At 33.9% G+C, this 101711-nt stretch overlaps 1 protein-coding gene across 1 annotated transcript; it reads left to right on the top strand.

Moving 5' to 3' along the window:
• The first annotated feature begins 10560 nt into the window (after nucleotides 1–10560).
• On the top strand, nucleotides 10561–80937 carry LOC142348780 (uncharacterized). The gene is made up of 9 exons (XM_075400277.1): nucleotides 10561–10641; nucleotides 14041–14114; nucleotides 18482–18571; nucleotides 22984–23052; nucleotides 31851–32102; nucleotides 56525–56638; nucleotides 57578–57638; nucleotides 58139–58265; nucleotides 80696–80937. The coding sequence occupies exons 2-9, from the start codon at nucleotides 14045–14047 to the stop codon at nucleotides 80807–80809; spliced, it is 897 nt and encodes a 298-aa protein (XP_075256392.1). The 5' UTR covers nucleotides 10561–10641; nucleotides 14041–14044; the 3' UTR covers nucleotides 80810–80937.
• The last annotated feature ends 20774 nt before the right edge of the window (nucleotides 80938–101711 follow it).

Genomic DNA, 101711 nt, shown 5'->3' with positions numbered 1-101711 from the left:
GTTTGGTGAGGCCACTTTCTGAGATGTTATTCAATCAAAATTTTTCGCTGAAGAATTTTGTCCAGACACTTATGAAGATGTCTGCAAGTCATTTGAGGATCTGAACCTAGCTTTTAAAATTGCTTGCGATGTTTATGATGGCTATCGGTTTTTATATGTAAAAAAGGAAATTTTCAAAACCTCAGCAGTAATTAAGAGGGCTATTTGGTTTTGATAGGGTAATTCTTGATGGAGTAACTGGTTGGTCTGTCATGCGATCTGAAAGAACCTTGCGTAAGCTTACTATTAATTGGTCTTATACGTTTTGCAAATTTAGATTGCAATCTCAATTGCGAATTGATTTTTCTAGTAGCTCTGGTGTTTTCCAAATCAGAACAAAATAAGAATTATAAAGCAGACTGAGTTTCTGGTAAAACATGGCCTGAACTTTTTTGAAAAAAATCAAGCAGAACCGTTCTTGTTGTTAATGTAATCAACTAACTCTGATGTTTGTCTATATTTGAATGAGTTTATCAGTCAAATTAAACGAGAGTCGCTTGATGAGCAGACTGCGTATAATGTGAGCAGTGCCACCAACCCAAAAAGAAGCCACTAGGAAAGAAGGAGGGTGTCAAAATCTATTGAAGATTAACCACAGCTCCAGTCCGTTACCTTCAAAGCCCTGTATGTTTTTTTGACTTCCCAATACAGTTACATTACTATACAAAGCAACCTACTTCTCGAAGAGGTTTGTGCAAAACAGAACTCAAAAATTTTTTTAATCATTTTTTTCCAATGAGAATGCGAAAACAGAGGACGCCATTGTTGAACCTTGCTTAGTTCATTGGTGCTGTCAGAGAAAGACCACAGACAAAACGCCAAAAAGCACGGCGTCCTTCCACGCCAAAGACATTTTTTGCACCACTTGATAAGAGATGTTCTGCCTGTGAAAAAATTGATCGTTCAGATCGGGTCCACAAACGTTACCACTCTGTTATTTTTTTGCGCTTGGATGAGTTTTCCAAAAAAGTTTAAATCCTTGAATGGTTTTGACATATGCATATCTTAGAAAAACTTTGAACAGTCAATTTTTAAAAATTAATTGCAGATGAGTACCAATTGATTTTTTTTTCATATTTTGGAGCTCACTCATGACCAAATTCTGGCCCGGATATTTACTCTTATCTAAATTGTCAATAGTTTTGTTGATTTCATTTAGAGTTTAGACCTGTAAAATGATTTTTCAGAACTCTGTTCCGACTACTGAATTTTCAGCGGAAACAAATCACAAGTTTTTTTTAACAATTTCCGCAATTGCTTTAAAAATACAATGCCAATTAATTGTGTTTGCTCCTTTTCTGCCTCATAATCTGACACTTTCAGGCCAATAATTTGTTTTCCCAAAATTAAAATGAGGAAAATTCATTTCGATTTCGATGTTTAACACAATTTCTGAAAAGCAACAGAATATTTGCGCCAAACATCTTTTTTTGCGTTTTACTAAGCTTCGGCACTTCATACTAGCATTGAGAAAGTCGGTATTGGTTGTAAAAAGGGGTTTCGTACTGCGTTTAATTTTTTTTTCATTTGAAATTACTGGCATAGCAGTTTTTTTGTTCGTTTTGTTTTTGAAAATTAAAATTTTTTGTTCATTTTTTTAAAGTAGTATTTTTGCAATCAATCAATCTAATTTTTTCTGTCAATACCTCGGTTGCCGCTCCGCAAGAGCTAAGTCTCTCTTGCATTTGTCACCGATAATGTTGTGTTTTGCAATGTTATGTTTTGCAAAATGGATTTCTAATTTACTCTCATGGAATAAAACGATCTGGTCAACATCAGTTGACAGTGAACAAATTTTTTTTTCTAGAATTTTATTGTTGGTCATATAACCATTGATCGACGAGAAATTGATTAATGCAATTAAAGATTTTGGAAGTGTCTACTTTTGTTGCTTTTAATGCTAGACAGGATGTAAAAAAAATAACGTTTTTAAATTGAGTTAGTCATTCTTGCAGTCAGCTAACAAGTAAATTTCGTCCCTGAAACAATAAGCGTTGGATAGTTATGTAATCAGTTTGTGTTTAAAATGAATTTGAAAAATTCCAGTTCGGAATTAACAAAAAATTTACTAAATTTTTTTAATTCAGTTAAAAATATTATTTCAGAGATAATGTTTTCAAGACACGTTGTTTCGCAAATCAATAACCCAGCCCGATCTCTTTGTTATAAAAGTTTTCATTGCAACTCTTAACAATGGTATCTTGCTGCTTGGGAATCAAAGTTTCACATAGCATATGGACAGTCTACGAATCTGGTTTTTGGAGACAATTTGAAGTCCCCTTACATATTTTTAAAGCTACGCACCTTAAAGCGAAACAAAACTAATATTATTTCCAAAAAATAGAATAACGGACAATTTTCAGGCCCAAAATCGTTCCACTGCCACTGGCAAAAAAATATACATAAGATCAGATAAGAATAGTTTCGCTTGCTTTACCACTCGTCACTCGCGGCAGAAAAATGCCAACACCCAACACTTCGGCAGCTTCCTCAATCCCCACCCGATCGACATCCACAGGTAAATGCAATATAAGGGGCCCAAGCTACGACGGATTTGAATGTTCAGTTTGCTCTGTCAGGAAGTCTGGGACATTTCCAGAAAAAAAAGAACAAAATCACCTAAAGTCCTGCAATTGCGACAATTCTCCAGGAAGAGTTTAGACAACATTAACATAAATATTCTCATTTTGAACGTCCTGTTTTCATTTCCCCGACCCAGAATCAAACTATTAACAACATCGCCCCCAGAATTTGACTACTCAGAGTACGAACATTAGATAAGGATGTCCGCATTTGATGCGGAGAATCGAATATAGTTCAAATCCAACAATGTTACGAAAAATGATAATTTCAAAATTCATATTTCATGGGTACTTTAAAATTTCACTTCGTTAAAATCAGTTATTTGTCATTTTTTGGGGATACATTTTCATGTCATTGGTTTTGCGTTACATCTATCACTCATTCGTCTCACTATTCCAGTTAACTTCTTTTTAATATTGTGAACAGTATGTTTAAGTGGTACTCTAACACATCCAATAAGTTTACTGAAAACTCACTATTAATACATACCCAATTTTGTGATGTTCTCCCAGGTATTTTACGTTCTAAATTATTTCTCATCAGATGCACTGCTCTACGTTAACTATCTATGATAACCAGCAAATATCTTACATATATATATTTATTTTTATCCCATAGCTAATTCTTGTAAAAAATATTATTTTGTACTCATTCCTCTAGCTCTCAACTTTGTCAAAGCAACTGATATGAGGAAAATTGTTCATGTATGACCTAAATCTGACTGACCTTCATCCATTAAGGCTTGATATACTCGTGATTGCACTTTCTCACTTGGCAATATTTTACTTCCGTCGGAAAGGAGTTTGTTCACATCGCCCACTTTCACTTACTTCATTCTTCGCATAGCCTAAACCGCATTCCTTGTGCTTCTAAACCTCTAGTATTGAGTCCGAAGTAAAATGTCAGTCGAAACGCAGCAATCTTCCAAGCTAAACTCTCGAAGCGGAATCGCATCGGGTTTCCATCTCTTAATTAACAGTCCGAGAATTCAAGCCTCAGAAATCAAGCCTCGAATACGGATTCGTTTCGTGAATCCAATTTACCTACTTTGAACTGCATTGGCAACACTACTGCTAATCCACCTAACGAAATGTTGCACTTTAATAGCTTACAAAGACACATTGATTTTTTTTAAATTGGAAATTATTGTTTGCAGCGATCAAATTTAGGAACAGCGATCAAAAGAAATAGATCAACGCAACTACTGCAACTTGATACGTAATTCGGTTCAACTGCTAAATTAAAAAAATTTTTACAAAAATGAAAAAATTGAACTTTTTTATTGGTACTGTAGTGATCAACATAGATTCTTCTTAGATTTAAATTGCGATTTTTTTCTTTGATTTAGGTTTTTGAATATGTTGACCGTCCAAGTCGAAGTTTATGTTTGATACTTATATATAATGAGACTTGCGTCGAACAACCGAAGAATATATATTTTTTTTACCACAACGCCCTCATCTTTCCTTGTAATGCCGTGAAATTTGCAAAATATTGTAAGAATTGCAGTTTTAGTGTTGAAGTTTTTTCACCAATTTCAGAGGCTCCAGCGCTTAATGTTGAAACTCCTACAAAATGCACTGCAGTTTTATCAGTTTCTTGCAATTTTTAGCGCTTTGATCTAAACCCGGTCATACATTTAGCCACGTTGACTTTCATCCTTCAACATCGTATAACATAATCTTAGCTTGAAGGACATCATTTCTTCCCAGACAAGTTATCCCTATAAAATCTAATTGAATGTATACCAAACAGCACATTAAGAAATCGGTTTAGAGTTACTGGCCTTATTTAAATTTTGTATATGTATCACTTAGCAAATCCAACTTTCACATAGGAAAAACATCTTTGCTTAAACTCTTGCAAACTAGGTTAAGAGACCAAATGCATTCAACGAAGTGATAAATTCAACGAAGTGATCTTGAAAAGTTTTTCTCATTCTGTGAGTGTAAAAACTATGTTCACTTTCCAAAGGTCCACAACTTTCATCGTACATATGTATGAACCAATTAGCGCGCTTTTTTCCCAACTATGATTGAAAACCAGAAAAACTAAAGTCCTATATTTGAAAATCGAGCTTTCTACCATAACCAGAGAAAAGAAAACGTAAGAGTTTCTGTCCTGTTTTCTTAAGAAAGCCGACCAAAGCGTTTCACTGGGTTTTAAAATTGACCACTTTATCAATTTTGGGTTGAAGAGCTCCCCTTACCCAGAAAATGTCGTTATCCGTTTGAGGTGTGTTTAAATTTATTCACACAGAAACCGACCAAAATCCTCTTGCATGTTATTTCTTCGGTTTCATTTCTCAATTGTAGAAACTGGTCAGTTTAAAAGGGTTGTGTTGAGTTTTTAAATGTAGGAAATTTTTTTTAATCAAAACCATTGGAAGGTTTGATATCAAAACTTAGACAAGTTTGAAGAACAATCTAAATATTAATTTTCTGAGGATTCTTTAGAAAATGTTTAAAGAGTATAAATGAACTATTCATCCATGTTTCGCAAATTTCTTAATTAATAGAAACAAAAACAAAAACTGTTCCATTACAATTGTTTGCAATTGTGAAGAAAAATTTCCATAGATTATCTAGATCATTAAATTATCCACTGCAAAAATAGTGAATGAATAAAGCTTACAAGAAGTACTCTGATTTTATGTTTATCTGACATTTAGTATGATGATAGAGGGATAAGATTTCTTGCTTATTTAGCGTGATGATGGAGGTCGAAAAAGTAATTTTTATCCCACTCTGAAAATGCAGCCAACCAGTTACTTAATGTTCTGAAAAGGGAGTTTCTACTTCTCAGAGTAATTTTAGAAAAGCCTTTGCAATGTCACGACGATAGCATACCAATAGTCAGACAAGTAGGATCATTCGGTTCCCAATTCAAATATATAAACTATATATATATATATATATATATATATATATATATATATATATATATATATATATATATTTATATATATATATATATATATATATATATTTGCGTTTTTTTTTCAACGCAAATAACACATGTCTCCCCAAAGAACACTTTCATGCACTCGTTAATCAGGTGATTTATACGCTCTGAGTTTTCGTTGAACACAATGATTGTAAAAACAATTCCAGTGAACGACCGATAAGAAAGATTTGGAAACTTACTTGCAGTCTTTTGCCCAAAGTTATGTTATTATTACCAGACTTTGCGATCCAATAGCCATTTGATAAAAACTTTGTTTTAAAACTAATTGCAGACTCTGAACAGATAGATAAAACACTCCGGTTTTTTTAAGAAAATTTTTTTGCCAAATTGAACTGAATCCTTTTGCAAGTTCTGAGAAAAATCTTCCAGTGTTCCATTAGTTTTCCATTTCTCTTAGTTCCTTGTGAAAAGCAACCCTGCGCCTGTTGAATATTTAATGGAATCCAATTCGCTCTCTTAATTAACAAATTGTTTTGATTGATGTAATCAAAAGTTTCCGTATGCAGAAGTTTCTCAAAAAGATTAATTTTTACTATTGAATTTGGCGTATGCATACCTTAGAAAACTTGAAAAAACAACACTTTTTTCGATTTCAAACTTTAAAAAATTATTTGCAAATGAGTACCAATCAAGTAACTTCCCAGTTTTTTGGAGCACACTCACGATCAAATTCTGAGATGGTGGATTACTGTTATCTAAGTTGTCAATGGTTTCGTCAACTTCAATTTGACTTCCGAACTGAGAACTTGCATTTTTCTGAAGTGAGCCTCCAACTGTTGAATTTTGAGAGGAATCAATACACCACGTTTTTTGCCAATTTTCGCAATTGTTTTGTGAGCAATGCAAATCAGTTGCATTTATAGTCTTGACTATGTCTGCCTCAATTTCAAGCACATTTTTGCAAATGTTGTGTTTTCCTAGACTTAGTTTGAGGAAAATTCATTTCGTTTTCAATTTTTCACACTGACTTCAAAAATCAATAGATTAATTGTGCTTAGCATCTCTTTTGCAGTTTCATAGGTTTTGGCACTTCGTACCATAGCTTTGAGGAAGTCTGTTCTGATTGTAGAAGAGATGTTTAACTGCTGTTAATATTTTAATTTCCTTTGATTTGACTGGTATAGCCCTTTTTTGTTTGGTTATATTGAAAAATTAAATATCTGTTATGGTCATTTTTTCAACTGTACTTTAAAAGTTGCCTTGAATTTTGCAAAAATTCAATCAATGTCTCGATTGCCGCTCCGGAAGAGCAACATCCATCTTGCATATTCCACCAAGAAATACAATGTCATTTTTGCAAAAAGGAAGCCTATTCATTGTTCTCGATCATTTCCAGTTTACTCCGATGGAATACGGTGATAAACAGAAAATCTATTCTACAATTTGATTGGTTGTCACAAAACCAGTGACCGATAAGCAATTGATTATTTTAAACAAGGATTTTGAATGTGCCGATTTTTGTGGCGTTTAGTGCCATCAAGATGTTAAACTATCAACTAGTTTTTTAAATCGGATCAATCAATGTTGTAGTCATTCAACAAGAGAATATCGTCTCTAAATGAATAAACCTTGGTAGTTTTGTAATCAATTTGTGTTAGCAAAAAACCTGAAAGAATTCAGTTTAAAGTTTACGAAGTGTTCAGTAAAAACAATTTTTTCAGAGGTATTAACTTCAAAACATATTGATTGGAAAAATTTTTGCTAGTATTCTCAAGCTCACCCCACCACAATCTCACCCGCCAACTCCAACTCTGAACTCCTAAATCATGTTAATCCTAAATCATCTTTTTGTAACAAAAATTTTTTCATTGCTACTGTTAACAATGGTATCTTGCTGTTTGGGAATCAGTGTTTCAGTTAGCATAAAGATACTCTAGGAATCTGGTTTTTGAGTCAATTTGGAACTTTTTCTTATAATTCTCTACTTATTTTTAATGCTACGCACATTAAAGCGAAAAAAGAGTAATTTTATTCTGAAAAAGATTTTAGAATATGGGACAATTTTCTGGCTCCAAATTGTTCCACTTTGCCTGACAATATAATTATACTCAAGATTTGATGAAGATGTTTGTGTTTGATTTGAATTGCTCCTAATCAGCACAAGTGTCAGAAAAAACAAAGCAGCTAACAAAACAAATTTAATTCTCATTTTTCTCACGTATTAGAACTCAAGTGGTATTTAGAATTTACATATTTCTGCGCGGTTGGGTCAAATTTAGTGGTAAGGTTTTGTTGTCAAATACATTTAGTGGTAAGGGTATGCTGACCACGTTTTTCGCAAAGTTTTTGATTACGATAATATTTGGAGGAACAGCATCGCAGGAGACAACACTCCTATGTTTTCAATACACCCGATTTTCGACCCAAATACAGGTCACCTAGTTCCAGGCAAACATTTTTCAGGTGCTCATTAAATTCCTTTTTGCGTCATTGCATTTTTTCTGCCATAAAAGCAGTAAATAATTTGTGAAATTTTGCACATGACCACATATTGTGGTTACAATTTTTAGGCATATATCAATTGCACTGTTGATTTGCACCGCTAAATCTTGTCAAGATGCAAACTTGTCAAAAGAACCGTGTTTTTTAATAATCAGCAATTTTTTAGCTTTCCCGTGAATAATCAATAACTGGTAAAGCCCTTTATTGTTTGGTTATTTGTAAAAATAAATATTTGTAATGGTGCATTTTTCTTTGAAGCAGTCATTGCTTTCCTCGATTCGATTTTGTGTTTGCTTCTTGAAGGTAACTGTCAGTTTGTGTAAACTTTTTTGGCCAAATGGTTTTCAGCAATCTTTAAGGTTTTGTCTTTCTCATTTTTGAAAGAAAGAAACAAAGAATAAATTTCTCTATCAATTACGAATCACAACAATATTAGTTCGCTAGAGCAATCATTTTAGCACAGTATGGAGAGGATGGACAACGGGATCATCCGATCCTCTTAACGTCCACCCTATCAATTCACCGATATTTAAGACAGTTATAAATTTTAAGGTTCTATGAATTTTCGACTTTTTGAATTTTACAAAGTTTTCAAAGTTTTTGAGTTTTTCAAAGTTTTTCGAGATTTCTCCCTGGTAATCAATACCTTCAGCTTCTTCCTCATTGCCACGGTATCGATGCCTTGGTGCTAACACCAGTTTTAGAGAGACCATTTTCTAAGTTTTTCGAAAAAATTTGAAAAATCTTGAAAAATCTTGAGTTTTCTAAGTTCTTGTCGAAAAATTTTGAAAAATCAAAAAATCGTCATATCTCGTAAACTAGAAGGTTTTGGACGGTCATTTTTTAAACCCAGAATTGGAAGCCCAAAATACATATCCGGTAGCCTTTATCCAGAGCCTAGAAACTTCTAAATTTATGGAAAAATTTTTTATAGATAGCATCCACTAATTCTTGGTTTTGTTTAAGAATTGTTGTTTTTAAACTGTGATAAATTGAAGCGATTTTAGAAAAAGGCAAACAGGTGATGTGAGGAGGGATAGCTGCGCATGACTTAAGGATATAAAATTTTTAGTGGCTCTTAAAAGTTTTGGAATTAGTTCCTCTTTGTTTTAATCGTCAAGGACAATTTTTTCAAAGATTTATTATTGCTTTTGTTTGCAAGTATAAATAATATAACAGTAAAACTTATCAATTTGCCGAAAAATTTGACCCGATAAAGAAACAGAATTGAAACAAAGTATATGGTTTTGGTCTCATCCGATGACGAGATAGAATTCCACCCAATTATCGAAATCAGAAAAGCCAACTGGAGTTCAGAACAACTTGCAATGAATTTAACAAAACAATTCAGGAGATTGCAGCGGTGATAATTTCACCAATAGTTGAATAGAGATTGTACTCAAATACTGACGACGAACAGTATAGTCAGTCCAAATACTGCATTTCGAAAAAGAAACAAAAAAAACTCATCTCTAATTGTTTCCTTATTAGTATGTATTTTTGGTATGGTTAATGCGTTAAATTGAGGGGGTTCAGATCTTTTCCGTTTGTGCCCCCCCCCCCAATTTAGTAGGTGCATATTATTTGCAACCCCCGGAACCACGTGCCATATTTTAACATAATGATTTACTATGTAATCAATCGTGGATTCACAAACGTGCACAAGGACACAAACGGAAAAGATCCGAGGAATTATGTTGGAAAAAATACAAGTTTTTTACAAGCCTAACCCTGTAAAAACGATTAGGCTTCAAAAATTCCATTGTCCTCAAAAACTGCTGTTTTTCTTGTCAAAAGGTCAAAGTGGGTTTTGGTTTGAAGCACCATTTTGATAACTGCCCACAAAAGAACTTTTCTTGCTTTCTAGCTTATAAAAATAGCAGCATTCTGTTGTTTTGATGTTGAATGAAATTGTGGCATATGATCATTAATAATGATAACTTGTCAAGATTTACAGGACTTACTAAAACTTTGATCTTTCATGAGCTGTAACGAAATCATTTCCCCACAATTGTTGGGCAAATAGTATACGGGGCGTAGGTACACGTGATATTCTTTACATTATAATGTGTTATGAATCGACTCATATTGAATTACTTGGGGGGGGGGGGGGAGGGAGGTCAGCAAAATCAGCACGATCGTGCACATTGTGTCCTGAACCAGTATTTCACTGAAGAAGTACTGATCGAGACTTCATATTCGTTCCGGAGTAGGTTTTCCCTATAAAACGGTCTGAGATCAATTTTTCTTACTTGTTTTCATTTTTTTGTCTTCAATTGAATATTTGAACAAAATTTTTACACAATTTTAACTGAAAATTAAAGGTACTCTGAAAATTTGGTTGAAAAATTTCCCTTTTTTGATTGGATATATTTTAGGGGGCAAATTTCAATTGATAATAATTTCAAGTTGAGAAATGGGTCCAAGGAATTGCCTATGTGGGTCGTACGGGTGCTAATTCGGATTAAACTGAGATTGAAAGTAGGCATTTGACATTGTAGTTTCATTTCACACAGTCAGAAAGAAAAGCAAACAATTCCATAACAGTTTTTTCTCAATTATCACAGGAATTTCAACTTTTCACAGCAACATTGAGGCGGATTCTGCCATGTGAGTCTACATAAATTCTGTTTTCTTGTCATGCAGTTAACCACCAAGGCTAGGTCGGAAGGACAGTACTGATAAATTTCCGATTGTTTCCTCAAATATTTCAATTTTTTGACATATTATAGAATTTCTATCCCAGGTTGACCAGACTTGGAAAAATTACTCAGGCCTTACTACAGCACCGTATAAGTCTTGTCAAGTTTCCTACGGCACCGTAGTACGGCCGTACTAAGATTTATAAGGTGCCGTGCTAATGCCATATCAAGACTAATAAGGTGCGGTAGTAGGGCCGTACCAAGATTAATAAGGTCTTTAAGGTAAAAAACACAGCTGGAAAATTGTCGGAAAAGGCTCCAGTCAAGTTGAATAACCCGACTTTTGAGACTTTCCAGTATGTTCTGGGTGTGTTTCCCTCCTCCTTTCTCATCCGGGCTGGGGACCGGCTACGGCGGAGTTATAAAAAAAATAAAGCTATAGGAGCATTGAGCAGAGCACTAGCTAAAAAAATACTAGGCTCGAAAAGCTCTCTCCAAAACAGACAAATTTAAGATAAAATAAAATTTTCAAAAATCCTAAAATCGTGAATAACCGGTCAAAGCAAATTTTCAAGACAAACCAATTACATTGCATGCAGTAACAACTTCTTATTAGCCAGTTAGATGCCAAAACTAATTAGCCAGTTAGATGCCAAAACTATAGAGAAGTTCAAAAAATATAAAACTTTGGTTTACTTTTTTAAAGCGATCAAATGCATTTATTGTTGCGCATTTGAAGATTCTTCTTAAATCGTTCTTGTAAATAGTTTAAACTATCACATTGTAGGTCTGCAAGACGGCTCTGGCTGTTGTGAATGTCCAAAAGTAACTGGCTTTTCAAATGAGCCAAAATTTGAATAAAAAATTTTTTTTCTGAAACCAGAACAGATTTAATTGAACCGAACGCAAACCAAACACATCAATTTTTTTTCCTATAATCTGTGGGCCTCTTGTTAGATATTTATTTACCAGCTATGTAAGAGGTACTGACGGTTTCATGTTAAAAAGAGTACTATTATTATTTGGTTCACTTAAACTGCAAAATTTTTATTTTTTCGCATTTTATTTTACAGCTAACCTCTTTTTGAGACATAATACGTAAGCATTGGTCTTGTTTGAAAATTAAAAATTCAACTTGGACGTTTTTGCTGGATATTTGGAGTTGAATGTTTTTCTGGTTGATTAATGACATGAACTGCAGAAGATATCATTAGACTTCCAAAGTTCTGCACGGCCTCACAATGGGCGTAATAGGTTTGTGCCAATTTGAACTGTTTCAAGGTAAAATTTTTGACCGTTAGGTGTACGTGCAGAGCAAATTAATTTGAAAAAATATCTCGGAAAATTTACAAAACTTGGTACGGCCTTATACGGCGCCGTACTAAGTTTTTAAATTTTTAATAGATGTGAAAAGTGCCAAAAATTAGTGAAAAAATAACTTGTATGAGATAATCGTTGTTTTTAATCTCAATTTTAGGAAGGTAGACTTTAGAAATTGGCAATTACATCAATTGGATACGGTGCCGTAGAAAATTTATTACGGCCTTTTACGGTGCCGTACAAAGTTTTGTAAGTTTTCTAAAGCAGCGTATAAGTCTTAGCAAGTTTTCAAAGTTCCGTCTAAGGTGTTCAACCTGGGATATTTCAATTGTTAATGTAAAAAAACGGTTATATACCTACCCACGCTTTCAGGCAATTTTGTGTTGTCTTTATCTATTTCTATGAGGGGCTGGATTTAATGCTTGATGGCCGAATGTATTTAATGGACTGGATAAAAAATTACTAGGAGGTTTATGGGGCTTACACTACTACTAGTAGTTCGAACTCGTAAGAAATAAATCTCTCTTTGCAACTGTTCACAAAAATCCGCTTCCATTCGATTTTGGTATCAACTCGAATTTTGTTATCTGTTCAAGACAAGCTCAGATGCCTTCATCATATTCTACTTGCGCAAGCTTTTGAAAACCCTAATGTTAACACACACGTCTTTTGCTCACCGCAATTTTAGATCTTATAAATTTTTTCTTTTTTGCGAAAGGAAAAATTTATTGTCAGTTAGATATCAAATCTATCAGTTTTTATCAAGAAATATTTTTGTTTCAGTTCTCAGGTTCATCAGTCTCACCCAATTTGTTGTATTTTCTCGGTTTTACCCTGTTCTTTTACTAAGTCTATAAAACGATTTTTAATAGATAATAATTTCCAACATGAGGACTGCTAATACAAAGTATACTTGCATTAACATTAATGTTTATCATTCTTAGTTTTCTAAGTCTTGGATTAACCTTATATCAACAAATTTTTGTTTCTTTTTGCAGCGACAATTTTCTTGTCAACAGAAAACTTTTAATAAATGTTTAGACAAATGGATTGAAAGGCTCACAGAAAAAATTTGTCACAGTAGTTTCATGAAAAATCTGCCAGAGTCGCAAAAAATTGTTTTCAAATTCGCAAAATTATCAAAACTTTGTAATCTATTATGAATTAGGCGTTTTATTTTTAATAGAGTTTTATCTGTGTTTATTAAACATCACCTGAATTTTTGGAAATTAGGAGAAAATTCAATTCATTCATCGAAACTGCTTCATAAATCAAGCGAAGCATAATGTTAGGTTATCAAACTTTATTTTCAAAATTTTTCAATTCGTTGAAATCTGGAGCATTGGACTTAAACTAAGCTAGCTGCCCGAAATGCTTTCAAACTTTCCATAGAAGGTTAAAAAAAGTTTCTTTGTTGGGATATACAAAAACTCTAGTACCACTTAATTCGTCAAATTTGATAACTCTTTGCCGAGCTGTCAAACATTTGAGCAATCATTTGGGCGCAGCCATTTGAGTTGCAAATCATTTTAAAGTGGTTTGAAAACAAACTTTCATAATAGCCAACAAAAAACTTTGAATCAATGTCATTCCAATTTGTGAACCATTGAAAGAAAAATGTTCATAAATTTTTTCCGTAACCCAAGTAAAAGTCTTACAATTTTCTTCCTAATTCAAATGACGTGCACAGAGTTTTCCAGCTCTGTTTTGGAAGCAGACAATATACATTATTTTGTTTGGTCATTACAATACTGATTATACTCAGTAGTTATGGGAGACACCGGTACTGCAATTTTTTCACAAGTCTAAACTAACAAATATAGATGCACTCCCGTTATTACCTAGTTACTCTTAGACAAACATAATCACTCAAAATCATCGTTCCATCTAATACTTGGCTTATCAACCGCTCTTTACACAGCTTTTTTTGCATGTTTAAAGGGCTATTTATAACAACACATAAAGCATAACTGGTATGGCTAAAACAAAAACGAGTGTCCGAATCAGAATAGATATTTAAATTACCTTCAGCTGTGGTATGTTTCAGCAAAATGAAACCGATTCCTGTCACATTTTTGGCGATAGTGTCTATCTTGGTGGAAGCGGGAGAAGCCGGACAGGGTATCCGCGCGCATGCTGAGAAAATACCTCTAAATCACGACAAAATCATAACCAGGGTCAATAAAAACAAGCACTAAGTAAGGGCACGCGATGCACGTGATAGTAGCGGGTACATATTACAGTCAAATTAAAAACGCATAAAATATGACTAAACACGGGTCGCGAAATTTTCTAAGAATTATGTGAAAAATGCGCTGAAATGAGCTGATTTTTCAAAAGTTTAAGCCCAAAACCTTAAAAAAAAATGCGCTGAAATGCGCTCAAGCATTGCAAGAATTGCGCTCCAAACCACTGAATGTTCACAAAATGAGGGTCTTCAGGCTCGAATCCTGCTCTCCGGTGCCGTGCCCATCCTCTGCGCCAATAATTCCTTGATTTTTTCTCATTCAATTTGATTTTACATTAATCCATAAAAAATTTGGCAAGAAAAGCGCTGCAAATTCAACGCATTTACGACATAATTTCAGCGCAATTCAGCGCATTTCATGCAAAAAGTTAATTGATAAAGACCAAAGTAAATATACCAAAATCATGAATCGTTGCCAAAAAGCTTTGAAATCCGTTTAATTTATTTGAGGAATGCGCTGGAATTTGAAAGCATTTCTAACAAAGTTTCAGCGCATTTCAGAGCTATATAAAATGTAAGATTTTTGCACACGAACTTCCAAAAAATCAGCGCATTTCACTACGTTTCAACACATTTCAGCGCATTTCAGCACATTTCAACGCATTTCAGCGCTTTAAGCTCATTTCTTGAATAATTTTAGCCCATTTAGCTTATTTCTTACAAATTATTGCGTTGGAGCACCGCTGACACCTCGACCCAGGAAGGTATCAATATTGGAAAAGGTAATAGTTTTTTTTTACCTTAGGTTTTATTTTAGACTATTTTAACTTTGTTATGATGCATAGTTTTTTTCTTCAAAAGCTAGATTTGAGTTTTGGATTTGAATGTTTGTTGTTATTTATTGTTTTTGTTTGTCATGTCTCATAGTCTTAAAACTGTTAGGTCTCATCGGCCCTCCAATGTGGCTGTTTTTACTTTACTAAGTGATTTGAGTTCGAAGCAATTTGTTATTCATACACTAATTCTTTTTGGTCAAAATGTGAGATCTTTGAAGGTTTGCTATCTCTTCCTCATTTGGTAGACAATTACGCCAAAGTTGTTGATAGAGCGGGGTGAGAACATTGAGTGCAAGCGCACAATATCGGGCCTCGTTGTCTCGTTTATCTTAGCTTTACTAATATCTTGATCATTATCATTACCATGAATTATATTTATAATTTTTTTTCGATTGAAAAAATATGTCAGAGCAAAACCACTAAAATCCTCGACGAACGAAATAAATCATATATAAGCAAAGATTCCACGAATAACTTTTTCAAATGCTTGCATTTGTTTCATTGAACACTGGGTCAACGTACACATCTATATGTTTAGGATTTCCTTCCGTTAAAATTATCAAAATAAACCATTTTACACCAGAAGTGCTCCTCCTAACCAACACACATTGAGTGCCTTCATATGACTCTAAATATGTAATGATATTGCAATCTTTTTTATCTGCTATTAACTTTATATTATTGAATGTTTTATCAATTTTTTTGCACTGATAGACTTGTTTTTAGTGTGTTGTTAGTTCGTTTGCTTTAAACTTTATCAGAAGTTAGAGTATATCTTATTATTTGTAAAACTGTACCTGATCAAAAATCTGCCTTGATATGTGATCGCTGTTCATTGTAATTTAATTGATTTTTATTCAAAATATTGTAAAACTCCTGATAAAGATACAGGGTAGGGGAATTCTATAAAAGGTCCAAAAAATTACCCCAATGTTGTGTATTTTGGAAACAGGAGGCTACCAAATGAAGAAGAGATATATAACATTCAAAACATACATATTGCTCGACAAATCACTAGTGGAATAAATCAATGGCACGTAGAAGGCCTGAAGAAATTAGTTGTATGTACTAGGACTAGTAGATAAGACAATCATTAAGCTCAATAAACAAGCAAAAAATAAGAGCAAATCCCGATGTCTATATTTGAGAAAAAAATCAAACTCGCATCAAATAAAACCTAATTTTAACAAAAAAAACTATACTACATTAGAAAGGATATAGGACCTATCCTGAATGCGACTGGGTATCAGGTTGACAAAAAAAGCAGAACAGGGGCAAAGTTCAAAAAAAACTCTTTTCTTGAAAATAAATAATTTCAATGTGATTAAAATCCATAGATGATTACTGAAATGACCAAAATGATCATTTGTATCTACATAGGGAGCAATGGAGACACTTCATTATCTATTGTACATCACACGACGACAAAAAGAAGGACAAATAACGTCAAAGTTAAAAAGTTCTCTAAGTTCACTTAAATTTTGAGTGAAAATGGCAGTGAATCATCAACAAAAGTCGTTGAGACTTTTTGATAATTAGATCGAGTTACATAATGACCATAATGAGATCAAAAAAGATACAATTTGTTTTTTTTCTTTTTTTAACTGTTCATTTGAAAGTCATTAAAACAGTTAGCTATCAAGTAAAATCTTTGAATAGGTTCGGTTATGTGTCTTGGGGAAGCAATTGAAGCCTTTTATTAATTGACATATATCTTATAACAACAAAAAGAATTACAAACATACAGGCAAATAATTGAAAAAAATACTACGTTTTGCGACAACGTTGTGCATATTTTGAACTATGCATTTTATCATATGGACTTGTCAGTATTGTGGTAATAGAGAATTGCGATCAAATAATGGCACATTTCAAAAAATCACCCACATTTTCTTAAAAAATAAAGATATTCAAAGTCATAACAGACTTTAGATAACAAAAACTTTCTGAAAACATTGTATAGGTTCAACTATGCCTCCTAAAGACACTAATTGGATCTTTGATTGCCGAGACTAAATCGCTGGACTACAAAAAAAGACAAACGAAAGCAAAACATAAGAAGTCCAAAAATTTTTCGAGATTTTCGGTCAGCTTAACTCTGAAACCGTAATATACGTTTGTTTGGTCTCAATATTTTGTGAAAATCATCTGTCAAAAATTGAGCTCTTGAAAATATTGGTCAGCATTTGGCATGAAGAAATGCAAATGTGGAAATTTTTTGAAAAAAGGCCGCGCGCCAATAAAATTAAAAGATTTTTTGTAGCAAGGATCCACGGTGAGATGAAGATAAGCCCTGATTTTGTTGCGCGTCGACTTGAATTGCAAAAACACTCAATTAATCAAATGATTGCGAAATAGATCAAATTGAAAACGAAAATTTTCAATATATCAAACATAAAAATTGCTTTTTGTATGATTATTGAGTTTAAGTTTGGAGAAAACTGGTAAAGTTCTAATTGCAGAGGACTCTCAAAGTTAACGGAAGTACATCTAGGTCCTTTTTTGTGCCTATGAAGATTATGTCCGCAGTTATAGGTGTATTCGGCAAATTTAAATAAAGTGGGCTAAAAATGCAAATTTGGTGTAATTTCGAAGAAAAAATTCCAAATTTTGAAAAAAATTGCATAAATTCCCACCGGATTAACAATTCAGCAACCCTCCTCTATCCTCAAAGAAAAAACCATTAATGTTATAACCTTTAAGGATAGAGGAAGGTTGCTGAACTGTTCGATCCAAGTTTTTTGGCAGAAATTTATGCTAATTTTCTCAAAATTCAGAGTTTTTTCGAATTTTAGACCAAATGTGCATTTTTAGCTCACTTTCTTTAAATATGCCAGATACACCTAAAAACTGCGGACATAACCTTCATAAGCTCAATAAAGGACCTAGTTGTACTTCCGTTAGCTTTAATATTTTAGCAAAATTGACAAAAATTGGGAGAAAAAACGCGGAAAATTTTGAACGAAAGCAGCTTAATTCGGCCGAATGTTTACAAAACTTGAAATCTCGATAACTCTCCGTAAAAAATCAATTCAAATATCTTTTTAATGCCATATTCTGCGCTGGACGGGCTTTCTAATAATACCACTCACAACTCTACGGTTATTATGTCGATCGGCCAAAATTGACTGAACAAAAAAAGTTCATATAGTTCCTCCCCCACTAAAATGGGTCGGAACAAATAGTTAAATAATCATGAATGGTTTTTTTAATTGTGTTCGAGTTCTTCTTATGCTTGTTTTAGTGTGACTGTAATGGGCTCAGCGTAATATCATGTGTTTTATGTGTCAATGCAACTAGTTTTTTTGCTTGTTTATTGTCAAGAAATTTTTAATTTTCTCGATCGTCATTGTCACGATTTAGGAAGGAAATTTGATTCTTAACATAATGATTGCCATTATTTTGGTGTGATTTGGCGTTACTGTTTTTCCACGTACGCGGATGCCCTATTTTCCCACTGCTAGAGGTGGAGTTCAAATACACAGGTGGAGGAAAGCTCGCTGGGGCCAGCCTTGATCTTGCGAGGGAAACTATCGAAAATAACAAAAAATATGGTCAGTTGGCATTCTGAGCTGTTGGGAAAAAACAAACAATTTTAAATAGGAGGGAAATCAAGGGGAAAGCCAACAAAATAGTGCAAAATTTGGCAGCCGAAATAAGCGGATATGACGCAAAACAATTCCTTTTTTCTGCTATGATTCTGAATTGCCCAAACTATAAGCCTTTCCAGAATTTTCCCCTGGATAACGTTTGATTATCCAGGGGAAAATTCTGGAAGCGCTTGTTGTTTCCTCTCGGATTGCGAGAATTTCCAAACGTCAGATTTTCCGCCAGTTTTGCAAAATTAGTGACATTAAAACAAAATAAAACGTCCTCCAGATGTTTGATAGAGATACCAAATGACTAGCCAAAACAGACAAGACAGTTAAGCAAAAGATCATTCCACCATATCTAAATATATAGACCAAAAATCAGAATTTCAAATTGCTTGAGGGCGAACAAAGCGCGTTCTAAAAACAAGTCTATTCCATGCATCGTTAATTTTATATCAAAAAATATTAACATCACCCCTTTCCCGATATATTACAGTACCATAAGTTACCACTGTTTTCGTGAAAGATACATAATCAAAACATTTTTTTGTTTACGATCATATAACTGGTCGTCGGACCAGTATTATTCAAAACAACTCAGGTTCGTGGCAGTTTTCACTCGCGAAAATTTAAAGCTGCATAGCATTGCTCATTTTCCTCAGTAGCTGAATTAGTTTTCAGTTTCGTATTAATAGTTTTGTGCGTTTTTCTCTACATGAGTGTGGATCAAAATTTTTATTGAACAAAGAAGTTTTCAACTTTATGTCTTATCAATTCTATTGTAGTTAAAACATATGACAACACGTCTTGCTGGCCAAATAAAAAGGTGTAGCGAAGCCAAGAAACAAATAGTTGAAATGAAAGCTGATAAGAAGATGAAATTTTAGTTCACCGGAAGTGGTTTGTGACCAGTCTATACAGAAACTAAGCTACAAACCGACCAAAAAAATCATTTTGAAAAATGGCGAAGCACAAAAATCCGATATTTTTTCAGAAGTCAAAACAGAAATCAGGCTTGAACACAAAAAGATGGTTTAATTTGCCACACTTCAGGAAGCCACTTGAGCCTGTTATTAATCAGACTAAGTAAATGGACTACGAAATAACAACAAATACAAACAGAAGCCAAAACTCCACAAACATTATAAGACACAACACTGTTGAAGCCACTATAATTATAAGACGTTATCTGCAAGGACCTTAAATCAGCAGTTGATTCTCATCCGAACATCAACTTATAGTTTTTAAAAAAACACCCTAGAAATCACAAAAAGAAACAAAAAAATGTACAGTATCGAAAACTCAAAAAAATTTTCATTTGAAATAAAATGGTCGCAGCCCTCAGTCAAAACATATACAACCCACAAATAAAATGATGTCTGAATCAAGAAAATTATTTGAGGCTACTTGTTAATGAGGTCGAGTTACAAAATAACGAAAACGAGATATTTGAAAAATTGCATTTTTTAAAAAAAATCATTCAAAGTCATTTAAACAAATAGCTATAAACTGAAGTTTTTAAGTAGGTTCATTTATACGTCTCAGGGAAGGAATTGAGGCCCATCATAATCCGGTATATATCGTAAAACAACAAAAAAGACAAACAAAAGCAAACATTTGAAAAAAATCCACTAAATATTGAGAAAGAAATGTGACTCAGCCAAAGAATGCATATACTACTTTTGTATCAAAACCAAGAAACTTTTAGTTATAACTAAAATCGTTACAGAAAAAAAATAACTCAGAGGAAATGGGTGTGACCTGTCTTTACTGAGACTACAAAAGAAGTTAAGGGAAACAAGATAAATTGAGTCAATGTTCAAAATATCACCGACAATTTCTGAAAACCTATACATTCAAAGCCTTAAGAGACATTAAATAACACCCCAAAGCGTTGTCTATATTCATTCATACCTCCTAAAGAAGCCAATTCGGTGTTAGATTTGGGAGAATAAGTCGATAGACTGCAAAAAGTATAAAGAATGAAAACAAAACATAAGAATATCAAACAATTTTACGAAAACCTTTGGTCAAAGCCATAAATTCCTGAGCTTTACTCTGAAACTAAAATATGCGCTCATCTTTTGATAATAGTATATGTCAAAAGGTGAGCACTTGGTTGAAATTTTTGTCAGTAATTAACACAAAAAAAACTATAATTGCCGAAATATTTTGAAAAAATGCCGCGCCCCAAAAAAACCTAAAAATTTTTTTGTAAGGATCCATTGCAAGATTATGATCAACCCTGATATAGTGACGTATCTAAGGATACACTTAATTGTGTTTTTGATATTGAAAAAGATCATTTTTAACAAAAGTTTTCAGTATATCAAAAACAAATAAAGCCTCTTGCATAGTTATCGAGTTTAATTATGCGAAAAATTGGCAAAAATACAATTCCAGAAGACTCTTGACAAAAATCGACAAAAATTGACAAAAATTGGGATTAAAACTGCGGAAAAATTGAAGAAAAGCTTTGTAATTTGGCCGAATTTTAAACCATATTGTACACGGAATAGGCTTTCTAGTGTTACAACTCACATCTCTCTACAATGACATATCGATCGGGCAAAACTGACTGAAAAAAACCATTTGAGTATATAGTTTTTACCCCCCTCTCTTCTCACTAAAGTGGGTCGGACGATTCATTGAAAACTGAAAACAGCTCAACACGGTATTTAATTTCTTTTTGAGATTTGTCAAAAATTTTGATTATACATGGAATTTAGGTTTTCGTAAGTGGGCGTACTTCCATACGGTGAAGACTATCAAACTAAACCAAAGATATCATAAATGGCAATTTGAGATGCTAGCTGAGCAACATCACTCAAATATTGCTCAAATTAACAAAAACTTCTACACATCTGAAAAAGGAATTCAGTCTCTTGTTGGGCTGTTTTCAATTTTATATAATTTGTTTTTTGAGGCCAAAACATTTGAGCATTTGGCCTCTTTGAAGAATTTTTCTCTCTATTTTGGTGCATTTTCAGTAGAAAAAAAATTATAAGTGTAACTTATTTGCGTATCTTTAAAGCCAAGCTGTATTTTCAAGGAGGCAAAAAGATCATACACTTAGATCTCAATAAAGAAATTAATTAAAAATTGAATACAGATAAGTCAAAAATTTTGAAAATAATTAAAGTTTATATTTTGGTAAAAGGACGTATTTTCAAACGGTGAAGGTCAAACTAAGCTCGACACTTTCTTTCCGCTCGAATTGCATTCGAATCAGCTGAAGTACGCTCGACAGTTTTGTGCGCTCGAATTGCGTTCGAAGTTAGCTCTGATCAGACTCGAGCGCTCTTGATAGATTCTGTCCGCTTGAATTGTTGATTTCTACATCAACTTGAGATGAAATTTAGCAAATTTTTTGCTATGTATTACATATTAATGCTGTGTTTTGATTTTTTATGTTTTGTTTTGTTTGGAGATACAGTTTGAGCCTGGTTTTTTTTACCAATAACGCTGTGGTCCAAATCTCGTACAATTGATTGTTTGTAACTTCGCCGTAGCCGGTACCCAGCCCAATTGAGAGAAGGAGTAGAACAAACCCATAAAATATTGGAAAAATCTCAAAATCTCGGTTTTTAAACTGGGCTTGATATATTTCCGACCATTTTTTAGCTATTTTGTCACTTCTCTTGCACTCGAAACCATCTCTGATCAGAACCACTTGAGTCAGAAATGGTTTTTGATCGAAAAGCTTTAAGCGCAGGATTATCGACTATCTTGCGCTTGAACAGTTTATGATCAAACCCAGTTGTGCTCTAACCACTTATGATCAGACTGAAGTCCGCTCAAACCGTTTATGATCAGACTCAAGTGTGCACGAAATTGGTTATGATCAGTCTCAAGTTTGCTCAAACCTGGTTATGATCAGACTGAAGTTGGCTTGAATCTGCGTATGATCAGACTCAAGTAAGCTTGAATCCGCCTCTGACTAGACTCAATAGCTTTCGAATCCGCCCGTCATCAGATTCCAGTGCCCTCGTGAGCTCAAAATTGCCCTGTAATTTTGAACCCACAATGGACAGCCGTGCGCTTGAAATTGTCTGGACCCGAACAATTCCAAGCGCACACCTCGACCGGGGTATTTCTCTGCTAAAGACTGGGAATAAAGATCGGTTGGACAGAATCAGCCCCAACTTAAATATAAAAGTAAAAACAGAAGGTTCCGCTTTAGGGTCACTATAAATCCACCTTTGTTCCACTTTAGACCCTTTTTGAACACCAAAAAGGAACATACCCCACTGTTATTTTGTAATGTGATGAAAATCGCTGGTGAAATTAAGTTAAAAGCAAGTCTACGGAAGACAGAGGCAATTTGTTACTATTTTCAGCGCTCATATTTTCATACTTCCTTTTGTTTTCAGGACTTGACTGCAACCCATGTGAAGAGCGCGTGGAAAAGAACAACATGTCCGGCGAACCAGAGTGTCAAAGTATAAAAAAAACTTTTTTGTCCAATAAAATTGAGTATACAAACTCACTTTCGTCGGGAATTTTTACGACCCATAGTATTTTAAGATTAGAGTTGTAATCTTGTGTGGAAACGAGTTACACTAGGCTAACTTAACTCAACTTTGCATCAAAATTGGATATATGAGCAGTCACTTTTCATTAAAAAATGCTGTTCGGGCTAGCGTGCAGACTTTGGTCAATTAATCGACAATCATTTTCACGTCATAATTCTGTTGTTTCCACACTATATGTAGCTTTCTTCAAACAACTAAGATTGTGTAACTTAGACTGAACTGAGAAAAAGCTCAATTGATAAAAAAATTCAGAACTTTCCTTCTCGATGCTAATTGCGGACTAAAAGAACAAAAATCAGTTTTGCTATTACTCTTATGATTGTTCACAAGAACAATTAAGTCCTTGAATTGGGTCTCTAGTAATGAAAAACCTTTTAGGTTAATTCCATGATCAAAGTTGTAGAAACTATTTACGTTTATCTTTGAATACTCGTGACAAAAAGTAAGCCTTTTCCACGATAGAAGTAACAATAATCCATCGTTGAAAATGGTATATGAATCGTAAAGATTGGGGACAGAGTTATGTCCCTCAACTAAACAAAACGCAAATTTATTGAAATTTGTCTTTTCGGAAGTCTTTGGCTACGTGATATTTCAAGTCCTATGGTTTGTAATAATTCAAAAATTGCAGCAAAATACCTTCTTTCGCTGATGTCTTACGCCAAATTCACATATTTTCAGACAAGGAAAATATCTCTGTTAAGATTTTAACTGCGCGTTGTTTTCCATACATTGGTTCGTTCTGAAAAAAATGCGTGCGCCCCAAAATCACAGTTTTGCGTTGTTTATTATAAAGCCCCATGAGGTGACAAAGATAGCCAACAAAAGAAAACCTTCCTAAACGCAAATGAGCGTTAGAATGCTAATAGCCAGATGTTTACAATGTTAAGATTTTGAACTTTGACCTACAAAATGTTCGATAGCGTTGCAACTTAATGAGACCAAATTCTAAGTCCTCACACTTTTACGTTAATCTAAAGTCAGTTAATCAAATTTTAGGAAATGTTTGTCGTGCTTTAGTTACAACCAACGCTTGTAATTTTGAAAGCACTGTTTCTGGATGTAAAAATCCAGAAAACTTTTTGCATCTACGTTTTTCCAACAATTTGCAGAATTTCACCTAAATAATCTCTTGGTGAAATTTCAGTGTTTTCAGGCTATGTAAACTTGAACACCCGTGCTTTCTGAGTCATTTGCTTGATGGGCTTGCAGAAGAGAATCTAACAAAATTTTGTGCACAATTTTGCAAAAGATTTGAAATATTATCCATAATCATGCAATATGTTTATGCGCAAGCTCTCTAACATCCGTCTGGTATGAATTATGCAAGAATAACACCCGTCTTGCAAAAGAGTTTCGCGAAAATAAATTGTTTCGCTGAAACAAAGAATGTCTGCTGCTTAATTTTTCTTTATTTGTTAAACCGAATTTATGTGTTACTCAATACAAGGCGTAGAGTAAAACAACTATCAATTAATTTGTTTAAAATTTCTGTATCCCTTGCTAAAACTTTGTGGATTGGTCTTTTTTGCAACAGTGATAGATTTTGGTGAATTATAATTCTTATCTGAACGGGGCTTTATTCTTTTCACTGATTTAACATTTATCGAATTCTATCTTAGCTTCTGGTATCCTATTTGGTACTTTAGGTCCTTTGAATGGCCTGCTTGATAATATTTGTGGAAGTTTGGCTCTACAGTTTGATTTTTTTTCTTTTTGATTCTGCTGACTGGCGATGAGAAATTGTTTTTTATTTGGATAAGCTCTATTGTAATAGGGGAGAAAGATAGAATTACTTGCTCTAATGATTTCCCGTTGAACTTCGTTGACACTTCATCTTCATTCTACAGTTTTGAGTTATTGCGAGGAAAAGGCTGCAGTTTGTCGTAGCACATGATTGTGCTGATCAAGAGCTATTCTCAGTTCTAACTTTGACGCATCAGATTCGAACCCTAACTTCAATTTCGTGTTGATTTGTTTATAAAAATTAAGTAGCTGTCGCTTTGTTTTTTATCACTTTGCAGTAAATCCATGTTTTTTCAGCCTAAAAAAGTATGCTTAAAAACAACTTGTTGTTGACACAACTTTAAAATTATTGCACAAAATTGCTTAATTGTTCAAATTTTTCTAAAGTTGATATTATTTGTGTCCAAACTATCCAAGCCTTTTAGCAATACGTTTCCTTCTGTTTTAATTGTCAATGGATATTGCCAAAATTGTGCAAATCTTGTCCCTAGCCATTTGATTTTGTTCTTTGCGGTTTCCGAAAAGGGCGAGGATTTTTTTCTAATCCAATCTGTTTGGACGTATTTTGCCAATTCGAAACTTTCCTCCAGTTTTCTGTATTTGACTAGTAGAATATGGTCGATAAATCAATACGAATTTTCCTATCCTTTGAAATTGTAATCTAATTTTTCTTGAAAAAGCTTTTTTCTGATGGCATATCAGTCAGCCAAAAGTATTCAGTGTTGAACATGAAGCTGCCTGGTTTTTCACTCTCACAAAATTGAATTTGCATGGGCGTACTTTTCGCGGAATCAACTTAAATTGACCGTATACTGCAAATAAATTGCTCAAATAAATAATTAATTTCTGCTGCTTAATGTTTCTTTATTTAATGTAAACCCGATTTTATGTGTTACCCAATACAAGGCATATCGTAATACAAGTGTCAATTGATTTGTAGAAAATTTCTGAATCTCTTGCTAAAACTATGTGGATTGGTCTTTTTTGCAACAGTGATAGATTTTGGTGAATTAAAACTCCTATCTGAACGCAGCTTTATTCTTTTCACTGATTTAACTTTTATCGAATTCTATCTTAGCTTCTGGTATCCTAATTGGTAATTTAGGTCCTTTGAATGGCCTGATTGATAATATTTGTGGAAGTTTGGCTCTACAGTTTGATTTTCTCTTTTTGATTCTGCTGACTGGCTATGAAAACTAGTTTGTTTTTTGGTAAAGCTCAATTGTAATGGGGAGAAAGACAGAATTACTTGCTTTAATAATTTCCCGTTGAACTTCGTTGACACTTCATCTTTATTCTACAGTTTTGAGTTATTGCGAAGAAAATGCTGCAGTTTGTCATAGCACATGATTCTGCTGATCAAGAGTTATTCTAAGTCCTAACTTTGACGCATCAGATTCGAACCCTGACTTCAATTTTGTGTTGATTTGTTTATAATAAATAAGTAGCTGTCGCTTTGTTTTTTATCACTTTGTAGTAAATCCATGTTTTTTTCAGCCTAAAATAGTATGCTTTAAAACAAATTGTTGTTGACGCAACTTTAAAATTATTGCATAAAATTGCTTAATTGTTGGAATGTTCCTGAAGTTGATACTATTTGTGTTCAAACTATCCAAGCCTTTTAGCAATACGTTTGCTTCTGTTTTAATCGTTAATTGATATAGGCAAAATTGTGCAAATCTTGCTCCTAGCCATTTGATTTTTTTCTTTGCAGTTTGGCGAGGATTTTTTTCTAATCCAATCTATTTGGACGTATTTTGCCAATTCTACACTTTTCTCCAGTTTTCTGTAACTGACTAGTAGTATATGGTCGATAGAGCAATACGAATTTTCCTATCCAGTGAAACTGTAATCTAATTTTTTCTTGAAATAGCTTTTTTTTCTGATGGCATATCAGTCAGCCAAAAGTATTCAGTGTTGAACATGAAGCTGCCTGGTTTTTCACTCTCACAAAATTGAATTTGCATGGGCGTACTTTTCGCGGAATCAACTTAAATTGACCGTATACTGCAAATTAGTTGGTGAAATAAATAATTAATTTCTGCTGCTTAATGTTTCTTTATTTGTTGTAAAACCGATTTTATGTGTTACTCGATACAAGGCGTAGAGTAAAACAAGTATCAATTGATTTGTTGAAAATTTCTGTATCTCTTGCTAAAACTTTGTGAATTGATCTTTTTTTTCAACATGGATAGATTTTGGTGAATTAAAATTCCTGAACACGGTGAACACGGCGTTATTCAAATGAATGATTTGAAATTTATCTAATTATATCTTAGCTTTTGGCATCCTAATTGGTATTTTAGGTTTTTTCGATGGCCTGCTTGATAACTTTTTTGTAGCTTCGCTCTACAGTTTGATTTTTTCTCTTTGATTCTGGTGATTAGTGATGAGAATTTATAGACCAGTTTTTTTTATTTGGACACTGTTGCTCGAGGCAATCGATTTTACGTTGAAAGACGGATTCTTGGGTGATGCTTAGAAAAGTACTGTAAAAAATGTCTGATCAGCTATTGCAGCCGGTTCACCCCTACATACAGTCTTTTATTGTCAGCTTTCCTATTTTTATAGGCCAGCTTTGTTGAAACTGAAAACAATTGCTCTGTCAACTTGGTTTGCAACTAATTTGCCTTTGTTATTGACCGCTTTGTTTGACAATTTTTAATATATCTTTGACCGAAGACAATGAGATGAACTTGAATCTTACAGAACCGCAGCTTTTTTCCTATAAAGTAAAGGCATGTTCTGGAATGCATTTTTTGTCTTCGGCATAATTTATAGCATTACAATGTAGTTATCTTCGGAAGAGCTCTAAGTGGCTGTAATTCTATTTTTGATTATCTAGATTTTGTTCATCTCTGTTTCTTCTTTTATTCTGTTTTGTCTATATTGTTAACGTGTGTTGATTCCATTTAGTTTCTTTTTTTACTTTTTTGTTGGCTTTCGGTTCTCCTTTTGCCAGATATTGTTGGCTTCTTTTGGTTCTCCTTTTGGCAGGTTTTTTTTCAATCTGACTCAAAAGTTGCAGTGCTTAAAAGTCTTTTTATTTTATATATGCAGTGATTTTTGCGTTGCAGTCAAGGTATTTAATGTTGGTCGAGGCCTTTGCTGCTACCCTTTATCGGTTTCGCCAACAAATTTCTCAGCAACTGTCTCAATATATTATCAATTTACACATCCTCGATGGTAACTTCACATTTTCTGAAGACATAATAATCAGCAACTTCTTCAGGACTGCTGTAGAACTGTTCTTTCAATTTTTCTGAGAAAAACAACTTACCAGCAAAAGGATAAACGGTCGAAGGGAACACAAAATTAGCAAAATTAGAGTCCATTAGCGGGATAAGAAAGCTCAGAACCATTTTGGGTCACATGTACTCAGGGTCAATGACAATAATTCACCCATAATCGAATCTTTTTCTTGTTCAGTTGCTGACGCTTCAGCCCCTATTGACAAAAAGTAGTGCCAAATTGACGAGTGTTCTCCCCTCCTCCTAACGAACGAGTAGTTTTGATGTTGGAAGTTTCTAGAAGATCTCAATTGGAAAGAGAGTTTTTGCTATCAGAAAATACATATTTTAGATTTACTTTTGGTGCGCGGAGCGAATCAACCACATTCAGCTGTATACAGATTCCAACGAATTGCTTAGCGGAACAAAAAGAATTGTTGGAAAACTAAGATTAAGTTTCATACACATGAAATGTTTCATACTTACATTTCAAATGACAAAAAAGCAACAGACAGTTTTTCATAACCTTTCACATATACCGTTGAATATCCTTGGTACGAACCGTGAACAGTGATAAAAAACAGAGGAAAATAAGATGAGCAATTTGTACAACCCAGGTTTAGGGTTCGACTCATAAAAAGACTTTTTGATTCTAGTGGGGGTCTTTATTGACTATAAATACCCAGGTTGAGGTGCCATCCGGAAATGACCTCTGATCATCCGAAGTCCAACGCACACGGTGTGTTCCCAGACCATAATTACAGGGTCTGGGTTTTGGTTCCGGATGGGAATGGTCTGATCATAGGTCACTTGCGGATGGGAATGGTCTGATCAGAGGTTACTTTCGTCTGGCACGGTCTGATCAGAGGTCACTTCCGGATGACACCTCAACCTGGGTACAGAGTCCAACACGTGGTTAAAGTCTAGGTAAAGTCTTTTCTTGGGTCCAGCTAAGTCTTTTCATACCTAAAGTCGAGCGCAGTGTTTTCATAGCCGACTAAAGTCGATTCCGGTCTTTTCATGGGTCGATCCAGAGTCTGTTTATGAGCCAAATAAAGTGGATCGCAGTCTTCTCACGGGTCAGGCAAAGGACTGGTCATAAGCCAAATTAGGTCCAGCACGGTCTTTTCATGAATCCAGCCAGGGTCTGTTCATAAGTGAAACTGAAAAAAATTGCTCTGTCAACTTGGTTTGCAACTAATTTGCCTTTGTTATTGACCGCTTTGTTTGACAATTTTTATTATATCTTTGAACGAAGACAATGAGATGAACCTGAATCTTACAGAACCGCAGCTTTTTTCCTATAAAGTAAAGGCATGTTTTGGAATGCATTTTTTGTCTTCGGCATAATCTATAGCATTACAATGTAGATATCTTCGGAAGAACTCTAAGTGGCTGTGATTCTATTTTTGATTATGTGATTCTAGATTTTGTCCATTGCTGTTTCTTCTTTTATTCTGTTTTGTCTATATTGTTAACGTGTGTTGATTCCATTTAGTTTCTTTTATTACTTTTTTTTGGCTTTCGGTTCTCCTTTTGCCAGATTTTGTTGGCTTTTTTTGGTTCTCCTTTTGGCAGGTTTTTTTCAATCTGACTCAAAAGTTGCAGTGCTTAAAAGTCTTTATTTTATATATGCAGTGATTTTTGCGTTGCAGTCAAGGTATTTAATGTTGGTCGAGGCCTTTGATGCTACCCTTTATTGGTTTCGCCAACAAATTTCTCAGCAACTGTCTCAATATATTATCAATTTACACATCCTCGATGGTAACTTCACATTTTCTGAAGACATAATAATCAGCAACTTCTTCAGGACTGCTGTAGAACTGTTCTTTCAATTTTTCTGAGAAAAACAGCTTACCAGCAAAAAGATAAACGGTCGAAGGGAACACAAAATTAGCAAAATTAGAGTCCATTAGCGGGATAAGAAAGCTCAGAACCATTTTGGGTCACATGTACTCAGGGTCAATGACAATAATTCACCCATAATCTCCCCTCCTCCTAACGAACGAGTAGTTTTGATGTTGGAAGTCTCTAGAAGAACTCAATTGGAAAGAGAGTTTTTGCTATCAGAAACGACATATTTTAGATTTACTTTTGGTGCGCGGAGCGAATCAACCACATTCAGCTGTGTACAGATTCCAACGAATTGCTTAGCGGAACAAAAAGAATTGTTGGAAAACTAAGATTAAGTTTCATACACATGAAATGTTTCATACTTACATTTCAAATGACAAAAAAGCAACAGACAGTTTTTCATGACCTTTCACATATACCGTTGAATATCCTTGGTACGAACCGTGAACAATGATAAAAAACAAAGGAAATTAAGATGAGCAATTTGTACGACCCAGGTTTAGGTTTCGACTCATAAAAAGACTTTTTGATTCTAGTGGGGGTCTTTATTGACTATAAATACCCAGGTTGAGGTGCCATCCGGAAATGACCTCTGATCATCCGAAGTCCAACGCACACGTTGTGTTCCCAGACCATAATTACAGGGTCTGGGTTTTGGTTCCGGATGGGAATGGTCTGATCATAGGTCACTTGCGGATGGGAATGGTCTGATCAGAGGTTACTTTCGTCTGGCACGGTCTGATCAGAGGTCACTTCCGGATGGCACCTCAACCTGGGTACAGAGTCCAACACGTGGTTAAAGTCTAGGTAAAGTCTTTTCTTGGGTCCAGCTAAGTCTTTTCATACCTAAAGTCGAGCGCAGTGTTTTCATAGCCGACTAAAGTCGATTCCGGTCTTTTCATGGGTCGATCCAGAGTCTGTTTATGAGCCAAATAAAGTGGATCGCGGTCTTCTCACGGGTCAGGCAAAGGACTGGTCATAAGCCAAATTAGGTCCAGCACGGTCTTTTCATGAATCCAGCCAGGGTCTGTTCATAAGCGAAATAAATTCAGCGCGGTCATCTCATGGGTGGAGCCAGGGTCCGTTTATAAACCAAATTAGATCAAGCACGGTCTTTTCATGAGTCGAGCAAGAGATCTCTGATACTCCTGAACACCTTGGGCAACAAATAATTCGATTAAAGCCATCAATCTGCATATCAATGCATATCTTTAGGTAGAAATTCTTAATTGTGGCCCGAGACTTCCACTATTCATAATTTTAAAATAGCTCGTTCTGTAATGATATCTAATCTACCACCAACCCAAACCTCCATGATAAAGCCTTTGAGTGAAACTGTTTTAAAGCACCGTAAAGAAATTGTTAAAAAAATTTCGTCAAATTTTTTGACTGGGCGAAACTCAGTGATCAAAAATCTTTTTTTGCAGACGTTGGGTCGAGCAAATGTCCAGCCGTAATTTTGCGTCGATCTAAAGTTTTTTTAGCAAACATTAGGTCGAGCTCAACTCAAGCCGTAATTTTGGGTTGTTCTAAAGTCTTTTTGAAAATATTAGGTTGAGCTCAATTCCAGCCGTAATTTTAGGTCGATCTAAAGTCTTTTTTTGCAAACATTAGGTCGATATCAAGTCCAGCCGTCATTTGGGTCAAGCTAAAGTCCAGCTAAAGTCTTTTCATACTCAAGTCAAATGAGTCGAGTACGGTCTTTTCATAGTACATTTTGGTCGAGCATTGTATTTTCATAAGTCTGTAGCTAGATCTTGGAACAATTGAACTGAATTAGAGATACATAGTATCATGTCTCACAATTTTTTTGAACAAAATTTCAAGTCGGGATTAACTTCGAATATACAAAATTTTTGCTTACGTTTTGTTTAGGAGTGTACAGATTGAGGCAAGAAGAAATGAGACACAGTGACCTAATACAGACACTTCAGACGGATCTCAAATTCATCTGCGGCAAGATGGACTATTCAATTGTAAGAGAATGCGAGTTCAATGTTGGGGATTCTCTGAAAAATTGCAAGGCAGGAGTTGTTTTCGACTTCCACAAAAATGACAAACCAAATCCCTGCGACAATAAAAAACTGATTAAAACATTTGGCCAATGGCAGCCGCGTGGTTCTTGCGGTAGGTATTCGTTGTTATTTGGCCAGTAAACTCAATTCTTTCCTATCAAAGGCTGTTGCAGTGTTCTCTTAACCAAAATAATTAATTATTTTTCATTTATTCTATTACTCCTATATCGCTTGCATGTCCTCTACATACTATTAAAGAGGAATATTCTTATTTTTTAAAAACTTTTTTTGTAAAAAACAGCAGCAAATGTAAAAAGATATTTAAAGTAGAAGTCCAATTTGAAATGCTCTTGCTGTGTTAAGAAAAAAAAACGCATTTTACTCTTTGAAATTAGTAAAATTATTCGCCACTTAATTAAAGACTGAAAAAATAACGCCCAACTGTTGTTTGCATGAGATTGACTAATTTGTTAAACAGTATGTTCGATTTTGAGCTCTCCGAAATAATCGTTCTTTTCCTGATATAGAAAGCATTGAACTCTCAATTTCAATTCGTTTTCAAAAGAATTGACTCTGCACTTGACAAAGCTGGGAATCATTGTTACAAAATAGCGAAGTTTCAATTAATTTTTTACTTCTTCATGAAAAGTAGTGGATAAAACGGGGGTTCCAGCCACCAGCCCAATTTGTCTCTTCCCCCTCATGCTAGCCGCATTCGAGGAAATGAGCCAAAATGTACTGTTTCTGTATCCCCTGTTTTATCCACCAACTATATACACTACCGAAAAAGAGGCGCCTTTATACACATTACTTTATTTCAATTTGTTTTATTCAATATATTCCCCTTTATATTCCCTCAAAATCTATACAATTCCAGTCTCACTTGGCGTAGTGGCTAAATCATTGAATCAAGTTAAGTTGCTTCAGCAAACGGAATGTTTGAGGTTCCTTCCTCACTGTCTCCATTGAATGTCCACCGATTTGACCAATTACTATGAAACTAAGTGAGAAAAAAAACAAATTCACAGTTCTTAAAAAGGATGATCAGTTAAACTGCTTTGCAGATTCCTGCTGTGAGACTGAATATGGGACACACTGCGATGGGTATACAGTCAAAAACACTGAGATCGTTGGAAACACAGAGATTAGTGTTTTTCAGTGTAACTAGAGAGACCGTGTAAAAATCTCGTAAAACCAACTTTCCAAAATTGATAAAGCCAATTCCTGGATAATATGCACAAAACCAGCTTAACTCTAAACTTTTATGTTATATTTTTAAAATAAGAGCAAAATCCCGCCTTTTAATTTTGGCCCATTCCCCCTCACAAACTTTGGGGCCAAATCGAACTGTAGCTGGAAACCCCGTTTTATGCACTACTTTATTCATATTCAAAATTAAAAAATTAATCAAATTTAAGCCTTTAAACCCGCATGACCCGCACACCCCGCACAACCGCATATTCCGCACACCCCCTACTTAAAATTATGCGCACTGTGCGGGTATGCGCAATACTTTAATTTTTTCTTAAAAAAATTTATTATTTTTATAGTCTTGGCTAATAATCTGGCCAATAATTTATAGATAGATAAGGCTAATCCGAGAACCTTCTTTGCAGATGATAAGGCTAATAATGAGGCTAATAATACGACTAATTATTAGACTAATGATATGGCTAATGATTTGGCTAATGGTGTGGTTAGTGATTTGACTAATGATAATGCTAATGATAATGGTTCTGATAACGCTAATGATAATGCTATTGATAATGCTCATGATAGTGCTAATGATAATGCCAAGGATAAGAATAGTGATAATGCTAAAGATAAAGCCAATGATGAAGCTGATGCTAAAGCTAATGATATTGCTAGAGTTAAAGCAATGATATTGCTAATGATAAAGCTAATGATTTTGCTAATGTTTGGACTAATGATAAAGATAATGATGTTGCTAGTGATAAAGCCAATGATTATGCTAATGATGAAGCTAATGATAGAACTAATGATAAAGCTAATGATTTGGCTAATGATATTGCTAATGATATTGCTAATGATAAAGATAGTGATATTCTAATAATTTATCTATATCTATACCTTTTGCTATTAATTTGATAACTATAAAATAACATTTATAATTTTTGGGTTCATTTGGGTTAACTTCTAAACTTGAATTAGATTCAAAAGTTGAATTAGATTTATCTATTAGATTAGACTTATCAATTGGATTATATTTATCTATTGGATCAGACCTATATATTAGATTAGCGTTATCAATTAGACTATACTTTAAAAAGATTAGGCTAATCAATTAGATTATTGAAGCTACTTCGTGGATCAGAGAAACTGCTTTGCAGATTAGACCTATTTTCTGAGAATTTGGAATTGATAAATTCACTAACTTGTTTTATTTCACAGGCTGAATAAACGCATCTGGGTAAAACCATTTCTTTATGAGCCTTTTTTATGGCCTTTAACCCGCTAAAGCTAATAAAAGAAGAACAAAATTCACAACTAACCTCACATGAATAACGTTCTTTACATTTTGATTTCTTTTTATCAAAAGATGTTATTTGTTTTACAACTCTGCATTTATTACAAACTTTAATTGTTATACCGATTTGATATTGTTATTAGTGAAACTATTTGGGGGAGTGGGCCCAGAGCTAAAATTAAAATTAGAGCTAGAGCTAGAATTAGAATTAGAAGTAGAACTAGAGATAGAATTGCAAAAAGAATTGGTAATATATTTAGAATGGGGCTTAGCCCGTGTCGGGGAACCAAGGCCAGAGTCCCTTTCACCATTAGAATTAAAATTAGAATTAAAGCCGGATTTAAACCAAGAACCAGAACAGTTTGTTTTATTCCATTGAGACAAACTTCACTCAATGATTCTTTTCAACATGTACACACACTAATTTTATCTTTATGCACTATTTTATAACGAAAAGCCAATCTAAAACAAGTTCCACATTTAAAATTACACTCTAAACATTCTATAACCATTATTTAGAGTGAGTAAAATTTTCAATTAAGAGTTTAGTATTATCTTTAGACTGAGACTTGTACTTAGGTTTAGACATATACTTATAATTATACTGAAACTTATACTTATCTGCGAAGCAGGTTCCATGATACTTATAGTAAAACTTATTTAAATTTGGCCAAAATTCCGATTAAAATTCTAGTATATTGTCTAGACCAGGCAAACTTAGCTAAACTTTCCATGCCCAACTTAAATTAAGAGTATTTTATTTATATCTTTCGTCTAAAATCTGATCATTACTCAATCCAGCTGTAACTCAAACTAAAATTAAAATTTTATCTCTAAACTTTGCATTACTTTCATATAGATTATAAAAAATGATCTCTACCCTTTTTATTTAAGTACCAGTCTTTTTATTCATATATTCTTCTCTGAATTGAGTCCATCCCTGCCTAGCTTCATCCTTTCTCTTCTGCGAATCAGTTTCACTGAAAGTGGTTATACTGTTCTTCCAGGCTTCGACCATCCGTGAAGCGTTTGGAGAACCAAGGGCAAAGCCCCTTCCACCGATGCTTCGCCATAACCATAACCATGACTGAATAAAGTATTTTTTCTATCTAACATTTTTCTTGCACCCCCTGCTACAAGTGCAGTTTTTACTGCTGTATCAGGACATGTGTAATTATATATTACACTACCGGTACCCAAACTTGAAATTATATACGTTACCCACTTTGTCCAACTGGTGGTAACCATTTCTTTAGTTAGAACATCAATCTGAATTTTTATATCTTTTGATGTAAAAAGTTTATTAAAGTAGAACTGATAATTATCCATATTACTATATTTCTATCTGTAGCACTATTCATTACAGGTTTCATATAAGCTATAAATTTATTTATCTCACCACTTTCTAATTTATCTTTTAAACTAAGAGCTTTAGGGTCTATGGAACCACCTTTTGAGTTAAATATCACAGTTTTATTACTTCCAAAGAAAATAAAAGTATCATTGAGTTTATCATACCTAATCATACCAGAAAGCTCAAAAGCTTTTCTATCTGTACAATCATGGTAGTTACTATTCGTTTCTTGAATTATACCATGAAAGTCATATTTGCAATTATACATATCATTCTTGCAATTATATACATCACACAACTCATTCTTGCTAATTTAACTATCTGGGCTGGTTTATGAAACATTACAATCATTTGAATATCATCATGTCTTCCTTCTGAGAAATAAAAAGCTATTTCTTTATTTAACTTATCACCCATACCATCGAGAACAATTATACCACTTTCAAGTTTTGTCCTATTTTCTGATGTGATCATATTTATATCACCTAAAGTAAATTCGGCATAGAGTCTACCAGTTTCCGGATTTATCCAGCTTCTTTCGTCTTTACATACTATGATTAAACGCCTTTGATCTTGGTCATAATCTTGCCTGTGTTCCTGTTCCCGCCCCTAATATAACGTCATTTATTGTCTAACAAAATATTTTTTACCTGTCTCAGCACCACCATAAACAATAGTATATATTGGCAACTTTTCAAATTCGAATCTCACTAGACTTCTATTTATCAAGCCGCCAAAGTTTTTTTCTAGTTTTGCATATTTACATGGTATTGACTTATATTATATATAACCGAACATAATATGAAAATAAACATAATAAGTGCACAACCCTTATCCAATTTATCATATGTAATTATTGACTATTTATATATGAATAGTTATATTCAAAGTCAAAGTCAAAGTCAAAGTCAGAGTCAAACCCAAAAGTTAAGGTCAATAATTTTTTATCATTTAAAAATGCTTATCCTAACCTTTGAGGAATTCAATAAAAAGTTTGGTAATGATAATAAAACTATGAGTAAAATTAGAATATAAGCTATAGGCGGAAAAATAAGTATAACTCCAATTGAAACAATAATGAGAGATGAAAGTCCATCTACGATCAAGGAACATCACTTAAACAAAATTGTAAATCTACATCCAACTGATGGTACACATTGGGTTTTAGTTATAAGAAGAGAAGGTGGTTCTGTGTATTACTTTGATAGCTTTGGTGTTAAGACTCCACCAGTATTCTTAGAAAAATATGTTGATCTAGGCTCTGATGAGAGCATACAATAATATGGTGAATCTTATTGTGGGGCTTATTGTTTATATTTTATCTGTCTTATTGATTAAAAATTTAGAATAAAGATTGCTCTCTATATTCTAATTAATCAAACTAAATGTCCAGGAGTGTGTGATGAGCGTTTGTGTTTCGGTTGTAGAGTTAAAGGTGAAGTTGAAATTGAAGTTAGTGCTAATGATAATGTCAATGGCAATGGCAATGTTATTGGCATTGGCATTGACAATGACAATGTCAGTGACAATGGCAATACCAATGGCAATGGCATTGGCGATGTCAATGACAATGGCATTGGCAATGGCAATGACAATGTCAATGCCAATGTCAATGCCAATGTCAATGAGAAGGTCAATGGCAACGGCAAAAAGGGAACCTGTTTCGCAGATGTCAAGGGCTACGTTAATGCTTATGATAAAACAGATGAAAAACAGGGAACGGACTCTGTCCGTGGCATGCCAACCCAAGAAGTGGCGGTGCAAATTCCCACCTGCTTCGCAGATGTTAGTGGTGATGAAGTTGATAAATATCTACTAAGAGAAAAGCGCCCAAGGGAAAAGTTTTTTTCACCTTTAGCCCGTACTAGCCATACTAGCAGGGTATCCACTTCGAAGATCAGGTGAACTGCCTTGCAGATTGATGTTAATGACAGTCTACAATCATGGCTAAATGATGACAACATGATTGTCAATGCTATATTCTCAGTAAACTTCAGATGTATAATATCTGGTCCTAGTGAATGTGGAAAAACAATCTTATTAAAAAATCTATTTTTGAGTAGTATACAATTTGATAGGCTATATATTTTCGGTCCTACTGTTTTTTTAAAGAAATAAAAGATTTACCCTCTCCTGATCAACTACTAAAAGATATAAAGAAACTAATAATATTTGATGATGAACCAGTTATTAGTGAATACTTCTGTAGAGGTAAACATATTAGTTGTAATATGATATATCGTAATCAAAATCGATTCTCTTTGGATAGAGGTGGCGTTAGAGAGAATTGTAATGTTTTTATTCTATTTGAACAGAGAGGTAATGTACTTCATCCATTATAAAAAGACTTCTTAAATAAATTTTAACATGATTATAAAGATTTTGCTCTTAAAACTACTAAGGTATGGAAAGAGCCTGTTGACTATTTTGTTTTTGATGTTTCTAAAAATAGAAAAATTAATGGTAAACTAAGAATTATTTGGGATAGGAAAGTTTTTTAGTTTAATTATTTATGAATAAGTCTACATATATGTCTAAGTCTTAGTATAGGTACAAGTATAAGTCTATGAGTAAATATAAACATAATTATAAGTCTAAGTCTAAGTCTAATTCTAAATATAAGTCTGTGACTATCAGCAGCCTGCTTCGCAGATGACTAAGTCTAAGTCTATGAGAAAGTACAAGTATAAGCCTAAGTCTAAGCCTAATTCTATATTTATGCCTATGACTAAGTGTATATGAAATGGGCCTTCAACCAGCTAGTTACACTAGATTCAAAGTAAAACTCAACACATCACCATTGGAATCAGTTGGTCTTTTATGCTTATCTTTGAATGAAATTCAAAATATTCTATTCTATCCTTTGTTACATTATGATATAAGATAATAATTGGTATAATATTTATCAAGTAGCCTGGTGGTTCTGTTAGAGTAAAAGCATATAGTGTATCTGTGTTTTTACCATTATCTTCAACGCCGGATATAAGATTACAATGAATTTTAGTAGTACTAAAACCCATAATATCAACAATCTTTTCAGATGTATATTTTACCTTGTTCATATACTACTTTTCTAAATCCTAGTAATGGGGCTATTGAGTTGTCTAGACCAAAGTTAATTGCACCTTGTTTTATTTCTATTATACATTTCATTGTATTCTTATCAGGTTCTATTATAACATTACCATTAGTTTTTTCTTTTATTAATTCTGCTATTTCGATTAAGTCATATGCACCTGGTATAACAGCTTAAATACGGGGCTCTGACCATGCTTCGCCTTGGGTATCATAGAAAATTTGATGATTCCCTCTATTGATATAAAACAATGAGTTATAAGCCGATAATCTAATGAAACCTAATTTTGTTGTATTAATTATAGGTTCACTAGAGTTAAACTTTTCTGTTGACTTCATGATTCTAAGGTTAAGTGTGTGTTTGCCATTATTTTTAGTCGGAGCTTCATGTATTATTTGTAGTTCCCATAAGATTAAGTTTTCTGTCAATTTTATTATTCAATTAAAACTACATTTAGAGTTATATCTATAGTTATAGTTGTAGTTGTATTTAGTTATACATTTTTAGTTATACATTTTTAACTCATAAAATTGGACTTCAAATTGGATACAACTTATTGTTATAATGATGATATACACAAAAGTAAGATCTTAAAATAAAAACCAAATAATCTAGCAGCAATGAACACAGTTAACACCAAGTTTAATATCATACTCAATAGAGAAAAGAATCATTAAAATAAAAATGTTTCATATCTAGAGATATAGTTTGTTGTATCAGAAAATGCTGGTAATGTATTTGCTAATAATGCCAATATCCGATTGATTAATTATGGTATGATGGCACTATTTAGTTCAGTTAAGCTTGAAACTATTGGTGGTAGGACTATTGATTATATAAATCATTGTCATCCTAATCTGTTAAAGTATAAGATATTAAGTAGTAGTGATGGCGAATATGAGAGTGGTTTTGTAAGAAATCATGGTAATAGAGATACTCAAGTCAAAGGTGAATATGCTGCTGCAGGACGAGGTCATATTTATATGATGGTTAAGAAGAGTGATCTGTTTGGGTTTGTAATTGATTAAGAGAAGATTATATATGGTTTAGGATTCAAACTAATATTAAAAAGATAGACAGAGCTCTATTTAGAGTCAATGCTGGTGCTGATGCAGTGGCTAATGATGGTAATATAGATAGAACAGATATATCATGGTGTGTACCTAGTATTGATCCTAGTATTGATAGTAGAATTTTTGTAGAGAGGATTAGATAAAAAGAATAGCATTGATTTTAGGTATTAAGAAAAAAAGACAGTTTATAAGAATGTACCCCATGCTTCAAACTCGTTTTTAATTTAGGCATGGAAAGTGGTATGGAAAGACCTCAAAATATAATATTTGGTTTTATCATAATTTATGTAAAATCATAATTTATGTAAAATCATAATTTCAATGAATAAACTCATTATGCAATTACATTTGATATAATGAATGTTACTGAACGGTGTTGTTAATTTTGTAGTGAATTTTTTCCTGAGTATAAAATGAATATTAATTATGGGACTAATAATTATAATGCGGCTTTTATAGAGATTGTTAATTTTGTAACAAAAGTTTTATAAAGATTATAATTGATTACCTCAAAATATTACACCATAATTAAGTCATAGAACACTCAAAAGTAGTTAGAGAATACATGTCTTTAATACTAGATATCAGAATGATCATATGCGTCGAAAACTATTACAACTTCATTTTAAATTTAGTGCTGCAGTTGCAGATGCTATATGTCATGCATTAGTTTTTACTAGAAAGAATATTATTTTTAATAGTGATGGTAAGAAGAATATTGATATTATATCTTAGCTATATCTAATGGTATAATTATAGTTATAGTTAAAAATAATAGTTTAGTTTTAGTACTATCGAATACTTTAGTAATAATTATATCTACTTTTTGTCATAGCTCTAAACTATTTCCTACTAGTTTTAACGAAAACTTTAGCATAAATAATATCTAATTTCTCTTTCTTCGCCCATGGTACCAAAACCTCTTGCTTAATGCTTAGTCTTAGGCTTGCGTTTAGGCTTGGGCTTAGGTTAAGACTTAACAACAAAGGGATTACACTTTTTAACTTATTATTTTTTATATATACAAATATGAGTAACCTTAATAAGTTTAAAACTAATTCATTTTGTGTTGGTGGTAGACATTATAGTGGTACTAATAAAACTTGAGGTGTTGCCACTTCAAGAAAACTAAGATGTTAAGGGGTAATTGTATTAAATATAGAAGGAATAAATCAATGACTGTCACTGAAGCAACAATAGAAGCAGAGGAATTGAAAGACTTCTTTAAATGTGTAGGTAAAGCAAGACTTAACTTTGGAAAGAAAATTGCTAATAATCCAGTAAGAGCATTAGAAATAACAAGTAAAATGGGATGTGCAGCTGCAAGTAGAAACCAAAGAGCTGCTTTATCAGCCGCAACCGATTTGATTAATTTTACAACTACTGGTGAAGGTATAAGAGTAACACAAAAAGGAAGAGGGTCATATTTATGTGCAAAGATAATTAATTATAGATATAGATATAGATGTAAATATAGATTTAGATATAGATGTAGATAAAGATATATAACTATTACTAGATATAAGTCCTCATCTAATACTAGATATAAGTTCACATCTAATATTAGATCTAGCTCTAATCTTATCTATATATATTAATACTAATATAATTTAAATTCGTATTTTAGGATTAATTATTTATGATTATGAACCAGAAACAGTTGCTGTAGCAATAGCTGTTGGTATAGAATAAGGTAATCCTATGCCTGTTAATGCAACTGATGTTGATGTTGCAGTTGTTGCTAGTGATGATAATAGTATTTTTGTTATCTCAGCCGCGTTAACATAATTTCATATCTACTTAACTTCTTGTTGTTTTTATTGTTTTCAGCTTCATAATAATTTCTAAAATCTTTTATAATGTTAACATTGTTATTAAAAATTATTATTAGCTAAGTTTTTATCGTTGATGTATTGTTCTGAGAAGGAGGTGATATTGGGATAAAGTAAAGGTGCACTGAGTTTAGTTTCTTCCATTTTAATTAACTAAAATAATTTACTTTTTTCCATGTCATAGTTATAGTCATTGTCATAACCATATAGTAAAATAACTCTCAATTTCTTTCATTATATCTTCATTATTAAAATCATAATGCATCTCAAGTCCTGCTTGTTCGTTGTTGTCTACTAGCTTATCGTCTAATAATATAGCTATTCAATATTTTACTATTGTCTCTAAATTTTTTAAAAGGGCTTCATCAACAGTAGAATTAGTTTTTTTAATTTCATTAAATTCGTTTAGACCAGTGGTGAACATATCATCTAGGTGAATGTTAGCCATAATCTGATTAAATTCATTTTTATCAAATTTTTATTTAAACTGATTATATTTAGCGATGGTATCACTAGCAACTTAAAATTTAGCAGTAATTGTAATTTCAATTGCTGATTTAATAAACTCATTAATTAGTTCTTCATTAAATTCTTTTTTGTTCAGTTGTAATGTTTTAGTAGTGACTACATCAAAATCTCCTTTTCTTAGTTCAGTTTTATTTGTACTTAAAATATAATTTTTTTAGAAGAGAATAATACTTTATTGTCACAATACTCTTTATTAACAACATCTTCATCATCAATGGGAGGTGTACATTTGTAATTTTATAGGTATCTTTCATGTCAAGCTTCATGTATCTTTTGTAGTTCCAATAAGATTAAACTGTCAGTCATTTTTGACTGATAAAAAACACCTTTGATTTGAATACAACTTATTGTTATAATGATGATATACACAAAAGTAAGATCTTAAAATAAAAACCAAATAATCTAGCAGCAATGAACACAGTTAACACCAAGTTTAATATCATACTCAATAGAGAAAAGAATCATTAAAATAAAAATGTTTCATATCTAGAGATATAGTTTGTTGTATCAGAAAATGCTGGTAATGTATTTGCTAATAATGCCAATATCCGATTGATTAATTATGGTATGATGGCACTATTTAGTTCAGTTAAGCTTGAAACTATTGGTGGTAGGACTATTGATTATATAAATCATTGTCATCCTAATCTGTTAAAGTATAAGATATTAAGTAGTAGTGATGGCGAATATGAGAGTGGTTTTGTAAGAAATCATGGTAATAGAGATACTCAAGTCAAAGGTGAATATGCTGCTGCAGGACGAGGTCATATTTATATGATGGTTAAGAAGAGTGATCTGTTTGGGTTTGTAATTGATTAAGAGAAGATTATATATGGTTTAGGATTCAAACTAATATTAAAAAGATAGACAGAGCTCTATTTAGAGTCAATGCTGGTGCTGATGCAGTGGCTAATGATGGTAATATAGATAGAACAGATATATCATGGTGTGTACCTAGTATTGATCCTAGTATTGATAGTAGAATTTTTGTAGAGAGGATTAGATAAAAAGAATAGCATTGATTTTAGGTAATAAGAAAAAAAGACAGTTTATAAGAATGTACCCCATGCTTCAAACTCGTTTTTAATTTAGGTATGGAAAGTGGTATGGAAAGACCTCAAAAAATAATAATTGGTTTTATCATAATTTATGTAAAATCATAATTTATGTAAAATCATAATTTCAATGAACAAACTCATTATACAATTACATTTGATATAATGAATGTTACTTAACGGTGTTGTAAGATTTGCAGTGAATTTTTTCCTGAGTATAGAATGAATATTAATTATGGTACTAATAATTATAATGCGGCTTTTAAAGAGATTGTTAATTTTATAACAAAAATTTTATAAAGATTATAATTGATTACCTCAAAATATTACACCATAATTAAGTCATAGATTATTCAAAAAAAGTTATAGAATATATGTCTTTAATACTAGATATCAGAATGATCATATGCGTCCAAAACTAATACAACTTCATTTTAAATTTAGTGCTGCAGTTGCAGATGCTATATGTCATGCATTAGTTTCTACTAGAAAGAATATTATTTTTAATGGCGATGGTAAGAAGATTATTGATATTATATCTTAGCTAAATCTAATGGTATAATTATAGTTCTAGTTAAAAATAATAGTTTAGTTTTAGTACTATCTAACACTTTAGTAATAATTATATCTACTTTTTGTCATAGCTCTAAACTATTTCCTACTAGTTTTAACAAAAACTTTAGCATAAATAAAACCTAATTTCTCTTTCTTCGCCCTTGGTACCCCAAACTCTTGCTTCAAGCTTAGTCTTAGGCTTGCGTTTAGGCTTGGGCTTAGGTTAAGATTTAACAACAAAGGGATTACACTTTTTAATTTATTATTTTTTATATATACAAAAATGAGTAACCTTAATAAGTTTAAAACTAATTCATTTTGTGTTGGTGGTAGACATTATAGCGGTACTAATAAAATTTGAGGTGTTGCCACTTCAAAAAAACTAAGATGTTAAGGGGTAATTTTATTAAATGTAGAAGGAATAAATCAATGACTGTCACTGAAGCAACAATAGAAGCAGAGGAATCGAAAGACGTCTTTAAATGTGTAGGTAAAGCAAGACTTAACTTTGGAAAGAAAATTGCTAATAATCCAGTAAGAGCATTAGAAATAACAAGTAAAACAGGATGTGCAGCTGCAAGTAGAAACCAAAGAGCTGCTTTATCAGCCGCAACCGATTTGATTAATTTTACAACTATTGGTGAAGGTATGAGAGTAACACAAAAATGAAGAGGGTCATATTTATGTGCAAAGATAATTAATTATAGATATAGATATAGATGTAAATATAGATTTAGATATAGATGTAGATAAAGATATATATCTAATACTAGATATAAGTCCTCATCTAATACTAGATATAAGTTCACATCTAATATTAGATTTAGCTTTAATCTTATCTATATATATATTATTACTACTATGTATATTTTAAATAAATATTTATAACTAAACAATCAGAACTTAAGTTTTAAAAAAAACAATCAATTTACTTTTCCTACATTCCTAATATATCTTAACTAATTCATTATATTCATCATTATCTATTTTATTATCATTCATTGGCTTATTATATAGTTTATTGAACTTTTCGCAAAACTGTTTACTTAAAATATAAGTTTGCGAATACTTTATAATTTGAATTCTTATTTTGGGATTAATTATTTATGATTATGAACCAGAAACAGTTGCTGTAGCAATAGCTGTTGGTATAGAATAAGGTAATCCTATGCCTGTTAATGCAACTGATGTTGATGTTGCAGTTGTTGCTAGTGATGATAATAGTATTTTTGTTATCTCAGCCGCGTTAACATAATTTCATATCTACTTAACTTCTTGTTGTTTTTATTATTTTCAGCTTCATAATAATTTCTAAAATCTTTTATAATGTTAACATTGTTATTAAAATTATTATTAGCTAAGATTTTATCGTTGATGTATTGTTCTGAGAAGGAGGTGATATTGGGATAAAGTAAAGGTGCACTGAGTTTAGTTTCTTCCATTTTAATTAACTAAAATAATTTACTTTTTTCCATGTCATAGTTATAGTCATTGTCATAACCATATAGTAAAATAACTCTCAATTTCTTTCATTATATCTTCATTATTAAAATCATAATGCATCTCAAGTCCTGCTTGTTCGTTGTTGTCTACTAGCTTATCGTCTAATAATATAGCTATTCAATATTTTACTATTGTCTCTAAATTTTTTAAAAGGGCTTCATCAACAGTAGAATTAGTTTTTTTTAATTTCATTAAATTCTTTTAGACCAGTGGTGAACATATCATCTAGGTGAATGTTAGCCATAATCTGATTAAATTCATTTTTATCAAATTTTTGCTTAAACTGATTATATTTAGAGATGGTATCACAAGCAACTTAAAATTTAGCAGTAATTGTAATTTCAATTGCTGATTTAAAAAACTCATTAATTAGTTCTTCATTCAATTCTTTTTTGTTCAGTTGTAATGTTTTAGTAGTGACTACATCAAAATCTCCTTTTCTTAGTTCAGTTTTATTTGTACTTAAAATAAAATTTTTTTAGAAGAGGATAATATGTTATTGTCACAAGACTCTTTATTAACAACATCTTCATCATCAATGGGAGTTGTACATTTGTAATTTTATAGGTATCTTTCATGCCAATGTTGTCATTATCTTCTAGGAATAATTGATGAGCCTTACTTGGCGATAGATTAGTTTTTGATGATGATGTTTGTTTAGCCAGAATGAATCTATTTCTTGTCATCTTATTATTTGTTTACAGAAAGATTTATATATAATGATTGTAAAACTTTATTATTAGATTCAAGATGAAACTCGTTTTTTAATAATTTTTATTCATAGTGTTTACTTTCTATTATCTCACCATTAATATCTTCTATTTTATATGTTGTTGGTTTTGTTCTTAGAACTTCATTAACTTTAAATAATTCTCTTTTCCAGTTAGAAGTGCATCCTTTAAAGAAAGTGCTACGTTTGTCAGCATACCTGACGTAATCACCGACTTTAAGTTTAGTTGTCGCTTTAGTCGATTTAGAACAGTATTTAACTTTATTAGGACTATTAGAAGCATCACTAGGCGTCATATTAATTGTTGAATGAATGCTATTGTTATAGGTTATTGCTGCATCAATTAATATTTTTACCAAATTACCATAACCATTGGTGAACATTGGTTTATCATTTTTGTGTAATGCCATTCCATTAAATCTCTCTATAAACACAGCCTTTAAATCACTATGGGTAGAATATTGTTCGGTTTCATATTGGTTAAGTAAAGATTTAAATGTTTTATTTTAAAACTCACTACCTCTATCTACCCCTATATTTTCTGGTTTTTGTCCTTCTGATCGGATTGCTTTAAAAGTTATAGATAAATCAGACTTATTCTTCAATGGAATAGCTCGTGCATATTTTGTGAATATATCTCTAACTGTTAATATAAACTTTTAATTATTATTGTATATACTTAGAGATGACTTATTAATTAAATCAGCTGATCATGTTTCATCTTTATATAATGGTATAATTCTTTCTCTCAAACTTTTTTATTTGGGGACTGAATACTTCTTTAGCTAGGAGTTGTTTTTTACCTGTAGTTGTGTCTTGTTGTTTCAATATGGACGTAGTCATAGCTTTGCTCATTTAACATAATTAAAAACAAAATTGTCTAGTTGTTCTTGGTTAACAATATTCATTGATAATAGGGTAATAGTTGTTTAGATATATTTAACCTTTCATCATGTAATCCATCATGACCAGCTTTCGCTTCTAGCATAAGTAGTTCTGATCTTTCTTTTGGACTATTTGGATTTATGTCAATGCTATTTAAAAGTCTACCGGATACGTCGTTTTTTATCCCCATAATACATTTTTTGTTCTATATCTACTGATTCTCTTATCAGCTTTTCCCATATCATATCTAATATCAAATAAAATCCTTTGAATTTTGTTTTCATCTTCCTCAATTTCACCATAGTTGCGTTTGGGTTAGTAGAAAATTTAATATGCCCATCTGAAAATTCATATATTTTATCCTTAACAAAAAATGAATTATCTTGGCAAATTATTTTAACACCATTAATTTCAAATTCTCCCTGATCTAAATTTGTGTTGGCCCTTAACTTTAATTGGAGATTTTTTGTTGTGCCATTAAATAAAGAATTTGAGCTCTGTCTGTATCAATTATAATTCCAGGTTTATCTCGAACTTCCTCCGCAGCTTCATTGGAGTTCATTAAAGATTCATTAGACCTGATTAAGTCTTGGTTGATCTTTGAACAAGTTTCACCTATCTGAGAACCAGTCTCGGTGATTGCCCTTGTTTTCTATCTAACCCTTGATTTTGCCAATCTATTGCTCTTAAAGTTTGTTCACCCAATGCTAGATTTTGTTCATTATGGGTGTTTAAAGTTTTAGTTAGAGGATCAAATAACTCTTGTTTTTCACCATAATATTCTTGTTTTAATATATCTTCTGATATTTTCTTTCTGTTTAGTTTTTGTAATTTATTCAATTCTTTTAGTTTATCTAGCCTAGCCATTCTTTATATATTGAAAAAATTGATAACAAATCATTCTTCAACTAATTATTTTTATATACATAGATCATTATATAGTTTAACAGCAGCTTCAATTAAATTTCTATCTTCATTAATGGTTAGTTCTAGAATATTAGTACTCAGTTGGTCTTTGTCTAAATCTAATGATGTTTTCTTAACTTTTTATACTAGATCTCTTTTGAATAGATATAGATTCTCATCATGAGGATAGCTTTTAATAATTTTTACACGAAATCTTTTATCATCAAATAAATTTGTATAGACTAATGCTACTTTTTGTTGTTGTCAAGTTATCGCCGACTTTTTGTATTCTAAATTCATCTAAGTTTTTTTTGTGTTATACATTAAGGCATGATAATACTCTTCATGTTTGGCATTGTTACAATTCTTTTTTCCTTTCTCTTTAGTTTTATTTGGGTATTTTTTAGAGCTATATGTCTTTAATGGATATAAACTGTTCTATTATTCCACTTCCCAATTCATATTTGAATTTACCTGGAACTTTATTATTAGTTTTGATTGGTGGATCTAAATTATTTAGGTCCATGTGTTCACTGTCGATGTTACCCTCAGCAAAATTTTTAGAAAACTATCAGTATCCATGTAATGGAGTTGTAGATCTTTGAGAGGCGGTTGAGGAAATTAATAGATTACATTATACATGTGTAATTTACCTAATTCCAATATAGTAACACCTACATATACTGGAAAGCCATGTTCTTTTTTTTATTTATAAATTCAATTTGGCTATAATACTTATATCTAGTTATATTCTTAAATGTTGGTTTACTTATACTTTTCATTATCTTTTCTCAATCGTGTATGAACTTATTTTGAAAGAACTGTAGAGGATTCATGCACATTCTTCCATATAGTGAGTTGTTCATTATTTTCCTCACATCTTTTTCCACTTCAGTTTTAGCTGTTGCTCTTTTTTACTATTGTTTTGAATACAGTCTCTACATTTGTAATCTTTTTTAAATTTAATTAATCTATGAATTTTTTTTTACTATTACGCCCATCTTAAAATAGAACTTTAACATCCTATAATGAAGCATACAGACTGTCTTGTTGTTTTGATCTAAAATTAATTTCTCTGTTCTTGCTCTACCTGTCTCTCTTTTTCTATCCGTGAAACTGCTTTGCAGATAGCCTAACTCATTATTATTTGTCTTTCCACATCATTACTCTATACTGTAAATACTCTTTAGTTAGATCTTTACCAGTTTTTTGACTGTTGTGTTCATTAAAGTAATCGACTTTTTCTTGTGTTGGTAATTTATTAGATAGTGAGGATTTTAATTCTTCTATGTTTAGACGACCTATAAGATTATCATACGACTTTGTCGTGGTTGGGGAACCAAGGCCGGACACCCTTCTCAATTTATCTAAACCAATATGTTCACATGGATATAATGTTTTAGTTCTACATCCATAAATCGTTGCCTTTTGATCTAGAGGCAAAGATAAGAAGTTATAACTATCTAAGAATTGAAGACAAACAATACTAAACATCTTAAACTTACCAGCAGCTATTGGTATGCTATCTACTTTTCTTCTATCATTTGTGTGTTTAAAGGGTTCACTATATAATAGATTGAAATCACAATCAGAGCCATTGTGGAATATTACAGGATTGAAATTTTGTTGCTTGTACCTCAGAATACACATTTTACATGCTGGTCCTCCATATTTACCAATTTCGTGACAGTGATCTCTTACTTTACTTATACCTGTTTTACCGCATATATGACAAGTGTTATTTTCTTCATGAAGTATATTATCTTCTTTATCGAATACCATTTTTTTATTACGCTTGATAATATACTCTGTTTTAATTTCTAATAGATCGCTAGCAAATCTTTTGATACAATCCAGACCAAAGTAGTATTTGAAATTACTTTGCCAGATGTAACCCTCACTTAGTGGTATGTGTTCGGCTATTACAAAATTACTATTAATAATTGTGACATCAACAACGCAACATTCTATATCAGCTGTTAAAATATTTTTTTAAATTCTGACGTTTATGTTCATTTAAAAAATAATTTTCTCTTTCTCAGGACAATGAATCTCTGGTTTGAACGAATGGTTACATTTATGTTTGTCGTATTTAATTTGAGAGTTAAACCAATATTTGCATCTATTACAATAAAAGAAATTGTGTTGGCTCTTATTCGGTCTTTCTAACAAGTTTTCTATGTTTTTGATTAGAGCACAGTGTTCTATTGAAGCATTTTCCCAAACTAATATTCTGATATCTTTTCCATCTTCATCAAAGTCATCCACTGGTTTAAAAAATACCACTTTATCCCTACCACAATGTGTGTCTACAGCAATAATAGAATTGTACAATTTCTGTATTATTATTATATAAGCAAAATCATCTTCATGTTGTTTTCTTGGTTCAAAAAGATTGTTCACATATTTACTCTCACGTGTTGCATGATTGGCAATGCCACTTCGTGGATCCATAACAGGATATAGCCACGCAGTAATAGTTAGTTGTTAGCAGTTATTTTTGAAATTACATATATTTAAAATTGATTTAGAGTTTTTGAGATCGGGGGTAAATCTATCTAACTACCAATAGATGCTTTGGTCGGTTCAGTATTTATCTGATTACTTCTTGATTCAAGAATCTCAAAGTCATAGCCATAGCCCTTGTATATTTCTTTTTCAATGTTTAGCCATTGTTTGAAATCTCCATTTTCATATATTGCGTTATTAAAAATATAGTCAGTGTTGAAGAATTTTTAAAAGTTTTAATTTCTTCTTTAGTTCTCGTCTTGTACTCACACTCGGCTGTGATCTTATACTTAAAACTCTTAATTTTTCTATACTGATAACAGTTTTTAATTTCTTCTAAAGAGTTATTAAGCTTCATCTACATCTTCAAGGTAACTTCCAGCTTTATCAGTAATATAAAATTCTTTCATGTTCTGACTAGAGTTTATATCGAAGTGTTCTGCGTTTTCTAGGTACTTGCGATTATGACTATGTGAGTGAGTAGTTAAGGCTGTTTATGTTTTAAGTTTTGCATGAAATTTTTTTTATTCAAACATAATTCCAGAGTAGATACTATCTTCAGTTTTAGGCTTAGGTTTTAGTGATGGTTTACTTTTATTAATATTTTGGTGTTACAATTTTTATTAATATTAATTTGGTGTTATTTTTAGGTTGGAGCACCAAGGGCGAAACCCTTCAGTTTTAGGTTTAGTTTTAGTTTTAGGTTTCAGGAAGTAATATTCTTCTTCTGAGTCATACACACTCTCCATATTTTCATCTTTCATTTCCTCTATCGCTCTGTTTAGGTCTTCATTACTTAAATTGTGTTTGATTAATTGTCTCCTTGTTTCACAGGCCAAATCGCAAATAGAATAAAAATTTACGTTTCCTACTTTAGACATCTTTATGTTTTAAAGACAAAAATTCTTTTTTAAAAATATACAAATTAAAAAAGTATAAATCAGTAAAATGTGATAGTTGTAAAGTTAAATCAAAAGGTGATAGTGGTAAAGTTAAAGTGAAAAGATAGTGGAGAGAGTTTTGGGATGCATGTTTAGATAGTTTATCTAGATGTTATATCTGTAAAGGCCACTTTAAGAGATTACATTAATCATATGAGTATACATTAAAATGATCCAAGTCTATAAAAAACTTGCATGATGTGTAATGTAAATCAACATATTAGTGGGTTTAGATTTGACATTTTTAATTGTAGATTATGTGTTTATATACATAGATATAGATATACACATATCAACAATAGATTCAATCAAATTACTGAAAAATTTAATAGAAGAAAGTGTAAAGTTAAGCAGGTTTTGTTTAGTTTATCCACAAAGTGGCTTCCGCAATTTTCGCAAGTTTGTTTTACGTGCTTTTTACACGATCTCCTTAGATACACTAAAAAACAGTTGTCACTGTGTTTCTACGGATTTCAGTGTTTTTGACTGTATAACAATCACAGTGTGTCCTATATACAGTCTCACAGCAGTGATCTGCGAAGCAGTTTCAATGACTATCCTTTTTGAGAACTATGAATTGGGTTCTTTTATCTCACATAGCTTCAAAGTAACTCATAAAATTGGGGGACGTTCACTGGAGACAGTGAGTAAAGATTCCCAAACCTTCCGCTTGCAAAAGCAATTTAACTCTACTCAATGATTAACCACTACGCCAAGTGAGACAGAAAATGATAGATTTTAAGGGAACATAAAAGGAAATATAGTGAATAAAACAAAGGAAAATACAGAAATGTGTATAAGGGCGCCTCATTTTTCGCAAGTGTGCGGGTGGGGGCTTTTTTTGATTGATTTTCATTTTTGATTATGAATATAGTAGTGGATAAAACGGGGGTTACAGTTAGCAGTACAATTTGACACTTTTCCCCGAATTTGTTCGGGGATATCGGCCAAATTGGGCAGGTGGCTGGAACCCCCGTTTGATTCACTACTATGAAACACGTAATTATTGTCATTATGAACCCAATTTTTGTACTCTTTATCTTGTACAAAAACGATTCACTATTTTTAGGTTGGAATCTTTCTTGAATTAGCTCTCTCTCTCTCTCTCTCTCTCTCTCTCTCTCTCTCTCTCTCTTCAAGAATGTAATGAACTAGAATTTTCCACTTTGATACATTTTGTCTGTGGCCGGCCCCAAAAACATTATTTTACATTGAAAGCTCTTTCTTTGTTAAAAACTCTATTTTTTTAATTTCTATTTGTCGTTAATGTATCTGAGTCATCAGCATTCAAAACTGTATGTTTATGCAAGTCATCAAACCGAGGTTTCGAAAAGATTGATTGGAAATCTATAGTACTGTTAATTGTAGGATTTGTAGGAAAAAGAAGAAGTTAAAGAAAAATTAATGGTTTAATAAATATAAATGCTAACTACCTAGCAGAAGATTATAATAACTGAAACTAGAAACAAAAGGATACATATTTGGTTTCAAAGATGAAATGGTAAGATAGCCAAACATATATTTTAAATGCAGGTTTCCTCAAGAACAACTAGATAACTCTATCTTTAATTATGGTAAACAAATGAAACTTCTTCCAAGAAAAAAATTCTTTCAAAACGGATTGGAAGAAAGCGGATAGACAACATTAGTTCAACTGAAAGGACAACATCTACTCAAAGAACTATTTAGTCCTCAAATAACAAAGTTTAAAAGACAAAAAAAATCATTAAGCAAATGGTCAGCTGATTTAATTGACAAATCATCTTCAAGAAAACACAATAAGATCTATAAAAGTATTTTAACAGTTATAGATATTTACACAAAGTATGCCTTGGCTTTACCGTGAAAATAAAAACAGGTATATTTATCATCAATGCATTGAAATCCCACCCTCTAGAAGCTGGAAGACCAGAAAAGTTATGAGTTGATAGAGGAAGTGAGTTTTATAATGAAGCACTTCAATCATTACTTGATCAACATGATGCGGAATTATACTCAGCATATAGTGATCTGAAAGTTGTATTCCCAAAAAGAGTTAAGAACTATGCTATACATAATTAGGGACCAATGTTGATCAATGCTGATGGTATTTGGGTAAATTTCTTGAGTGATGCTGTTATAACATATAACAATAACTTTCATTCTGCAATCAATTTCACACTCATTGTTGCTTCCAATAATCCCAAAAAAGTTATAAAGATCTCTAGTTTTAGGTTTTGGGAAACAGCCTAAACGTTTATGATTATGTAAAAAATTCTGATAAATGTAATATCTTTTTCCAAAACTTTTATTTCTAGTTGAAGCAAGGAAACAATTAATGTCATCAAAATACTAAAACAAATCCACCAACCTAGAAAAACGAAATTTTTATTTGAGAAATGATAACCGTGAAAAATTGTGAACAATTGTTTATCAAATGCAAAATTGAATTGGCGGGTAACAAAAAAGTATTAGATTCACGGAACTTAAATTATATTGGAAATAGGGTTGACAAGAATCAGATTTAATCGAGAAAAAACAACAACAACAAATGTCAACAACAAATGCACAAACACTAATCAAAGCTCATATGCTATTTTTAGAAGACTATGATACTAATGAAATGATTAAGAAACATATTGTTAAGATCAACATCCTATTAATACCTCGGATGCTGTTAATAAATAATATGGTAATTAAGCGAATACAAAAATTTGATATTTAAAATAATAGTATCGATGGAGTTGTTAGACTTGCTACAGATGAACACCAATCAAAGCTAAATGAAGTCGTCTTACAAGGTAATGACAATACTTGTCAAAACTCAATTAAACTAAAATGATTTACTTTATCTAATAAATAATCTGAAGCTAAAAAACAATTATTTTCAATTTGTTTAAAAAGTATCAGCTGATAGTTTTACAAAATTTTACAAATTAAAACAAGAGCTTGATAGTAGATTTACCCAACCGTTCATTAGTATTCAACTGGATGAAACAGTCACTCGTGTACTTAGAGAATGCGTAGAAGAAAATATAGCAATTAGAAAAGAAAATGTGTTATTCAATATAAAATTGTTAAACTTTTGGCGAGTAATTTGCTTCATAGCAAGGAAAAAGCAAGACTAGAGATGCTCTATGGCTTTGATCAGTTAGGCTTGTTGAAAGCCAATGAGAGTGATTTTAATATTGAAAATGAAACCCGGCAACAGCACGGCCATTAGAGAACACTAGACGTAGTGGCTTTGTTGATAAGCTTTTGTCATACTTCAGTCCACCAACAGTGATTGAGCAGCTGATAAAATCCAGCGATCTATAAAACCTAATGATTCGAGCAACGATTTATCCAAAGCCTTCAACTCACTGTCGCATCATATCCTATTGAGCAAAATACAATCTGTGGACTTTTCAACTTCTTCAATAAAGGTCACAACTTTTCCGGATTGATTATAACAAATTTGCTATGAATTAGTTGTGTCCAGTTGGATTGAGCTAAAGCCAAGTGTCCTTTAAGGAACGGGTTCATTGTCAATTCATATATTGACAAACTCACATAGCAAGTAAGTAAAACTGGTACAATTTTGCAGTAAGCCGATGATCGTTTGTTGTTTTTTTAGCAACATAAACGCCGCACTTGAACTTAATTCCAAAAACATTGTTAATAACCTTCTCGCGCAAGGAAAAAAGGCGCAATGATTTCGAGACTGTAGTTGTAGGAAAAGTCATTACAATAAAAATCAAATAAATGTGATTACGTAGGTGTTTTCCATAAACAGTCAATTTGACTTTCCAACACAAGTGAAAATATAACTATGAAAAGCTGTCAGTATCAAAACCATTCAAACTAAACAACATAGATTTTTTGACCACACTATTTCAAACGCTCTTCCACATAATTTGTATTAGTCATTGATAGTATTCTTCTAAATGTCCTTTTCAAGTCAGCTCACGTTTCCTGTTTTCTCTGGAAAAACAGATGAATTGGGCTTTGAAATTTGCATTTGTGGTTCTTATAACAAATCGTTAAATAATTTTCGAAATCGTTAAAAATTATTCAGCGAAATACATCTTCTTGAATTAAAAAGTTTGGTCGTACTTCTTCCAATTCAATAGAAATAAGAAAAGAGCCTCTCAACGCCACCTTAAATTACCAATGGCCTCTTCTAAGATTAACATGCCGTCTATCCGAATATTTTTTCAGGGGGTTATTTCTTCTGTTCCTTCCACTTCTAAGTTTTTCATTAATAATGTTTTGTTGAGGTAGAATTCGCTATCGTTGTACCTGCGAGATACAAAACTTAGCTTATATATTTAAAAAGTCGTCTTTGAAAATATCTGATTGCTGAGTCCATAGCCGTGCCTTTTCATCAAGCTAGCACATGGCGTGACTTCTGCTTCTAATAACCTGTTCCTAGTTAATTCGAATAAAAATAATTTGTACTTGCATAAATCACTTACAATTATTGTATATTTTGCGCCAAATATCTCTATACAGTAAAATAGTGTTTTGCTATCTCATTTACTATATACTGAGACGTATTTTGTAACGGGTTTGCATAACATCACTGAGATTTGTTGGCAAATACAGAGCTGCAAATACAGAGCGCCGTGATCTGTCGGGGAAAAGGAATTGGTCCCATAAATAGTATAAAAAACTCATTTTTCCTCTTCATCATATTTAGGTAAACATAATGGGACTCTGTTTGGAGGGAACCGCACATCGGTTCGAGATAAGTCAGAATTTTGAAGTGACTTATGTAGAGTCACGTAACCTTGCTTAAAACTAGAAATAGGAAATCACTTACATAGTAAATCATTATTTAAAAATAATGCACGTGCGTCTGGGGGGGGGGGGGTGCCTAAGCTTGATTTTTTCTTCATCCATCGTGCGTTCCTCGCTTGGTTGAAGGTGGTTCTTTTAGAGCGGGCGAAAAAGAGAGAGCAAAATTGTCTATCCTTTTGGTAGTTTTATCTACATGGAATATTTCATCATTGAGTTTTCTTGGTCTTTCTTCTCATTTAGAACCCACTAACCTGGGGGGAGGGGGGGATCCGATAAAGATCCGATATTCTTTACTAGTGACGTAACATCTTTACGAAAAATATGTAGCTCACTGTTTAGTCGATAACCATCTGTATGTGAGTCTCACGAGAGCACCAGCCGCAGGAGTCAATACATCACTCATCGTCAAGCAGAACAAATTTCAAATTCGCAGAGGGAAGGACATATACGGAGGTTAGTAAACAAAATTCGGATCTATTCTGTCCCCCCCCCCCCCCCCACCTTAGTGGGAATATATGTTTTATGACCCCCAGGCGCACGCGCATTATTTTTACATAGTAACGTGCTATTTAACAACACATAATTTATGACGGTGGGTCGTAAAAACCGTGAGGGGGGACAGAATAGATCCCAAAATTCTTTGCTTTTGCCAAACAATCCAGACAAACAAAAACACTGGTCTTTACCATTATAGCCCCACCGCTCGAAATTTCAGGCCCATCAATGCGCTATATTTACAGTAATTGGTAGGAGGGGGGGGGGGGGGGGCTACAAGTTATGGCGATTATAAGCAAGCGGTAATTTCTATTTACAGTTTAACACATACCATATTTTTACAATGATTTACTATGTAACGGCACGTGCTCTAAAAGGGGATGCATAACGTACTGCGGGGGGGGGGGGGGGGGGGGGGGGAGGGCACAAACGGAAAAGATACCAATTCTCTTTAAACTACGCATTTATGTATCCTGGCCTATCTCAAAGGGCATATAAATTTTACCACGGCAGGCTAGCAGGTGAAAAAATTGGGGCCAATTGTTTCACCCCCCCCCCCCCTGGTGTTTTTATGACCCCCAGTTACAAATTATTTGGTGTTATATAGCTCGTTATTATGTTAACAAAATAGCACGTGCGCCTGGGGGTCATAAAAAAGATTTATGCTCACTAAGCTTGGGGGGGGGGGGGGGGGTGGGCAAAACAGAATAGATCCAAAAATTGCAAAATGGTCTAGATAGTGACAAAAACAGTATTGGTCAGAAAAAACACTGGCAGATAATATAGATAGGTTTTTGGTTGTGTGGTCACGTGAAACCAAAAATTTGTGGTATTAAAACGTAGGAAATACGCAGAAAAACGTAAGGAAAATGTTTTTCAATTGCTCATTTATTTCAGGTGGTGACCAGTGCGAAGTTGATCTGCCCGCATTTAATGAAAAAATTAAATTGAACAAAATGTAAGTTTTGAGTCGAAGTCAAGTCGAAAGCTTTTGTCTAGCTAAAGTATATTGCTTCTGCTTTATCTATAGAAACGGGGGAGAAACTGAAATAAAAATATGTATTTGAAAGCGGGGTTTTGTCCTTTATACCCCCCCCCCCCACCACCTAGCTCTGTGGTCATATAACGCATATACCCCAAATGGGGGGGGGGGGTGGTAAAAACTCGAAAATTGTTTTTCGTTGATAAAAATGAACCACAAAGCAAGTAATATGAAAAAAGTAAATCCATTGCTGGAACTGACCAGATCATTTTTGCGCTTTTTTTCATCAAAACCGCAGAAAAAAAATTAAGATGTTTATCAGAATATTCAAAGTTTGGAGAAACGAAAAATAGCAATCTGGCATCATCCGATTGTTGGAAGAAACATTATCGTGTATCCACTATAATTGCAAACAAAATAAAACAATCCATGTCATATTTTTAATTGAAAAAGTAAATCACTTCATTCCTTTTAAGGGTGACAATACCAGTGAATAACAGACCGTGTGAATACTTCTTTGGGTTACAATTTGGGCGCGAAGTCGTTCAATATGAAATACAAAGTCTATCGCCCAGAGAACACGGCTTCCCCCGTATCAAATCGGTGAGTAAAACATCCTTTCTCGAACAATTTCTCGAACTTTCTCGAACAATTTAATTGAAATTTGTAATTTTCTCTTTAACTGTCGTTTTTAGCTTGTCTTTTTATTCGTATGAAACTTCCTGTACAATGACCCTGTTTGATTGGCTGTTTTATGGAACGATGAATGGGCCGATATTCTGATATTAGTAGATAGCTGATGGTTTTCATGACTTCGAAAACAATTGTTTTTTAAAACAAAAAAAATACTTTTTAATTTGGAAATTCTTTTTTTGTCTGTTTGTTACCTAGTCTCATTAATTACGGGCCAATTATGACAAAATTGTTGTCAACGGAAGGTGTAAAAGAGAATGGTGTCACAAAATTTAATGTTTTTAAAGAGTTCGTTATGACTTCTCTGGCTTCGACACGGGTTTCTCACAAAAAAGTAAACTAGTTTTTGGTTTTTGTTATTTTTACGTTCTTTTTGTAGAGGTAAGATATATTCTATATCATTGCAGTTCTCAGGGGTTTTGTTTCGAAGAATAAACAAACCTGTTTACTTATTTCATTTTGTAATTAATGACTTTCATGTCTTTTGAAAAAAAAATTTTCCAAAAAATTTAAGTATCACTTATTTTTGCATTTTGTTCTTTTAGTCCAGTTGTTACCTAGTTTCATTGATGGGAGGTCACATAATACCTTATCGTTGTTTGAAGAAAGTGCAGTCGAACTTTTTTGAGGGCCAAAGTATGGCTTTACGGCCTCAAAAGCGTTTTCTGGCAAAATTAAACTGATTTTTTGTTTGTCGTCTATTTATTGTTCTTTTTGTAACCGCATAAAAGTTGAATACCGACAGTTTTTAAATCCCATCTTTAGAAACACTTGTAATCGTAAACCTATGGGACATTTTAGTTGATTTCTAATGATTTTCATTACTTTGAAATTAATTGTTTTCAGAAAAAAATTTAGCGAATTTTTCAAATTTACTGTTTTTCTTCTTTATTGTCTAATTGTTACCAAGTCTTTTTATGGACCGGTCCCATTTTTTTCTGGTGAACTATAGGTTATTTTGTTAAGTTTCAGTTTTATCTGACGCTATTTTGTCCATGTTATTGTTCCGACGCCACTTGTGGGGGGAGGAACTATATACTCAAAGGCCGATCGATATATTCATCGTAGAGAAATGTGTTAAATATGCTCTGTAGTTTTTTTAATTTTCAGTTTTCATTCTTCAACATCAATACATAGTTAATAGGCTACTTTTCGCACGTGGTTTAGACATAATTTTTATAGCAATAACTCAGGCAAGCCAGAAGAAGTATTGAAAATATTTGAAGACTTGATGAGAACCTAATAACTCAAAAAACTTGATTTGTTCAGGAGAACTCAGTGGGAACTGAAATGCTTACCTCTGCGATCTCAGCTCTAAAATTTGTAACCGACTTAAGTACAAACAACTAATAACAATTATAAGAGAGTGCCTTTTAATTGATAAACAATAATTTAAGAGAGGAGTGGTTACAACAACTCAAGATTTTCTAAATCCAGCAGCAGAATGAGACTCCAAACCTCTGACCAAATACAAAACCACTGGCTATTTTTGGTCTGTTTGGTCATAAAAAACCGGTGCATATGTTTGTTCATTTCTTCTCATAACTGCGTGAACAAAAAAGAATTCAAATAAAAATGTTTTTTCTCTCGGAAAAACAAAAAATAATTAAACTCAAATGTTTAGGTGTAAAATTTAATTTGGCTTAAAGAGGCCTGAAGGAAGCAAGAAGTAATGGCGTAACATAAGTTGGTGTGAGCAAAAAAGTTGGCTATCATAAAGCTCTTCCTCTATTTCTCAAATGGCTCGCACGACTATACTGTCTAAGCATATTTATTGCTGGAACAATTACTTTAACCCATGGCCTGTTAAATATAAGAAAGAGTCTTTTTTGTTTGTATATATATATATATATATATATATATATATATATATATATATATATATATGCATATAGATGTATATTTATATATATATATATATATATATATATATATTCATGTATATAGATGTATATTTATATATATATATATATATATATATATATATATATATATATATATAAACATATACATATATACAATTGTACATTTATGTTGATTGTGCTTGTGGGTGTGTTTGTGTTTGTGAGTTTCTCTGTTTGTGTATGTGTGTTTGTGTGGGTTGGTGTACTTTCTTCGCCAAGAAAATATAACGTCTTTTGTCTAAGCGACCTTCCCAATAAAAAAAATACCATGTTGTCTCATAGCTATTCTGTTTAAAAAAAACGAAATTGACATCTGACAACCTCATCCTCAAAGTCAAGTATTCATCCAGGAAGATGTCCTTTACCCAGGAGAGATGTCGTCCAGACCGATTTGTGTTGCACATAAGGGTTTACCTTGCGACCTAACTCAATGGTCTGGAAAAAGTTTTGGTTTGAGCCTTCCGTTTGGCCATTGGCTATTTTTGGTCTTTTTGGTAAGGCCAGTAACCATTTTTGGTGTTTTTGATCTGCCCAATACGCGCCTTTGGCTCTCTTTCAGATGACCTCTAATTGCAGAGACACAATTGATTGTATGGGAGACTTTTCGACACTTGAACAGAAAATATCTGAATAAAAAACCGATCGGTATGTTTGCTCATTTTTTCTCATAACTGCATAAACAAAGAGAATTCAAATACAAATGTTTTTCTCTTTCGCAAAAAGAAAAATTCAAACTTAAAGTTTTAGGCTTAAAGGTTGATTTGGCTTAAAGGGGCCCGAAAGAAGCAAGAAGTAATGAAGTAACATAAGTTGGTGTGAGCAAAAAAAGTTGAAAAGTTGGCTAGCATAAAGCTCTTCCTCTATATCTCAAATGGCGGGGGAACGACGGTACTGTCCAAGCATACTTTTTGCTGGAGCAATTAGTTTAACCCATGGCCTGTTGAATATATGAAAGAGTCTTTTTTGTTTATATAAATTTATATATATTTATATATATATATATATATATATATATATATATATATATATATATATATATATATGTATCATTGGTAACAATTTAGTTTTTGAAATTCGCAATGGTCCTAAAATTGACCGTTTTTTTATTTAAAAATATTATGAAGAAGTTGATGTTCCATTCTCGTACAAAATGTGAAACGAGCGATTTATAAATTCCATTGAATGCTTCTACATGTTTAAGTGGGTCTCTCCTAGGGTGTGGCTTAAACTCCGGTCTTAGGTCTCTTCGGCCTCGCCAAAAGTCTGGGCAAAGTCTGTTCAGTCTGGCTAGTGGTGGCCAAAGTCTGCTTGGTCTGGCCAAGGGCAACAAAAATCTGTTCGGTCGGGCCAATACCTTTTCTTGGGTAAGGTCGGTCTGGAACACCCTGTCCGCAACCCATGGCGGTTTGGCCAATAACTGTCTTGGTTCAACCTCAAGGGTTGCCATTTGTCATTCATTATCAAAATATGGCGAGGGAAACAACTGAAAATCGTTGATTTAGTAGTGTTTGTCGAGTTAGCGCTGCCAGATTCGGTGGAGGGGTTGCAATTCACCTCTCGTGCGAGATCAAAGTTGGTCTGATCAGGGCTGGCTTCCCAGGTCGAGGTTATCGTTTGTGCTCGTTTATGACGCAGACCGTTCTTGAACGCACACAGGGGGTATGGTGCGTTCAAACATACACAGGCGAGGAATTTTTTTGAACGAGCAACATAAACGCACCAAGTACTTACGGTCGAGCCAAAGTCTGCCCCATAGACGAGCCAAAAACTGCCCCATAGACGCACCAATTCTGCAGCATAGACGAGCCAAAAACTGTCCCATAGACGCACCACTTCTGCAACACAGACGAGCTAGAAACTTTATCATAGGCGAGCTAAAGTCTGCACCATACATTTTTTTACATCTTTTTTATAAACCTTTTTTTTAAGAAATATGATGAATGTGTCCAGATTTTTTCGTGATACCTCTTACTATCTCGAACTGCAAGAAAAACTGTCCGCACTTTAGGCGAGTTTTCCTTTGCAGCCCAAGAAAAAAACCCAGGCTCTGATAGCTAAAAAGACACAAACAGTTTCCGGATAAGCCAGAACCTAAAAAAAAAACAAAAATATAGCACCAAAACAACAAAATGTAGCACCATAACATATAAAGTCAAGGAAGACAGACAACATAATGCGAAAGTCCCTCTAAGGGCACAGGGAAAGGAAAGACAACTCTTCAATTTGGACAACTCTATGACCTAATCAAAAAGACCTATTTTCAAAATTATTTAAAATTAACTATTCGAAATAATAGCAAATTTCCGTAAAAAAACCTAACTTTTTTCCAAGGCATGCTATACCAAAAAGTTTTTTTTCCTATGCTCTACCTACACAGGGGATACTCCATACCGAGTTTGGTTCGATTTGAACAACTCCTTGACCCCATAAAATTTCTATATTTTCGAAAAAAGAATAAGCGAATAAGTCGATATTTCCGATTGAAATACGAAAATTTTTTCTAGGAAAGTTAGGCGGACCATTCTTTTAGCATTACAACCTAAATAGTACGGGTAGTCTGGGATATCAATTTGGTTCATTTTGAACAACCCCTTGATCCGATAAAAAAGACCTATTTTTGAAACTCGCTAATCGCGAAATTCGCAAATTTCCGTATGAAAAACTAACTATTTTGCTAGACAAGCTATACCAAAAATTTTTTTTGTTTAACAAAATAACTATACAGGGGATACTCCATACCAAGTTTGGTTCAATTTGGACAACTCTATGACCTAATCAAAAAGACCTATTTTCAAAATTATTTAAAATTAACAATTCGAAATAATCGCAAATTTCCGTAATAAAACATAACTTTTTTCCTAGGCAAGCTATAACAACCATTCTTTTTTTCTATGCCCTAACTACACGGGGGATACTCCATAACAAGTTTGGTTTGATTTGAACAACTCCTTGACCCGATAAAATTTAACTATTTTTCAAAATTATTAAAAATGAATTATTCGAATTAATCGGAAATTAACGTACGAAAACTAACTTGCTTCCTAGGCAAGCTATACCAAAAATTCTTTTTGTCTCAGAGTCTAGCTACCCTGGGATTACTACATACCAAGTTTGGTTTGATTTGAACAACTCCTTGACCCGATGAAGAAGACCTATTTTTAAAATTCGTTAATCGAGAAAAACGCAAATTTCCGTATGAAAAAATAACTTTTGTCCTAGGTAAGCTATACCGAAAATTCCTTTTTCCCTATGCCCTAACTACACAGGGGATACTCCATACCAAGTTTGGTTTGATTTGAACAACTCCTTGACCCGATAAAATTTAACTATTTTTTAAAATTATTAAAAATTAATTGTTCGAATTAATCGGAAATTAACGTACGAAAGACTAACTGGCTTCCTAGGCAAGCTATACCAAAAATTATTTTTGTCTCGGAGTTTACCTATCCTTGGGATACTCCATACCAAGTTTGGTTCGATTTGAACAACTCTTTGACCCGATAAAATTTAATTATTTTTTAAAATTATTTAAAATTAATTGTTCGAATTAATCGGAAATTAACGTATGAAAAACTAACTGGCTTCCTAGGCAAGCTACACCAAAAATTATTTTTGTCTCAGAGTCTACCGACCCTGGAGATTCTCCATACCAAGTTTGGTTTGATTTCAACATTTTTTTGATCCGATAAAGAAGACCTATTTTTAAAATTCCTTTTTCGAGAAATTCAAAAAGTTCCGTATGATAAACTCACTTTTGTTCTAGGCAAGCTGTACCAACAATTCTTTTTGTTTTACACTCTAGGTTCCTCTGGGATTCTCCATACCGAGTTTGGTTTGATTTGAACAACTCCTTGACCCGATGAAATTTCTATATTTTTGAGAATAGAATAAGCGAATAAGTCAAAATTTCCGTACGAAAAACTAACTCTTTCCTAGACAAGCTATAGCGAAAAATATTTTTGTTTCAGACTCTATATATACAGGGGATACTCCATACCAAGTTTGGTTCCATTTGCACAACTCCTTGACCCGACGAAATAGACCTATTTTTAAAATTCAATAATTGCAATTTAAACGAAATAATTTCAACTTTCCGTATGAAAAACTAACTTTTTGCTAGGCAAGCTATAGCGACAATTCTTTTTGTTTTACACTCTAAGTACCTATGGGATTATCTATACCGAGTTTGGTTTGATTTGAACAACTCCTTGACCCGATGAAATTTCTTTATTTTTGAAAATAGATTAAGCGAATAATTCAAAATTTCCGTACGAAAAACTAACATGCTTCCTAGGCAAGCTATACCAAACATTCTTTTTTTTTCAGAGTTTACCTACCCTGGGGATTCTCCATTCCAAGTTTGGTTTGATTTGAACAACTTTTTGATCCGATAAAAAAGACCTTTTTTTAAAATTCCTTTTTCGAGAAATTCAAAAAGTTCCGTATGATATACTCACTTTTTTTCTAGGCAAGCTATACCTACAATTTCTTTCGTCTCGGAGTCTACCTACCCTGGGGATACTCCATACCAAGTTTGGTTTGATTTGAAGAACTCTTTGACCCGATAAAATTTAAATATTTTTAAAATTATTTAAAATTAATTGTTCGAATTAATCGGAAATTAACGTACGAAAAACTAACTTCCTTCCTAGGCAAGCTATACCAAAAACTTTTTTTGTCATAGAGTCTACCTACCCTGGAAATTCTCCATACCAAGTTTGGTTCACTTTGGACAAATCCTTGACCCATTAAAATTTCTATATTTTTGAAAATAGAAAAAGCGAAAAAGTCTATATTTCCGATTGAAACACGAACTTTTTTCTAGGGAAATTAGGCGGACCATTCTTTGGGCATTACAACTTAAATAGTACTGGTAGTCTGGGATATCAATTTGGTTCACTTTCAACAACTCTAAGATCCGATAAAATTTAACTATTTTTTAAAATTGCTTATTTGAAATAATCGCAAATATCCGTACGAAAAACTAACTTCCTTCCTAGGCAAGCTAAACCAAAATATCTTTTTGTCTTAGAGTCTACCTACCCTGGGATTACTACATACCAAGTTTGGTTTGATTTGAACAACTCCTTGACCCGATGAAAAAGACCTTTTTTAAAATTCGTTATTCGAGAAATACGCAAATTTCCGTATGAAAAACTAACTTAGGTTGTCCTAGGTAATCTATACATAAAATTCCTTTTTTCCTATGCTCTAACTACACAGGCGCTACTACATACCAAGTTTGGTTCGATTTGGACAACTCCTTGAACCGATGAAAAGTAACCGAGCATTCAGTTGCTATGCCCTGTTTTCAATTGGCACCAAACGCTAGTTCGTTTATAGTTTCCCGAAGGGTGCATCAAAAGCGTTCAACGCAGTCTTAAAAGTTTTGTGCAATGATATCGCAACTCATATTAACCGGTTATCAACATAAACACTCTGACTGCAGAAAACTTAAAGATCGAGCAGTGAGCATGTGGTCATTTTCGGAGGTTCGAGATCGAAAATCGATAATAACTTCTAAAATACTAACCAATCGAAACCTATATGCAGCACCTAGTTATTAGTTTCTACATAAAACAAGTAGTAAAACAAGCCATAGTACATCACTTTTGGGCCATCCATGCACGAAAAATTTCAAAATGCACGTTAGTTACCCCCCAGACCTCAAGGGGGTGCACCACCTGCAGAGGCAAAATGCACCACCAAGACCGCTGAAAAACCATATGCAGCACCTAATTATTAGTTTCTACATATAACAAGGAGTAAAACAAGCCATAGTACATCACTTTTAGACCATCCATGCACGAAAAATTTCAAAATGCACGTTTGGTACCCCCCAAGACCTCAAGGGGGGGTGCACCACCTGCAGAGGCAAAATGCACCACCAAGACCGCTGAAAACCTATATGCAGCACCCAGTTATTAGTTTTTACATATAACAAGGAGTAATACAAGCCATAGTACATCACTTTTGGACCATCCATGCACGAAAAATTTGAAAATGCACGTTTGGTACCCACCAAGACCTCAAGGGGGGGTGCACCACCTGCAGAGGCAAAATGCACCACCAAGACTGCTGGAAACCTATATGCAGCACCTAGTTATTAGTTTTTACATATAACAAGGAGTAAAACAAGCCATAGTACATCACTTTTGGACCATTCATGCACGAAAAATTTCAAAATGCACGTTTGGTACCCCCCAAGACCTCAAGGGGGGTTGCACCACCTGCAGAGGCAAAATTCACCACCAAGACCACTAAAAACCTATATGGAGCACTTAATATCTAGTTTCTACGTATAACAAGGAGTAAAATAGGCTATAGAACATTTTTGGGACCTTTCTTGCCCGAAAAATTTCAAAATGCATCTTTGGTACCAAACACCTCAATTTGGGCAGTTACAGAGCTACAGAGACGAAATTTGGTGTTTTCCTGCCGGGGAACGCACTGAAAAATGATATGGGTGCATTCAGGACATGTTATTGTAACTTAATTAACCATTAAAAACATCCAGTACAGCTGTTTTACAATACCGAAATTTAGACCATCATGAATTTCGAGGTTTTGGAGTAATTCTCTAGTTTACCCCCAAATTACTACAAACCACTGTCCAATTGTCATGAGAACATTTATCAGCAGTAACAAGGTGCTTAATACCAAGCGATTGCGCTTATGTTGAGCAAACTTGGTTCTGTAGTTATTGAGAAATTAATGAAAACAACTTTAAACGTAGTAAAATTTTTTTAAAAATTATCCCATCTCAGTTGAAATTATATCAAAATGCATGTCTCAAACGGCTGGTTGACCAAAAAATGACAGACCTCTTGCTTTAAGCATATCATGACTGACATTCAGAAAGTTTCGTCATACGAAATTTCAGTTTCTATAACTCCAAAACAATCTTTTTTGCAGGTTGTACCGAAATGCACAGAAAAAGCAGTAAAAAAGTCCGAGTGTTTGCGTTTTTGAACACAAAACTTTTTGTTTAAGTTTGGTATCTAATTATTACCACAAAGTACATGAATTGAGCAAGATAACAGGCCTACGAACATACCAATTGATACGGTAATCGTGAAGATATCAATAAATCTGTTTAATGAGGTAATATGTAAGGTTAAATTTTCTTCCAGTTTCAAGCCAAATTGTTACAATCTACTCAATATTTACCATGAAAATATTTTTCTGCAATAAAGATGCACTAAATACCAAGCTATTCAGACTATTTTGAGCCAATTTAAATCAGTAGATGATGAATAACTAGAATAAACATCATTGGACATGGTCATATTTTTTCCAAAAAACTCAGTTTTTAGCAGAAATTATCTTAAAAAATGCCTCGAAAACGTTTCAAAACCAATGAATTATACACTTAGTGCTTTCATAATAACATGGTTACCTCTTGGAATGGTTATTATACAAAAACTTTTTTTGCATTTTAGTTTTGCAGCTGTACCGATATGCTTTTCTTAAACATAAAGAGAAGGAATATGAATTGCTTTGTTGTTGATTCCTATTAGTTTGACTCTATGTCTTTCTCTGGCCTACACCTCAATGCAGGTAGTAATTGGAGGCCAGCCACACATTAACATCATGTATATACTGCAATGGTAACATTTTTGATGTGATATTAAACGTTTTTAAATGTGTAAAAAATGGCGCCGCAAAAATTGTTAAGAGGCACCCTTATGAAAGTTCCAAACTTTTTTAGGGACCTCCTATAGCGGAATGGCCTTAAAACTGATGTGAACCTGTAGCTAGGAGCGTAAAACTGGGTTCGATAAGTATTTTCCCGACAACTGACATTTCTCTACCACCTGTTAAGAGGTTTTCTATCTACTTACAGCTTTGATAACATTATGAAAGGAGACATTTTTGCATTATATTATATATGACTGTTTTATTTGAGTTCACTAAGTCCAATGAGCTCATCTTACATGCCAGACAATAATAAAATTCCATGCCGACCTTTATCGGCTGGCCAGCGGAGCCTAAATGTTGCTTTTCTTAAAAAGTAGGAATATGAATTGCTTTGTTGCTGATTCCTATTAGTTTGACTCTATGTCTTTCTCTGGCCAACACCTCAATATAGGTAGTATTTGGAGGCCATTCACACGTTAACATTATGTATATACTGCAGTGGTAACATTTTTGATGTGATATTAAACGTTTTTAAATGTGTAAATAATAGCGCCGCAAAAATTGTTATGCGGCAATTTTATGAAGGTTGCAAACTTTTTAGGGACTTCCTATGGCAAAAGGGCCTTAGTGCTGAAAGGAACTTATAGCTAGGCGCATAAAACTGGGGTCGAAAATTTTTTCTCTACAATTGAAATTTCTCTACCAGCTCTTAAGAGGTTTTCTATCTACTTACAGCTCTGATAACATTATGAAAGGTGACATTTTTGCATTATATTATATTTGACTCTTTTATTTGAGTTCGTTAGTTCCAATTGGCTCAACTTACATGCCAGACAATAATAAAAGTCCATGCCGACCTTTACCGGCTGGCCAGCGGAGCCTAAATGTTGCCTTCTTAAAAGTAAATAGTAGGAATATGAATTGCTTTCTTGCTGATTCCTATTAGTTTGACTCTATGTCTTTCTCTGGCCAAAACCTCAATAAAGGTAGTATTTGGAGGCCAGTCACACGTTAACATCATGTATATACTGTAATGGTAACATTTTTGATATGATATTAAACGTTTTTAAATGTTTAAATAATGGCTCCGCAAAAAGTGTTAAGTGGCACTTTTATGAACATTTCGAACTTTTTTAGGGACCTCCTATAGCAGAAGGGCTTTAGTACTGAATGGAACTTATAGCTAGGCGCAAAAAACTGGGGTCGAAAATTTTTTCCCTACAATTGAAATTTCTCTACCAGCTTTTAATAGGTTTTCTATCTACTTACAGCTCTGATAACATTATGAAAGGTGACATTTTTGCATTATATAATATATGACTGTTTTATTTGAGTTCATTTGGTCCAATTGGCTCAACTTACAGGCCAGACAGTAATAAAAGTCCATGCCGACCTTTACCGGCTGGCCAGCGGAGCCTAAAGGTTGCTTTTCTTAAAAATAAATAGTAGTAATATGAATTGCTTTGTTGCTGATTCCTATTAGTTTGACTCTATGTCTTTCTCTGGCCAAAAACGCAATAAGAGTAGTATTTGGAGGCCAGTCACACAGTAACATCGTGTATATACTGCAATGGTAACATTTTTGAAATGATATTAAACGTTTTTAAATGTTTAAATAAAGGCGCCGCAAAAAATGTTAAGTGGCACTTTTATGAAGATTTCAAACTTTTTTAGGGACCTCCTATAGCAGAAGGGCCTTAGTACTGAAAGGAACTTATAGCTAGGCGCATAAAACTGGGGTCGAAAATTTTTCCCTACAATTAAAATTTCTCTACCAGCTTTTAATAAGTTTTCTATCTACTTACAGCTCTGATAACATTATGAAAGGTGACATTTTTGCATTATATAATATACGACTGTTTTATTTGAATTCATTTGGTCCAATTGGCTTAACTTACATGCCAGACAATAATAAAAGTCCATGCCGACTTTTACCGGCTGGCCAGCGGAGCCTCAATAATGCTTTTCTTTAAAATAAATAATAGGAATATGAATTGCTTTGTTGCTGATTACTATTAGTTTGACTCTATGTCTTTCTCTGGCCATAAAGTCAATGTAGGTAGTATTTGGATGCCAGCCACTTGTTAACATCTTGTATATACTGCAAGGGTAACATTTTGATTTGATATTAAACGTTTTTAAATGTGTAAATAATGTCACCGCAAAAATAGTTGAGTGGCACTTTTATGGAGGTTCCAAACTTTTATAGGGACCTCCTATAGCAGAACAGTCCTAGCACTGAAGTGAACTTATAGCTAGGGGCATAAAATTGGGGTCGAAAATTTTTTTCCCGAAAATTTAAATTTCTACCAGCTTTTAAGAGGTTTTCTATCTACTTACAGCTCTGATAACATTATGAGAGGTGACATTTTTGCATTATTTTAAATATGACTGTTTCAATTGTCTTCATTAGGTTCAATTGACTCAACCTACATGCCAGACAATAATAAAAGTCCATGCCGACTTTTACCGGTTGGCCAGCGGAGCCTAAATGTTGCTTTTCTTAAAAATAAATAGTAGTAATTTGAATTGCTTTGTTGCTGATTCCTATTATTCCTATTAGTTTGACTCTATACATTTCTCTGGCCGAAACCTCATTGTAGGTAGTATTTGAAGGCCAGCCGCACGTTAACATCATGTATATACCGCAATGGTAACATTTTTGATGTGATATTAAACGTTTTTAAATGTGTAAATAATGTCACCGCAAAAATTGTTAAGTGGCACTTTTATGGAGGTTCCAAACTTTTAGGGACCTCCTATAGCAGAACAGCCCTAGCATTGAAGTGAACTTATAGCTCTTGGCATAAAACTGGGGTCGAAAATTTTTTCCCCGACAATTGAAATTTCTCTACCAGCTTTTAAGTGGTTTTCTATCTACTTACAGCTCTGATAACAATATGAAAGGTGACATTATTGCATTATGTTATATATGACTATTTTATTTGTGTTCATTAAGGTCAAATTGGCTCAACTTACATGCCAGACAATAATAAAAGTCCATGCCGACCTTTACCGGCTGACCAGCGGAGCCTAAATAATGCTTTTCTTTAAAATAAATAGTAGGAATATGAAATGCTTTGTTGCTGATTCCTATTAGTTTCACTCTATGTCTTTCTCTGGCCATAAAGTCAATTTACGTAGTATTTGGATGCCAGCCACGCGTTAATATCATGTATATACTGCAAGGGTATTTTTTTGATGTGATATTAAACGTTTTTAAATGTGTAAATATTGTTACCGCAAAAATTGTTAAGTGGCACTTTTATGGAGTTTCCAAGATTTTTAAGAACCTCCTATAGCAAAAAAGCCCTAGAACTGAAGTGAGCATGTACCTAGGGGCATAAAACTGGGGTCAAAATTTTTTTTCCCGACAATTGAAATTTCTCTACCAGCTTTTAAGAGGTTTTCTATCTACTTACAGCTCTGCTAACATTATGAAAGGTGACATTTTCGCATTATATTATATATGACTGTTTTATTTGAACTCATTTGGTCCAATTGGCTCAACTTACATGCCAGACAATAATAAAAGTCCATGCCGACCTTTACCGGCTGACCAGCGGAGCCTAAATAATGCTTTTCTTTAAAATAAATAGTAGGAATATGAAATGCTTTGTTGCTGATTCCTATTAGTTTCACTCTATGTCTTTCTCTGCCCATAAAGTCAATTTACGTAGTATTTGGATGCCAGCCACGCGTTAATATCATGTATATACTGCAAGGGTATTTTTTTGATGTGATATTAAACGTTTTTAAATGTGTAAATATTGTTACCGCAAAAATTGTTAAGTGGCACTTTTATGGAGTTTCCAAGATTTTTAAGAACCTCCTATAGCAAAAAAGCCCTAGAACTGAAGTGAGCATGTACCTAGGGGCATAAAACTGGGGTCAAAAATTTTTTTCCCGACAATTGAAATTTCTCTACCAGCTTTTAAGAGGTTTTCTATCTACTTACAGCTCTGCTAACATTATGAAAGGTGACATTTTTGCATTATATTATATATGACTGTTTTATTTGAACTCATTTGGTCCAATTGGCTCAACTTACATGTCAGACAATAATAAAAGTCCATGCCGACCTTTACCGGCTGACCAGCGGAGCCTAAATAATGCTTTTCTTTAAAATAAATAGTAGGAATATGAAATGCTTTGTTGCTGATTCCTATTAGTTTCACTCTATGTCTTTCTCTGCCCATAAAGTCAATTTACGTAGTATTTGGATGCCAGCCACGCGTTAATATCATGAATATACTGCAAGGGTATTTTTTTGATGTGATATTAAACGTTTTTAAATGTGTAAATATTGTTACCGCAAAAATTGTTAAGTGGCACTTTTATGGAGTTTCCAAGATTTTTAAGAACCTCCTATAGCAAAAAAGTCCTAGAACTGAAGTGAGCATGTACCTAGGGGCATAAAACTGGGGCCAAAATTTTTTTCCCGACAATTGAAATTTCTCTACCAGCTTTTAAGAGGTTTTCTATCTACTTACAGCTCTGATAACATTATGAGAGGTGACATTTTTGCATTATATTAAATATCACTGTTTTATTTGAGTTCATTAGGTCCAATTGGTTCAACTTACATGCCAGACAATAATAAAAGTCCATGCCGACTTTTACCGGCTGGCCAGCGGATCCTAAAGGTTGCTTTTCTTAAAAATAAAGAGTAGGAATATGAAATGCTTTGTTACTGATTCCTATTAGTTTGACTCTATGTCTTTCTCTGGCCAAAACCTCAATGTAGGTAGTATTTGGAGGCCAGACACATGTTAAAATCATGTATATACTGCAATGGTAACATTTTTGATGTGATATTAAACGTTTTTAAATGTGTAAATAATGTCACCGCAAAAATTGTTAAGTGGCAATTTTATGAAGGTTCCAAACTTTTTTAGGGACCTCCTATAGAAGAACGGCCTTAGAACTGAAGTGAACTTATAGCTAGGGTCATAAAACTGGGGTCGAAAAATTTATTCTCGACAATTGGAATTTCTCTAACAGCTTTTAAGAGGTTTTCTATCTACTTACAGCTCTGATAACATTATGAGAGGTGACATTTTTGCATTATATTAAATATCACTGTTTTATTTGAGTTCATTAGGTCCAATTGGCTCAATTTACATGCCACACAATAGTAAAAGTCCATGCCGACCTTTACCGGCTGGCCAGCGGAGCTTAAATGTTGCTTTTCTTAAAAATAAATAGTTGCAATATGAATTGCTTTGTTGCTGTTTCCTATTAGTTTGACTCTATGTCTTTCTCTGGCCACAACCTCAATGTAGTTAGTATTTGGAGGCCAGTTACACGTTAACATCATGCATATACTGCAATGGTAACCTTTTTGATGTGATATTAAGCGTTTTTAAATGTGTAAATAATGTCACCGCAAAAATTTTTAAGTGGCAATTTTATGAAGGTTCCAAACTTTTTTAGGGACCTCCTATAAAAGAACGGCCTTGGAACTGAAGTGAACTTATAGCTAGGGTCATAAAACTGGGGTCGAAAAATTTTTTCTCGACAATTGGAATTTCTCTAACAGCTTTTACGAGGTTTTCTATCCACTTACAGCTCTGATAACATTAGGAAAGGTGACACTTTTGCATGATATTATATACGACTGTTTTATTTGAGTTCATTAGGTTCAATTGGCTCAACTTACATGCCAGACAATAATAAAAGTCCGTGCCGAGCTTTACCGGCTGGCCAGCGGAGCTTAAATGTTGCTTTTCTTAAAAATAAATAGTTGCAATATGAAATGCTTTGTTGCTGATTCCTATTAGTTTCACTCTATGTCTTTCTCTGGCCATAAAGTCAACTTACGTAGTATTTGGATGCCAGCCACACGTTAATATCATGTATATACTGCAAGGGTAACTTTTTGATGTGATATTAAACGTTTTTAAATGTGTAAATATTGTCACCGCAAAAATTGTTAAGTGGCACTTTTATGGAGGTTCCAAGATTTTTAGGAACCTCCTATATCAAAAAAGCCCTAGAACTGAAGTGAGCATGTACCTAGGGGCATAAAACTGGGGTCAAAAATTTTTTCCCCGACAATTGAAATTTCTCTACCAGCTTTTAAGAGGTTTTCTATCTACTTACAGCTCTGATAACATTAGGAAAGGTGACATTTTTGCAATATGTTATATAAAACTGTTTTATTTGAATTCATTATGTCCAATTGGCTCAACTTACATGCCAGACAATAGTAAAAGTCCATGCCGACCTTTACCGGCTGGCCAGCGGAGCTTAAATGTTGCTTTTCTTAAAAATAAATAGTTGCAATATGAATTGCTTTGTTGCTGTTTCCTATTAGTTTGACTCTATGTCTTTCTCTGGCCACAACCTCAATGTAGTTAGTATTTGGAGGCCAGTTACACGTTAACATCATGTATATACTGCAATGGTAACCTTTTTGATGTGATATTAAGCGTTTTTAAATGTGTAAATAATGTCACCGCAAAAATTGTTAAGTGGCAATTTTTTGAAGGTTCCAAACTTTTTTAGGGACCTCCAATAAAAGAACGGCCTTAGAACTGAAGTGAACTTATAGCTAGGGTCATAAAACTGGGGTCGAAAAATTTTTTCTCGACAATTGGAATTTCTCTAACAGCTTTTACGAGGTTTTCTATCCACTTACAGCTCTGATAACATTAGGAAAGGTGACACTTTTGCATGATATTATATACGACTGTTTTATTTGAGTTCATTAGGTCCAATTGGCTCAACTTACATGCCAGACAATAATAAAAGTCCGTGCCGACTTTTACCGGCTGTCCAGCGGAGCCTAAATTTTGCTTTTCTCAAAAATAAATAGTAGGAATATGAAATGCTTTGTTGCTGATTCCTATTAGTTTGACTCTATGTCTTTCTCTGGCCCAAACCTCAATGTAGGTTGTATTTGGAGGCCAGACACATGTTAACATCATGTATATACTGCAATGGTAACATTTTTGATGTGATATTAAACGTTTTTAAATATGTAAATAATGTCACCGCAAAAATGGTTAAGTGGCACTTTTATGAAGGTTCCAAACTTTTTTAGGGAATTCCTATAGCAGAACGGCCTTAGAACTGAAATTAACATATAGCTAGGGTCATAAAACTGGGGTCGAAATTTTTTTCTCGACAATTGGAATTTCTCTACCAGCTTTTAAGAGGTTTTCTATCCACTTAAAGCTCTGATAACATTATGAAAGGTGACATTTTTGCATTATGTTATATATAACTGTTTTATTTGAGTTCATTAGGTCAAATTAGCTCAACTTACATGCCAGACAATAGTAAAAGTCCATGCCGACCTTTACCGGCTGGCCAGCGGAGCTTAAATGTTGCTTTTCTTAAAAAAAAATAGTTGCAATATGAATTGCTTTGTTGCTGTTTCCTATTAGTTTGACTCTATGTCTTTCTCTGGCCACAACCTCAATGTAGTTAGTATTTGGAGGCCAGTTACACGTTAACATCATGTATATACTGCAATGGTAACCTTTTTGATGTGATATTAAGCGTTTTTAAATGTGTAAATAATGTCACCGCAAAAATTGTTAAGTGGCAATTTTATCAAGGTTCCAAACTTTTTTAGGGACCTCCTATAAAAGAACGGCCTTAGAACTGAAGTGAACTTATAGCTAGGGTCATAAAACTGGGGTCGAAAAATTTATTCTCAACAATTGGAATTTCTCTCTAACAGCTTTTAAGAGGTTTTCTATCCACTTACAGCTCTGATAACATTAGGAAAGGTGACATTTTTGCATGATATTATATACGACTGTTTTATTTGAGTTCATTATGTCCAATTGGCTCAACTTACATGCCAGACAATAATAAAAGTCCATGCCGACTTTTACCGGCTGTCCAGCGGAGCCTAAATTTTGCTTTTCTTAAAAATAAATAGTAGGAATATTAAATGCTTTGTTGCTGATTCCTATTAGTTTGACTCTATGTCTTTCTCTGGCCAAAACCTCAATGTAGGTAGTACTTGGAGGCCAGACACATGTTAACATCATGTATATACTGCAATGGTAACATTTTTGATGTGATATTAAACGTTTTTAAATATGTAAATAATGTCACCGCAAAAATGGTTAAGTGGCACTTTTATGAAGGTTCCAAACTTTTTTAGGGAATTCCTATAGCAGAACGGCCTTAGAACTGAAATTAACATATAGCTAGGGTCATAAAACTGGGGTCGAAATTTTTTTCTCGACAATTGGAGTTTCTCTACCAACTTTTAAAAGGTTTTCTATCTACTTACAGCTCTGATAACATTATGAAAGGTGACATTTTTGCATTATGTTATATATAACTGTTTTATTTGAGTTCTTTAGGTCCAATTGGCTCAATTTACATGCCAGACAATAGTAAAAGTCTATGCCGACCTTTACCGGCTGGCCAGCGGAGCTTAAATGTTGCTTTTATTAAAAATAAATAGTTGCAATATGAATTGCTTTGTTGCTGTTTCCTATTAGTTTGACTCTATGTCTTTCTCTGGCCATAACCTCAATGTAGTTAGTATTTGGAGGCCAGTCTCACGTTAACATCATGTATATACTGCAATGGTAACCTTTTTGATGTGATATTAAACGTTTTTAAATGTGTAAAGAATGTCACCGCAAAAATTGTTAAGTGGCAATTTTATGAAGGTTCCAAACTTTTTTAGGGACTTCCTATAGCAGAACGGCCTTAGTACTGAAGTGAACTTATAGCTAGGGGCATAAAAATGGGGTCGAAAATTTTTTTCCCGACAATTGAAATTTCTCTACCAGCTTTTAAGAGGTCTTCTATCTACTTACAGCTCTGATAACATTATGAGAGGTGACATTTTTGCATTATATTAAATATGACTGTTTTATTTGAGTTCATTAGGTCCAATTGGCTTAACTTACATGCCAGACAATAATAAAAGTCCATGCCGACTTTTATCGGCTGGCCAGCGGAGCCTAATTGTTGCTTTTCTTAAAAATAAATAGTAGCAATATGAATTGCTTTGTTGCTGTTTCCTATTAGTTTGACTCTATGTCTTTCTCTGGCCACAACCTCAATGTAAGTAGTCTTTCGAGACCAGTCACACGTTAACATCATGTTTATACTGCAATGATAACATTTATGATGTGATATTAAACGTTTTTATATGTGTAAATATGTCACCGCAAAAATTGTTAAGTGGCACTTTTATGAAGGTTCCAGTTTTTTTAGGGACTTCCTATAGCAGAACGGCCTTAGTACTGAAGTGAACTTATAGCTAGGGGCATAAAACTGGGGTCGAAACTTTTTTTCCCGACAATTGAAATTTCTCTACCAGCTTTTAAGAGGTTTTCTATCTACTTATAGTTCTGATAACATTATGAAAAGTGACATTTTTGCATTATATTAAATATGACTGTTTTATTTGAGTTCACTAAGTTCAATTGGCTCAACTTACATGCCAGACAATAGTAAAAGTCCATGCCGACCTTCACCGGCTGGCCAGCGGAGCCTAGATGTTGCTTTTCTTAAAAATAAATAGTAGCAATATGAATTGCTTTGTTGCTGTTTCCTATTAGTTTGACTCTATGTCTTTCTCTGGCCACAACCTCAATGTAAGTAGTCTTTCGAGACCAGTCACACGTTAACATCATGTATATACTGCAATGGTAACATTTATGATGTGATATTAAACGTTTTTATATGTGTAAATATGTCACCGCAAAAATTGTTAAGTGGCACTTTTATGAAGGTTCCAAACTTTTTTAGGGAGCTCCTATAGCTGAACCGCCTTAGCCCTGAAGTGAACCCATAGCTAAGGGCATAAAACTGGGGTCGAAAATTTTTTTCCCGACAATTGAAATTTCTCTGCCAGCTTTTAAGATGTTTTCTATCTACTTACAGCTTTGATAACATTATGAAAAGTGACATTTTTGCATTATATTATATATGACTGTTTTATTTGAGTTCATTAGGTCCAACTGGCTCAACTTACATGCCAAACAATAACAAAAGTCTATGCCGACCTTTGCCGGCTGACCAGCGGAGCCTAAATGTTGCTTTTCTTAAAAATAAATAGTAGGAATATGAACTGCTTTGTTGCTGATTCCTATTAGTTTGACTTTATGTCTTTCTCTGGCCAAAACTTCAATGTAGGTAGTGTTTGAACTAACGGACAACTTTTTGAGATTTTCCACTTGTGTTCCCCTCCTGGGGACCGGCTAAGGCGGAGTTACAAACAAACAACTATAGGAGATTTTGAGTAGAGCTTTAGGTAAAAACCAAATTTAAACTCTACTTCCAAACAAAACAAAGCATAATAAATCGCTAAATGACTATAAATGATAAAAGATAAATGATAAATGACTATAAAACAATATTTCCAAAACCTAAATTCAAAAAAATGTCTTTTTCACCGGGTCAAGGAATTGACCAAATCGAACCAAACTGGGTATGGAGTATACCACGGGTACCTTGAGTGTAAAACAAAAAGAATTTTTGCTAAAGCTTGTCTAGGAATAAAGTTAGCTTTTCTTACGGAAATTTTCAAATATTTCAATTATTTAAATTTCAAAATTAGGTCTATTTCGTTAGATTGACGAGTTGTCCAAATCGATCCAAACTGGGTATGGAGTGTACTGGGTATGGAGTATTTTTTATCGATTCCGCTCATTCCGGTCAATTTCCGCTCATTCTGGTCATCTCTTGCATTTTTTGAGCGGAATTTGAGCGGACTCCTCAACTTGGGATTATTTCTACAATACCGACAAAAACCAACGCTTCATACATGCAAAACCGATGAAACCGACAAACACCGACAAATACCGACGTTTCGTACGCCAGTTTTGTCGGTATTTCTTAGCTCCAGTCTTTTCATAAATTGAACGATCCAAAGTCTGGATCATAAAGTTTTTCGGTCTTTCTGAGTCTTTTCATAAATGGAACGAGCCAAAGTCTGTATCATATCGCATTTTTGTCTGTGCAAGTCTTTTCATAAGCGTTTTGAACGAGCACATAAACGCACCAAAGTTTTGAACGAGGCAAAGTCTGGATCATAGGCATTTTTGGTCTGCCTGGGTATTTTCATAAGCAAAAATAGTCTGGATGGATATTTTCATAGATCATTTTGAGCGAGGACCTCTGCCTGGGTTGGCTCACACACCTCGTCCGGGAGGTGATTCTTCACGGGCTCTTCTAGACACAGACGTCAACCTGGATTCCTGATTAGATCTAGATTTCCGCTGTATCCGAGGATTAAAATGATTTCAATGTATAACAATAAAAATACCTCCACTCTATCTAATTTTTGTCACTGAATGTACCCTGCCAAGCCTGACCGAGCTTAATGATTTAATCTGCTGCGCTGACCGAGCTTTTAATCGAATGTCAAACTTCTGCTCTAGCCGAGCAATTAACACAAACCTTGAATAAAAAACAGTTGAAATCTGATGAAAACCATTCTTGCTTCAATTAAACCACAGTTTAATCTGTTTGAACTTTTAATGAAAATCAGACGCCAGATCGCGAATGACTTGTTGAACTGAATGCACTACATTGGAGTAAAAGTTGGTATGAGGATTGTTCATGTTCATTGAAAGAAAGCCGGTGATCGCGTGCATCATCCCGGCAGCAGTAATTTGCTTTCTTAATGATGTTCCACTCGTCTTTTTGGTTAACTAGGGCCATTATCGTTACCCTGAAACTATGGAATTGAAGTTGTTCAATATGAGAACAAACATCGTCTAATATTTCTGTAGGTCTTATCAGCGGATTATTAATTTATCAAAAGAATGAATTTACCAGCCAAGACAATAAAATTCTTACTGAAAAGCATCTAAAATCATCAATTAAACGATCAATGAAGACTGTTGTATGCAACCTCTGGGGCAAGATATACTAATTAGGTTTTTCAACAAATACGCCGTAAACAAAAGAGGATCATTGTTTACAAATTTTGAATACTCGTTGACTACTCTGTGTGCGAAGTTTTTTTGGTTTTGTTTACTCAATTCAACAACTGTGCAGCATTGTTTCAATAATATGTATATTTTCTCTACTCAATGTATATAATTCTTCTCTGCATAAACATGTAAGCTTGTCTTGTTATCAAACGATTGATAGTGTGATTTCCTGGAACGTTATCTTGATTCCCGTGTCATCATAACAGAAACATTAGAAAAAACAACCGACCTTGAATAAAATAGAGAAATTGGTGGTTGAATTGCAGTCTTATGAGTGCCTGGATCTCTTGCAGAAAATCAGTTGATCTCCTTCCTATTTTTGAAATTCCTTCGACTTCAGAAGAGATTTCATTACCTCTTGTCAACTATTGGTATTCTTGCAACCCTACTATGGATTCAAGTATGTTTTTAATCTGGTAATCATTAGAGAGATAGAAATTCTTTTACGAATTCAAATTAACCATTGGAGAGATTCTGGATCTTTTCCGTTTGTGCCCGGAGTACGTTATACAACCCCAGTTACAGAGTACGTGCCATTATATTGTAATTCATCATATAAAAACAAGGCACGTGCGTGCGGGGGGGATAAACGGAAAAGATCCGAGATTCTCTTACAATTTATTAAAAAGATAATGGGAGAATTTCCCGTTATCATACTCTCGTGTTTAGATGTCAAGGCATTGAAACGTTAGAAATGAACAGAATGCGCTGAAAACATTTAAAAATAACAGCCTTCATACGCTGAATTGCGTTACATGTTTGTGCATAATTTCACCAAATTTCTTGCGGAAGTTTTTTGGAAAGTTTGTCAATTATTGCGGAATTGTGATAACGAAAACATTACACTGAATATTTTCTGAAAGTTTAGCTTCGAATGAGAATTGGTGGAGCTACGAAAGTTGTTCGTCCGACTGAAGGTGGAGCGAAATTCAATCACAATCTGAAATTGTGGGAGAAATCATTTAGCTTCAGTCACAGATAGATCCGCTCAAAAACATCTTTGAGACCAGAAAACAAATAGCAAGAGGCTTCTCAGAACGCTGTCTTCAAATATCAGAAATGTTCCGGATAAGGGTTTCTTCTAAAGGTCGATATTGCCTTATTTTCTGAATGGTGGGGGACATTATCATGGTTTTAAACAAATAAATATCATCAAAGACCGCTTAAAATATCATAATATCTCTAAAAGAATGCATGATTAGATCATATTAGATTAGATATTATCAAAAGATAATTCAATTAGATGGATCAAAAGATTAGATATCAAAAAAGATGTAAGAAGATGCGTTGAAGGCGTTGAGAGCGGAGCAAAGAAAAATCATCGCTAAATATTGCATACCGTACAAAGTTTCACAAAGTTCTATCGACCCAAATTTTTATGAAACGAAAACTAACTTACCAATCCTCCATGTGCCTAAATATTTCGCAAACAACATATATATTTCCCGATAATGTGTTTCGTGACAGCCTCTAAGTCAAATGAGATGAAAACTTAAATTATTGAAAACTCATAATTAGATATGCTCTAACTATGGTATATCAAAGACATCAAGAACTTTTGGTGTACTTTCCTTAGAAAAGAAGCTAGTTTTAGTTGCATTTAGGTAAATAATATTTTTTTATAAATAGCTGATTTATTTAGAACTACCAGTTATTCAAATCAATTCAAACTCTTAGTGAGAGATCTACTATTTATGTGAAGTCTAAAATATCAAATTTTTTTGTAATTTCAATAGAATAAAAACTCTATTTTCTTCAGTTAAAGTTGTGAAAAAATCACCAGTTAAAATTGCTCTATCTTAACCGGCTATATTTGTATATTTTTCATCGCTTCCTGTTGGTAGCTGTAAATGTTTTCTCACCTTTTAAGACGTGGATTTGAAAAAATCACAGCGAAAAACCGCAAACCGTAGAAAGATTCCACGCATATGATTTCCTTTAAATTTATTGAATTTGAATTTATTTCGAAGGAAATTGAATAAAAATACGTCATTGACGGCGCAGTGGAGTAATAATTTGTTAGCATGCAGGTGAGAGGGTCGAAAACATGAACGGGAGTTCCTTGTAGGAATTGTGAAAATGTATATTTCACCGCATGAAACCGCAAATCTTACAAAATGTCACCGCTTAAAACTGCAAATCTTACAAACAATCACCGTTTTCACCGCATTCATGGCTAAGAGATACGGGCGCTTTACTGAAAAAAAGTTTTTGATCGCTATCCATCAAAAATCTTACATTATTTTTTCGACAGAAATCTCGACCGGGGCCCCTAAAAAAACAGATTAAATTGTAAGGAGGTCGAATGACCTTGAAAAGCTTACGATAAAAATGAGCTCTTTTAAGTTGGTTTTTCAAACCAAACAACAACCCCCTGGATATTTGAAAATAGCCGCAACCGGTTTTATTAAAGCGCTTCTGGAGGAAACGACTCTGCTTCACACTGAGACAACCTGAGACTGTTTCTTCAAATTTTGGTTTAGTTTTGAATGTCATTTTCTGAAACAAAAACTGACCACCGTCTTTTCATTTACGAAATTACTACAGAAACTGATCCAATTGAAAAACGGCACACGCCGTTTAGAGATCAGAACTTTCGGATCTCTAAACTAAATAGAATCATACATGACCAATTCAGATTGCAAAAAATTTCTCACAATAAGGCTGCGTAGATTAATTTTTTCAGTTTCAGCAAATTAGGGGGCAACAATTTGAACGTTTGCGTTGTAAGTGCCGGGTTTGTTTGATCTTTGTATGACTACTAAAAAATTTTACCAAACATTTATATTAACTTCGTATGATCACTAAACGATTTGTATAATAGCATAACACGCGCAATCCGGATTACTATGAGATTTATTTTTTCTCCTGCTCGAGACAATTTAATTTTTCAAAAGTTGTTTTTAGGCATATAAAAGCATATTGCAGATTTTAATAAAAAATCGTCAAATTTTTTGCTCATTGACAGTCATACATACAAAAAAATCTCGAAAACTAATTTTCCTCAATTCACCGTATAATATTTTCCACATTACATTCAAAACTAAAATATAAACCTGTTTGTCATTTTGCCTCCTTTTCGGACATCAAAGGTAACGGCCGAGTTTCCAATCTTAGCAGATGACCACAAATCATTATTTCTTTATTTTTTCACCGCTTACTAAAGGTAGCCGTGAATTTTTATAACCGTTTAAATATTAAGTTTAGAAAAATCACCGCTAGAAACCGCAAAGCTTACACAGACTCAAAGCATATGATTTCCTTTAAATTTGTTGAATTTGATTTGAATTCGCAAGAAATTGGATAAAAATAAGTCAATGATGGCGCAGTGGAAGAATTAAGTGATTAGATGCAGGAGGTGAGAGGGTCGAATACATAAACGAAAGTTTTTTGTACAAATTTTGATGAACAGGGTAAAAATGAAAACTTCACCGCTTGAAACCGCAAATATAACAAAATTTCACCGCTAAAAACTGCAAATTTTAAAAGATTCAACGTATATGATTTCCTTTAAATTTATTGAATTTGGTTTCATTTCGCAGGTAATCGGATAAAATTAAGTCAATGACGGTGGAGTGCAGTAATAAGTTGTTAACATGCAGGAGGTGAGAAGGTCACATACATGAACCGATTTTTTTGTAGGAATTTTTATGAAAAAGGTGAAATTGAAAATTTCACCGCTTAAAACAGCAAATCTTACAAATTTTCTTCGTATACAACCGCAAATCTTAAAAACAATCACCGCTTTCACCGCATTCATGGCCAAAGGATTCGGGCGCTTTGCTTACAAAAATTTTTGCTATATCCTTATTCACCGCAAATCTTACATTAACTTTTTGACAAAAACCTTGACCGAGGCGCTTAAATTTTTTCAGATTGATGTGTAACAAAGTCAAATGATTTTTAAAAGCTAGTAACAACTGAGCAATTTTGTGATGTCTTTTACACCAAACAACAACTCCCCTCCCAAAAAAAACAAAAACATTTCAATTAGCCGCAACAGGCTTTTTTAAAATTCTTCTGGAGGAAAGGACTGCGCTACACACTGAGACAGCATGAGACCATTTATTTTTGATTTTAATTTTCTGAAACAAAAACTGACTACCGTGTTTTCATTTATGAAGATGTTATAAAAAAAGGTTCAAATACATGAACGGGAGTTCTTTATAGGAGTTCCGATGAATGCGGTGGATCCGGTGAAAAAAGGGGGCTCAAGGATTTTTAATCTAAATGAAATCATATATGGCCAGTTCAGATTGCAAAAAAAAATCTCAAAGTAAAGCTGCGTAGATGCACTTTTTCAGAATCAGTAAATTAGGGCGCAGAATTTGAACGCTTTTGGTGCCGTGTTTGTTTTTATCTTTGTATGACAACAGTTTGATAGATCAAAAAATTAGATATCTAAAAAGATGTAAAAAAATGCGATGACGGTGTTGGGAGCGGTGCCAAGAAAAATCATGGCCAAATAATGCATACCGTACAAAGCTTTAGTGCTAAGTTTTACAAATTTCTATCGAACCAAATTTTTAAGAGACAAAATCTAAATTACCGATCCTCCACGTTCGTTAAATAATTCGCAAACAACATATATAATTCCCGACAATGTGTTTCGTGACAGGATCTGCATCATATGAGATGAAAACTTAAATAAATGAAAACTCATAATAAGATATGCCTTAATTATGGTAAGTCTTAAAAAAAGAACTTTTGATGCACTTTTCTTGGAAAAGAAGCTAATTTTATTTGCATTTAGGCGAATAATATTTTTAAAAGTAGCTGAATTATTCAGAACTAAGAGTTATTCAAATCAATTCAAACTCTTGGTGAGAGATCTACTATTTATGTGAAGTCTAAAACATAATGTAAATTTTGTTGTAGTTTCAATAGAATAAAGGCTATATTTTCTTCGGTGAAAGTTGTGAAAAAATCACCTATTAAAATTGCTCAATTTTAACCAGCTATATTTGTATATTTTTTCACCGCTTCCTGTTGGTAGCCGTAAATGTTTTCTCAACCTTGAGGCCGTGGATTTGAAAAATCACCGCGAAAACCGCAAGCCCTACAAAAATTCAACGCATATGATTTCCTCTATATTTATTGAACTTGATTTAATTTAGAAGGAATTTGAACACAAATAAATCATTGACGGCGCAGCGGAGTAATAAGTTGTTAACATGCAGATGAGAGGGTCGAATACATGAACGGGAGTTCTTTATAGGAATTCCGATGAATGCGGTGGAAATCAAAATTTCACCGCTTGAAATTGCAGATCTTACAAAACTTCACCGCTAAAAACTGCAAATTTTACAAAGATTCAATGCATATGATTTCAGATGAATGCGATGAAAATCGTACATTATTTTTCCGGGTACGGGCACTTTGTTTACAAACATTTTTTGCCATACCGCTATTCACCGCAAATCTTACATTATCTCTTTGACAAAAACCTTGACCGAGGCCCTTAAACTCTTTCAGATTGATGTAAAACAAAGTCAAAAGATTTTTAAAAGCTTAGTAAAAACTGAGCAGTTTTGTGATGTCCTTTACACCAAACAACACCCCCCCACCCCCCCCCCCCCACCAAGACATTTCAAATTAGCCGCAAAATTTTTTTTTTTAAACGCTTCTGGAGGAAACGACTCTGCTACACACTGAGACACTATGAGACCTTTTCGTCAAATTTTGATGTGTTTTTGATTTCAATTTTCTGAAACAAAAACTGACCACCATCTTTTCATTTATGAAGATGCTATAAAAAATGATACGACTAAAATAGGTGGCACAAGGAGAACTTTCCAATCTCTAATCTAAATAGAATCATATACCAGTTCACATTGCAAAAAAAGTTCTCAAAATAAAACTGAGTAGATGCATTTTTTCAATATCAGCTAATTAGGCGCAGAGTTTGAAAGTTTTTGGTCTAAGTGCTGTGTTTGTTTTATCTTTGTATGACTACAATTAGATAGATCGAAATATTAGATATCAAAAAAGATGTAAGAAGCTGCGATGAAGGTGTTGAGAGCGGTGCAAAGAAAAATCATCGCTAAATATTGCATACCGTACAAAGTTGCGGGGCTAAGATAGCACCAAGTTCAGTCGACCAAATTTTTAGGAAACGAAAACTAACTTACGGATCCTCCTTGTTCGTAAATAATTGGCAAACAACATATATAATTCCCGATAATTCACTCTGAGACAACATGAGACCATTTCTTCAAATTTTGAATTTTTTTTATTTTCATTTTCTGAAACAAAAATTGACTACCGTCTTTTCATTTATGAAAAAACTATAAAAGCTGATCCGATTAAAATAGGCGGCACAAGGAGAACTTTCCGATCTCTAATCTAAATAGAATCATATATGATCAATTCAGATTGCGAAAAAAGTTCTCAAAGTAAAGCAGCGTGATGCATTTTTTCAGTATCAGTAAATTAGGTCACAAAACTTTGAACATTTGCGGTGTTAGTGCCGTGTTTCTTTTATCTTTGAATGGCTACCAAGAAATCATAGCAAACATAAATAACCTTAGTATGACCACTGAAAGTTTTGTATACTAAGCCGCAATCCGGATTACTGTGAGGTTATTTTTTCTACTGCTCAAGAAAATTTCTTTTTTCTACAGAGTTTTTCAGGCGTTTAAAGAATTTGTTGCAGAGTTAAATAGACAAAATCGTCATATTTTTTGCACAATGAAAATTTTGCATACAAAAAAGCTCGAAAACAAAATTTCTTCAATTCACCGTATTTTGTTTTCCACAATACCTTCAAGACTACAACATAAAGCTGTTTGAAATTTGGCCTCCTTCTCTGACCTCAAAGGTAACGGCCGATCAGCATAGGAGTGTCTAATATTGGCAGTTGACCACAAATCAAGATATCTTTCGGGTCAAGACCTACAATGTACATTGCCTAGATTTCATCCTAAGGAAAAAAAGTTTCTCGCATAAGACAAATAACCCAAACCCTCTGATATCATCAAGACATAAATTGGGGTGTAATTTCCAACGAGGTTACAGGTCAAGTGCTACTAACACGATGGTAAAAAAAACTAAGGCAAAAGGAGCATATATCACGGTTGCACGTTGCTGCTTTTACTTGCATCTTTTAATTTGTAAGCGAATCTGGTAACAGTTCTCCGATTCGTTGGGGATACTTTTAGCAGCACAGATTCTGGGCTCGATGTTTCTTGAAAAATGGAGTTTTGATTCTTTGAGTTCTATATTCAGGTTCTTATTATCTTATTGTTAGACTTTATACCAAGAAATAGTTAGTCATCAGGATGACAACTTCTAGGCATAACTGTAACTTCTGAGTAAAGCTGCTCTGGTAGAATTCACGTTAAAGTCTTTCGGCTGAGAAAGAATTTAACCTAAATGCCACCAGCGCGGCTTTACTCAATTGTTACCGTTATGCCTGAAAGTTGTTATCCTAATGACTAACTATTTCTTGTTATAAAGTTTAACAATAAGATAATAAGAACATGAAAATAGAACTCTAAGAATCAAAACTCCATTTTTCAAGAAAAATTGAGCCCAGAATCTGTGCTATTAAAAATATTCCCAACGAATCGCAGAACTGTAGAAACGGGACTCCCCGACAACCGAGTATGAAATAGTTGCATTGACAAATTTAGACCAAAGGCAGAAAAATCAACACCCATGTAGGTAAAACACCCATTACACTAAAACTACTTATGTGTTTCCGGGCACATAAATGGTTTTAAGAAAAAAGTTGTCGATGACAATAAATCAGCGATATCTTTGATAAATTCTCGCTGAGCTTGCTCATTCGTAGCGCGCGAACCGAGACAGCCAGCAAAATTGCAATGAAACAGTGGTCATCAATGGAAAACAAAATAAACTGACTGTCGCCAACAGCCACGAAAATTCATTCCTTTCGATTACTTGAATGACCATAATCAGCAAGAGCGACAAAATACTGGCTCTAAAATTGTAAATGTTGACCAATCAGGCGCTCAACTGTAGATCAACTTTAAACATTGCAGCAAATTTTTTAAAAGCTGAACAGGTAACAAAAGCAGCAAGTTTTTTCTTTTACTTGCTTCACCCGGATTTAAACTGATCACCAGTAATAATAAAGTAGTTACAGTTCATTAACTTAAAAAAATAGAAAGGATCAATGAATTGTCATTTTTACTAGTTATCAATTTGTTATTTGCGAGAATAAGGCCACCAAACAATTTTTTCTCACCAAATGTCCCTAAATCGAGACTCCCGGGCCAAGGAATTCGGCCAAAATTATGTAAGATCAGCGGCAACTAGCGTTGACAAGTCGGAAAATTCACCGCAATTTTCTTACATAATTTTGCGTTGAAAGCGTTGAACTTAAAGACAAAAATTGAACGCATTCAGCGCAAAATTATGCAAGAAATGGCGGTGAATTTTCCAACTTGTCAACGCTAGTTGCCGCTGATCTTACATATTTAGCGTTGAATTTAGCGTAGATCTTACATATTTAGCGTTGAATTTAGAGTAGATCTTACATATTTTTGCGTTGAACTTAGCGTTGATCTTGCAAAAAATCAACGCGTAGAATTCTGGGTATGGGACTCGAACCACTGACCTCCTGTTTTCTTGTCGCCTCTTCTACCATACGCCACCGTACCTTTGTTTCCTTATGAGCCGCAATCCTTATAAAGCGTAGATCTTACATATTTTGCGTTGAATTTAGCGTAGATCTTACATATTTTGCGTTGATTTTAGCGTAGACCTTACATATTTTGCATTGAATTTAGCGTAGAACTTGCTTATATTTCGTTGAATTTAGCCTAGATCTTACATAATTTCAACGTATTCAACGCATTTATCATGTGAGAAGTACTGGGAAAAAGTTAAAATTTTTAAAAGTTTTGAAAAAAATTTTAATTCCTAAAATGGTCTGAAATGGTTTTTGCACCGTAAGAGATCAAATGGTTATTTTTTGCTGACTTCATTTTTCTCAATTGTGCAGTATAGGGTTGAAACAGTTAAAAAAATAACTTTTTGAAAAAAAAACTTGAAAAACTTTTAAAATCATAAAGTGGTCTGAAATGGAATTCAACAAATTCAACCTTAAATTTGTAAGATCTAATCCAAAATTCTACGCAAAATATGTAAGATTGGTTTTGAAAGCGTTGAATTTATGTAAGATCTACGCTAAATTCAACGCTAATTATGTAAGATCTACGCCAACTTTTAACGCAAAATATGTAAGATTGGCGTTGAATGCGTTGAATTTATGTAAGACCTATGCTAAATTCAACGCTAAATTTGTAATATCTACGCTAAAAATCAACGCTAAATATGTAAAATCTACGCCAAATTTCAACGCAAAATATGTAAGATTGGCGTTGAATGCGTTGAATTTATGTAATATCTACGCTAAATTCAACGCTAAATGTGTAAGATCTACGCTAAAAATCAACGCTAAATATGTAAAATCTACGCCAAATTTCAACGCAAAATATGTAAGATTGGCGTTGAATGCGTTGAATTTATGTAAGATCTACGCTAAATTCAACGCTAAATATGTAAGATCTACGCTAAAATTCAACGCTAAATATGTAAGATCTACGCCAAAATTCAACGCAAAATTATGTAAGATTGGCGTAGAATGCGTTGAATTTATGTAAGATCTACGCTCAAGCGTAGATCTTACATAAATTCAACGCATTCAACGCCAATCATAATTTTGCGTTTTTTAGCGTTGACACCTCGGCCCGGGCTTTTATTATTTTGTATCATGGTGTTAACAGCTCACTCAAGTATTTTGTACCATTAATGAACGTCATTTTGCATTCCATAGTTCTGACAAATATGTGTTTTTGCACCCTAGGCCCCTAATTTAGATGATCAAAATAGATAAATTTCAAAAAGCTGGACTATGAAACACTGTAATTATATTGCATTTCTAAGAATGTAAGATTTCTCTAAAATTGTTTTTCTTAGTGTATTTCTAAGAGTGTATTTTTTTAAAAAAAATTACCCTCTTCTCCTTTTTTTCCCTACTAAAAATCGACTAAAAGTGTTATGTATTTTTCAGAGTGTAAAAAGAGGGGAGTAAAGAGTGCCAAGAGTGTAAAAAAGTGTAATCTCCTCAAAATTACACTCTCACACTCTTTTTCCCCGCTGTTTAAGAGTGTAAATTGCTTTAAACCCTTATTCTCGCTTGATAACGGTTGAATACGGTTGGACACCTTGGCCCGGGCAGGAATATGCTATGCTCTGGGAGCCATCTGAAGAGGTTGAATTATTTTATTTGGTAAACGCATTGCATCACCTCTAGCGGAACGACACGCAACCCAGGATGAAGTCCTCGACCTAAGACGGGAATAGACCAGACGGACCTGGGTCGCAGACATTGGGTTCCAGTGCGACCGAGCTTTTTGTATGACCAAATTTCGCGCTGCTCTCACAGGTACCTGAATTGGATCCGTTCTGTCTGGCCTATATCTGAATAGAGTCTGTTTGGTCTGGTCCATACCCGGTTGCCCATCTATTCTGTCCGGCCGATACCTGAAATGAGTATGATCCGTCTAGCCCATACCTGAGTTGGGTCAAATTTTTCTGGCCCATATCTGAATCGAGTTGTTTGGTCTGGTCCATTCCTAGTCGTCCGTCTGTTCTGTCCGTCCCATGACTTGATTGGGTCTGCTCGGTCTGGCCCAAACCCAATCGTCGGATTGTTCTCTCTGGCACACACCTCGATTGGGCATATTCAGTCAGGCCCATACTCGGTCTTTGGTCTGTGTTGTTGTGCCCATTTTTAAGAACTGTTCTGTTTGGGTTGACTCCCACCCCAAAATTCGGTCAGTTCCAAACATATTTTCTGTTGCGACACCGAAAAGAGTTTACTCTGTTACCGTCTTTGAAGAAGTAATTTCAAGAAAGTTAGCTGTAATGGGCGCCAAAGAGAATATTTGGCCTGATCAGAACCCAGATGTCTAGCTTAATACTGTAGCCAGTCCTCGCGAAAAACTATTTGAGCCCTGAAATAACAATTTATGTTATTATCAGCTGTTCTTTAGCAATTAGCAACCTAAAGCTTGACCATTGAACACACAAAAAATTTAAAATACTGAAAATTATGTGGTACTTGGATGTTATGGTTTTTTGGTTTAGAAACATTCATCATAGAGCATGTTGATATTTGAACCAAATATTTGATATGCACAAATTATCATTTTCTCAGTGTTATTATGTATTTTTACATTTTCATGTCGGTCTGACCCAGGTGACCAAAGTTTGTTCAGTCTGAATGTGCGTTGATCTTGGGTCTGTTCCGTCTCGCTTATAACTTGGGTCTGTTCGTTCTGGCCTAGGTCTTTGGTCTGTTCGGTCAGGCTTAGTCATGGGTCTGTTCTAACTTGTTTAGGGATGAATTTGGGTCTGCTTGTTTTCTTTTTTTTTCAACCAATTTTAAAACCAAAATAGGCGAAGACACTTATTCTCTTGGATGGCACAAACAAAAAACCAAGCGAGAGATCTACACCCAACTACATCCACACTTTCAGGACCTGTCAAATATTGTCAACCAATACAACATTTAATACAAGATTGACAATCTTTATTATTCTTGCTGGACATCATAATATTGCTTCAGGAAATTCTGATTTTGAAACAGCTAGTTTTTTTATATAAACCATGTCAGGAATTTTAAAGAAAATGTCACTTCTCGAAGTTGCACTTTGCAAAGTTACAACAGCTAAAGATGGTTTTTTGGTCGCAGCAAAAAGAACGAAAAAATAGAGATATTTATTGAACCCTTAGAAAATTCTGCAACAAAGGTTTCTGCAACGAATTCTTGCTTCTTGATAATGGTGTTTGTTTATTGATGTACTTGAAACAAAAGATATAAGAAGTGATGGAGAACATCCATCAATCAACCATGGAAATCCAGAATTTGTGAGAAGTATTTGTCACTTCTGTGGACATCATGGTTTCAAATTTCAAAAACAGAAATAAAACTGAGAACTATAAAGCATATTTGTTCGCCAACAATTTTTCATGATAACAACAATTTTTGTTTCGATTCACAACAACCATTTTTAACTCAAAACACTGTAAAACTTTGGACCGTGGTTCTGTTTGAAAATAGAACAATTTGACTTTTCTTTTTTTTAGTTAGCAGTATACTGAGGGCACAAAATTAATGCCAAAATACATGAAAAAGCATTAGAAAAGCTGTCTCCCAACAAACCTAATGTTTGTTATTGAACTTCAATTCTGACGTTCTTGTTTTCTTACTAATGTTGTTAGTGTTTACTTGCTTGTACGTCAAGGGCTATCAAGTGACATAAGATGGAACCCAGGCCCTCAGCTGGATAGGTTGAAAGAGTATTCCAGTTACTCGAAAAGCAGAAGATCATTCAAATTGCCATTATTGTTCCTCAATTATTGTCAAATCTTAACAACATTTGTGAAGCTTTCTCAAGCTTTTCGCAAACAATAGCCATTAATACAATAGTCAGTTTAAGTGAAACACGATTGAACACAACAAAAATTAAAATTGTAAACAAATTTTTAACGTCTTCTTATACTTTCTTTGCAAAACGTCGATCAGAAGAATTAGGGGCTTCAAAGAGAGGACAAATCGGAAAAGTTGCGCGAAAGAAATTACCTTTACAGCTAATATTAGTTCAGTTTGAAACAGTTAATTTACTAATTTCTTAACCGAACGTGTTTGAGTTGAGATAAGCGAGGCTGCAGACAAAAAATCAACTGCTAACGTTTTCTGTAGACCAATTAAATATCTTCTTTTCTATTATTTTCTCGGGGAATAATTTCCTGATCAATTAACTGTCGACCTATCGGGAGCAGATACTATAACAGACAAGGTTATTTTGATGCAAGATTACAAGATTATAAGCCTTGGGAATGCAACCAGATGTATTGGTAAATCATTTACTCTAATTTAATGTTGTTTCATTTCCAATGATAAGATAATCGAGTACAAGATCACAAGAACCCCTTTCAACTCCGATTAATTTCTTGTTACTTCGAATCAAACCTCTTGCAGAATAGTTGAATGGGTACCATTGTGAGAACGGCAGTGATATGCCCTACTCTTTTCTAAATAATTTGAGAAACACTATAGAAAAACACGCACCACCCCACACTGTTCAGATAGATAAAAATTCTTTATGAGCTATAAACCGTGGCCAACGCAAAATATGATGGGCTTGATTTCACTAAAACACTTTTTGTTCAACGATTGGAAAAAATTCTTACATTGAGACATAGAAATAATATAAGCGTTTACAAAACTTAGTAACTAGTAGACTAAATTTGGCGCACAGCTTTTTTTGCATCTATTTGTTTTCAAAAAGCTACAAACAAGTGAGGAATAATGCAAATTTTATAACAGAAGATCCGTATTAGTGAAGAAGTGTAAAAGTTGATGAATTCAGATTATATGGTGGCGAAATTTCAGAAGATCTAACCTACATCATCTATTCCCTGTATATATCATTCCCGAGTCTAGGGGATTTTCAAAGGTTCAAAGATTGCTTTGTTCGCATACAGTGCATTGACTTGAAAAGAACATTTTACAGTCATAGAATTGCTGAAAGAAAACAAAGCAATTTTTCCTCTCATAAACTTATGCAAAATGTCTATAGGCGTGCATCAAGAGTTCGGTTGAAATGAGCGCTTTAAGTAGAAATTTGGCCCCATTTAAATGAAACTAGCCTATGTAACACCAATTTCAGGAAATACAAGAGATCTGATAGTGCAAACTAACGTCCTATTTCTGTAACTCAGAAGTTTGCAATTACTCAAATTTTTGAGTGCCTCCATCTGACTCAGATTACGTATTTCATTGACCTGCAGTAAGATTTATTTGAAAAAAAAACCAATTAGGTTTTCAGAAAAAACTCAGCAACAGACAGAGTTTTACAACTTGTTGAAACAGTTTTGTCTAAATTAACTTCCTCTTTTTCTAGAAGTTGCAAATGATTTTATTTTCAGCTTGAATAGCTTTTTTTCAAACAAAATGAATTATGTGGTTTTTCCGAAGAGGCAAAAGAAGTGCTGTCTTCAATTCTTGCTAACAGCTGACAAAAACTGAAACCAAATGACATGTTTTTTGTGGAATTGTCAGCCACAGAAAACTGTTTAGAACCAATCATTTTCTTCTATATGTAAACCAATTGTCATCAAGCATAAACAAAACTGAAAAACTAATTCAATTTGCGGATGATACAATTATTTTCTGTTCTGAAAAGATAGTTGTTTAAAAAAAGTTCACGGAAGAATTACAGAAGAGAAGTTTATATAGAGATGATCAGGCTAACCATGAAAACAGACAAAAACGAACCCATAATTCTCTCACAAGAAAACTCGAATTGATGATCGTTTTCTTAAAAAGATGAACTCTGACAGCAAAAAAGGCTTCAGATACCCTCACAATATCGACAGGAGCTCTAACTTTGATGTGAAGTTGAATACAACTTCAAAAACGAAGGCTCTTGTTGTACGATCAATTTACCTATTAAGTCATCATATTCTATTAAACACGCACATTCTTTTAAAATCACATGTTTTTCAAACTTTTTTTCAGCAATCTTTTTTCAAAATTTATCTGAAAAAAGATTTTTAAACGATTCAATGGTCAGATTTAACTGGGTTATTAAGGTGTGCTTTCTTCCCATAAAGCATGATTGAGCGAAAGATGTACTAATACAGAAAAAACTTTCTAGCTGAGCTCAAAGAAGTAAAAATGACGTTAACCAAATTTCATTATGACAGATAAAAACCAGAAAATTGGGAAAATTTTCTCGACAAAACAATTCAAAAGGAGACAAAATGTCAAAACCAAATTTGGAACAAAGTCGATTGTACGTGAGTGCGTACAAAAGGGAACAGGTTACACAACGGCTTCGGGAATCATGAAGAGAAAGATGTTCAAGAAAATTTTGAAAGATTTATTTGTCTCACAGCATGAAAAAATTCTTTTCAATAGTAATGCGGGAGCTATTAAGAGTTTCATTTATAGGAAGAAATCAATGCGAATAATTTTAAACAATGTGATTTTTCTAAACAAAGTTGATTGGAAATATATTTGTTGCAAGTACATTTAACGAATTAGCTATTATTTTAATTTACTTGACTCCAAAGAAAAAAATCTATTTAATAATGCTTTGACGTTTGACCACTGTCCAAATTGATACGGTTATATAGGCGTTAATTTGTCGCCCTTGAGTTGAAAGACTACCCTATATAAGAGAAGTTTCCTCTTAACTGACCTCCTCCTGTTTAGTACTCTGAGTCCGTCTTAATAGGTTGGGTTGCTCGCTCTCGGTTCTTTTTGGCTCGATTATTTTTGCCTTCCACAGGGAGTATAATATCCGTGCACTTTATGCTGATACTGTTTTTGGTTGGAGCTTTTCTAAAGTATTTTACATCTCGGGTGTGAGCTAGAGAAAATGTTTAAAGTCAAAACTTTATTCAATTTAAGAATCAGAATTGTTGAACAAAAGCTCGAGTTAAAAGTTACAGAGTTAAATTTACAGATTTTACAAGTAATTTCAAAAGGTTCGAAGAATAAATTGATGGGAACTGTTGTTAAAGAAAAGAATAAGAAGTTTTATTTATTGGAGAAAGGCAGCTGATTTAACGAGATGAGATTTTAATTATAGTAGTTGGTTGTGTTATTATCAATGGTTAATTTATCTTGATTCGTATAGATGGGGCGATCGACTGAAAGGTCATTGTGTTTTTATAGCCTCTGGACGAACTTCTTGACGTCTGCTCCTTTTGCACCCTATTTTGAATCTTTCTGATATCCTCCTCGGCATTCTCCAGCTCCCAATCTAAACACTCCCGCTCATCTACTCGAGCGAATCACTCCTTTGCTGTGCCTTCTGCTCTACTTTTAGCATCCTCCAAGTCTCTCTTCAACATTTCAGCCTACCTCCTGCAGGACTCCCGCTGAATCACAGCATTTACAAGTAATCGTTTTGTCTCTAGAAGTTGCTCCTGTAACACTTGACTTTCTTGATATAACTGCCGAAGCTCCTCATCGAGCGAAACCCCAGCAGTTCACAGCATTTCGCTATTGTTTATCTTTCTCTGTTACTCATCAATTTTGTCTCGCAGCTCATTCGGTTGCAACACACTGATCGGAGCTCTGTCCACGATATTTGTTGGTTTAAGCTGCGTCAAGGGTAGTACATATTCTTTATTGAACGTCACTCCAACAATCCTATAAACCTTACACCTGACAATTGACTTCACTTCGTAGAGCTCGGATAGTTAATAACAGTAATCGCCTACTTTTAGTTCTGCCATTCCTACGTATTACAAAATACAATTAATCAAGAGTATCAATTTAAATTTCGGCTACTTTGAAAATAGTTATAGATTTTATTGCTTTTACAACTACAAAGTTTGTATCACTGTCACACAGTTCAGTTGTGGTCCTCTTTCATGTCAAATTTTGTTCCCTAGAACATTGTTTGAGTTGATGAAAAATTACTAAATCCCCCAATGGACTAATGGGCTGTAGTGAAACTACAGGATTGGTGCCACTAATTAGCATATCGATTGACAGGAAAATAAATAATGATTTTTAAGCCGATAAAATAGTCATTAACTTGTGGTGACTTTCCAGGTCACATGCCAGATTTGTTTCACTTTATTGCCAAGGTAATTAAAAATAAAGAGTTCGTGCCACTGTTGTCATATCTGAAGTCCATGCTGAAATAAACTAAGGTCTCGTGTTCATATGATTGCCCTTTTCCCAGTAAAACTTCTCTTCCTGATATTGTTTTTTTAACCATTGGGCTTTCTTGCTAAGTTCAAGGTCATCTTCAATGAACAGTCCTTCCATTGGTTCCCTAATTGACCAATTGACGTTAACTCTGTGATTAGGCATCTCATCGGGCTTGTCAACCAGTCCTGGTTGTTGGCCATATGCAATCTTTGAAGCTCAAGTGCGTTCGGGGACAAATGGTTGCTATTCGTTTTTGCATAGAACACCTTCTATAGAACACTTTTCTATAGAAAGTTTGTTAATTTCTATAGAACACCATAGACATGAGGTCCATTTATCTTATCCCTTGTGAAATGCTGTCAGAAGCCACCCTAACTGGTACTTCCTCGGTACCATAAAAATTTCTATGACCCGGACGACAACTTTAGCGCTCTTATGGACATAAAGTCATCCTCCAGATCTTTTGGCGTGTAATCCCAGAGCGTTTTGTTGATTTAAGAAAACTTGATGTCCATTTGGGTTTCCATTTATTGGTGAAGTTAGAATCATTGCTCTTTGAAATTTTTCTATGTGACAATTCAATAGCTCTATTTCTTCCAAAATTTCGAACACACCTAAAAAATCCCACACAAAGAGTTGATCTAGCATTGTGTCCATGAGATCTGTCTCGGATATATCTGTTGATGAGAAATGACGTTCCTTGGTCCTCAATGATTCATTTTTTTATTACAAGTATTGTGGTTTGTTTCAAAATTTGAAAATCGTCTACATGTTTGCTCTTGTTTTTAACTGATGTACCAAATTTTTATGTCTAATTTGCTGGTCAAATACACATTGTTTCCAGCGTTGACTATCTTTGCTGTTGTCGATTTCGAAAGTTTAACTATCGTAAATATATTCGGTTTTGTTACTTGGTCAAATATATTCGTACTGAATCCAATTCAAACTTATCTCCTTGATATAACAGGGTTTGCTCTTGCTTTAGAGGTTCTTTAAAAAATAACCAAGTTCCTTCAGATGTTTACTTAGTTTGAATGAACATAGTTCCATGAATATTTCTGCATTTATCATGATGTTACTTTTTTGTTTTTCACCTTTTGGATTGATCCAATCCACGGGGTAGACATAGTTCACTCCCTATTTCTCCTCCCCACCTTTCATGAATGTTTTTGATAATTTCTGAAAATTCTGAGTCGCTTCCGCCACCAACCATCCCAATAATTCTTTCCTGAAGAGCATTAAATTTAAAGTCAACGATTCTCGGTGACACAATTTGTGTCCCTGCCATAATTTTTGGCAGACTGATTTTTTAAAGAGTAAAACGTTGGAATTATTTGGGTTTTTTCGTTCAGGTATGTTGCATTGTCATACCATACTTTTTTTCAGTGCAGTTATAGTATAAGCGGCTCTGTACATGTAGTTTCTTACTTTACACATTCTGTTCTCAGAGTAGATTAGTGCAACTTGGCTGTCTAATTGTGAGTTTTGGTACTAGGGCTAATTTGTCTATTGTTCCCTTCAAGATTAACTTTTCTTGTGGCATTCAATTTCCATCTCTGTCGCCAGTATAATCTCTGTGCATTTTATGCTGATACGGATGATACGGATGATACGTTTTGTTTGATGAAATGGATAAAACAAAGAAGACATAGGCGTTCCTTTTATTCTGCGGCCAAGTGTTGGCCTTATTTCTTCTAAGTTGGAACAAGGCTTTCTGGACTTTTCAAAATGTTGCTCGATTCTTCACTCAGGGAGAGACTGCCAGTTACTTTCAGTCCTAGTCTGTCATTCAGGTTGCTGTTTCAAAGCTGTAAGTTTCTATTATGCAAATTGCGGATTGGGTTTTCGGTAATAATACTTTGCTTTTAGACAAGTTAGTTGACATCTGGTTTTCGCGCCATTTCAACGTCAATGCCCGAGGCCGAACTAAAGCAACAACAGATCATACAATAGATAAAAAAGGAGAAAGAGCTTGCTATAAAAAAAAAGACGAAAATTAAGGGGTCTTTCCCATTATAGCCCCCCAGCTTAGTGGTCAGATAACATATAACCCCACAATCAAGGTAAATATACCATAAAGGGGGGCTATATTTTCATGAGGGGCTATAATGGGAAAGACCCTAACTGAGAGCGAATTGAATAAGAACGAGATTTGCTCACTTGACCTAGCTAGTGAAAAGGGAGCATCAAGCTGGTTAAACGCTGAGCCATTGAAGCGATATCACGTTGACCTAACAAAAGGCGAGTTTCGTAATGGCATAGCTTTTCGCTATGGGACATGAGACATGATGAACTCCCCGATTTGATTGCGAACTTATTAAGTGATGTCTTTCATGATGTCGAGATCGAACCTCATCTTCCGCCGTTGAAAGGGGAAACTTTTGCTCTTAATTCACGACAACTGATAATGATGCAAGATTAGATATCAAGGCCAACGGACTTTGGGCATCGAGGTTCAATAAAACCTATTTTTGACGTTAAAATTTTCAACTAGCCGACAAAAATTTGCCCTGAAAGCAGTAGCGACGATTACAAGTATCATGAATCTATCAAAATGAACAAGTATGAACAAAGAATAGCAGGTTGAGAAAGAAAACTTTTGTCCGCTTGTCTTTGCATGCACAGGTGGAACTGGCCCATCAGCTTAAAAAGCACTGAAACAACTGGCATCAAAGTTCTCTGCGCGAAAAGAAGACAGCTACGCTGATATTATATCTGGGGACAAAAATCAGCTTTGCTCTCCTGAGGAGTTCCATCTTCTGCATTCATGGGTCACGGAAGGTTAGGCGGAGCGAAACTGTTCATGCTTTGATGGGAGCTGGGATTGAAGAGGAGAGGCTGTTAGTTTTACTTATCTACTTTTGTCCTTAGTTGTAAGTTTTCTAATGTTGTCTGTCTTTTGTTTTACTTCCTCAGCTGATGTTTTTATATATAATTATTTTATTGCTATATTTTAACAATATGAAATCCTTTATGAAGACTTAGTGCTGCGAGGGCCCCGGACTAGCCAATTTTCACGCAATGTTAGGGAGGTGCATTTGTTAATTTACATTTTTTCTTTTAAGACGTCAAGGAAGACCCATTCTCACTTGTTGAGCCGATTCTCACTCGTTGCTTCCTATTTATGAGATTTCTCCTTGCACTTCATGTAAGCAATTTGCTTACCTTAGCAGTTTTAAATCTGCTTACCTTATCATTTTTTGTACCAGCAACAACACAACTATCACTCTACCGCATCGGCAATTTGCGTCCTGAAGAACCAAAGAAATCTTCAAGCTTCCCAATACGAGAACTGAAAAGATGAAGAATGATTTTTTGTTCAGAACATCCCGTTTGGCAAACAGAGTAAAACAACACGTAAACTTCGAGGAACCCATGGGAACCCATCTTGGAGAGTTGTAGATTGTTGTTGTTGTTGTTGTTGTTGGGAATTTACGATTGCTTGTCGAGGGGTCCCTCTGAGCCTTGAGTCTTGCGTTTAGAGAATAGCCCGTAAATTTTTGCATCGCTGACAACCGCAACACAGTTGCCACGTGCAGATATTTTGAGTGTTGAACGATTTTCTAACAAACTTCCACATCAAGTTTAGTATTCGGTTTTCAGTCCTGGCGGTTCCATAAAATTTATTTCATTGTCGTTTTGGTTTGCTAGTCTGCAATTTTTGAAAACAATTTCATTTGTCGCCTTTTCGAGCCTTAATTTTCTGAGAATGTACAATTCTGTGGATCTTCGTCGAACTTTGTTTATTTCAGGTATTCCAATATCGTCTCTTCCTTCTTTAGTAAGCTTTGAGAGAGTAAGGAGATCGTTCATCTGCATGTACTGGCAAGACGTATGTAATACGATTGGTAATGGCAAGACGTGCAAAAGCCTTAGTTGATTCTCGTAGGGCTCGTTTCGTCCTGTTATCCACATCACTGCTTTCCGCTGGTGTTTTTCAAGATTCCCTAAATCAGATTTTGAGGGCGTGGTACAGTTGATTCCGTATAACAAGACTGGCAAAACCAGAGATTTGTATAATCCCAGTTTTATGAAGTGTTTTACGGCATAGGCGACGTTCCTCCTTATCAAGTAAAGGACTCTGTTTGCTTTATTGAGTCTAGCTTTTATATGAGCCGACCAAGTCAGTTTCTTCCTGACGTTTATACCAAGGTCCTTGACTGCTTGCGTTCAAATTTGATTTAAGAGTTCGAAATCCTTTTCTGGCCCTCTTATGTTTAGTATTGCACACTTATCGACTGCAAGTTCCATTTTGTTTGTCGCTACCCAATTTTGTACTGCACTTATGTCCTCCTGGAATTCGTAGTCACTGTATCCTTTTGAGAGAATCTTCACGTCATCGGCAAACAGGTATGAATCGCTAAATCTTAGGACATCTGGGAGGTCTTTGATGAGTATAGAGAACAGAAGGGGTCCAAGAAGAGATCCTTATGGGACGCCACTTGTGATTTCAAGAATCCTGGAGCTTGTGTTATCACCTCTGACGAATTGTCTTCTATTGTGGAGATTGTCAACCAAAACTTAGAGGAAGCATCTGCCCACACCAATTTGACCTACTTTGATGAGTAATTCTGTATGCGGTACTTTGTCGAAAGCTTTGGAGAAGTCGGAGTAGAAGGTAACTATGTAGTCACTTGTGTTCTTGTCCACTGCCTCGTAAATCTTTTGCTGGAAGGAAAGCATATTTTTAGTTACAGATCTACTTCGAACAAAACTATGCTTATGCTTGCTCCAGTGTTTTTCAAAGCGTTCATATATTGGCTCGTACATGCATTTTCCGTTACTGTTGATATTCAGTTGATATTCATGCAAAATGTTACTGCTGATATTCAGTACAAAAACCTGACGATAATTCGTGTTCAGCCTCTTGTCGCCCTTCTTATAAAAAGGGGTGACTGATGCAATTATGCATTGGTCGGGAATTTTTCTCAAGCGCTTTATGTTCTTAAAGACTAGGTATAAGACATCAATCATTGGTTTCACTGTTTTTTGGTAGAAGATAGGGGGTACTAGTTAGGGCCTTTAGTCTTCGTGATGTCGAGCTACGATTGTATTTGATTATTTTTTTGCTTTGATATACAGAAGTTTGTTAAAGTTGGGTTCATAGAATTGATGTCTTCTATGCTAAAAGAATATTTAGGAGTGTAGACAGAATGAAACATCTTCCACC

The sequence above is a fragment of the Convolutriloba macropyga genome, chromosome 10, assembly GCF_964194025.1.
Source record: "Convolutriloba macropyga chromosome 10, txConMacr16.3, whole genome shotgun sequence".
Classification (NCBI taxonomy): Eukaryota; Metazoa; Xenacoelomorpha; order Acoela; family Convolutidae; genus Convolutriloba; species Convolutriloba macropyga.
Note: the sequence above shows the minus strand (reverse complement) of the source record. Positions and strands in the feature narration are given on the sequence as shown.

Bases quoted from the DNA above. Each gene is read 5' to 3' on its own strand.
- LOC142348780 (XM_075400277.1), top strand. From the start codon at position 14,045: ATGAAACCGATTCCTGTCACATTTTTGGCGATAGTGTCTATCTTGGTG. The intron at 14,115-18,481 runs GTATCCGCGCGC...TCCCACTGCTAG, and splicing joins AGCGGGAGAAGCCGGACAGG to AGGTGGAGTTCAAATACACA. The intron at 56,639-57,577 runs GTTAGTAAACAA...CATTTATTTCAG, and splicing joins AGGGAAGGACATATACGGAG to GTGGTGACCAGTGCGAAGTT.